Source organism: Protomyctophum parallelum (assembly GCF_964188405.1).
Source record: "Protomyctophum parallelum genome assembly, chromosome: 21".
NCBI lineage: Eukaryota > Metazoa > Chordata > Actinopteri > Myctophiformes > Myctophidae > Protomyctophum > Protomyctophum parallelum.
The window spans coordinates 23,581,703-23,714,085 of NC_139713.1; the positions used below are offsets into that span (position 1 = coordinate 23,581,703).

The 132,383-nt window shown below is 42.7% G+C and overlaps 6 protein-coding genes across 10 annotated transcripts; 3 read left to right on the forward strand and 3 right to left on the reverse strand.

Annotated features, from left to right (window-relative positions):
- Positions 1 to 4,732: 4,732 nt before the first annotated feature.
- LOC310878889 (THO complex subunit 2-like) lies at positions 4,733 to 9,004 on the reverse strand (the record flags this gene model as incomplete). Its single annotated transcript, XM_083793306.1, has 1 exon — positions 4,733 to 9,004. One exon carries the CDS (start codon positions 9,002 to 9,004, stop codon positions 4,733 to 4,735), a length of 4,272 nt encoding a protein of 1,423 aa, XP_083649432.1.
- An 894-nt stretch (positions 9,005 to 9,898) lies between these two features.
- On the forward strand, positions 9,899 to 34,317 carry pip5k1ba (phosphatidylinositol-4-phosphate 5-kinase, type I, beta a). Its single transcript, XM_083794456.1, has 15 exons — positions 9,899 to 10,038; positions 13,866 to 13,909; positions 14,026 to 14,098; positions 16,213 to 16,343; positions 17,199 to 17,316; positions 17,624 to 17,776; positions 21,296 to 21,595; positions 26,333 to 26,508; positions 28,463 to 28,543; positions 29,684 to 29,732; positions 29,924 to 30,012; positions 30,289 to 30,422; positions 31,166 to 31,268; positions 33,881 to 33,977; positions 34,092 to 34,317. The coding sequence occupies exons 3-15, from the start codon at positions 14,027 to 14,029 to the stop codon at positions 34,092 to 34,094; spliced, it is 1,506 nt and encodes a 501-aa protein (XP_083650582.1). The 5' UTR covers positions 9,899 to 10,038; positions 13,866 to 13,909; position 14,026; the 3' UTR covers positions 34,095 to 34,317.
- On the forward strand, positions 32,012 to 32,803 carry LOC310879603 (proliferating cell nuclear antigen-like; the record flags this gene model as incomplete). The annotated part of the gene is made up of 1 exon (XM_083794374.1): positions 32,012 to 32,803. The coding sequence occupies one exon, from the start codon at positions 32,012 to 32,014 to the stop codon at positions 32,801 to 32,803; it is 792 nt and encodes a 263-aa protein (XP_083650500.1).
- A 4,563-nt stretch (positions 34,318 to 38,880) lies between the features above and the next one.
- On the forward strand, positions 38,881 to 98,216 carry tjp2a (tight junction protein 2a (zona occludens 2)). Of its 4 annotated transcripts, XM_083794263.1 has the most exons (25): positions 38,882 to 39,024; positions 46,830 to 46,926; positions 57,239 to 57,292; positions 60,325 to 60,449; positions 61,133 to 61,235; positions 61,784 to 62,501; positions 63,001 to 63,104; positions 67,542 to 67,695; positions 71,817 to 71,928; positions 79,298 to 79,428; positions 81,215 to 81,293; positions 81,977 to 82,127; positions 82,273 to 82,381; positions 82,977 to 83,196; positions 83,737 to 83,918; positions 85,290 to 85,385; positions 85,846 to 85,925; positions 86,947 to 87,157; positions 87,366 to 87,466; positions 87,949 to 88,188; positions 88,823 to 88,927; positions 92,310 to 92,543; positions 93,356 to 93,433; positions 93,697 to 93,782; positions 94,167 to 98,216. In XM_083794263.1, exons 2-25 carry the CDS (start codon positions 46,924 to 46,926, stop codon positions 94,339 to 94,341), a joined length of 3,651 nt encoding a protein of 1,216 aa, XP_083650389.1. In that variant the 5' UTR covers positions 38,882 to 39,024; positions 46,830 to 46,923; the 3' UTR covers positions 94,342 to 98,216. The 4 variants fall into 4 exon arrangements, with proteins under 4 accessions (XP_083650390.1, XP_083650389.1, XP_083650387.1 ...); XM_083794264.1 differs by lacking the exon at positions 46,830 to 46,926 and having other exon boundaries at positions 38,881 to 39,024; XM_083794261.1 differs by lacking the exons at positions 38,882 to 39,024; positions 46,830 to 46,926 and adding an exon at positions 49,825 to 50,023.
- Positions 89,792 to 91,533, reverse strand: LOC310879515 (calcium homeostasis modulator protein 6-like). Of its 2 annotated transcripts, none has more exons than XM_083794265.1 (2): positions 90,932 to 91,533; positions 89,792 to 90,517 (listed from the first exon to the last, which is right to left on the reverse strand). In XM_083794265.1, the coding sequence occupies exons 1-2, from the start codon at positions 91,478 to 91,480 to the stop codon at positions 90,116 to 90,118; spliced, it is 951 nt and encodes a 316-aa protein (XP_083650391.1). In that variant the 5' UTR covers positions 91,481 to 91,533; the 3' UTR covers positions 89,792 to 90,115. The 2 variants fall into 2 exon arrangements, with proteins under 2 accessions (XP_083650391.1, XP_083650392.1); XM_083794266.1 differs by having other exon boundaries at positions 90,131 to 90,548.
- Positions 98,217 to 100,886: 2,670 nt separating the features above from the next.
- Positions 100,887 to 120,584, reverse strand: LOC310878890 (uncharacterized protein; the record flags this gene model as incomplete). The annotated part of the gene is made up of 15 exons (XM_083793307.1): positions 120,457 to 120,584; positions 119,400 to 119,585; positions 117,384 to 118,896; positions 116,627 to 116,858; positions 115,264 to 115,713; positions 114,900 to 114,939; positions 113,463 to 113,608; positions 112,040 to 112,072; positions 111,435 to 111,521; positions 110,002 to 110,211; positions 109,204 to 109,383; positions 108,455 to 108,667; positions 107,733 to 107,852; positions 107,460 to 107,600; positions 100,887 to 100,958 (listed from the first exon to the last, which is right to left on the reverse strand). The coding sequence occupies exons 1-15, from the start codon at positions 120,497 to 120,499 to the stop codon at positions 100,887 to 100,889; spliced, it is 3,666 nt and encodes a 1,221-aa protein (XP_083649433.1). The 5' UTR covers positions 120,500 to 120,584.
- Between the last annotated feature and the right edge of the window lie 11,799 nt (positions 120,585 to 132,383).

Below are 132,383 nucleotides of genomic sequence, written 5' to 3' on the forward strand. Positions count from 1 at the left end.
TTTAATACACAAACCCTCAAAGCTGGACATAGGAGGGGCTAATGCCCATCAAAACACACCCAAACATACACTGTCAACTGTTGGAGCAATGAAAACCTGCATTGATGGGTTACTTTTTGTCGGCCAACCTCTTCACCGAATCACCGTTCATAGTTGGGAAATGGTTTGTGCTCCGCATGACGTCAGATCAGAGCCTATAAAGCCTATCTGGCTTTCTGGCTGATACATTTGGCTTTCTGCTTATTAGAATTGATAGACTCCCTCCAGTCTATTAGGATGGAGATGAAAAGTGATGAGGAGCAACCAGAGTCAGTTGGACAACTGCTTCAAGAGGATCGTTCATGGGCCGAAGACAGAGAGAATCTAGAGAGAGAGCAGCAACAGCAGCCAGTTGGACAGCTGGTTCAAGAATATTCATGGACTGAAGACAGAGAGAACTCCCAGCGAGAGCAGCAACAGCAGACAGTTGGACAACCGTTTCAAGAATACAGTTCCTGGGCAGAGGATGGAGAGAATCCCAAGAGAGAGCAACAGGAGTCAGTTGGACAACTGGTTCATGAAAAAGCATGGTCTGAAAACGGAGAGAGTCCCCAGATTGAGCAACATGAGTTGATTGGACAACTGGTTCGTGGAAATAACTCACGGAATGAAAAGACTCCCAAGAGTCCCTCATGGGCTGAAAAGACTCCCAAGAGTCCCTCATGGGCTGAAAAGACTCCCAAGAGTCCCTCATGGGCTGAAAAGACTCCCAAGAGTCCCTCATGGGCTGAAAAGAATCCCAAGAGTCCCTCATGGGCTGAAAAGACTCCCAAGAGTCCCTCATGGGCTGAAAAGACTCCCAGGAGTCCCAAGAGTCCCTCATGGGCTGAAAAGACTCCCAGGAGTCCCAAGAGTCCCTCATGGGCTGAAAAGACTCCCAGGAGTCCCAATAGTCCCTCATGGGCTGAAAAGACTCCCAGGAGTCCCAAGAGTCCCAAGAGTCCCAAGAGAGAGTCAGCTGGACGACCTGTTCAAGAACATAATTCACGTTCAAGAGATAATCACAAGAGAGAGAGACAACTCCAGTACTACCTCAAACACGCCCAGGATGAATTGAGAGCCAAGGAGAATCTTCGCTTCCTGTTGCAGAAGAAATGGTACATGGAGCGACAGGACCTAGTTGGACAACTGGTTCAGGAAAAGGACTCGGGGGCTGAAAACATTAGAGAACTTCAGTACCACCTGAAACGTGCCCAGGATGAACTGAGAACAAAAGAGAATCTGTGCTTCATGTTGGAGACAAAATGGGACATGGAGCGACAGGAGCTAGTTGGACAATTGGGGTCCAAAAAAGGGTCAGAGGGTGATAAGATTAGAGAACTCGAGCACCAATTGAAAAACACCCAAGAGCAACTGAGAAACAAAGAGAATCTTTGCTTCATGTTGCAGAAGAAATGGTATGAGGAGCGAAAGGATCTAGTTGGACAACTAGTTCAAGAGAAGGAGGTAGGGGCAGAGAAGATTAGACAACTCCAGTACCACCTGAAATACACCCAGGAAGAACTGAGAACTAAAGAGAATCTTTGCTTCATGTTGCAGAACAAATGGGATGAGGAGCGACAGGCGCTAGTTGGACAACTGTCTCAAGAAAGGGAGATAGGGGTTGAAAGGAACAGAGAACTCAATTATTACCTGAAACGCACCGAGAACGAACTGAGAACCAAAGAGGATCTTTGCGTCGTATTGCAGAAGAAACTGGAAAAGGATCGACGGGAGAAGGAGCGGCAGGAGCTAGTTGGACACCTTGTTTCAGGCCACAAAATGAGTACTGAACACAGCAGACAACAGATCCAGTACCACCTCGGCAAAAGTTGGTGGCGTCATAAGCGGGATCGCCTGGTGAACGTTTTCCAAAAAGGTGTGGTGGGGAAGCCCGATGAGCTCAGAATCGAAGACAATATTTGCTTCAGGTTGCAGAACAAGTGGGATGAGGAGAGACAGGACACTGCTGGACAACTTCTGGGGGCTGGAAATAGTAGACAACTCCAGTTCCACCAACGCCCACCACCACCTCCTCCCCCCACCACACGACAGCATCACAATAATCCTCTCATGCAATCGTCGCCCCATACGCAACGGAATCAGTCGGCTAAATCTACCGCGCACCCTAACCGATCTATGCGACAGCTTCACAACCGTCCTCTGACACAGTCGACAGCTTCAACACCCACCACACTACAACGATATCAGAATTCTCTGACTCAGTCATCGGTTACAACACCCACGCTAACCCCTACACGCCGGCATCAGACTCAGCCTCTGACATAATCGTGTATGTTACGAAGCCCAGTACACCCCACAATGCTCACGACAGCATCAAAATCATCATCTGATTCATGTATGCATGTACTGTTCTGTACTATGCAAGTGGAAGTCAACGAGTTATGTGAGTGGATTGTTGTCTGTGTAGACTGTAGACCATGCATGGCGAACAGTAGAACTAGTCCCTATAAACGTCTCGCATATAGCGGCCCAGTTCGGCCAGGAAACTGAAACTTTGAAAGGTGTACATTTTTTTCAGGGCCAGTTTGTCTTGGGACCAACGAGCAAATGGTGCTCATCTGACCATGTAATGTCCCCCTATGTTTTGTGTTCTTTCGTTTGTACTTTCCTTTTCACAGCCTTCTCTGTAGAGAGGAGGTTTTGGACTTTGCACTAATACTAATCTGAATCCCAACAACTTCCCTGATAGTGGTGGGGTTCCTTTCCTTTGTTTCAAAGCCTGGACTGGGCCATTGTCTGCCCATGAATCACCTATAGTTTTTTTTTTAGCTTTGGTCCTGTGGCTCCCCTCAGATAATTCAAATGGTCCTTGAATGTCTGAGAGTGAACCAGCTGGGTTATTGTCCAAGTAACGCACAATGGGACTGGAACAGGTGGATTTGGACTTAATTGCACATTTCATGTTTAACAGGTCTTTAAGATACTCTTTTACTTTCTCATTAAATTGCTTCGGTACGCTACTGATGTTGTGGAGACCCAGCAGCTCATGGACCATGGCCTGGTATGTCCACTGGTTCAACAGAAGGGTGATGGCATCATCACTGTGGTCGAGGATCAGCTATGATGATTTGCTGAACACTCAGCCAGTAGCTAGCTAGTCATGGGACATTTCCTCAAGGCCAGCAGTACGGTCGTAAAACCCTGAGTGGACCTCATCATCATGGACGGCTACAGTACGACCCCTGGTCATTCCTTGTAGGTTGTCCCTCATTCATCCTGAGCAGGTATCACACTCCTCCCACCCTTTGAGCTTCCACTGGGGAAGATCGTAATAGTCAAGGTGGAAAGGATGATCCCTGCTAGTGCTATTTTCTTGTTCCTGATTTAATGTCGGTGGAACACCTACATAGACAGACACCACCGACATACACAGCCGATTACAGTACTTGCACACTCTGCTTGCACAAGTAATAAATAAGGTCAATGGGTATGTGTGTATGACCACTACTGTATTTCAAACCTAGACAGCAGCAGAGAGCTTTAGGACTCAGAGCATACATGGCAGACTCAGAGCATACAAGTGACACTTTTGACCAGCTGAGTTCACGTACAAGTACAGCTCTTGGGGAAGTAGAATCTCACAGGCTGTGTTATTTATGATTGGGATGGTAGTTTCCTTGAGCTCCAACCCCTCTGGTAACTGTGAGATGTGAAAATTATAATAACCTACCGTCATAGGCTTGAACTCTAAATAGAACTAGAATGATGACATTTACATAATACATTCAGGCCAAGTCAATTTGTGACACACATGACATCAGAAGTTACTCTAGGAATAAACTCATAGTCTGGTAACTGGTTGCCCTGTTCCCAACTACACTAACAAACAAACACTGACTCTAAATTGTAAACTAATTCATGATAGACTTTATTACAAATGAAATAACCTTATTTTAATGTGAAGTACATTGATAATAAACATATGTACAGTAAGTAATGTAATGTATCTAAAGTAGGTATTACTGAAAGAGTGAAGACCCTCTTTCAATGTAGCCTACTCACAATATCAATATCATATCCCCAAATGCATATGGACTAGTACTAGTTCATTTAATTGTGGGATGCAAAATCGTGACTTGGATTGACAAACTTGATACCAGAGCCATGGCATGTGCAACTAAACTAGACCCCTAATTGCTCCTGATGTGCTGGTTGGTGCCTTGCATGGTTTCCGCCGCCATCGGTGTATGAATGTGTGTGTGTTTGTGAATGGGTGAATGTAATGCACAATCTATGTAATCTATGTATATAAATGCACCATTTACCATTTACTAATCTGTGTTGTTCTCCAAGAGGACAGCACAGCGTTTATATATAGTTCTTCCAAACCATTGCAGAGGTTAAAAAAAGAAACGAGGGAAAAAAAAGGGTTTGATATGAAGCTGGACTGCAACTGGAAATGATTTAACTAACTTGAATTTCTATGCTCCAACAATATTGAAACATTATTACTGTAGCCTTTATTTTGAGTAAGAGTAAGGCATAATAAGTGTCTTCCCCTAACCAGCATGAGGATAATGTGTGCGTGCGTGTGTGTTATGATTGATTTAAAATATAATTCCAAAAATGCACCCATTTCTTTACACCTGTAAGCCTGTGATGTGACAATAATGCAGAGACTGATTCTGATGTGAGCTTTGTGTGAACCAACAAACACAGCTAAGAACATGAATGGAGAATGTGTAAGTATTTAAATCTCATAGTATGGACGGTTCCTGAATGAGCCACTTTGTTTCTTCTCTTCTTTCCCACCACTACGGCCCCTCCTGTCCTTCTTGTCGGATCTTTTCTCTTTATCATACCGAGAGTCCTTTTTACTTCCAGAGGAGGTTCTCTCAGCTCTAGATCTTTCAGCTGAGAGCGTAGAGTCTGAGGAAGGACTGGTACTTTTGCTTCTTTTGGAGGAATTTGTGCCATTCTCACCTCTTCTACGCTTGGGGTCTTGGGTCACTGAATCCCGGTCACTGACAATGTGGAATCTTTTCCTGTCGTTCCGATCCCTGGATCTGCCGTGTTGTGTGTTCTCATACTTTGGTTCGTTGCCAGATGATGAGTGTGATGGTGAAGAGTGGCTGTCAAGCCTTCGGCGCTTGTAATCCCTCTCAGACTCAGCAGACTCTGATCTGGGAACTGGTGACTTGAGGGACCCAACTATAGTGTTCCTGTCTCCCCTCTCCTTGCTCTTGGATCGAACAACTGAATTGTAGTTGGTGTGGTGCCTAGATGCAGAATCCTTGGGTTTGTTGCCATTGTCCTTCACAGAAAAGGAGTGCGGTAGTGAGGAGTGGCTGTCAAGCATTCGCCGTTTGTGATCCCTCTCATACTCGGCAGACTCTGATCTGGGAACTGGTGACTTTAGGGGCTTGTCCATGCCGCAAGCGCCATTTTGTTGGCCGGCAGGAGAGGCGTTGCACACTGGTTGCTCCTTGTGATGAAACTCACTTTCTGGTACCATGTGCTTACTCTGGCTTCTCAACTTACCTGAATAACCCATGGCCAAGGCATAGAGGTCTGGCCTCTTCTCCTTCTCCTCCCGACAGATCTTGCTGATTTTGAACTCAAGTGCCTGGCCAAGGTTTAGCACCTTGGGGTAGAGGGGCAAGAGCTTAGTTAGAACAATCAGAATATTCCGCATGTGGATGTACTCCCTAGTCTCCAGGCAGTGGATTGAAGCTTCAGTCAGCATGTAATGCCACTTATGCACCACGTGCCTAAAGTTCTCGTAGTCCACCTGGTCAGCTTTGTTCTCTCCGTTGGACCCCATGGCTCTGAAGGTCATGAATCCGGGGTAATTGCTGCACTCTTTCTCGTAGATGGCGCAATCACTGTGCCAGCGAGCCACTGTCTTCAGCATGCAGCAGAGGAAGAGTCCATAGCACTGCGACTCATTCTCTGTACAGCTGGCGACTGTGTAAATGATCACAGAAAACACCCTGTCGTAACACAGGAGGGTGCAGAAATTGGGTGTCTTCTGTTGGTGCACAAGCTCCACAAAGCGGGCACAGTACACAGCATCGATGGCAGAGAAGATGCAACGTGGGAAGATGCAGAGCTGCAGGAACTTGGTGATGGTCTCGTTTGTTGTGGACTTAGCCAACAGCCAGTTGTCTTTCTCCAGTTTGAGGCGGTGCAGGACCCTCTGGACGTGCTCCTTTTGCTTCTCCTCCTCCTCTTGCAGCTTGTCCTGCATGGCTGTGTAATTCTCCTTCTCCTTCTTGAACTTGTTGACCACGCGCTCATAAGCATCATGGGGCACGGCCAGGTCATACATGGTCAGGGTCCAGAAGGTGGCGTAAAACTGGGGACGGAGCTCATCCCAGATGCCGGGCGGATAGAGGGACACGACTGCCTCGTGCACTGGCGCCATCACCTGTTCGCACGCTACCTCATACTTGTGGACCATCTGCTGCTGCCCAGCTTGTTCTTTCTGCAGCTCATCAGATTTGGACAGAATCTGGTGGGCATACATGGGCCGAGACAGGAAGAAGGCGGCATCGTGCGGAGTGTGGAACTGGTTACACAGAATGTCAATGCAGGGTACAAGTTTCACGTAATCCTCTGTGCTCAAGTTGGATGCCAGGAATCCACCAAACTGCACTAGTGTGTTGTGACACTGGTCATAGAGCTTGCCCACTAGTTTGGGGTGTTTCTCTACTCCTTCTTTGAAAACCACCCCATCACGTTGCTTAGCCATTAGGAGGCACAGAGGCAAAGCCAGTTCATGGTCCAACAGGACATCTTTAAGACGCTGAGATGACTTCTTAGTGTTCCTAATCTGGTCAAAGCAGCCACCCTCAGCTTTGAGTAGCTCTCCTCCCGCCATTGCCTCCAACTGCTCTGGTGTAATCTCCTCACTGATCTCAATGCCGGCCATTTTCTGCACAACCTCCTTCAGGATGATCAGCTCAGAGCTCTTCCCTGCTTTCAGCTGATTGGTCACGTACTGAAGAAGTCCGACCAATTCGATGGGGTATTTACTGAATGCGGCTCCACACATACTTGCCAAGTTTTGAAGCCCAGAAGTGATGGAAGTATCATTGTGCTTTGTTTTCTCCTTCTCTGGGTGGGCCACAGCCTCTATGATGCAATAGGCCAAGATGTCATAGTTGAGCGATGTGAGGTATTTCAGGGAGTCCACCACTGGACCAATGAGGTTGTCAAAACACTGGATCTGAAACAGGATATAGTCAAAAAGGATGGCGGGGTTGCTATGGCTCAGTTTGCCAATTTGCTTTCCAGATTGTTTCACGCTCTCTTTGGTCAATCTCTTCATAATGTATTTGGCCCTTTCCAAAGTCTGATCTTTGACCTTGACCAATAGTGGGTGGCTGGAGTATGTCTCATTTTTCCACTTCCCATATAACCGGTACCTGTGCTGGTAGGGGAAGCGTTTGAAGAGCCCCCAAAGTTCTTCAGACATGCCAGAAGAATTGCAGTCCATCAGAGACAGAGATGGCAGCAGCACCTGGTCCGCAATGCTCAGGAAGCAACTAAGCAATATCTCCATGTTGTCTTTGTCAGCTCTGGCATCACTTTGGTACTCCTTCATGAAGGCCTTGCCCAGACGCACTATCTTGGCAAAGAGGTCAGGGTCATGGAAGAGGTGGGGGCCCAAGTACCCCAGCATGCTGAATGTGTCCCTCCGCAGGTCCTCAAAGCTCTCTGCTAGCAGAGGGATGCTCTCGTTTCTCAGTGGACACGGCTTACATCCCTTTTCCCCTATGGGTACCCCATCTCTTCGGGACACTGGCTCCACAGTCAAGTAAACTGGCTCCACTGTCAGGTGCACCAGCTGGCAGAGAGCCTGAGCAATAGCCTTGTGAAAAGTGGTATAGAAAGGGGGCATCTTGTCCATAATAGCCTGGGAATCACGCCAGTTTCCAATGCTGAGCAGTGCTTCCAACAAACCGAGTTTCTGGTTATCAGGTGGTTTATTGCTCTCTCCTTCCTCCTTCTCTTTCTCCTCTTTTTCCTTGTCGTCACTCTTCTCAGAAGATAGATGGTTAGCTAGCCTGCGAGCGAACTGTTTGGCCTCTGACATTTCTCGTTTGTGTTCCTCTACAATGGTGGCATCCAGTGGCATGAGATGTGCATATAGGTCTTCCAGCTCTATCAGGTTGTGGTGAAGCAGGGCAGCAGCAATGTGATGAAGTGATTTAGGTGTTTCCTCATTGGGCCCCTGGTAGAATTTGAACTTGAAGCCCAGGATGTGGCAAAGGCTGACAGGCTCACACATGTAAGACTTGATAAGGGACAAGAAGAACTCATCTTGGTCCGTCCGATCCTTATAGACCTCGAGAATGATATCCAAAACACGATTGGGGTCCAAATTGAAACAACCTATGAGGGATTTGATGCTTTCGAGGACAACGTGGCTGTTGATGTTAGATAGATCCTGACCCATCTCAGTGATAAGCTTTGCATAGCCTTCATTCTCTTCCCTCAGCAAGTTAAACTTCTGTTGCTTGTAGAAGAGTTTTGTCTTGATTTTTACAAGTTTCTGGTTAAACAGAAGAGCTTGCTTTACAAGTCCAAGAGACTCTAGCGTTTCTGGATCGAGCCTCTCTTTCAGAATTGACACTGGCACAAAAAGAAAACATGCTCCCACCAACTGTGTGTAATGATCACGTTTGTTTCTTTCTTCCAGTGCACTTGTTTCTATATCAAGTATACAGAAAACGTCTGCTAAAATGGATGACATGTCATCTCTGAATTCCTTCACTTCACCAAGAACACTGGCAGCAAGATCCAACTTCAAGTTCCCCTGTACAACTTGCCAGCAGAGTTCATACAAGGCAGATTGTATATCTTGGATAGTACTGTCGTGACTTTGTTTCTCCGGGAGATTAGTACCGTCATGGGTAGTTATCTCTGTGAGACCCTTGCACAGCTGGACAAAGTCATGTCTTCCTGATGTTTCCCAGTTGTTGATCCAGTCACTGGGGAGGATAAGTGTTGCCATCTTCACCACACAGCCGGGAGGTCTAGTTTGTTGTATGACTTGAATGTCAAAACGTGTCTCTGAGTCTTAGTAGAAGCGGTCAAGTCTTAAGTCACAAACACAACACAAGCCGTTGCTTAACAACGCTGATTTGTGCAGGCGTTTCCTTATTTGGCATTATACAATACAAGCCTACCAGCATTTTGATTGGTCTAAATACACTCTCATCGTGGGTTAGTGGCAGGCCAACGGCATTCCACATGCAGAAGTTTGTATTCATAAGATATTGTTTTGCCTAGCCCGTACTAGCCCTATAGCCTCGATGACCTTGAAGGCTTATGCAAATACTAAAAATGACAGACATCCGTACAGATTATTGTATTAGAGGGAGCTGTCGAAGAATTCTAAAAAGTAAACATTTAATATCCCATATCTTTTAACTCTGTTCTAACTATACGGAACTAACCTTTGGGGGGAGATATTGGTATGTCATATCCCCGAACGGGCATGGACTAGTGTAAATCAATTACAATAGTGCCAAACCCCTGGCTATGCCCCTTGGGCATATACTTACTAGCCTCAGGGATCTCCATATATTGGCATATTTATAAATTGGTCACATCTCATGGATCTCCATATATGGGCATAAGTTATACACACTATATATATATATATATATATATATATATATATAAAACCTGGTAGGACTATTATTTAACCCATCTTAACTTCCATGAGTAGTTGGCAACTGTTTTTTTACTGCACACACAATACAAATCAGTTCATTAACATAATGTTTGTTTATGAGAGAGAGAGAGAGAGAGAGAGAGAGAGAGAGAGAGAGAGAGAGAGAGAGAGAGAGAATGGGGGCAGGTTTGAGTTGCGTGCGGAAGTGGTGTGTGTGTGTGTGTGAGCGAGAGAGAGGATGCTGCTGATATGCAGTAGTTCCTGACGCTGAGGAGTGAGGACGATCAGCTGTCTAGATTTGTTTTACAGTAGTAGCCTATCTGCTGCCAGTCCGATGATTATTCACCGATGACAACGTCTGCTTAAAGGTAAAAAATATTGTAGTATATTATTTCGCTCCACTTCACAATAACTTTGCCTTGAACTTGTATCGCGTATTGTCATGTCTAGCGTGGATAATGCTGCCACCTGCTGACGCATACCCGGTCAGTTATTCCCCAAAGAGAGAGACATTTGTGTTAAATCTTTAATATGAATTCAGACCACAATTACCAGAAAGGCTGAAACGTAGGCCTACAGTCTAAACTATATTGTGGAAGAGTATCATATTGTGGGTTATGGGCAATATGGGGTCCGGGGATCATAATACACTATTCCTTTTCTATGCGTCGAGGGGTTGAGTTTCCAGGAACAATGTTGTTGCTTCAGCACAGGAGGAAATCGTGTCGACTTCCTTACCAAATTGCGTTATCATTCAATAACAAATTAAATGTTTTGCTAAAGTTGTGACTTTCCTGCTAAAGTGGCAAAGGTGTATTTAGTTTTCTACACAGTAAACAGTAAAGTCTTCAGTCAGTGTTCAGACTAATCAATTTAAAGGTGCTGTGAAGTATGATTTTATTATTATTAAAAGTAGGCTACGATTATTTTACTTTATTACAAAGTAATAAAATCTGTGGTCTCCCCTGCTCTTTAATACAACAATATATTTATATACAATTTCAGTTTTAATAATAATAATAATAATATCACTCCTCTTCAGATGACTGGGACACATACAACTTGGAAACTATTATGTGTGTGTGTGTGTGTGTGTGTGTGTGTGTGTGTGTGTGTGTGTGAGAGACTGTCCTGTTTGCAGTGGTGATTGACTGGGCTTAATTTGCCTAGTTTCTGGTTTCTGTGCCCTCAGCAAATGTAAACAATTCTCCTAGCTATTTTACAGCACCTGTCTTTCACACACACACACACACACACACACACACACACACACACACACACACACACACACACACACACACACACACACACACACACACACACACACACACACACACACACACACACACACACACACACACACACACACATTTGGCGTTTTGGTCCTTACTCTGTAAACAAACTGGCTGCCCAATAACGCAACGGCTTACGGCATCGTTGTTTTGATTGGATGCCTTCCTTCCTCCTTACCTAAGTAGAGTCCTACTGAGTGAACAAACTATGAAACTCACCCAGCATGTTTAGACACACGATATACTGCAGCAGGTGTGTTATGTCATCTCCAGGGTCAAGACCAACTCCCACACCTGCACCCAGCCAGCCCTGTTCACTTCTCTAAACCTAGTTCAGAGACTCGCTTAACCACTTAGAACCCTTCTTTATACTTCTTTCACCAGGTTTCCCCAGGCGTCTATCCAACCATGACCCATATTCCTTTTTCACTCCACAAAATCGGTGCATTCATATAGCGACTTCATCCAAAGCGATGTGCGCTCGCCGCTTAGGATATTATGCAAGGCACCAACCTGCCCTTCGAAACATTGACACTAACCCAGGAGGAGCCAGTAAAAAGGATATACAGTATATTTTAACCTGCGTGGCGCCTCCATTTTTTTGGGAATGTCATTAGAGGCGAGCATTGTAAATACATTTCACACATTTTCAGCTATTTTCACTGAATACAGATGTAAGTAAGGTTCCTGAGCCATGTAGCCCACATGTCAGGAGCCTATCTCCTGTTTCTGTAGCGTGATGTACAAGTACACCCCCTGGGCATGATGTACAAGTACACCCCCTGCCCTGGGCATGACACTAGTATAACGTCTTACCCCCAATCCAACCTGTGATGTAATGCCAATTGCCAAAAGGAAGGCATTGGGTACCACTTTTATTTTAGTCTTCTTTGGTATGATTCGACATGGGATTGAAAACTGACCTCCCAGTCTCAGGGTCACCACTGAGAAGATGTGCCTCGATGGAGATTTTTACTTGCCTATTGGTGTACCTTGGGCACAAGGAGTTTTTAAACCACTGCAATACATTGGGTTGATAGTAGTTCATCTAATACTTCGATACGAAAGTGAGAATCAAAAGTACATTTTGAACAGAGCAGTTTCATCTTGCATCTTGCCCATAGAGGTGAGCTTGACAGATTTCCACTCTTGTAAGTTCTGGTGCCACCTGGCCCAGTCCTATCCAGATCCACTTTGCATACCCCATAAACAGGCTAACCCCAAATACTCTAACCGCTGTTACCAAACGTTTTCAGCTCGAGAAGACGAGAACCAAATTATATATTAATTTTGTAGTCTCCCTGCGACTCAAACTTAACAAGAATACATTATTGATTTACCACATGAAGCCCTATTTCAAAATTAGTGAAATAAATAGACAATGTAGAAGTTCATAATGCTTTGCATCGCGTTGTGAGCGAGTCAGCCTATTTTCATCAGAGATTTGGTGTAGAGGGGAAAAAAGGAGGGAAAGTATAGACTCCTGCGGGACCCCGGCCAACGAAGTACAGTATACACATACATATAGGGTTTGATACAGCCTAACTGAAAGCGTTTTCTAAACTGCATGGTGTTGGCTAATTCAGTTCTCCCAGAGGAATGTTCCAAAGAGAGGAGATTAATTCGCTCCTCCAATCCCTCTTAATTGGGATCAAAGGTTGTGGTGATGGATCCCATCGGACAAATGCATTTAAAGACTCACGCTCGCACACTGGGCCCCCTCAGTCTGTCACACGCTGTACACTGGGCTGCCCTGGACAGAAAGGTACACGCCGGCTTGGACCTTTTGTGCAGCTGTAGACCTAAGAATTAAGGGACATAAGGGACACTGGCACAGGAGTCATTCTTTCGTTTCGTTCGCCACTGTATTGGATGTAATAGTTGAATGTTTTAATTTCGGACCTGGATATTACCTATAGGCTACTTACAGTAAGAGGACAAAAGGATCATATTTGAGTTGTTTCAACATAAAGGTGGTTTAAAACTTTAAAGTGATATTTTCTGTTATAATATTAAGTATTAAATAGCTCTATATTCTGATACAAATAGACAAATAGAGTGTTTGTTCAGTAACAGGGGTCTCCCTGTACCTCCAGCTCAGATTGGGATACCAATTTTGATCAGGAGAAAAGTCATACATGAAACGGTTAAACACAGTGATGACAAAACAATTAGCAGACTAATTTGGAACTGAAACACTAAATTAAGATTTTACTGTTATAAATTAACACTGAGAATTTTACTGTTTAGCATTGCATAATGGGCGTAAATGTGGGAAGCATCCTTTTGAGTAGGACATTAAAGGACCACTTCACCACTTTTCAACCTATCTTCATATAATAGGACCTCACTAATAATCATGAAAGAATTGTGCAATTTCTTTTCTACTCGGTCAGTGTCTCATAGGAGGGCTGTGGGCAGTTCAGAAACCGTCTTCCAGTGACATAATCGATGGGGAATACAAGCTAATAGAAACTGCAGGCTTTCTAGTCCTGAAAAGTTGCAATGCGAAAATGGAAGCCATCGTTCTCACGATAATGAAAATCGAAATATTTTTGTAAAAAAATCTTGTAAATCTGCCTAATGATTATGTCACTGGAAGACGGTTTCTAAACTGCCCACAGCCGTCCTATGAGACACAGACTGAGTATGCAATTTTTTCATGATTATTAGTGAGGACCTATTATATGAAGATAGGTTGAAAAGTGGTGAAGTGGTCCTTTAACTGTTTCCCAAAAGTGTCGGGGTGTGTTTCATTCCTGCTGATCCCCAATTATAGTTTATTTGTTTTGTGTCATGTTTCATCGGTGCCGTGGGCTTTTAGCTGTTGTAACATAATCTTCAGTGATATTCATGCAAATTACAGTCAGCTTCAGTTCCTTTTTTTTGTATCTTCTCTATAGACGTGTACCTGGGATATGCAGTTTCTGTAACAAATCCATTCAAGGTAAACAAAATCTGTCCAATCAGGAACTCAAAATGCAAACAGATCAACCACAGGCTGTTCAGTTTGAGGAACAAGGAGTAGGTGGAAATCTAATTGAGTTCTCTCTATCTAAAAAGGATGTCGACCGCAACAGTTAACAGTGGAGGACCGGGAAGCAGAAGTTCTAAAGTGTCAAAGCGCCATAAAAAGGTACGGCATCTTACTTTAGTTCTCTCTCTTTATTAAATGATGTACCTTTACACACAGTAGCACTGTATGATGGAGGCTGTAGAATGGTGGCAGAGAACATACTAAGCAGAGAGGCTAGAATCCTGGTCTCTGGTCTCCCCCTCACCCCCTGGCCAGCCTGATGGAGGGGAAAGGAACTGGTTGGAATAACGTGTTCCTTCCACGCACTACGTCCAACCAGGGAAACGCCCCCCTGTTAGATGAAAAGAAGCGTCTTGGACTCCTCATGCATTGAATGAAGTCAGTCCGTTGCTCTCCCCAGGTTGGCAGAGGGAGTGTAGCGCCCAGGATTACATTAGATAATTGACACTGGGTGAAAATAATGGGTTACAAAAATAATGGGGTAAAAAATAAAAACAGTGAGCCCAGGATTACGGATGTAAAGAGATTAATTCAATTATAACATATGCATTATATCCAGTTGAAATGGTGGCTCAAGGAGTACAGGGAACAACAGATTACCGGTATGTTCTTCTTTTTCTAAAAAAAATAAAAAATATATTCTTAGCAATTTTAACATTCAGCCATTAAATAATACAGCTCTCCATAGATAGATATAATTTTAAACAAGACATTAACATAAAATAAAACACCATATCACAAGATAAAAATTAAATGACATTAACAAAGAAAACACAGACAATAACACAAAGAAAACCACATTCTGTGAGAAACTCATCCTGATATCTGGGTATGAGCATTGTGTTCATGAGATGGATCGTTGACACAGTGATGTATTATTCTGTTCTAGCGCAGTGGTTTTCAACCAGTGGTCCGGGGACCACCAGTGGTCCTTGAGGGGGTTCCAGGTGGTCCCCAGATAAATGATGAAGTTGGTAACCAAATAGACCCTTATAGATCTTTAACTCTTGAGAGTGTAAAATGAAACCAAATGGACCCATATATTGTACACTCTCAAGTGGTACACATTTTTGTTCTGCATTACTTAATTTTTAAGTCTACACAATTTGAGAATGTACAACAATCATTATTTTGATACATTTTTGCCTGTTATGGTAGCACATCAATACAACATGGAATTGTGGACAAAATCGTATCAAACGATGACAAAGTATTCTTTAGTTTAGTCTGAGTGGCTAAATCTCATCAAATGGTGGTCCGTGGCTCAAATGCTGAATAAATAATGGACCTTAATGAAAAAGGTTGAAACCACTGTCCTATACTAGCGCAAAACTACAGTCACGTGTTGTAGTGCAGGGACCTGAGCACCAAACCAAATATTCAGTGCCACGAAAAGGAGCCAAATCCATGCAAGAAGAAATTTGTTTGCACCGCCAACATACGCACGTGACCATCCAATGCCCTTCCTATATTCGCACGTTCCAGCATGTGACATCACTGAGCTAAAACAGGCCGTAGATAAGAACACCATAGACAATACATGCTTTCCCTCTCTCGAGGAATGCTGATAAGCCTTAAGTCAGTCAGTGTGGTGGTGTTGGGGAGATGGTGCTCGACTAGAAAGCACTGAATGACGTCAGCGTCAACACGCCAGGAATGACAGCGACCCAGAGATCAAGCAGGGACAACTATATGTAAAGGTTTTATTTAACCACATGAAACATTTGGTGTAGAGTGGGGGGGGGGGGGGGGGGTACAGTACAGTATGTACTGGCAGGTGAGCCAGTAGGATACAACAGAAGTGGCGATACAGAAAGGAGTCTTCTTCTTTTCTTGTCTTTGAAGCATGTGGTTAGATGACAGTTTGCCATTTCTTTACAAAGTCCTTTGCATTATTATTGAACTCTGCAAGATCTTTTTGAGCTGCACGGGTAGGGTTGTAGAGGGCAGACGAAGATGAAGACGAAGAAGGCAGTGCTGCATCGTACGGTCCTCTTCTCCACATTCACAGATGGTTGGGCCGGTTTTGTAGCCCCATCATCTGTTCATAGCAGCTTTTGATCAGCCCATTCCTGGCAGTTGAGTGTCTTCCACTGGACCCATGGTGCTTCTGAGCCACTGAGCCAGAATGGAGCTCTTCAGAATTCACATTTGACCCAAACTCTCCAGACTGATTGAAAGTACCGGTATGTTGTTTTTGTGGTCACTCACAGCCCACCTCAGGTGTCCTGAAAGATGCCATCCAGTTGGGCATTGGTTATGCTGTGGGCAACCTGAGTTCCAAGCCAGACCGAGACGTTCTCATGCAAGACTTTTCTGTGGTGGAGAGTGTCTTCTTGCCTAGGTAGGTACAGCATTGAACAGCACCATATGTAACCTTTTACTTACAAATGGAAAAAGGGCAAGTCACTGACACATCTTTAGTCAGCAAGTAATACATTTGACTAAACAAATTACATTGGCGCTCAGTCGAGTGGGCGGGGTCTATGGGCTGGAAACCAGCCTTCTCAGACTGTGCATGCATGCCAAATTTACTTTCCATTGTATGACAGTGACCCACCCATTTCTAGAAGCGTTGTGCTATTTTTGTTGTTGTACACCATCATACAGTATGACTAAGTATAAATAAAGCATGAGAGCACCATTGTTTCTTTTAAACTGGGTGCTAGTAAACCTACCTACTGTATTTCCAATTTCCATTACTTTTACTTCTTTCTTATGCCAACTGTTTACCTCTGATAGGGCATGTTGTGTTGTCTAACCTTGTTCTATATTATAATGTGTAATAATTAGGCCTGTCACAGTTATTACATAATCGTCAATCACAATTATTTGAGATAATCACAATTATTTTGTCATAATTGTGTCATGATGAAAGATTTTCATACATTAAATACAGCTGAATAGCTGATCTACAAGCTTACAACACGTCATGAAGTGACAGCTATATTTCTGCTATTTTGGTACCCCCTTTTTAAGTATAAAAACAATATGTTAGTCATTTCTATGTATGTTAGTTATTTGTCATGTCTGCCCTGTGCATATTTTTATTACAAGGCAAAGAGAAATGTATTATTTATTCATATTTTGACCATGTTAACCGTTAATCACAAGTATCTGTGAGACAATTAATTGTCAAATTCAAATTGTAATGGTGACAGCCCTAATAATAATGATGTGTTTATTCTATGGTGAACAGCGAGGGCAGTAACCTGACTCCAGCACATCGCTTCCCAGACTTCAGGCTGAAAACCTATGCACCTCTGGCCTTCCGTTACTTCAGGGAGCTGTTTGGAATCAAACCAGATGACTATCTGGTTAGTATGTTGACGATGACGATGAGGCGACGCCCAATGGCTGCAGTGGAGCTTTGGCTTTAGGCACTGGTGCCAACATTGGGCGAAATAAGTTTTGGTTAAAAAAAGGGGAAGAAAATAGTAAAATTTAATTTAGCAAAAGAGTTTTATACATTTGAAAACTTTAAATGGGACATTCTGCGCAATTAGTATACTTTTACTTTAGGTAATTAACTAAGTATGTTTTGAAGCCAATACGTTTGTACTTTTACTCAAGTAACTAAAGTACAAAATGCGAGTACTTTTTCCACCTCTGTGTGAACGGCAGTACTCCATCTGTAACGAGCCGCTGATCGAGCTGTCCAACCCTGGAGCCAGCAGTTCCTGGTTCTACCTGACGAGCGATGACGAGTTCATCATCAAGACCGTTCAGCCCAAAGAGGCAGAGTTTCTGCAGAAACTGCTTCCTGGCTACTACATGGTGAGTCCCTCCCTCCCTCCCGTCCCCAGAATGCAAAAACACAGTGCTGGCGCCCGCCAGCTCTCCATTCACTTCTACCCACGGCTGGTGGGAATTTTGCATGTCATGTGACAGCGACTGCAGAGCTATGCAAATGCCGTCACCTCTCCAATTTGTCTTCTAAAGCAGACACTCTTATCCAGAGCAACTTATAGAGTGCGAGATCGGAATGGGCAGATTAAGCAGCCTCATTTTTTTTTTTTTTTCGCACAATAAAAAATGTACAAAGGAAACATTATTAAAAGACACAGAAATATGTGCAGGTTAGAAAGGAAACCCATATAGGGCTTATACAAGGTTCTCACCTAAAATTAAGTAGTAAGTTAAACATATCGTAAATAAACACAAGACAAGACAAACAAGTACTTTGTGTGCAGTTGAATGTGTGGGTGATTGTGCTCAACTGCTTGTGTCTGCACAATGCACATGTGTGTCTGTGTGTATGCAGAAGTAAGGCATAATATCATATCTAGCGAACATTCTTAACATTTATGGTCAATAAAAACAAATTTAAGCAACCAAAACATGTGAACAAGGGACCAAGATATATCTGCAATAGTAAGCTAGAATCTATAGAGAGAGAGAGAGAGAGAGAGAGAGAGAGAGAGAAAAATGGAATTCAGGATGGGAACCCCTTTTGGTGTTTTATGTTATACTTTATCTATTGAATTTCTTTGTGAAGATGTGGCACAAATCTTTGAATATATATATTCTTTCAGAGCGAATGTTTTTAACTCATACAACATATTTTCAGATGGGGGTCCGCTAGCCTGTTTAATAAACCAAACTAATATCGCACGGACCGCGGGATATTAGTCTGGGGAGGCTCAGCTTGGATTTCATTTCCAGGGGGGGCGGGTTGAAACCAGGGGGGCAGTCAGCCAGATATTTCGTGAAGCCTCATTTGAAATCGGTAGTTCATATAATGGCCTGTTGTGGCGCTGGACTGGACCCAAAAAGCCCCATAGCTCCATAGAGGCCCATGTATTTTGGCCCAACTTCACCTAGACTGTATTACCTTAATAAACATGGTCATGAATACTTTCTTCTTCCAGTCACTAGTTTAAAGTCTCATTTCTAATGTCATAATATTCTTTTTGGAAAATTATGGTCCCATTAATTAAAATAATGACCATAAAGTCGCGTATGTTCTGAGGGGCGTGGCTACCGTTACCGTCTATGATCGGGATTCCCCCCCCACTCAAGAGTCTTCTCCTCCCACTCGAGTCAAAATAAAAACCAACGGAGAAGAAGGGGGGAAGTCCCGCCTCGTTGTCTGGGCAGCCAATGGCCAGCTGGACCCAAACGGAGCCAGCCAATGGCCAGCTGGTCCAAAACGGATCTAGAAAGATGGCGATTTACAGTGCAGGGATTTCAGGCTTCATTTTACGTTCATGTTAGACCCGGGGAACGCTTTGTCCATATTTTTTACAGTCTATGGTTGAAACATTTTCTCTTTGACGCAATTGATCAGAGCTACTGTCAGTCAAAGGTCTCAAGCGTTGAAAGTCACTGTACCAAAGCCCGCCCATATTGCATACCGTGTCCCGATTGGCCGCCCCATTTCTCTGGTGTAGGAAATGGGCGTACTATTGAGCCTCTCCAGACCGTAATCCGCCGGCAGGCAATTTATTTTTGCCAACGGCTGATTCGGTCTGGTTTATTAACCAGGCTAGGGGTCCGCTGCCAAATACAGATAATTCTGGGGCTCCTTGACATGAAAAAGGTTGAGCACCACTGACATAGAAAGGTTTTTCAGAAAACTTTTAGGATTTAGAAGCCTTTAAAAAAAAAAATCAGCCTCAGGTCTATGGGTTAAGACTTTTTAGACTGAATCAGAAATTCAGAATACTAAATTAGTTATTTAAGCAATATTTCACAAGAGGGTGTGCTTTACGTGATTATTGGCACGACAGTGATGCAGGTCACTCACTGAAGTGTCAATAATCACGGTAAAGCACACCCTCTCGTGTAATACTGCGATTATACAACGGTTACCAACAAAACAAAACACATTAAAATGTATTCATATTGTGGGTCAATTCACTATCAAAATATAAATAATGTAATAGTTTCCCTGTTAATGGAAGAGTCCATTTGACTGAGACAATAAATAGTCCCTGTTCATTCAAAGTAGCAGCGCTCAGCTGTCACAGAGGCACCATCAACACAGCTGAGTTGTCAATGCCGGCCCCCGGTGCAATCAGTGGGAGGAATCTTTTTTTTTTTTATATATATATTTTTTGTCCCACGATTTTGTAACCCATTTTTCACCCCTGTGTCAATCATCCTGTGATGTGATCCTGGGCTCTACACACCCTCCGCCAACCTAGGGAGAGCAACGGACTTAACTCATGCTTCCTTCATGCCTGAGTGTCCAAGTTGCTCCTTTACACCTGACAGGGGGGAGTTTTCCTGGTTGGACGTAGCGCGTGGAAGGAGCTCGTTATTCCAACCAGTTCCTTTCCCCTCCATCAGGCGTCCCGGCTGGCCAGGGGGAGGAATCTTATGACCGTGTCGCATGGCCAAAATAACTGGTCTACAAGCTACCAATGCGTCGCAGTGGCGATTACAATCGATCACAATCAAACTAGAAGTGTACAAGCTCACAACGTTGTGATGTGAGCTTGTATTGCTAAGTAACAGATATGTTGAGAACTGAGCAGAGCAGTTTTAGGGAGCGGTCCTTTCAAAAGAGTCTTCGTCCCCGAGGAGGAGATAAAGACAGTTTCACATTCCAACGTCTATGCACGGGCGCTAAACACTGTTTTTAGTCTCTTGTAAGACCTAAGAAATACAGTAAAGACTATAAATATGCCCAGGCCGTAGCGTAACGGTCTGGGCACCGGACTGGTAATCCAGTCGCAGTGTGCCGCGGGTTCGACTCCCGGACCCGACACGGCCTTTACTGCATGTCATCCCCCCATCTCTCTCCCGTTTCCTGTCAGCCTACTGTCTGTCCCTTAAAAAATCAATAAAAGGCGTAAGCCGCAAAAAAAAAAAAAAAGACTATAAATATAACATGTACGTATGCAACTGTTTACATTCTTCTTAGTGCAGAAACTATTTAACTATGACTTTAAATTGTTTATCCACTATACTACATACATTCAAGATTATAAGTTTATTGCCACATAACAATTTTACTGGTGTGACAGAGTATTATTCACACAGTCATGTGCCTGTAAAATGTTTGGATGTCCCTTTTTTTCCATGTTGCAGCCAGGACCCTGCATTATGATATCCGGACCAAAGTTTTACACAAGATATATCACTCTGTAAAATCTCTCTCACAAACTCAATGCTGATACCTGTATTGTTAGCACTTATACTATACAGAACAATCTGGCCATGGCCACAAATAACCGTATATATTATGTGTGTATCTATATATAAACAAAGTTGAAGCAATTTGTGTTGTTTGTTTGTCTAATCATTTGAAAATGACGTAACCGGCCGACCTGTGATGTTTTCTGACAGAACTTGAATCAGAACCCGCGGACGTTGCTTCCCAAGTTCTACGGCCTGTACTGCATCCAGTGCGGCGGTGTGAACATCCGCGTGGTGGTGATGAACAACGTGCTGCCGCGCGCCATGACCATGAACTACAAGTACGACCTGAAGGGCTCCACCTACAAGCGGCGCGCCTCGCGCAAGGAGCACGCCAAGAGCTCGCCCACGTTCAAGGACCTGGACTTCCAGGAGATGATGCACGAGGGCCTGCACTTTGACGCCGACACCTACAACGCCCTGATGAAGACCCTGCAGAGAGACTGTCGAGTGAGTTCCAAACTACCATATATACAGGATTTAACGCTTGGAAGTCAGAAATTAGGACAGGACATTGCTGTTATGATCAATCTGTGCCGAGGCAGCGTAGATTCGAGTAAATAAGGACGTTTGTCAGCCCGTAAACAAGGTGCTCCGGGAGCACTGAGCTGTCAAAAAAAATATTTCAGTTTTTGATATCGATATAAAAGACCTTAAGACGTGTCCACATGTCTGAGGCACCCTGCGGTTTTATTTGATAGGATGTCTTTACTATTGTTAAAAATGGAATTCTGTGATTCCCCTCCCCCAAAACATGATCATCAGGTACTATTATACTAGGTCTAGGAGGAAGATGTTTCTTTTTCTTTTTTCAAAAAAAGTGTACAGAAAGTGTTAAAATGATGTTTGTATGTGGCCACACCTACCAGTTCATTAAGTATACCTGGTTTTCACCTTTGCAACACCCACCTGAACTTAAAGGAGAATTTCATACTAGAAGGCTTTCTTACCTTTATTTGTAGTTGTTACGTCCCCACCAAAGATGTCCAGGTGTTATTTTGTGCAAAAGCGCATTATTGGCTATTTCCCCTACCATAAGCCCTCAATGAATTGAATTGAATGGGGCATATCCTCTCTTCATAATGTAAATAGTATCCCAAGCAACACACTTTATTACTTATATAGATGGAAATAAGCAAAAACCCAACCCCCATTGAGGGCTTATGGTAGGGGAAATAGCCAATAATGCACTTTTGCACAAAATAACACCTGGACCTCTTAAGGTAAGAAAGCCTTCTAGTCAGAAATTCTCCTTTAAGCCTCACCCACAGCTGTTGTTGGATAATTGGGAAGGGGAGGGGATGATTTTATTATGTCACTAACGTGGTGTATTTCGATTGGGCCTTTTGACTCGGGAAGAAACAAAAAATACACAGGGAAGACATATTTAAATATAACCACACCTGGGGGTCTATTAGAGTAATGTTAACTCCATAGACAGTTAGACACAGAAACAGAAACAATCACAGCATTCCATAATTAAAAACATTTTCTGTTGGATTATGGCTTTGGAATTACAGTAGGATTTATCCGCTGTACAGTATAAAATTGTGTTAAGCTTAAAAGCTTAGTACAAGAAACAACTACAGTAAGTACATTTAGTTACATTGCATAATTGCTGTACTAAATGACTATTTTACAGGTACCGTGACATTATCCATTTGGAATTCAGTTTCTAATCCTGATCTGTTAGCCTGATATCCTCAAACATTCAGTGAACAACGTTATGTAAGAAAAACAGTCTCCATTGTTTCCATGTTTCACAAGTAAAAATGCTAAATTTGAAATTATCCACAGCATTATTCCAGTCATAATAATCAAATATATCCCCTCAAATGTGTTGACAGATTTGTGACAATGTGTGAATTCAATACTAACGTCTGCATTTAAGCACTTGAACCCTAGAATCCCTAATCCCTAATGGAGGTGAATATTCAGCGAAAATAGCCTCTATACAATCTCCCTACAATATGTTGTGAGCTTGTAGATTGGCTATTTTCTACGATGATATTTGGTGTAGAGGGGAAACACGGAGGGGACCATGCAAGGACAGACCCCTGGAAAACCCCGGCCCCTTAATTGGTAAATAGTAAATGGTGCATCTATATAGCACTTTTACCCATTACATTCACCCATTCACACATCGATGAAGGAGGAAACCATCCAAGGCATCAACCTGCACATCAGGAGCACTTAGGGTTTCAGTGTCTTGCTCAAGGACACTTATACACTAACTCTGGGGGAGCGCGGTATTGAACTGGGAATCTCATTCGGCTCTTCTACCCTACCAGCCACTTTACACCTGATACACTGCCGTCCCTTGAAGTGTAGGTTTAAGGTTAAAGCTTTCATCTGCGCCTTCACTGCTTAGGCTGTTACGTACACCTTTCGTCTGACCGTGAACAATTGCCCTCTGTCCCCGTCTCCCTCTCTAAGCCCGTAAGAATGACCTCATTAGTCCTGCCTGTTGTTTGATTAGTGGGAAAGGACCACGAAAGAAAGGCCTCCTCCTCATCCAGGATTACCAGCAGTAGAACAAAGCACCACCTGACTCATATTACTGACTTTAACGACTGGACTTCGTGCGTGCGTCCATCCGGAGCCCAGAACACACAGCCCAGGCTTCCGTATACATACAGTGTGCTGTCTTAGGGTGTGTGATGTAAGCCAGTCAGTGTATTAGGTAACATGTATGAGGAGAATGCAGTGTCCCGTATATTCAGAATTTAACTTTTTCAGTGCTAAAGTAAAAGTACTCAAATTATCCCTATAATCTTTGAGCAGTGCACAGTCTTCACACCACTCCAATGACTGGCTTCGTGTGTGTCTATGTGTCTGTGTATGTCCGTTTGGGGTATGAACAGCTGCAATACCACTGGGTGACCTAAAGTGGCACTGTTGAACTAACAATAAACCTGTACCATACAGTACAGTACAGTAACTATCACAATAAAAGTATAGTTGCACACAGTTCACACGGGTGTGATTGTTTTAATGTTGCAGATTGTAGATCGACTATTTTCCAATATCCGCAGAATATTTCCCCTGAGAAGTAGTGGAGTAGACGTTTAAAGTATAAAAAAATGGAAACGCTCAGGTAAAGTAAACATACTTCAAAATTATACTACAGTGAATTAACAGTACTTGAGTAAATGTACTTGATGATGTAAGCCAGGTCAATGTATTGGGTAACATGGAATAACTTAAAGCTTTAGGCTTTGTTTACAAAGAGTCCTTAACATTCACATAGTCAGACTCAAGTTGAGAGTGCACTGTATGTAAGTATGCTTAGTCTCCAAATCCAGCTTTAGTCCCCCTATAACCGTGACTTTCCTGCATGTTGTCTACCAAAGGTTGAATGGTCAAGTTGGGGGAATTGTTCAAGAAATTACCCAAGAACGCGGTAAACTCATTTCATGTATACCCTCAGCCATTTTCTTTGCTGGGGGGTGCGGGGGGGTTGCAGAGACATACAGAATCAAATTAATTAATTAAATGCATTCATATAATGTTGCTCGAGGTGCCTTGAATATCCAACATAAAAATAAATAACATCTCAGTTAGTGATGCACCGAATATTCGGCCGCAGAAAATATTCGGCAAAAAATGGCTAAATATGCATTTTCGGCCTATTCGGTTTCGGCCCAAATAGGCAGAAAATATATCACCGAATAGTGTATGCAATTAATGCATTCAAAGAGCTGAATAAATGTTTTATGGACCCATAATAGTGATTATTATTTAAGTTAAGTTTTGCCATAACCATAATATAACATTTGTGGAAACAAACTCAGGTTAATGGGTTAAGTGAGGATACTAAAACAGCGATATTCAGTTACACTTCATACCAATGATACTGTGTGGGTGTAGGTATGTTAAGTGATAACCACTTTCAACATTATAGGCAAAAGCTTTCTAAATCTTTCAAATTTTCCAAACATCTACAAGCTTGTAGGTCAACAATCTTTGCTATTTGTTGTACAACAAAGTATTTATAGTGCTTAAGTGGCATTCTGGACTAGACCTGTCTGGCTGGAAACATTGTGGTTGCAAGGACTGCATTTCTGACCTTTCAGATACAGGACTGTGTCACAGTCATTACCCGGTGATTGAGAGATTATTTATTCTGTACTTACTCTGTATAAACATACTATTTTAACTAGTGATGCCCCGAAAATTCAGCCGCAGAAAATGTTCGGTTTCGGCCCGAATAGGCAGAAAATATATCACTGAATAGTGTATGCAATTAATGCATTCAAAAGGGCTGAATAAATGTTTTATGGACCCATAATAGTGATTATTATTTAAGTTAAGTTTTGGCATAATCATTTATTTTAAAGAAATCAGGTAACTTTAAGGTACGGCCATGACAGCAATGGTAGGAAAAAAGATGTATAATATTAATCATATTCGGATATTCGGTATTCGGTTTTCGGCCAACTGTTTCCTATATTCGGTATTCGGTTTCGGCCAAGGATTTCAATTTTGGTGCATCCCTAATCTCAGTACTAACAGTAGCCTATTGGTGTAACCATGCACAGCATTGCAGAAGACACTTGCAGACAGGAAACAACAAGGGCCTGACAGGAGATGCAATAATGTAACGTTGCTTCACCGTTTACAAATTCTGTTGTTACTAAAGCCTTGTAGGCATCCTGTGAGCTGTTCAGTGTTCACACACAGCGATTACTTTCTTTTCACCGCTCCAAGAGATGGGTCAAATGCGGAGAACAAGTCTCGCATACAGCAATGCATGCAAGGACTTTAACTTTAACGGTTGCACCATATAGATTTCTGTGTTTGCCCTGGGTTCATGTAATTTAATTTCCCAGGCCAAAGGTTACAAACCAGGATGGTTCATGAAGGTTATTGTTCACACGTTCACTCACAGTGGTCCCCACGGCCAACTTTGAGCTAGGTAAAACAGCCTTCCGTTTTAAGGCTCCTTTTACCTGGAATCAATTACAATGACTCCATGATCTCATCGGAGCAATTTAAAAACCTGCTAGCTGCTCTTGTTGTTTTAAACTGTCACTGTTTTAATTAAGTTGCTCTTGTTTCATACTGTTCTTTGCTTGTATCATGTCTCTTGTAATCTCTGCGTCATTGAAAATGAGGGCTTGCGGTCAATGTATCTCAGAGAAAATAAATAAAGGTTGAATGAACAGGATCATGTATGTGTGGCAGGTCCTGGAGAGCTTCAAGATCATGGACTACAGTCTGCTGCTGGGGGTCCATGTCCTGGACCAGAGGGCGCTGGGCAGAGGAGCCCGCGGAGACAGTAAGAGAGGACAGAGGGTCCTCTACTCCACCGCGCTGGAGTCCATCCAGGGAAATGTAAAAGGACCGGTCGATGATGACACGTGAGGAATACTATACTATACTACAGTATACAGTATACCCCCCACCCCCCACACACACACACACACACTTTGACCCGCCGACCCGACCCAATGGGCTCTATGCACAGAGAAAAACTCTTCCTACTTCCGGGTCTTTCAAAAATGGTGTGTGGCCGTGTCGTGTGTGTGCACAGAGCCCATTGTGTCTGAAGCTTACCTGAACCCACACGACCTGCAGGTTGTCACACACACTACACCGCTGGTTCTCAAAGTGGGTCCTTGGGGAGGTTCTAGGGCAGGGATGTCAAACTCAAATACACAGTGGGCCAAAATAAAGAAATTGGTAGAAGTCGAGGGCCGGACTGTGTTTCAACACACTGGCACCGCGGTCAGGAGGACGTCCCAGGCAAATAAGCAAGAAAGTAAATGCATTTAAAACTGAAAATGCATTATTATTAAGCTCAGTTTCCTGTTCTATGATCCTCACAAAGCAGGACTTGTAGTATCATGGTGGTCCGTGCAGTATACCAGAGGGCCAGTTCTAATACTAAATAAATATCATCCCGCGGGCCAAAGATAATTCATTCACGGGCCTGATTTGGCCCCCGGGCCTTGAGTTTGACATATATGTTCTAGGGGGTACCCCCGGCAAAATCAGTTCAACTAGGCTATTTTAATCCTATACATCTAAAAAAATAACGGTAGTGGGTCGCAAACACCAAGACTTCAATTTGTTCAATTTGTTTCGACAAACGTTTCGGCTATCCTGGATATCCGAAACGTTTGTCCCTGTTTAAATATGAAATAAACAAATTGAACTGAAGTCTTGGTGTGTGCGACCCACTACCGTTATGTTTTATATGTTTTGAACGAGTAATGCACCTACAGTCAGAGCGCGGTGGTCACATGAAGAGTAATCCATTTGAAAATAGCTAATAATATTATTATTATTTTAATTACATAAATCATGTATGGGGGGTTCCCTGGCACAAAATGTTTTCAGACGTGGGTCAGTGGCCAAATATATAATAATAGCTGCAATCCATATACCCTAATTGTATGAATAAATCGTTATTGTAATCTATCTATCATAGAGTATGTTAATACAATATAGTGAATATACAGTAACTATATGGTTGGAGGTGGACTCTCCCTACTTATATTTACAGACTGTGGTCGAGTAGGACACCTACTGGCTGAACTGAATATCTCCCCTACTCCAAACAGGTTGTAGAACAGGGGTGGGCAACTTTGATGCTGGAGAGGCCCACTATTTCCACACTCACTCCAGAGGACCACATTGCATATACAGTATACTGTATATGCTCTTATCTCTCTTATCTCTGTATTTTAACGTTTTCTTTTTCGTAAATGAATGCACCTACTACGTCATTCTATGTCACACTAAGTAAAATGAAATATGCTTGGTATCATTTGTTGTGCGTATCGTGCAACAAATTAAATCGAGCCGTCAATCATCGTCATTTTCAAGACTTTTCTCCAACACCAAGCCTATTTACTCAAACATTTTCTTAGTTGATGGAGTTATGAAATATTATTTATTTTTTAATACATTTCACAAATGTATTTTGTTCATGTATTTAAATTAAAACCTAAACACTTTTGTCTAATCCTATACCTTCTTAACATGTAATATTTACATTTTAAAACATTTTCCCCAAGGACCACCTGCAGGCCTAATTATGCCATGATGGTCCACTTGTAGTCCATGGACCATTGGGTTGCGAAACGGTGGGATGCATAGCTAGGAACTGCAGGAAGTGTTCCCAAAGCACTAACCTTAGCCCATATCCTCCTCCACCCAACACAACAGTGGTCCCCAGGTTGATTCCATGTCAGGGTGGTGGTCCCTCATTCACAATCAGTCGGAAATCCCTGATGTAAAGGATTGCAGCTTTTCTTTGTTCAATTATAGCTGTTATCTTAAATGGACACTATTTCTCACCTTTTTCAGGATGGGTGGAATCCCTGCCAAACACAAGGATGAGAAGCTGCTCATCTTTCTAGGGATCATCGACATACTTCAGTCATACAGGTGAGGCGTTTACAACATGCAGTGGTTGAAAGTAACAATTTTGAGGTATTTGCATGTACATTACTTTAGTATTTCCAATTTCTTCTACTCAACTACATCTCGGATTTATTCCACTACAATTATTTGAGAACCTTAGTTAATAGTTTTTCTTTGAATTGTTACTACAAAACATACATTAACCACTTCAGCCCTATGTGCATTTTGACCATTTGAAAATAGCCGATCTACAAGCTACTTTTACTTAAAGTTAAACAAAATCTATTACTTATTCCACTACTGACAAGGTACAACATGTAATTGATTTTTTTTGATACGCTGTAGTGTTCATTTTAAAGTCCTATATCTTTCCCTGGTATATTTTTAATTATTTAAAAATGTAAAGGCTTCAGCCACAGTGGAACGTCACTCAGTGTCACGCTCGCATCAATGACGCTTTAAGTGTGTCAGGCCAGTAACGCCTCATCTGCACAGGCAAGGAGCACAATAAACTGTGCTGATATGGAGCGTCTGCCATTGCGCTGCGACGTAGCCAGAGCCAATCAAATAAATAACCAATAGTAGCGTGTAGCGTGTAGATGTCAACCAATAAAAGTGTGTGGGACCGCGAAACCTCGCTCAAATAGAGACTCTGCGAGCGAATATAGGAGGGGTGGACGACGTCACTGAACGTTGTCAGCGACGTCGCTGAACGTTGTCAGCGACGTCGTTGGCGCTTGCGGTACGTCAGGACAGTCATCGCAAAACACGTATTCTAATGAGATTTCATCGTTCACTGGCAGTGCAAATGGGGTGCAGAAACCTTGGTATCTCCATATTTAAACTTTTATGTTATTTTTGTAAACTACAGTAAAGTACAGTGACGCACGCACAAAAGTATTGAGAATAGAAGATCGGTGAATCTTGACACAATAGATTGGCTATTTTCACAATACATTTTTTTAACGATAATACAAAATGAACGGTTTTGGACATACAAGGTTTCCATGCGATAGACAGCAACGGTGTAATCACTGTGATGAACGAATCAGTGTTCGTTGTCGCCCTCGGTAACCAGCCGAGGGCCGGCTTCATGCAGCAATGTCCAGGTGATGCACAGTAGGAGAACTTCTTTGTGATGACAGTGGCATGATGTTCCCTCAGGTTAATCAAGAAGATGGAACATTCTTGGAAAGCTCTTGTATACGATGGGGTATGTACCTGTGTGTGGTGCTGTCTGTGTCTGCTAGTGTGTGAATTCTGTGCATTTTGTCGTGTTTAACATCGGCCAGTGTGTGCCTGTCTGTCTGTGTAATAAGTTTGACTCGTGCACAAGATGTAACAGAAACTTGTGTGCACGTGATAGTGTGTGCATTCTGAGCATCTTGTCCTTATGTCTTTCAGGATACCGTGTCTGTTCACAGGCCTAATTTTTACGCAGACCGGTTTCTAAAATTCATGGGCACCACGGTCTTCAAAAAGATTCACCGTAAGTTGCTGATTAATATGCCCCTATATCTCAAATGTTTCACTCGCCTCTGCTTTCATATACAAATAATGGAGTTGAGGAATTATATTAAGCGCCAACTTATATTTAGAGAGAGAGAGAGAGAGTGGGGGGAGAGAGAGAGGTAGGGAGAAACTCTGCACATACTTTGGGTACAGTACATCATATCCCCGAACGAGGTCTAGTGCATGCAGGTAAATGTAAATGATTCAGAGATACTGAATAAACTCCCCCCCCCCCCCCTCTCTTTCGTAGATCTCAGAGGAGTGTCTTCTAAGAGGAAGAGGAATTCCCTCCATGCAGCAAAGTCGGCCTCCCAGGAGTTCCTGTCGCCCCTCAGAGACGAGCTGAAAGAGGAGAAGAAGACACAGAGCATGGACCATCTGGATGGACCGTGTAAGCATGCAGTGGTGTCAAGTAACTAAGTACTTTTACTTAAGTACTGTACTTATTACTTAAAGATGGAGTGCCATGATTTTTTTCCCACCCTAAATCATGATCATCATATATTATTATTATATAAGGAGGAAGATTCTTTTTCAAAAAAGTGTACAGTATTTGTTAAAATGTCGTTTTTATGTGGACACGCCCACCAGTTCATGAAGTATGCCTGGTTTGCCTGGTGGGTGGTGAATGGTGATTGATTGAATTGTAAAATGCAGCCTGTTCCACTGATAGAATTGTAAAACGCGTCCGTTCGACTGATAGAATTATAAAACGCAGCCGTTTAAGTAACAAATGTTACGTACTATAAGCACGTCTTCATTGTGCCATATTGCTGCTCCTGGTGGAAAAACGAAGGGAATCGCAGTAACAAACCTTTAGCTATGGATAGGAGTTTGCTAGGTGTGCAGTGTGTGAACGAAGCGTCGTTAGCTTCACACATACTGTAGGTACGTCACACGCTAAAATGTATGTGTAAATTGACAGAAATTCTTAGCCAATTAAACTCCAGCATCCGTATTCTAGGAAAACGTTTGTCGGAAATCAACAAGCTCCCAAGATTTTTGAGGTTATATTTTTGTTTGTTTTAATGGTTGTCATTCATTCATTCATTCATTCATTCATTCATTCATTCATTCATTCATTCATTCATTCATTCATTCATTCATTCATTCAAGTTGTATTTTATTCAACAGTTTTTAGCTCTTCTAAACATCCAGACCTGGTCCCAAGATCTCCTGGTGCCAACCTCGCTGCTGCTGCTGATCCCAACAAGGACCTGTGTGATCATGAAAGCAGGTAAGATGGATTCTGTCTGTCTGTCTGTCTGTCTGTCTGTCTGTCTGTCTGTCTGTCTGTCTGTCTGTCTGTCTGTCTGTCTGTCTGTCTGTCTGTCTGTCTGTCTGTCTGTCTGTCTGTCTGTCTGTCTGTCTGTCTGTCTGTCTGTCTGTCTGTCTGTCTGTCTGTCTGTCTGTCTGTCTGTCTGTCTGTCTGTCTGTCTGTCTGTCTGTCTGTCTGTCTGTCTGTCTGTCTGTCTGTCTGTCTGTCTGTCTGTCTGTCTGTCTGTCTGTCTGTCTGTCTGTCTGTCTGTCTGTCTGTCTGTCTGTCTGTCTGTCTGTCTGTCTGTCTGTCTGTCGCTCGCCTCTCAATTTGTCTCCCTCTCTCAGCCCAGAAAAGTGCAACTATATCCTGTACATATTATTGTTTTATTTGACCATGACTATTTAAATAGGCTCCATTGGTGTGTCCATCTGTCCTGCCTGTCTGTCTGTGTTTCTGGGGGCTAATCTTGCGAACCGCCAGACGGATCAGCAATATTCATATTTTGAACATTCTTTTTCCGTGACCCTCTCCGATCATTCTTACCCCAAATATGGAGTTCAACACATTGACGTCAGCAATATGACATTGTGAGGTACAAGTAAGTATTTCTCTCCTCAGATGAACATGAGCCTTTTAACCAACTTTGATCGACACGCAAGACTGCCACGAAGAGTCTTCGGGTATAGATCATAGCCGAGCATAACGCACCACTCGAGACCATGTTCGAGGCTCGCCTGCTCCAGGGCTCCATCCTGAAGAAGGTCCTGGAGGCCCTGAACGGCCTGATCACGGAGGCGTGCTGGGACGTCAGCGCGTCCGGCATCTCCCTCCAGAGCATGGACTCGTCCCACGTCGCCCTCGTGCTGCTCACGCTCCGGAGCGACGGCTTCGACTCGTACCGCTGCGACCGGGACCTGGCCGTGGGCGTCAACCTCGGCAGCATGGCCAAGATCCTGAAGTGCGCCGGGAACGACGACGTCGTCACCCTCAGAGCGGAGGACGACAGCCCGGACACGCTCGCCCTCACGTTCGAGAACCCCAGCCGGGAGAAGGTCTCCGATTACGAGATGACGCTGATGGACCTGGACGTGGACCAGCTGGGCATCCCGGAGCAGGAGTACAGCTGCGTGGTGAAGATGCCCTCGGGAGAGTTCGCCCGCGTCTGCCGCGACCTGTCCCAGATCGGCGGCGACGCCGTCATGATCTCCTGCACCAAGGACGGGGTCAGGTTCTCCGCCACCGGAGAGGTGGGCACCGGAAACGTCACGCTGTCCCCGTCGACCGCCGCCGCCGCCATGGACAAGGAGGAGGACGCCGTGAGCATTGAGATGACGGAGCCCGTCCAGCTCATCTTCGCTCTGAACTACCTGAACCTGTTCACCAAGGCCACGCCTCTGTCCAAGACGGTTGTCCTCAGCATGTCCGCGGACGTCCCCCTAGTGGTGGAGTACAAGATAGCCGACAAGGGCCACGTCAAATACTACCTGGCACCCAAGATCAATGAAGACTAAGAGGTTTTTGCAAGCTGCTTGAAAAGCGGCTGGACAACATGAAGCTGTGATGTTCATACTGTAAATGAGAACTTGCTGCAGCTGTCAATTATGACTGAGTCATTCTAGTTTAAATGGGGTTGCGCTGTTTCTTAACGCCATGTCCGGGGGACCACCAGGGGTCCACATGGACGCTTTTTATGGTTCTCTATTAGCATTAGCATTTCATTCCATGTTTACACTGTCTGAGATTACAAACAATGGTATCAAATGGGGTTCCATGGCCTATTGAAGTGGTTTGTCGTTCACGGACCCATTTTCATTGGTTGCAGGTAAAATAACAGTAAAAGATGCCAACTTGCGCCATGTATTGCCTACTTGTGCGCAAGCAGAGCATGCCATGAGGTGCGCTCACCACTGGCATCACGGCTTCCAAAAAAACGGATATATAATGCTCCGAGTCCCTATAGAACTCTCTGTCTGGGTACGACTGCTGCTCTGAGTCCTAGAGCTCTCTGCTGTCTGTCGGTACGACTGCTGCTCTGAGTCCTAGAGCTCTCTGCTGTCTGTCTGGGTACGACTGCTGCTCTGAGTCCTAGATCTCTGCTGTCTGTCGGTACGACTGCTGCTCTGAGTCCTAGAGCTCTCTGCTGTCTGTCGGGGTACGACTGCTGCTCTGAGTCCTAGAGCTCTCTGCTGTCTGTCGGTACGACTGCTGCTCTGAGTCCCTAATAAACTACTTTGAATGAAGTACAGTATCTGGTAGTGTCTACTGCCTGGTACAACTGCTGCTCTAAATCCTTTAGACCCGTTATTGACCTTATCCCACACTTGTGTGAAGTGAGGGCCACTCATCGGCTTATCATCATACATCATCACATTCCGTGCTCAGCCAATCGAATGATCACATCCCTTGCCACACACACACACACACACACACACACACACACACACACACACAAAGCTGGGCATAGGAGGGGCCCCTCAGAATTGTACAGTACTTGAGTACATGTACTTAGTTACCTATTTTCCATGCACCCCCTGTTCCTGCATCACAAATCATCAATCAATAATAAAGATGTCTTTCCCGTGTCACAGTGACGACCGACGAGCCTCCAGTGCCACCGTCGCATTGGAGGATGCCACTGCTTCCCTCTCCAAAAGACCATCGGATTCTGAACTTGACGTCTACTTGGTAAGAAGTGTACTACTTTGAGGTTGGCATGCATTTTAAAGCCAGAACTTCTCTTCCATTAGATCAGTTGGAAGAAACGATAATCTTTCTCTTTCTTTCTCTGTCTCTCTCCAGTGAGGAAAGATGACACCCTCTATAGTCTATAATACCTCTTCCAGCCAATTGTGCCTGTAGCCTACAAGATGATCCTTGACTGTCCAACCATCGCCATTGCAAGAAATTCCTCAAATCAGATACACGATGAAGCACATATTCTATTAATAAGGCAGCCATTTTCTTTTACATCATTCTCATATACTCCCCTCAAAATGGTGGTATGTCACAGTACGCAAGTATTGTTTCCCGGGAGATGGGAACGTTCGGAACGGTGCCTAGTCTCGTGGCTCAAGTTCTCTTGAGACAGTAACGGCTTGGTTGTGCAGGCTCATCATTGCAGTTAAAAGGGATAGAGAGAAGAGCATAAAGTGCATAATATGACTAATCTGCAATTGTGGGTGCATAATACATAAATAGCTCATGAATGTACATGTACGTGTACATGCCAATGGGCATGCCACTTCTGAGGAAGCCACGCCCACACGGGAACCCTTTTTTTTTTTCACCCCTGTGTCAATCATCCTGTGATGTGATCCTGGGCTCTACACACCCTCCGCCAACCTAGGGAGAGCAACGGACTTAACTCATGCTTCCTTCATGCTTGAGTGTCCAAGTTGCTCCTTTACACCTGACAGGGGGGAGTTTCCCTGGTTGGACGTAGCGCGTGGAAGGAACACGTTATTCCAACCAGTTCCTTTCCCCTCCATCAGGCGTCCCGGCTGGCCAGGGGGAGGCAGTTTAGAGACCAGGATTACTGCATGTTTTTGTGAGGGTACCTACCCTAGGGGATACGGGGAGAACATGCAAACTCCACACAGAAAGGCCCTTTCGCCAACCCCGCCTTCGGGTATGGGCACTGATGACGCGGAGGAGGAAACACGCCGCCAGCACCCACAGCGCCCCGAGCGGGAATCGAACCCAGGACCTTCTAGCTGTGAGGCGACAGCACTACCAACTGTGCCACCGTGCCCCTCATCACACGGGAACCATTTCTGCGTACCATTTTGTACCTAGCTGCGGAGGAACATGAGATGGTGTATCTTTCTAAATGAAGGATCTCTGCCCAGGACTATACAGTTATACACAGAGAGCCTACTGTATATATTATATCCAATCACTGTGTACTCAGGCAATGTGTTATGTGTGATGGGGCAACAGTGTAATTTAATTGAGGAAATCCCACACAGAATGGAAGGAGTCTCTGGCTTTGTGTATGGAAAAAAGATATATATATATATTTGCCATTGTATTTTAATATATGTACAAACAACATGACACTATGGAGTAGCTTAAATCTCCTTCTACTCTCAACTTTTGCTGCTAATTTAAGAACATTGCGAGTGCTCAGGAAAAATATTGCGCTTCTTTGCTTTGACAGAGCTCTTTTTTCAAGTGACTTTCTGATAATCTATGCAGTGCCACGTCAGTGTGAATCTCTCAGCGGCAGGATCCCTGAAAGATGAAATGCATTTTTATTATTAGATAGATACGTGGTTGATGCTTTCAAATCATATGCTACTAGAGAGAGAGATAAATATCAGATGACTTCTCTGGTTTTGCTTGAGAGACAGTGGGTGTCATTGACCCATTGTGCATGTGTTATATGCTTAATGTCATGCAGTTGGGTTGATAATTGATATTGTTCTTATCTGTCCAAGACGGTGCCGTGCACCGAAAATAGCCATGGCAAGTAGATTCCCAACTCAAACCCAACATGAAACATACAGATAACATCTCATATTCGGATAGAACATGCAAATAACCTTGTCAGATGTGAAAATGCATCCTATCTTACTCATCATTTTTAAGTCCAAACTATACTATGACATTTTATTTGACCTCAATGTAAAAAAACAGACAAGGGTTTGGAATCTAGTGTCATACTCTAGTCTAGATGGATTCATTAAATCATGCCTTTTTGTGTGTTTTTACACTTTCTTGGTGTAAACGAGCACTGATGGGTTGAGAGACAGTATATGTAAAGCATGTGTTGTTTTTCCAGCGTTTCATCTCTCTTGACAAATTAAAAATCACAGAGAATAATGAAATGGGGAGACAAAATCATCAGTTAACTATAAAACAGAGGACGAAGTGATTAAAATGGTATGTTATTTAAAGTGTCCACTTTTGCCTTCAGTTCACCTTGTGGAATATATATAATTTCAAAATCAATGTATCATACTGTATTATAGAAATTTTGTCTTTGTCAAATAAACTATTATTTTAAGTGACTATCTTTGTACATTATATATATCTCCAGCTTAATATTGTCACAGAGGGACACTGTTAAGTAAAAAACGTATTGGCTAGCAAAATTATTACAAAATAATGGTTAAAACAACTATGTGTACCAGAATGCTTTGCGCTTAAAACTAAATAAAAAATCCTGGGGGTGCCAAAGAATTGTTTATAATATTCAGTGGTTCTCAACCTGTACCAAGTACCACCTCAGAAAATATTTGGCCACCATAATAAGTGATAAATATAGAAACATAAACCTGTTACCTGCCCCATCCAATTCAACTATGTACAGTGAACATACGCTAGGGACATTTCATTTCATTTCAGTTCTTTGATTATTATTATTTTGTTCCATTCCTAAGCCAATAATGTTTCTGCTCTAACAAAACTGTCTAATCAGCACAACTGATGATATTTCTAATGTGATTAATCAGTTCTTGAATTTTCTATTAACAGCTAGGAGTGCTATCATGCCCATTTCACGACTGGAGAGCTGATTTCAACCATTTGCTTGGTCAGAAGAACTACGTGTAATATTAATATTTCATTCCACTTGTGTCTTTTCTTTTTGGGGCGACTCCTGACTCTGACTCGGACTGACGGAAAGAGACGAAGACAGACCACCGAGAGGTGTAGGTGTAGAGTCTAGAGATGGACAGAAAGAACAAAGACCATGACATTTCCAGAAACCTGTGTTAAGAAGGGGCGGGTCCAGTGACTGGGGGGGGGTAAGGACCAAGACGATCATAGATCGATATATGCAAATCAAAATTGATACAAATAAAAAATACATGATAGTCTTGTTTGATCCATGTGTTTTTGGTTAGACATAGGAGGGGCCCGGACAGGAGGCAACCCACAGAACCTAGTCCCTCCACATACCAGAATTGTACCTTCCAGTCCCGGCAGAGTAGTTCCGGAGTGGATCCAACGGATTGTGTGGCCCTGGTCTTTCCCTAGTGGGTCTGATCGAGGGTAGCTACTGGGACGTAAGTCAGGAATTGATCACCCCGGCTGGGTCACCCGAGTGAGAGGTATGATCACGAGACCCGAAACCCTGATGACCTTGGGATACATCACTGAGGATACGTCCCAGGTGCATCCAAGCGATGTATTTTTGTTCTGTGACAAATTGTACAACTTTGACTTTGAAAGCATTTCAATTGTATGTTGTTATAATATATGAAGAGTCTTTTTCCTGCACCTTGTGAAATATATAATTTATAAATCGATGTATATTTCGGTATTGTCAAATACAATTATTGATTGTTGTACCTATGTGACTGTCCTTGTGTGCGTTCTACACATTTGTCATACTCTTTGTCACAAGGGGGCACCATTTAAACACATTTACTCAGTGGTTCCTCTCATGTAGCATACTGGTATTTAAATCTTCCGGTATATGACCCATTACATTTCATCACCTATCCTATATTCTGTAACTGAACCACCATAGTTCAAGGATCTTTATGCTTAACTTATGGTTATCTAGCATATATACACATTTCACCAGAGAGTAGTGATGGGGGCACTATAGGGCACTATTAATCACTAATACTACAACAATAATAATACTATAAAAATAATAACTAAAACTTCATTCATGCAGCCCTTTTCGAGGCTGCTTCCGGAATGAATGGACGAAGATAAGGAATAGGCAAAGTACAATAAAATTACATCAGTGAGCAATTCTATCATGAGTGGAATGAAAACTGCCCTTTCACCCATAGGGTGGGTGTTGTTGTTCCCTTTAAACCACAAGGCCTTTTATTATCTGATGGTTAACAAACGCCTACAAGGAAACAATCAGTGGGAATTTGCAGCATGGACCAGTCCAACGGGTATTTGGAATTATACACCCCCACTGTAGAGCAAGGTTGGCATCAAGACCCTCTCCTTTCCCTGAAACGAAGAGCTCTCTAATCAGAACAATTTAAATTCTAGCTGCACCTGCAGGGCTGTCACGATTACAATTTTAAGTTGACCATTAATCAACACAAATAATTGCGGTTAATGATTTATTGCATTGAACATGGGAACGTTGCGCAATTTGTTCCTTTTAGGCTCCATAAACACAAATTGCACAAGGCAGATATGACAAATAACTTAAATATACAAAGAAATCACTGACACATTTAATCATTTGTAATATTTTCAACTTTCCAACTATTCTCACAGAATATTGTGGTCCGACGCGTTGTGAGCTTGTAGATTTGCAGTGTTTTTATTATTATTTGGAAATATTTTTGTAGGCTACTGTAAGTATATTTACTATATAAACCATTTGAATACAGGCCATTTTCTTGTAAAAGAGTATTTTATTGTGGTATATCGCTCATTTTACTAAAATTAATAGGCCTATTCCACTGTCTACTGCTCATTAACCTTTCACAGCCCCCCCAAATAACTCACTTGTATTTAATCTAAATGAAAGTGAGTCACCCTGACTCACCCTGACACATTTACAGACTGGGGGGGAACCTCTGTCATGTGAAACTAGGGAAGTAACCATGACACACCTGCAGTTTCGAAACCACGCCCATACCTGCGAGAACCAGGAAATGAGAGTTTAGGAACCTGCTTACTGGTGGACAGAAGAATACCGTTTTTTCATTTCGGCTCTTACTTAAAACCACGATTTCTGCCGTTTTTTGGGGGACTTTTATTGTTGATACAAGAAGACCACACACCCTGTCTGTGGTTTCAACAGGTAAGAGAACATTACTGCAGTTTATATTGTGCGCTGTGACTGACAACACAAGTAACAGGGCATTCACTTGTCTTGAGCACACAGAAGGCTTTGTTTGTTTGGCTGGTTTGAATTCCTTCCATTTATTGTGTAAATAAACAAGTAAAGTGTACTTCCAGACTAAAAACACACCCGAAAGTGGATACATACACGTAGCGACATCGTGAATTTTTTTTTTTATCTGGCGTTTATAAGATAAATAAGATAAGGCCCAAATGTAACCCTGCATAGATCCCGTGGTGGGTGGAGGCCGTTGCTGGATCGTTGCGTTTTTGCATACATAAGTAAAGTGCATTAGGCTATGTACTAGAGCTACCTGTATGGTTAGCCATGGTTCACATGACGCTCGTATGTTTCAGGGCTACGGCTACCTGTAGGGTGTAGTAGTAAACACTGCATGTTGTTGTAGGTCAAACATCAAATCAATGAGTTGCAACTAAGGAATGTTCTTCTCATTATCAAATCTCGACTTTTATATCACTTAGGTTCTGGGAAAGGACAACAATCACTGCATGGCTCATAGAAATGTTTATTAAAACATTATTTTAAATGTCAGTGAAATTACTGTGTGTGTGTGTGTGTGTGTGTGTGTGTGTGTGTGTGTGTGTGTGTGTGTGTGTGTCGTGTTATTGTGTGTGTGTGTGTGTGTGCTGCACCAGTATCTGTTTAGGATATGAGTTCCATTGGATGTTGAGCTCTGCAGTCACATGTGGAACACTTTCTGTAGCTCATTACACATTACCGACTAATGTATTGATCATCACCAATGTAGTCTTATCACATACTCTCTATACTTTGATCTGAATACGGCTGATGTTCACAGATATAAGCACATAAAGTCTGTTATTCACTGCTTTCAGAATAATGTTTTTATTTTTAAAGGGACCTTTCTTTAGGAAGTAAGTTTATAAAAGTTGATGCACCATATCTGGTATATTTATAGATTACAGCCTATTTGTTGTAAAGAGCCAATTTTATTATTTATAAATATTATATATATTCTTTCAAATAGTTTGGAACACAAAGTTATGCCTGACTAGTTATGTCAGACTAGTCCTGCATGCAAACGTAGACAATAAGCATCTAAAGGCAGGCCTGGATTGGAGCCGTGACACCCCGCAGGTTTGAACATTAATTTTACTGCTCATGTTCATTTTACTGTATCTATTTATCGGTTTTAAAAGCTGATTTGACACTAGCATACTGTAAATAGGTAATTCTCAAACCTTTACGTTTTTTTATTATTTCAAGTCCCACTTGCTAAGATCTTTACCTCTGGACCCTCACCTTCTAAGAAAACTTCATATTGGATGATTTGGTCTGACATGGTCTCTCATTTGGTCCAGAATTCATAGATGAATTCAGTGAAATTCTGAATTTCTGCTATTCTTGTATGTTTGTTCTCTAGTTGTATTAACTACATGTAATAATGATGAGGACTAACGACATCATCATTAGCGCAGCGACACATGCTCTGTATATACTAAATACCCAGCCCATTTGACACCACAGTAAACAGCTTTGGACATTGTTATGAGGTTTCCAATTCCATCCGACAAAGACGGTATGATTGACAATTGACTGTACTGTTGTTTTATATCAGGATTTTAAGCCCCAAGGTCTCCCACATGAGTGGTGTTTTGTAGTCGTCAGTCGGCAATCGGCATGTATCTTATCTGGCTAGTCCATACTTGCAAATGAGACTTTGTCTCAATGTACTAGATTATTTGTAGAATAAAGGTTATAATATCATACAAAATAGCTATATAGGATGATGACATGCAGCGAATTAGCCTCAGGTCAGAATCGAGCCTGTGCCAGCTGCAGGCAGGAAGCGCTATACCATTTTTGTGGTATGCAGTGCACGCTTACACATGAGACACCAGGGTGGCGCTGGCCCTCACCTTTTAACGGCTAGAAACCTCAAATAGAAGCTGGCTCTAGGTGGGCGACCATCTGCCTTGACCGGTTGGAGGGGGAAAGAGAGAGAGAGGGGGGGGGGGGGGGGGGGGGGGGGGTTGTGGAGGCTGCCTGAGTGAGAGCACATTGGTAACTTTTGGGCTTGTTTAAGCCTGTTAAGGCATGAATTATCAATGCTGTCATTTCAATCATAAAGGGGTGTGTGTGCACTGTAGTGTAATGTAAATTGTGAATTACTTTTAATGATTGCATTATTTACACATTATTTAATCGATTAGTCGTTCATCGAATCAAAATTGATTATTAAAACAAGCCTATATGTATAGCCTATTTTTTTTTTTTATAAACAAAAAATCAGTTGCAAAGGCTATTGTCACCCAGGAGGAGCCCTGTTGGATACTCTGTTTCCCCGGCCTCGGCTCTCTGGCCACAGCGAAACGACGCATTGTGAGCTTGTAGATTGGCTATTTTCGATTGGCCTAAAATGTATATAGGATCATTAGGATGTGGTTAATGCATGTTTTTTAAAGTAAACAAAGTAACTAGTATGTTTTCAAATAAATGTAGTGATGTAAAAGTACAATATTTAATTTGCCTCTGAGATGTAGTTGGAGTAAAACTATTGGAAATACTCAAGTAAAAATACCAAGTAAATGTACTTTACACACCACTGTCAACCCATCAGAGCCATAATCCAGACATTCAGCCATGCTGCTGGTAGTGGAGTATAATTCCTCCGGGGACCTGTCCCAGAGTCTGGCAGCTCATCACCAGGGCACCGCAGGGAGGGGAGATGATGATGATTTATTTATTTATCTCTCCTCCTCACGGGACACGACAGCGTGCCGTCAGCTGGTGCCAGTTGGAACAAACGTGTGTGTGTGTGTGTGTAGAAACAAGGGTCAGTATGTAGACTAAAGCTTGATGTATGCTTCTTCACCTGATGGCGTCACGTGCTGCTGACAATGCGTCGCGATGGGCGCAACGCGTTGTCAGCCTGTAGAGCTGCTATTTTCGGCACGCGAGAGACACCGCCGTGCGACAGAGTATAAATTAAGCATAAGCCCGGATAGGAGATTATAGAAGATGGGGATGGATGGAGAGAGCATACTATGATGATCTGTCAGGGCTTAGTTAGTACCACAATTATCCCAACGAACGGCTGCAGCCGGCTGCACTCACTAAAATCAAGAGTGTTATTGTAATGCAAGTTGATTTCACGTGGGAACCCTCTGCGGGTCCATTAGAAGTGAAATCAACACTCAGGATTTCTAACGTGCGCTGATGATGATTATGATGGTGGCAGAGGCAGCAGTGTTTTCATTAGTCCAAATGTCCCCAGCAGCAGTCGGGAGAACTTGCAGGAATTATGTAAGCGTCCGTGACGTGCTGTCATCCCCTGAGCACCGTTCATTCCCGGCTGTAACGTGGCCATTGTTTTTCTTCCCCCCCCCCTCCCTCCGTCGGAAATCGAAAAGAGGGCGTCTTTCTTGTCAGAGAGAGTTGGGCGATATAACGACCGGGACAGGAGGAATTGGGGGAAGCCCCCCCTGCTGTCGCTGGCAGGCACTGGGCATCGTGACTCGCATGGGAGTGATCTGCCAGAGAGGTTTTTTCTCCTTTCTTCCAGACTCGGGAAGGAGCTTGGCAGAGGGGTTTGAAGGGCTGGATATAGTCTTGGTGAGGCTGTAGGCTCGTGTGGTAGAAGATGATGCATGGAATCTGGAGCTCTGTGTTGAGGGAGATTCTTTTAGATATTTTACCCACTGAATTTTGTCAAATAGCAAAGATCTTCTATCTACAAGCTTATGTGTGTGGATCGCGCTCATAATTCTGCTATTTTGACAAAATATCCGCCCGTTTTTGACGAATGCCGCCAATAATGCTATGCCCAGAATAGGGGCACCAGGGTTCTTGTGGCTATAATGCCGGCGACGGTACACTTGAAGAAGATGGGATGTCAGTGATGACGGTGAGGGTGTGTGCAGCACTGACCGTGGTGGACTACTCTCGGACGGTGTAAAGCTGGTGGGAAACACACACACACACACACACACACACACACACACACACACACACACACACACACACACAGCTGTGGCTGAACGTGGTGAAGATGAAGTTCAAGAAGTTCATTACCTTAATGCAGGCGGCCATGGGGGTCGTCCCTCTTAACAAGCCGGACATGATACCCCCTGGCAGGAAACTGTGGAGAGTGAGACCCCCAGGGTGAGTGACGTGTGTGTGTGTGTGTGTGTGTGTGTGTGATATCCATTTGTATACAGTGTTTTTTAGGATGTAACTGCATACTTAGTGAACTGCAGGTTGCAGTTCAGTACCTGTGGCTCTATTGTTTATATCTGTTTTGTGAAAAGGTTACAGCTCTATATTCAGATAGTAAATTGAGTGTTTTTTCAGTAACAGGGGTCTCTCACTTTCTCCATAAACAGAAAATATTTTTGTTCACTTTATTGCACTGTAAGAGTTCTCTTTCCTGATTGGATAACATTTTTATTTTCTGATTACTAAAGAGCTGGAGAGAGTGGAAGACCCCTGTTGCTGAACAAACACTTTGGACTAGTCTAAGTCTATACTATATAGCAATGATCACAGACAGTAGACCTTTTTGAAAAAACGTCTGACTTTAAATCATGGTTGAAGCATCAAAGCAATATTTAGAGCACACAAAGGCCAGCACGTTTAATCTTGGATAGGCTACTTTCTGGAAGTTTGAGGACTCATTGAATCATGAATGCATTAAAACCTCATTTCTGAACCACTGCCATTTTTTTTATTGAGCAAAACCATGTTTGAGCTTAGCAGCGTACACCACGTGTTCCAGCATGTTGGTGATTGGGTCAGAGAGCAAGATTACAGTATTACACACACCTCTCCTCTCACTAGGTCCTTTAAATGTCAGCTTCACACCCAGAGGAATATACAGTATAATGTACGGCATACACGGCTTCAGCATGTGTCGTACATTGTAGTTCAGCATGTGGGTGGTGGGTGGCAGCCAGCTGTTTACATCCAGACACTGCTTAAGTCCCGAGAACAAGATGGTTAGTTTAAGAAGTCAAGAGACCATGGCGAGGTCAACACTTAATCACTTAAGCCCTACTGTGTATTTTACAGTATGATTGAAAAAAGAAAAAAACAGTCAGATTGAAAAAGGAGTGGTCGTTTTCTATGAGTTCACCTCCCGTGCTCCCCCACGGCGGGGCGATTCTGTCCCTGTCGGTGCATAACTCGGACGGCTATGAGTCGACTGAAGGCGACTTCGCAACGCTCGGCACGGCGACTCGCTCTCCTGAGCTCGCTCTCTCGTGGCTCAAGTCACCTTCAGACGGCGTGCCTCGGTCGGCGATTCCGAGTCCACCTTTTTTAATCGTACTGGTTTTCCAATCGTACTGTGACATACTTCATCCATCGTACAACGAATAGTGTAGATGGCTGTTCTGATCTGACATTGATCTGTTCTTTCTTTCTTTCTTTCTTTCCACCTATGTAGAGCATGTTTTTTCCCAGAGAGATTTACTAAAATATTTATATCAATTATTTTAAGCCTAGAATCCAGGATCCCGGTGAATCATTCATGACATCTTCATCTGTGAAGAAAGAAAAATGAAAACCGCTATTCAAAGGATATTTATAAAATAGTAGTATAATGAATTATTTAGAAAATCTCACAGAATCAAAGGTTTTCATTGACGTACTCAAAATAGGCACCTTAGCTTTTAACCCCTTTAACCATTATTTTAAACTTTAGCTGTTGAAAATGAGCAGATATACAAGCTCATAGTAAGTGCGGCACCGACGGCCCTATGAACTTGTAGATCTGCTACTTTTGAAAAATTGAAAATGTGTGCAAGTCTTTGAATATATATTATTTCACAGCAAATGTTTTTAACAAAGATATTTGCTTCTGGAGGTCCCTGAAACAACATATTTTCAGATGGGGGGGGGGGGGGGTCCGCGGCCAAATACAGATAATTCTGGGGTTCCTTGACATGAAAAGGTTTGAGAACCACTGATACGTTTTTCAGTAAACTTGGAAGGCATTTAGTAGGATCTGGTCTCTAGTCTTTAATAATAATGTACCATCATTGTGTATGGAACCAGCTGCTGGGTAAAAGCATCCAAACTAAAGCTTCACTGTCTACTTACAATTAGACACTCACTTTGATAGCTTTTCTGCTTATTCTTCCGCCATAGTCTGAAACTCACCTTCAGACTAATAGCGCGTAGCACTTGCCCTAGCCTCAACGACCCTGCAGGCGTACGCAAAGGCTAAACTTATAGCATATTGTGTAGACATAGCCCTCTATAGTCTAGTCACTGTAGTGTATACTATAGTTTCATTGTACAGATATTCTAAAGTTAGATGGACGTTAGATCTGAGCTCTGAGCAAGTTCTTAATAGCTTGCTTATGATCCTTGACTATTTACTATGTATTTGATGTATTACCATGTGTTGTCCTTGCCTACTGTCTACCCGCTTTGGACCATCTGCTAAATGCCTAAATTGTATTTCCATAATAAAATATATACTCTGTAAAATCCTCAATGTTCCTTTAACATCGATTTGAGATTGTACACTAGTTGAGTTAAATTTACACTGAGGGTGTATTTTTCCAAAATGGGAGAAGAGAAGAAAAAAAGAAAACGTATTACAGTACTGCAAGAATTATACTATGTATAGCCTGCCAATGCTGCCATAATATCACACTCTGAACTGTTTATAGAAAATAGTAACTTGTTCAAATGTACACTGACAATGGTTTAGGTGTGTTTGGCTAGTTTAATGTCTTTGAAATAATAAAGGACAAACTTACGTTGGTGTTTTATTATCCAAACCGCTGCATTTTGGAACACAGACCTTTGTAAGTGTGTGTGTGTGTGTGTGTGTGTGTGTGTGTGTGTGTGTGTGTGACTGTGTGACTGTGTGTGTGAGACTGTGTGTGTGAGAGAATCACCTGGTCAAATTGCCATTGCTTTGTGTTTTCTTGTACACATAAACACAGTTTGAACTTTGAGAGTTTTCAACGTTCAAGGCAAGCAAAGGAGGAGAAAGCTGTTACTAAAAATGGGCATTGTTTGAAAAAATATGTCTTGAGGATATTTTTAAATCAATGTTTATTTTACTTTTTTTAAAGTAAAATCAATACATAATCAATTGATAAAAATCAATTTTACATTGCAATCCAATTCATTATTTAACATAATTTCTAGGACTTTTACTATAAAACAGCTCTCACTTCTGTTTACTTGAAACACGTCCTGTGCCTTTAGACATGCATGATTACAACCTTATTGTCCTGATAAAACTGTTTATTGCACGCTATAGGCAAGTTGTACCTAACAGTAAACACCTATGGATTGCTCATTGCTGTCTGTTCTTCATTAGTTTATTTTTCATATCAAGTCATATTTAGTGTTTATTTTGAGCTGTTTATTGGGCTTTGCTTGCTGTGCTGTCTGCAAATCACTGTGTTGTACCGTGAAGTAGTACTACAATATATTATGAGTTTATAGTACTTTTTATGTAGTCGGTCATCATTTCGTCATTAGCAGTCTCGGGTTTGCCATTTGTTTTGACTGTAGTTTAATTCATGTAATCAATTTGCATGGTTTTTCTTGTCTTTTTCTTATAATTTCTGTACTATAACATTTCATGATGTAAATGTGTCTTTTTTTTCTCCTTTGTTTTGTTTTTCAACTGTTTTTATTGTTTGTATATTATGTGGACCCCAGGATGTGGACCCCTTCGGGTAGCATCCAAAGGGGGGTCCTAACAGCAAATAAAGAAAATAACCAAATAAACTACGTGTCTTTCCGTCTTACAGTGACCGTCACTGGGAGTTCTGTTGGAAAAGTACGAGAGACGCCCACTACCTGTGCCTCCGTCGCCTGTCTACACGCAGCTACTCTGCTATATTGATGGTACTGTACAATAATACTAATAATATAGTTGACTCCTTTGTGGTATTTGTCTGTCTACACACAGCTACTCCGCTATATTAATGTTACTGTTGTCAAAACGTTGTATGTCTGTGTGTTATTGGTTTATTTGGACCTTTACACCAGTGTTTCCTTTCGTGGAATTCTGGATCAATCAATGATCGAGGCAATATAGGATTCGAGAGAATAGAGGCTATGCACGTGACATCATCATCATACCCGGACGTTATGTGGGAACGCCTACTGAGTGGCAAAAAACGACGTTCTGGCTTTAACAGCTCATACATACAAACTGAAAAGTCCCATTTGATTGCATTAAACTACGTTAAACTCACTTTGCCAATCACTTTTCACTCGTTTTGCCACTCACTTTGTGCATACTGCATACCCTCTATATTCACAGGTGGTGATGTTTATGCTTTATGTACGATATCATGGGTAGAAGTACAATAACACTCAGTCTCAGGTCAGCGTTACGGTAGTTGATTGATTGATTGAAATATTTATTAACAGTTTGTAGAATTTACAGTACATTTTAAGCACAAACTCAATACAAAGACTGTTCTGTTCTGTTCTGTTCTGTTCTGTTCTGTTCTGTTCTGTTCTGTTCTGTTCTGTTCTGTTCACAACACTGTTCTGTTCTGCCAGAAGCACAGGACAGAGAACAATTAAGGACAAACTGAACCATAACAAGATAGGTTGTACTTGTAACATAAACAATGGCTATTAGGCCTAGTGGAGATCTGGAGACTTCTAGGCTATCAAATATAAATATATTATAGAAGTATAACAAGTATATAAAGGTTAGATATAAACAACATTCCCAAACACTTAACTGGGTTTGAACACATTTTTATGGATCCCGACTTGTGACATAAAACGTTTGGGAACCACTGCTCTGCGCTGTAAAACTTTCCCGGGACTCAAGCTAGTGGAAATAGCAGATCTACAAGCTCACAACGTGTTTCTTCATGAGCTTGTAGATTGGCTATTTTCTGTACATTTGATTTCTAATTAATGGAATTTATTTTATTTTGTCTTTTATAACTTCTTGAAATTACTGAGAGGAAAAAGAAACCCATTTCATTTGTTTTTAATTCATGAAAACGCATGGGAATGTTTTATTTTAAATGTTTTGAAATAATTATTGCCCGTTGTTTGGGAAACGGTGCTGTAAAAATGATCAGTGTGCATTTATCCATTTGTGACTGACAACCTACCATGTCAATTAAAAAGGAGATAAACGGAGGAAAAGGGGTCACTGCCCATCTATAAGGTGCACAATGCATGTAAATGTCGGATGAAAGTATACATTCTGCCTATAGTTTCTTTGTTGCATGACCAGACAGTGCTAGCCTGTCTACAGTTTCTAGACATGTTCAAGGCTATTGTTCTATTTGAATGGGACAATGCCCCTCCACACACACACACACACACACACACACACACACTGTCACACAGTGACACACATTGAGCAGATGATTAACCAGAAAGATATTTCTTGTCAATGGAAGCTTCATTTACTGACACAAATGATTCAGGACAGGAAGTCTGCTTTGCATTACAATGTGGTTCTCATTGATGGCCACTTGTTGTCCTGGGATTCTTCAATGACTCAACTAGATGTAAGGGCTTAGAAAACATGACATAGGCGCAGAAGTTTTTATTTGTGTTGTTTCTTTCAACACGTTGTGCTTCACAAGTTCACGTTTCACAGCCGCCTGCCTTGACTTCTGTGTGCGCTGACTGTGGCGGGCACGGTGTGGGCTCCCTCCCCTCACTGGTGAGAAACTGGGTAGTAAAAATGGGGACGCTACTCAGAGCCATAGAGTAAGAGTTACGAAAACTCTGTTCACTTCATGGGGCCCGTCCAATGGCGGCTCTTCTACATAGACTTCTATTGAGAATGGGTACAAGTCCTGAACCGGGAGTAGGCATAAATGCATTGGACTCAGGCAACACTCCAGCTGTAATGATCTTAAATCCCTTTATTTTAGATTGTTTTGTAGTAATCGTACAACATAAACATTACAGAGACTTTAGTTGTTACTGTACAATACTTTAAAACAGTTGGCATGTTGCACATATGCCTAAAATTGCTCTTATTTGCACCGCCCTCGTTGAAAACAATGTAACTCTTCTATTAGATGGCTCTGGGCCTACTATACCAGTGGTCGAAAGTAACGAAGTGCATTTACTTTAAGTAAAATTTGGAGGTATTTGTAGTCCTACTTTACTTGAGTATTTCTATATAATATATATATATACATACTTCTACTCTATATATCGGTTCCAAATATTGTACTTTTACTCCACTATACAATTATTTAAAAACTTTAGTTATAGGCTACTAATTACTTTGTAGATTTTGATTAAAAACACAGGCTGCATGAACCATTTCGGCCATTTGAAAATAGGCGTACACGCGCGCACACACACACACACACACACACACACACACACACACACGCGCGTGTGTGTTTTGTAGTGTGAGTGAGTGTCCTGTCTGGCATCGGGGTCACAGCGGGGTCCCGAAAAATCGATGCGAATTTTTGGAGCGATCCATCTGATCTAGCCTTCTTTAGAAACCACGTAGTAGTTCTGTTGAGTTTGTATTTGTATCTGTGCTTAATATTATTGTCTATTTTAACTTTGCCATTCAAAATGTCCCAATATATATTACCGCTTTTTTTCTCCTTTTCTTTTTGGTGGGGAAGGGGGGGGGGTATAGCCTAAGCCTACCGTACAATGTATCGCAGTTCCACCCCCGTCCTTTGTCTTGGTATATTCTAAGCCCCCAGGGGAGAGTCGGCGCTAAGTTTTTCAGTTGGTAATCTTCATGTTTTCGGTTAACTGTCGGAAAGTAGGCTAAGCGATGCGGTTCAGATATGTAGCCTATACACATTGAGCTGATTGATTCATACCCGACTGCAGAGATCGAGACCATTTGATAGTTTTGGTATATTAGGCTTGTACACATCCAGTTGGAACTATAATAAAAGTGCACCACGTACGTACCATGCCAGTGAACGGAGGGGGTCTGTTCTCGTTGAGCAGATATGCTACTCAATATTTCAATGTAAGTAAAAAAAAAAAAAACGTTAATTTACTAGAACGTGGTGTAGGCCTACACGTAAACGAAAGTTGTTGCACAATGTTATTTATTTGACTGTAGGCTTGTTAAACGTGGTATAATGTTAATAAATGGTTCCTTAACAACAGTAACGACCGTTACATGCACCTGCTGCTTGTTTGGATGCCAAAACTTTGCACTAGTCTGTTATTAATGCTAATTAATATGACAAAGACTCAATGTATGTAGCGCTAACTTGCTCTTGTAGAATGATCGCCGTATTATCATACTTGTTGTGTCGGATATCTGATCTCCGCAAGCTAACTTGGCCATCTATTGTTGTTGGCCTGTAGCCAAAAGCTCCATTCTTGTACGTCACCTTGGGTTTATTCAAATAATGTTTGTTTGTGTCAAAAACTGTTTGTCCTCTCATGTCGCAGCCATGGTTTATAATCTTACCCCACAGAGTAGTAGGCAAGTAGTATTCATTTTAATACCATAGCGTGTGTGTTACTTGATTGGAGTTTAGTGTGCGTGCATTCTATTGTCATGTGCCTTCCCATGCAATGTAGCTGTTCTACCAAAAGAGGGCAGACTAGTACAATGTACCACATGTAAGTGGTAGGCTATATTAATCTGTCAAGACAGATTCAGCTGCTGAGCTGAGCAAATTAATTTTCCCCCTCTTTTTTGCTGTGTGTGTGCGTGCCGTGCTGTGCGCGACTGACTATTAGGCTATTTCTATTTCTGTGGTGACAGGAAGGATGGGTGACTGGGCAAGTTCCAATCATTCCAAAACACTTCAATAACATGTCAGATAGGCCCTGCACAAAGTGTTTTGGGAATTCTATATTTGGCTTGTGCTCCTCCATAGGGCTGTCACGATTCCAAATCTAAGTTGCAGATTAATTATCACACAAATAATTGTGATTAACGATTTTAAAGTAGGCTAGCTATAAGCAATAATATCTCAACGTTTTAATTACTTTCTTTTGTTTGTATTCAGACAGCCAGCAATGGGTAAAACACAAAAAACAATATGTAGTCTCTGTGACACATCTAGGGACCGCAATCTGCATTCAAAGATTTTCCTAGAAGCTTTGTCACTGGTCGATTTGCCTGTCTACTTCTGACTGGTTAGTCATTTCTGCAGGGTTTTTTTTGACCAATGACAAAGCTTCTAGGAAAATATTTGAAAGCAAATTGTGGCCCGTAGATGCACGCTGGGCAAGACCTACACTGTAGACGGTATCATTTTTTTTCAGGGCGGAAATACCGCTCAAGGAAATGACGTTGACTCTTTACAAATCTGTTTACATCTCCGTGAATGAAACGAGTCCGATGCCGATACCGTCTCTGCCGTGGGTTGTGACCAGGCTTTTCTCTTCGCAGATGAGTAAGCCTGGGACCGAGGCTACCCTAGATGTGTCACAGAGACTACATTTCTTTGTTAGCGTTTCACCCCTTGCTGGCTGTCTGACTCTGAATACCAAAAAAAGCAATGTTGTAAGCTTGTAGATCTGCTATTTCTGCTTGTTTAAATTTTGACGATTATGCAAAAATAATTGCAATTATCTCAAATAATTTCGAGGGTGGGCAGTGTCCCTGGCCTGGACGCAAGCTGGCAGACATTTCGTTCGTTGGTGACAAACAGGACATAATCACAGAGCTACTTGAGGTCACAGAGTGCTACTGAGTAGGCCTGTCTAATCGCAGTTATTTGAGATTATCGCAATTATTTTTGCATAATTGTCAATCGTTTGAAAAATATAAATAAATAGATCTACAAATAAAAAGCAGGTAGCAGTACATGTTTTTGGAAAGCAAATTATAAAATTGTCAGTGATTTCTTTGTATATTTGTCATATCTGCCTTGTGCAATTTGTGATTACGAAGCCTAAAATGCAAACAGAAACACAAATTGTAACATTCCAATGATGAAAAAAAACACAATTAAATTGTCAATCGCAAATTACTTGTGACAATTAATCATCAACTTAAATGTGTAATGGTGACAACCCTACTACTTTGGACAGTGGACAAGTGACAGGATGTTCAAAGTCTTTGGACAATGAACAATAATGACAGGATGTTCAAGGTCTTTGGACAGTGGACAATAGTGACAGGATGTTCAAAGTCTTTGGACAGTGGACACTAGTGACAGGATGTTCAAAGTCTTTGGACAGTGGACACTAGTGACAGGATGTTCAAAGTCTTTGGACAGTGGACACTAGTGACAGGATGTTCAAAGTCTTTGGACAGTGGACACTAGTGGCAGGATGTTCAAAGTCTTTGGACAGTGGACACTAGTGACAGGATGTTCAAAGTCTTTGGACAGTGGACACTAGTGGCAGGATGTTCAAAGTCTTTGGACAGTGGACACTAGTGGCAGGATGTTCAAAGTCTTTGGACAGTGGACACTAGTGGCAGGATGTTCAAAGTCTTTGGACAGTGGACACTAGTGGCAGGATGTTCAAAGTCTTTGGACAGTGGACACTAGTGGCAGGATGTTCAAAGTCTTTGGACAGTGGACACTGGACAGCTTGACTTTTTAAACCTGTCGCATTAAATCATAGCTAACTCCCACAAGTGGCATAGTTGTGGAGCGCACCAACACTGTTAATACTTGAAAACGCATTATGAGCTTGTAGATCTGCTATAATTTTGCTTTGTCATGCAAGTATAGGGCTTAAATGGCTGTTGGTTACAATTTCTGAAAGTGTGTGTGTGTGTTCTTTGTATAATATAATGTTGAGGTGAAATTGTTATCTAACATAATTTCCGACATATTGAAATCAGGCGCACGCACGCTCGCTAGCTCGCTCACTCACTCACTCACTCACTCACTCACTCACTCACTCACTCACACACAGTCTCTCTCTCTCTCCATGATAAACTGGTAATAGTGCTGTCGCGATTAAAATTTTAAGTTGACGATTATTTGTCACACAAATAATTGTGATTTGTGATTGTGGTTTTTTTGTTGCATCAAACATTGGAACGTTACAATTTCTATTTTCTATTTAGGCTTCGTAATTACAACTTGTACAGGGCAGATATGACCAATAACTTAAACGGGGTATACAAAGAAATCACTGTTTTTATTGCGACTGCAGGTCGCATTTACTATGAAATCGTGCATTTCCAGTCAGTCAGTCAGTCAGTCAGTTGCTTGCTTGGTTGGTTGGTTGGTTGGTTGGTTGGTTGTCATGCCTCGTGACATCACATGTCATCATGGATGGAGATCCCAATATTAAGCCCATATATGGGTTCCCTGATGTCATCAATATTGGCCAGCAACTGTAGATCTGACCCTTAGATCTCCATATATGGAGCTGACCTGTTGTGACATTCCATATTTTGATCCTTCCCCATCCATTTTTCCTCTTCGATGTCGTCCGGGCTTGCTCCAAAGTTATTGGTGTAGCCACGACCGGCAGCCGGAGAAAACTAGAGTTCCCAACAGGCCCGAAAATTAAGTCCAGGCCCTACCTGGGCCCTCATCAAACCCTGTACACTCAAGACACTGATCTGACCACATCAATCTGACACTGGTGTTACATAACCGTATACTCTCCTCCTGAGGCCATGGCCTTGCCAGCAGGCTTGCCTGTGGCAATCACATGTGAAATAAGACCTTGTGACTACCTGTTATGCCTGTAGTCAGTACTTGATCAAAATGTAATATGACGCTGCATGAAGCTGTCAAGCTGAAACAGACTCTGTATTTCCCCCCCCAAAAAGGCTCCTTGAGGGGTGTCCATCATAGTTATATATTAAAGCTGCTATAAGCAATAATATGTCAACATTTTAATGACCTTTATTTATTCCATCATGGGGTCCCCAGAAAATAGTGGTGGTTATAGATCTGCTATTTCGTCTTTGACAATAGTCCTGTTCACTTATCTCTGCACATTTTGTTTTTGATGGGGGAAGGTTTATGGTAAAATACGTATCAATTTGGGGGTCCTTGACATGCAGAAGTTTGAGAACCGCTGCTCTATCTATTGCACTACTTTATCTCTACAAATGTTGTTTTGTTTTATGATTGGCCTTCGCGAGAACCATCCAAACAATTGCCTTCATTCGGTGGCATGTGTCTTGCTGATGCCTCAAAGCGGTGGCGCTCACGCAAGTGTGAAGTTCTCAGCACTTCTCCAAAACCGGCACCACAATTATTATATGCAAAGTCAACATGTGAAGGTAGGCGTCCCCTGCGAATGACATCAACTGATGCGAATGATGGCGGAACGCATGCAGCTACTGCACTGCATCAACACACCAAGGGCATTCGAGGGCGGCAGTGGCTCAGCTGTAGAGTGGCCACTTTTGAACCGGAAGGTTCCCATTTCGATCCCAGGCTCCCCCAAGTGTCCTTGAGCAAGAAGCTGAACCCCTTATTGCTCCCGATGTGCAGCTTGGTGCCTTGCATGGTTTTCTCCACCATTGTTGTATGAATGTGTGCGTGAATGGGTGAATGTAATGAACAATCTATGTAAAGTGCCTTGGATAAAGACACTATATAAATGCACTATTTATTTATTAAATGCACCAACACAACTGCACAAGTCTGAAGCCACATGTACACACACACACACACACACACACACACACACACACACACACACACACACACACACACACACACACATACAGAAACCGGCATGCGGGGTACGTTCCTGCACTGCAACTAAATCTAAAGCCCTAAACCTATAAAGCCTATAATCCATACAATGCGATTGCATGTTAGATTGATTAAACTAGCATGGTCTGATGTAAACATAATCCTCCCGTGTAGTGGTTACCTTTTTCCACTGATTTCACTTGGCATGGAAGTGATGTTTTTGTGAGCATGCATGTCGCTGTCTATGACTAATTCTTCCTGGCTGCCACAGTGCCACTGGTCCTTTTGTTGTCCCTCAAGGTCTAAAAGTCCAAAAATAAGTGGGTTTTGACGGGTCTGCTGCCAACTAGAGTCATGCCCCCATTTCAGTAAGCCGGGCCTTGTGATATTAGAGTTTGTAAACAGGGATTTCACTTTCCTCTCAGTTTCCAAAAAACATTTTGAAATCCCAAGTATTGTGTTGAAAAGAATATCCGCCACTCTCCAACTTGCTGTTTGTGTGGTGGTACTTCACAGAGAATTATATATTATACACATTACACACAGACAAATCGGTGTTGTCAAAATGGTCTCTTAAGGTTTTTTTTTTACACTCTGGGTTAAATCAACAACACTTGTAGATTTGACTGTGTGTATGTACAGTATGTATGTATTCTCTATAACCTGGGGGAAAAGGGTCATTTACATACTGTAGTAATTCTCAATCAGTTGATTAGTCACCATGTCACATTTTGTTTAATACATGGATGCTACTGCATGTGCATTTGGGTATTTAATCAACGCCTGAGTGCATGTGGTCCGCTCCACAGAGAGTTTGTGTGCTTGTGCATGCGTGTATTAGTCGGTGCGCGTGCACTTGTTTGTGTGTGTGCGTATTTATGCAGCGGACGGACGGTGGGATTTGCACTGAATATAGGCCAGCAGAAAGAATCCCTCTTACGTCAAATGCAGCCGGGCAGGCAGGCGGATAGACGCAGGCTTGAGTTGGTAGTGGGTGCTGTGAGCATGGAGCAAGCTGTTCACCACCAGACCCCCGCTGGTGGCAAAGCCCGGGAGAAGAGACACTAACAGGGAAAAGGACTAGGCAGGACCCACTACTACGGTAGGGATGAAGGCCGTGCTTAGCCTGCACAAGAAGTGGGCCCACGCGGTCAGGACCATCAGCATCCTCCAGGAACTTGTGAGTGTGACGATGATTCCCACTTGTCTCGGATGCATGCCACTCCGATTTTGAGTGGCATGCCATGGCTGACATGGACGCCGTCGGATACATATTATTTGACTTTTTCTTTTTGAAAGGGTCAAGTCGAAGAGCTTCCATCTCAAAATGAGATGTGCACATGTTTGTTGTCCACTGTTTGGAAGGGGGAAAAGTGACAAAGCCGTATTATAATATTATCAGTAGCAGTGTGGATGCTGAAATCGAGGTATCTTTTAGAAAAGGCATAGGTGACATTAAGTTATTTGACAAAATGGTGAGCTTAAGATATGTTTTCTTATCCGTTTTCAAAATGGATCTACAGGTACATTTGTGTTAGAACTTGGTTAACTTTCCAACAATGTGTTTGAAATTTAACGTAATGTTTATTTTTGAAAACCATTGGTATTGACTTCAGTTGAGTTTATTGCTGGCTCTTTGCTGTTTACATTTTGCTGAAGTCAGTGCGCATGTATCATGTGACATCATAGGGGTGTGTCGACATGTGTTTATTATATGGTATACTAGTTGTGTTGGCTTTATCGCAACAGTGTACCACGTTGTGGACTTTGAATGAGAAATTGCAGATTCTCCTGTGTTTGCTGGTTTTATCATGGGCATTAATTAAAACATCTGGGGTCTCTGTACCAGTTCAGCAGGTGAACCATGTCATTGGTTCCATCCCGGACGGTTACTGACCAGTGTTCCATCTCTCTGCCCCCTTGGTTTCTCGTCTCTACGTTAAACTGTCTAAACAAACAAACGCACTGAATTGAAAGCTCATGGTTAGGCCTGTCAGAATTATTACATAATTGTCTAATCACACTTATTTGACATAAGTGCAATTATTTTGTCCTAATTGTTTCCATGTTGAAAAATGTTCATACATTAAAACAAAGCTGAAATAGCTGATCTATAAGCTATATATAAGCTTGTAGATCAGCTATTTATGCAATTATTTGAACCTTTAAAAATACAAATGTTGATTATGTCCCTAATAATTTTCTATATTTCAGTTATTGGTCATGTGTCCTGTGCATTTTTGTATTCTTTATTCATATGTTCTGATGTTCAATGCCAACAACAACACAATTTAATTGTTAATCACAATTATTTGTGAGTCAATTCATCTTCAACTCATAGTTGTGTTGTGTAATGACGGCGTAATGAACACGGTTAACCCTCTGCATTGATTCAGAATGTACTAACTACTAAGTGCAACCAAATGAAGATTCGCAGTACAGGTCCATTTGGTTACACTCAAAGAGTTAAATGAACACCAACACCTTTATTAAGCTGTGCAAGCTGTGTGTTGCCACATCGCATACATAATACATGATTAATCTGTTCTGTGAAATCTGATCAGCGATCGTAATCTTCTTCTGGTTTCTCTCCACAGAACCCAGTCATGGAGGAGACCGTGTGGGAGGCCTACACTGTAACGTTGCACAGGGTGAGTCCTCCATTACAGCCACGTCCTCCTGAAACTATCCATTATCTTCTGAGTGGTCATTGAATCCATTACCTTTTCAATTGACCTGGCCAAGGGGGGACGCTTGCCTACAAGGGCCTTTGAGAACAACATCCGTTTCCATTATAGGACAGATTGAAATGAACTTTATCCTTGAACCCCAGCATCCCTATTCTGGGGGGAACATTTACCAAAAACACCTAATCTTCATCTTCACCAAAAACAGTTTTAGGTGAAGAGATTTGGTGTATTTTGAAAAAGGATGTATGTACAGATTACTCTGGTCCATTTATGGAGGGTCTAAGTGCATGATTAAACTGATATTGATGTATTCCAAATCCAAATATTATCAAAGTATTCTGCGGCACCCCTGGATCTGCTTTAGAAAGTGGAAGCTCGCCCTGACCCAAACCAATGTGACAAGAACTTAAGTGACTTTCTGTGATCAATATTGTCTGTATGATTTCACAAGCTAACTTGTAGATTGAATATTTAGATTGGATATTTTACGATATCCGACAGCGTCATGTTAGTGCAGATACAGACCTGTGATCTCGCTTAAACCTGCTTTCTCATGACACTGTTGCATAAGCGTAAAATACCCAATCTAAATAGCCACGCTTGTTAGCTTGTTGATTAGCTTTATTCAGCATGTGACACCGTCATGCGATTAAGTATAAATCAGGGTCGAGGCTGATGCCTTGTGCTCCGATTACAACGTGGTGAGTCTTGGTGACATAGCGTTTTTTGTGTATCACTGTAAATCGAAAGCAATTCAAAGCACAAGCTTGTTGTTCTGTCCTCTTCTGACATAAAGGCTCTCTGTGTAGGAAGCTATATTTCTCTCTCTCTCTCTCTCTCTCTCTCTCTCTCTCTCTCTCTCTGAGAGATGCCCTTGAGCAAGGCATCTGACCTGTTGCTCCAGGGAAGAGGGAAGCTACTCACATAGAGGGCAGAGGACTGGTGTTACTGGTCAGCTCCTATGTCTGTCTAGTTGTTTGTGTGACCTTATGACTGTGAAATAGAACGGTGTCTGTGCCCAGAATATGTCCCCTGGATAAAGGTTTAGTGAAAGTTAAACTAATGCTCCCACACACGACATCATTCAGCACACATCCTCTTATTGCAATGCAATGTTGATTCCCAAAATACTGAATTAATCTTAAAATCGCAGAATATGTGGGTTGGATTACACTTGCCCCTCTGTCTGCCTGTTTCTCTCTCTCCCCCTCCAAAAACACCATCTGCTAGAGACACAGCGAGATGGGGGGGGGGGGGGGGGGGGGTGGAGGAGTCGTTGAATGTCTTGTCTAATCTCGCCAGGGGGAAGCGGGGTAGTGGCACACACTAAAGTCCCCAGTGTTAATTTAACTTAAACCCTAGTGTCCCTGTTCTGGGCACTAGCATTGCATAATAGGAGGACATCCAGTGAAAATAGGCAAACATTCAGTCAAAATGGTAGATCTACAAGCTCACAAGGTGAAGAGCATGGAGGCGAAGAGCTTGTATATTGTCTTATTTTTGGGTAGTGGACGGATAACGGGAGGATGGTCTGTTAATTGGACCCCCGGGGGTAAGGTATAGGGTTTATGTGATTATTTAGCAGCATTGTTCTGCCGCTTCCCCGAAAAACACGTCCAGTCTGCAAGGAAGTTTTAGGCCCTGTCATCTGATAGAACACACCCACCGTACTGACTGTTGAGAAGCACTGTCTGAACCCGGGTTCGAAGACCGGTTAGGGCATAAAAGTTACGGTTTGCAGCTTTAAGACTACTCTGTTCTGTTTAAATTTAATTACAAAAAATCATGCAGATAAAATACGCACGCACACAGTACTCTCTCTTTCTCTCAAGACATTTACCAAGATGAGGATTAGTGTTAAAGGAGAATTCCATGCTAGAAGGCTTTCTTACCTTTATTTGTAGTTGTTACGTCCCCACCAAAGAGGTCCAGGTTTTATTTTGTGCAAAACCTCCTTATTGTCTATTTCCCATACCATAAGCCCTCAATTAATTGAATTGAATGGAATTGAATGGGGCTATGTGCTAATTCGCTTATTTCCATCGTTCAATTTTTTTTATTTTTATATACAGGTATCATTATATCCTCTCTTCATAACGTAAATAATATCCCAAGCGGCACACTTTACTACTTATTTCGATGGAAATAAGCGTTTACAATCAGTTGATGAAACGGGAGCTAACAAAACCATAGCACATTCAGCCCCATATACAGGTTTGGTTTTAGGATAGACAATTCATATAATTTGTCTTTTATAATTGTGTACATGAGAGAACATTGAACGATGACCACAGCGAGTGTCCTGTCCTACAACATTATATGGGACATTCTAATAAAGTTGACATGCAGTGGTCGGGATATCAGGATAATGACTAATGAGGATACAAGTAAGACGCGCAAACGCGGGAAGCGAACGCAGCTCGTGTGTGTGTGTGTGTGTGTGTGTGTGTGTGTGTGTGTGTGTGTGTGTGTGTGTGTGTGTGTGTGTGTGTGTGTGTGTGTGTGTGTGTGTGTGTGTGTGTGTGTGTGTGTGTGTGTGTGTGTGTGTGTGTGTGTGTGTGTGTGTGTGTGTGTGCGTGTGCTACAGCTGCGCCCTGTGTGTGTGTGTGTGCTACAGCTGCGCCCTCTGGTGGCGGGCGGGTGGTGTAACAGCGGGACAGACAGACACACAGACAGACACACAGACACACAGACATTCAGCCCTTGCTGTCATAGTAAGTGGCTCACTGCGTTCGCAATCATTGGCAGCTGTGCATACTTGATCAATTAAGCAACGCATCGAGCAAGCTAGCTGATTTCAAGAGGAGAGAGATGGAAGAGCCGGAGAGAGGGAGAGAGAGACACAGAATAGGAGAGGAAGCGAAGGTACCGGGATGCTTTTAAAAGCTAAAGTGACACAGATGCTAGCCCCTAAAGTACATGTTTCTCTCTCGGACAGGATCCAAAGATGGGTCTCTAAACTGTTTACTAAAGTTCATGTTCCTCTCTGACAGGATCCAAAGATGGGTTTCGGCATCGCGGTGTCGGGGGGGAGAGATAACCCCAACGAGGACAGTGGAGAGACCTCCATCGTGGTGTCTGATGTCTTGCAAGGAGGCCCCGCTGATGGCCTGCTGTTGTGAGTGACTGTCACAAAGACAATAGAAATGATTCTTGAATTAGACCTGTCACAATTATTACTTACATAATGTCAATTATTCTTTATTATTTATAAATCTTCTTGGCCTGCCATTATAAATTATGATGCCAAATGTAGAGGAGGAAAATAGGTCATGTTGAGCCTTGTTTTACATATGGGTAATTTTAATAGTTTTGCGTTTTTGTATTTACTTAGGGCCCATACACAATGGAATGGTTAGGCCAGAGTTGGCTATATAGCTGGGTATATGGGCAGGAAGATTCTAAAAGCAATACAAGAAATTCAATACAGAACATGAACTACATTTTAACACCCCTGTTTACTGAACAAACCCTCTAGCAATGATTGCAATCAGAATATAGTTATTTAACCTCTTAACATTTTTTTTAACCAAAAATATATCACTACATCACATACATACACGTGGTATGTATCACTGACTGACTGGTGGTTGTGTTTGTATGTATCACTGACTGCTGGTTGTGTTTGTATGTGTCACTGACTGACTGGTGGTTGTGTTTGTATGTGTCACTGACTGACTGGTGGTTGTGTTTGTATGTGTCACTGACTGACTGCTGGTTGTGTTTGTATGTGTCACTGACTGACTGGTGGTTGTGTTTGTATGTGTCACTGACTGGTGGTTGTAACTTGTGTCTGTCCAGTGAGAATGACCGCGTGGTGCAGGTCAACGCCATCGCCATGGATGGAGCCGCCCACTCCTTCGCCGTCCAAACCCTCAGGAAATGTGGCAAAGTAGCAAAAATTGTAAGTAAAGGCTCATAATTTCTACACGGTAAACGCAGAGCAAAATGTGTGGAAACAGATTTTATTTTGACAGAGTTGATCGCGTTATCACGTTGTTTACCAAAGTCCTGACAAACAACTGACCACTTAGGGCTCATAAGCCATTCTGATATCGAAGTGGTTATTGGTCGGGGTTCCATTTCATGGTAGTGATCCTGCTTATTACACAGCTACTTAAGAAGCTAAATGAATTATTTGACACAAGGTTTTTGAGTTCAAATTAATTTAGCTTCCATTGTGACATAAACCTCTAGGGTTCTCTTTTATGGAGAATGGCATTGCTCAGATAGATTGGTTTGGAGCAGATTTTAACCAGAAACTCGCATCATGACATGTTTTCCGGTTCAAATCTGCTTGGCAAGCCAATCAAACTAAGCTATGCCTACGGAACTTGCCTATCGGCTCGTTCCTGCAGCAACGCAGGGTAAAGCACACCCTCTTGTGTAATATATTGCTTAATTATATGTGTATTCCATCATGTTATCTGTTTTTGTATTTCTATTCGACAGACGGTTAAGAGAGCCAGGAAGGTTCCGGTCAACCTGATGAACCGCCCGCCATCTCCCGACGACCGCGTCTTCAACAACGACTTCAACGAGGACTACAGCTACGAGCAGGACCGCCGCAGCGTGTACAGCGGCCGAAGCGGCGGGCGCGACCACAGTGCGGAGCGGGAGCGCGTGGGAGGCTACATGGATTCCGGCTACCAGACGCGTGAACGCGACTATGACAGGCGCGAGCGCGGACGGAGCGCCGACAGAGAACTGAGCCCGGACGGCAGGCCGTACAGGAGGGATGGCAGCCGGGGTCGGACTTTGGACAGGGAGCACAGCCCGGACCGGCGCTACCGCAGCGAGCACGTGCTGGACCGCGAGCGCAGCCCGGAAAGGAGGGTCCGCGACAACAACAGCCCCGACCGGCGCTACCGCAGCGAGCGAGCCCTGGACAACCGGGGAGGAGCCCCCCGCAGCCCCGACCTGCGCGGGGGCCACGGACGTGGCCGCAGCCCGCCGGCGCGCGACCCCAGCTTTGACAGGAACCGCGAGCGAGTCCCGGAACACAGGAAATACGACGAGCCCCTGAGGCGGAGCGGGAGCCGGGAACGTCTGGACGACAGGTCGCCCTCGCCCGCTCCCATGCCCATCCCTCTGCCCCGCCCCCCTCGAGACCTGGAGCCTCTGGAGAAGCCGCTGAGCGTGCTGCTGCTGAAGAACAGGCCCAACGAAGGTCAGAGAACAGTCCAATCAGCTGATCCTCAAGTAGTTTTTATTCACTGGCTTTGGTCACGTGCCTCGTTGAATATTGCCGAGTGTATACGTGACTGAACATTATATGGCACTTAAATAGTGGCTACAAAGTACTACTGTATGTAGACGTATAAATTAAGAGTACACATGAAGATGGCTTTAATATCCTTGATTATTTAAACGAAACTTTTATTCTAGAATGATATTTTCTTTTTCACCTACTCTCATTTTAAATGAATTGGTATTTTTTGTTTTCTTATCCAAAATGCACATACTGTAGAATATTTTTCAACTTAACTTAACGTAAATTCTTCATTTACTGTTGACACTGACATACACCACTGCGTCTTATCACCACACACTTCATTTCCTTTCATTCATGCTTTATTTAATGGTATTGGATTCCACTGGTGCATTCTGTGCCTGCATTTACAATGTACTAATGCATGTCCATTGTCTATTCTTCTCTTGTTTGGTAGAGTATGGCCTTCGTCTGGGCAGTCAACTCTTCATCAAGGAGATGACCAGCACAGGCCTCGCCAGTAGAGACGGAAACCTGCAGGAAGGTGACATTATTCTGAAGGTAGGTTTCGGTGTCCTGAGCTCATGTCCTTTAACACCCCATCCAAACTGCAAACAACAATATCTCATTGAATAGAAGTTTTTCAATGAGAATGCTCTGACGTAACGCAAGCATGCAGCGGAGTCTCTATTTGATATCACAGCTTCAGTTGCTTTGATTTGTTTTAGCCTCTGTAGGCTATAGGGAATTAAAATGTTACACTACTTTGTTAAACTTTTGTACAAGGCAATTAAGACGGCCAGCAATAAGTAAATCGCTCTAAAAAAATGTAGCCTCTTTGACACATCTAGGGGCCACAATCTGCATTCAAAGAAAAAAAACCTGTCGAAATGACTAACCAATCAGGAAGGAAGTAGACTATATCGACCAATGACAAAGCTTCTAGGAAAATCTTTGAATGCTGATTGCGGTCCCTAGATGTGTCACAGAGACTAGATTTCTTTGGGAGCGTTTTACCCATTACTGGCTGTGTGAATGTACATAAAAATAGCAGCTTTAACGAGCTTAATAGGCTACAGCTGGAAAGAGGAGAAGACGTCAACTCTGTACACATGTAATTCAGTGTTGCAGGTGTATGAGTATGAGGCACAGTAGGAATGACAACGAAAGGTTTTTATGTAACCTTGTCTGTAGAGGAGCTTGCTTCTCTTCCCTCAACTACATGCAGAGAGCTAGCTCCGCTTCAGCTGATCTGCAAGCCCACAACGCCTCACTGATGCAACATGCAGGCTTGTAGATCAGCTGTGTTCCATGCTAGGTGTTCGACAGTCTGAGTGTACTTGACACTTCTGCCCCCTTTTGTAGGTTCAAGTTCGGTCGGTCACTCTTTCTGTCTGTAATAGTACGGTGAAGTTGAGTTGAGTTGAATTGTCGCGGTCCCCCTCCACCGAACAACGGTGGAAGTTCCAGGTATATTATATGGTGAAATCAGATCCCAGGACCCTACAGCGACTCGTCTGTAAGGCCTGGGTATCTATTGAACTGCTGATGAAGAGAGAGCACCGCCCTATACCCCCAGCGTCTCGCCTAAAGGATAGTGCAGCCTCTGTTATTAGGACACCCTCAGCGGTTCGCCTGAGGAGTCTGGCCGTTGAACACAGAGGTCATAGCGTCTCGCCTGTGACATGAGTTGGGTTGAAATGCAAACTTCAGTAGATTTCTTCTCTTCGTCCTGACCGTGCATGACCATTGAGGCAACTGACATATCGCTCACCCAATAGTGCATCATTATACCCTGGAAACATAATTCAATATTAATTACACAGTATACTCACACAAATAGACGGATACAAGACCAGGGTGTTGATTTTCCAAAAGATTTGAAGATTTATTATACAGTTGTAGTTGCATACAAAAATGATATAATCCAAAAAATAAAGGAGAGAACTTAGGAAAAATAAAAAAAGTCGTTTAGGAAAACTGGAGATATACGGTAAATTACTACTAAGTTTCTAAAACTGGGCTATCTACTTTCTTTGAAAAGCTTAGAGCATCCTCTGTGATCTGGTACCTCTCCTCTCCCCTCTGGACTGAAGACTGGAACCCCACACCCTCTGCCCTGAGGGGCTTTATACTGTATGTCCCTGAGGGGGGAGGTAACCTTTGTTTTTTTTTTGTTTTTTTTTTTTTCTTTACCATGCTTTGATATTTTTTGAACATGGCCCATAACTCACTATGGCTTAGTGAGGGGAAAACAGACACACATTCTCATGCCAACTCCTATTTATTTATGGGCCTTTACTTATCAACTGGCGAGATCTAAGGACCTTTTACCCTGTCCTCTACAAACACACCTCCTACAAACATTACATTTTAGCATTAAAACTATTTCAAAACACAATACTGTCTGTATGAATCCAGGGAGGCTAAAATAACATCTTCCCTACTTTATATTAAAACCTGTATTTTTACTTAACCGTCTTCCTGCCATTGCCGAAGCCCTTCGGCAATTGAAGCATTAATTTGATATTAACGCTTGCTGCCATTGCCGAAGCCCTTCGGCAATTGCCCTTTATTAGTGCATATGATTGATCAAGCCATAATGCTACTCACGTTAGCCGGTTAGCTAGCACTGTTGTTAGCACTGCACTGGATCGTTCATATTAATTCACCGTCGCCATAAGAATCCATTCTATCCGTTTCTTTCAATCGCCTGTATCTCCTATTCCTTGTCCCAGATGGCATTTTTGGTCAAAACAGCGTTTCTTTGACGGCACGAGCCGACGTTGTGGAGTGCAAAAATGTACCGGCATTTTTCGATCATGTAAACAAAGGTTGTCTTGGCAACGTAAAGCTGGCAGGGATAAGCTCACTTCCGGTTGAGGCAAAATGTGGCTTTTCAAAATAAGAGCTCAAATTAAAAAAATGCTGGCATGAATTAGGTCCTAATTTCTCAATAAATGGCAGCAGTAAAAGGGTTAACCTGCTTAGGTTTACACCATATGTTTTCATATGAACACATGAGCAACCTGGAATCAAACTTTTACTTAGTTAATAGGGAGGCGAAAACAATCATCCCTTTTTCAATTCAAATTGTAAACTATAAAAAACAAAACAGTTAATAATCATTATATCAGTTTCAGAGGTGAAAACAAAAACAACACACAATAAAATGAACTCATAGTGTCTGCCAACATGGGGTGAAACTAGGGGTGGGGGTGTAAATCTCTCCTAGACTTAGAGGGAAACCAGGGGAGGTCACTAGGTCAGCCAGACAGTTCTCTAAACTCCTGATAAGGAGGACAACATGCAAGTCAGCTGCTTCCTTTCTTTTTATCCTATGGGGTATAAAATATCTTCTCACAGTACCCATATAAACTTGACCATACAAACTTTACAATATATTTATACAAAAACACTTTGGCGATTCCTGCAGTCCACCCTGGCTTCGCCTTCGGATCTTCTCCTGGGGTGAAGTACTGGTCGTTTTGACATGTGGTCAGCTATCAGATCTGTGTCCCTGGCCAGAACGTCATTGTTCTGCACATGCTCTCTTGAATGTAAACATGCCCATATTCAATCTTCTGGACATGCTCTCTTGAAAGAAACTCATAACGCCTTGGGTAATGCCCATATTCATTCTTCTGGGGCCGCCCGGTCCGCATTCTGAGGACTTCTTCCTCATACTTTGAAGACTGCGTCATCTGCTGGGGGCGGCCCCTCCTTAAATGAGGATTGCCCTGAGAAATTACCGGCCCCTGACCCTTGATCCCAGCCAACTTCACAACATACTGCCGGCCTGTCGACACTAGGATAGGATCAAAAGGGACGAAAATAAATAGGCATTACATGTGCGGACAAATAAGCACTGAACGTGCACGTTTATATGCATAAAATTACCTCTGGGATTAGGTTGGGGTCGCAAGTCAACCGCGGCATTATTTTGGCGTCGCGGGCTGAAACGTTTGGGAACCCATGGTTTAGATGAGGTGGTATGTGTAATTTAGACTCTGATTTATGCTTGGCAAAAAGAAACTCGCAAAACATAATTTTAATAATATTCGTTACGCACTTTATATTTGAAACAAATCTCTACTGTACATTGAAAGAGAAAAAAGTTATTTAAAAAAAATGAAATTAATAAAATTCACATCAGTCGTCTAATACAGAGGTTCCCAACCACCGGCATGTGTACCTGTGCTGGTACGCGGGACATGTCCCACTGGTATGCGAGAAGGGAATCCCAAGTTTTCCTGAGCGTGAATCTATAACCAGGGGTGCACAATATTGTTTTAGGCTAGTACTCAAAGGACCACCTGCCCATGTAGTTTGGTGCGCACAGCGAGGGGGGGGTACAGCCGTTCATATCCTGCCACAACGTTATGCTGCTTTCACACAGGCTGATGCAAAGCTACACTAGTACACCTAGTCACAGACAGTGTCGTTGTTACGCAGCAGTATATCTCACTGGCAGCACCTGTCCATTTATCTCTAGCTGCACAACCACAAACGTCCAACACATATACAATGACTTACTCACCTAAAGTTCCATGTTTAATTCCAGCGTTTGTAACTTACCGGTACATTGTCTAAGTGACGTTTTCGTATTGTAAACATGGTCGCTAATGTGGTTTAGCGACTAGCACTTTGACAGCTCATCCATCGTAGCTTGTTTACAAGTGAAACGGACTTTCTGTGCAGAAACTGCCTCATCAAAATAAGAGCCACTTGTAATGATTAGTCAACACTAGTTTTATTTCTAAGTCTACTTACAGGACGTTAACATCTCATTTGATTTCCTTTTGAATGCGTGTCAGCATTCTCTAAATCCCTGACTCTTAGCTGGTGCGCAAATGTGCAGGTTTCGAACCCTCTAATACACAGCTATGAAAAAGTTAAAAAACACACAGGCATCAATAAGAGCAATCTAGGAAAACGTCTCGTTAATCATTGTTTCAGCTTCTCTCTAATTCTCCGCTCTTCTCCTCTCCTGTGCAGATCAACGGTACGGTCACAGAGAACCTCTCCCTGGGCGACGCAGGGAAGCTCATCGAGAAGTCCCGGGGCAAGCTGCAGCTGGTGGTGCAGCGGGACCGGAGGCAGGTGCTGATCCGAATCCCGCCCATGGCCGACAGCGACTCTGAGCTTGATGGTGAGGCTTGACCCATTAAGACCTGGAATGCATCTGTGTGTCACCTTATAGCTTTTTGACCACTTTTATTATTTGAAACGGATACAAGCTTGTAGAGCTTGTAGATCTGCTATTGTTGAAGAATCGTGAAATCATTGAATAAATATTCTTTCAAAGCATTTCTTTTTTAACTCAAATCTTCTGGGAGGGGTCCCTGGAACAACATCTTTTCAGATGGGGGTCGGTGGCCAATTACGTAAAATCTTTGGGGTCCTTGTCATGGAATAGTTTGAGAACCACTGATATAGAAACATAGGTTTTTCAGTAAACTGATTTAGAAGACATTTATAAGATCAGATCAGATCCTCAGGTCTTAATGGGTTAAAGGCAGCAGCTCCCCCTATCCACTTTTAAGGGAATAACCTTGGTCTGTCAGTGGCCATTGTGTTGTGTAAAACCCTAGCTACCGTTGAAGGACACTGTCACGCCAAAGCAATGAATTGTGAAAATGAGCATGTATGTTTCTGTTGGATGATTCTGAAGCATATTTTGTTATGTATTTGTACACTTTGTCACCAAAACCTTGTTTGTTCATGGGAAAATAAAAACTGTGTACATTATGCTATTCACCATTCTTTTATACTTCACACAATCTGTTTACAATTTAGGCATTTAGCAGACGCTCTTAATCCAGAGCGATTTACAGTAACAGCACAAGGTACATCAAATGCATAGAAATGGTCATCTAGGTCTAGGATCATAAATAATCAGTCCAACAGTAGAATATCCAATCTATGTGAGCAACGGAGCCATTTAACCACTTCATACTTCATAGACTGCGGTCCCACAGGGGTCCATACTTGGTCCCCTCCTTTGTTTCCCTCTAAACCAAATCTCTTCATTGAAAATAGCTCTACAAGCTCGCGCGGCGATGCGCTGTGAGCTCGCCTATTTTCACAGAATGTTATTTATTGTGACATGCCCCACAATAAGGACTCTTCCAATAGAGATCTGACAAGCTATTTATTTACTGTTAAATCAACCGGTGTTCAACCCTAAATTAATTCTGGGCCACACTAGATGGGAGGGGCATAGCTTCTGCAGGGAGGTGACACCGTATGCCAGTGGTTCCCAAACGTTTTAGCCCGTGACCCAAAACAGAAATTAGGCATTCTCGCGAGACTCAAACTAGTGAAAATGGCAGATCTACAAGCTCACAACGCGTCGCTTCACACCGCACGGCTATTTTCACTACTTCTTTTTCTTCTAATTTATGGAATTTAGTAGATTTTTCTTTTATTTCTTCATGAAGTTACTGAAAAACAAAATCATTGAATTTCGGTTTAATTCATGAAAAGTTTTGCTTTTTTGGATTTTTATTTTATTCTTTCTCTGCTAAGTACGAATATGTTCATACCCCCCAGCTATGGGGCGTTATCTGCTAAGTACGAACATGTTCACCATAATATGAAGCGGTTGAGCTGAAAATCTGCTTTTGCTAGGCAACGCCCCTGTCACCCCAGGCACCAGGATTTATGCACACAGCCCCCATTTACATCAAGTCAAAGGAGGATTTTCAAAGTCTCATAACTCTGCATCTACGTTCGCTGTCCATGTAATCCTGATTCATTCGAGGTTCGAATATCATTTGTGATTTTGTCTTGCATCGCTCCCGACATGTAAATGTTTCTGGGGAAAGGTAAACGGTGAGCTAATGCTAATGATAGCCGATCCTTACAATGGGGGTCTCCAGGCTGGTAACGCGGAAATGAAAATGGCCAAAATAGGGAAATAAGCCTGCCAAAGATAAAATAAATAATAATAATTAAAAACCAAATTTAGGAAACCCAAAAATAAGGCGACCCATAACAATGTGTCCGCGACCCACAAATGGGTCCCGACCCAGAGTTTGGGAACCAGTACCTTATGCTCTGCAGGCGTACGTTTGACCCACTTCATGTGGTTTAGGGACACTGTGTGTGTGTGTGTGTGTGTCAGGGTCTCTGCTTGCTGGCCTTTGAATAATAATCCACACTCATAATCCAGCCGTTGGATATTTAATTATTTTATGGTCCACACATCTTGGCAAAAATGCCTAGTGCCTAATGTAGTTCACGTCAATTGCGATAGCATTTTTCCCTCTAAAACGCATTCAAAATGTCTAAAACGTCCGCTTCACTTTCGTGTGCACTTGCATGCCTAAACCTGTCACGCGATGACGATCCGTAAACATGTCGAATGTGAGTGACGTGTTGGAACATGATGTGCTGGGAATTTGGATGGAGTTTTTGATTGGCGAATCGCGTTGAAAGTGATCTCTTCCATATCGTCTCTCCAGCTTTTTGGTAAACGGGATATTATGTTTTCAGGTGGGTTGCCAATTTCATCCAGCCAAGAACCCTATTTAGCGGGTTCCTTGGGCTCTGTGCACACACGCCATTTTCACAGGTGTTAACGATGATACTAATGAATGAAGGCTCTGTTCCATTCTGGTCAGGGTGCTGCTCGCTCACTGGAAACACTCTGCTACACCAGTGGGTTTCAAAGTGTCCTTGAGTGGGTTCCAAATGTTCCTGTACGGGTCTGTAACTGAGAGTGTACAAATACAACCAAATGTGCCCTTGCTTCCATTTGTACACACTCAGAGTTATGGGGATCCTTTGAAAACCACTGTATTGGAACAGAGCCTTAATTAGTATCATCGGTATTCTCTTATTCTCTGTGCATTATTGTATAGTGTTCCGGTTCCAGTTTTGTCTCCTCCTTTTTTAGTCATCACATTCAAATCCACTTGTTTATCCTGTGTCTTCTCTCTCTCTTGTGATTGAATGAAATTGGTATCCTGTCCTGAACATGTCATAATTGCATTGCTACAGAAGTGTGTTTGTATTGAGTGAGTATCATCATGACCCTTGGTCTCCAGAAGCACAGGTGTTCCCAAACTTTTCAGGTCGAGACCCAACAGAGAGATTATACGTTTGCCCGGGACCCAACCAGTGAAAATAACAGCTCTACAAGTGCACAACACAGCGCTGCATTGCGAGCTTATCTATCGTGCTATTTTCACCACTAATTATTATTTATTTCTTTATTTATAGAATTTCTTTGTGTTTGTTTCGTTTTAAAATGTATACAATTATTTAATATTTTATTTAAAATGTATAAATCGACACCGGTTGCAGGACATACGAAAGTTTGATCGCACATTAAAAATGACTCGCTCCAATCAGGTTTTTATTAAACCTTCATTCTGATGAAGAGTGTATATGGGTGAAAACCTAAAAATCAGATCTGTCTGAAGTGAGTTGTACTGTACTGTACTGTACTGTACTGTACTGTACTGTACTGTACTGTACTGTACTGTACTGTACTGTACTGTACTGTACTGTACTGCTGCAGAACAGTGCCATCCAGCAGTATTGGCGTGGTACTTCCGTGCTCACATACACACAAAGTCACATAGTGGCTAGTACCACTCAAAAACACTGATGGGAGCATCTCAGTCATTTGTCAATAGAATCCACTTGTTTTTTTTAGCTGTGTACCCACGGCTTAGCAGAAACCCGTCTTCCAGTGACATCATCGATGGGGAATTATAGAAACTGCAGGTTTTCTATTCCTGAAAGGTTAATGGCGATAATAAAATTGTTAAAAGAAAAGCTTAAAGATGATGTCACTGGAAGACGGGGTTCTGAACTGCCCACAGACCTATGAGACAGAGAAAATGGTGCTACTTTATCATGAAGGAGATTTCCGGACAACCCGTTTTTTTTCTGATGATAATGTGACAAAAAAATACAATATATACTGGGCGCTGCAGCCTTAGGTAAGGTAGGCGGGCTCAAACCGGTCAAACGCCATGGAGCGTATAAGCAGGAAGCGACAGAGTCACAACACTTTGTGGATTTCTATCCCACAACGGATGTAAACACAAAATAATATTTTTTGTGCGATTGAAGAAGAGATCTAGCGTTTGACCGGCCATGCGGTTAAAAGGCTGAGAAACGCTCAAAATGGATTTATTTCTTCTGCAAATTTCCAGTGATCAATGGATTATCGTCATCGTATTACATTACATGAAACGAGTTGGAACTCTCCTTTAATTTGTCCTAACGTGTTAACGATGATGATGTGTTTTGTAGATATCTCAGAGATCGAGTCGTACCGCTCCTACTCGCCGGGGGACGAACGGCGGGCTCACCATTCTGACCTGTCTTCCCATTCCTCCAACGAGAGGCTCAGAGACAAGCCCAGGTAAGCCATAGCACCACCTTACAGCCAGCCAAAATGTATATACATGTTTGGCCGCGGAGCCCCATCTGAAAATGTGTTGTTCCAGAGACCCCCCAGAAACAACGATTGCTGAGTAAAAAGAAATATCAAGTTTTTTTAAATAAATGGCAGATCTACAAGATCATAGCGCGGTGACGCACTCTGAGCTAGTAGATCTGCTACAAGTGGGGTTCCCGGACTTTGAGAATTGATGATCTACACTACAGCGAGCCGGGGCTTTTCACAGTGGGTTCTGTGAGTCCAAAGGTGCCTCAGAAATACTGTGATCATATTCTTTTTCAGCCTACAGTACACCAAGTCGAGACATACTGTACATATGTACATTTGTACGTGCCATTAATATGACAAAAGGTGCTATAATGTACTGTAACAGTATTTTAATTCTGGGCTATCGTGGATGAAAAGGTTATTTACAGGGGTGACCTGAGCCAAGAATGTTTGTGAACCACTGGTCTACAGGCATTAGTAGCTAGTAGGGGTGTAAGGATACATTTTAACAGCGATACGATGTATCACCATTAGAGATATCCCGATACTGTATCGGTATCGGATCGGCCCTTATTTTTGGAGGGAAGACGGCGCCAGGTTCGTCACACGGGATACACCTAAACCAGGATGCAGCTTTCTTCACTGAACAACGACAAGGAAGACGGAACACGACATTTCAACAAAGGAGTGAAAGGACATTGTTGCCGGGCACCAACCCATTGGATAAGTTCGGTAAACGGTCAAGATGTGCTGTGTCAAAGCACATTTCATTGGGCCAAGGACTGTCCGAACAAGAAGTACGAACAAGTAAGATTAACTGAAGACGAAAATGTAGATGAAGTTAACGTCACGTTGTTGACAAATAACCCCATGTCTGACGCAGAGATTTTCATAACTGAATCAGTGGGATTCGCCATCATAGACACTGCATGCACTCGTACTGTATGTGCGGAGAAATGGCTTGACAGTTATGTTAATGGTCTTAGTCAAGAGCAGGCAGACAAAATGATGAAGACAGAAAATTCCAGTTCCAGACCATTTCGTTTTGGAGATGGCAACTTTGTATATTCCACCAGAAAAGTGAAACTACCTGCCAAAATAGGACACACAAAATGTCACATTGAGACAGAAGTGGTCAATGCTGACATTCCACTGTTACTGAGTAAATCTTCACTGAAGAAGGCAGGAACTGTTTTAGACATGGAGAATGACAGAGCAGTAATGTTTAAGCAGCAGATTCCTCTTGAGTTCACTAGCTCAGGACACTACTGTGTGGACATAAGAGACAAAGACAACACAACACAGCGAATGAAAGATGACGTGATACTTGCAGCGACTGAAGATGAAGTCCTGACAGAAAACATGTCTTCAGCCGAAAAGCGCAAAGTCCTTCTCAAGCTACACAAACAGTTTGGCCACGCATCTACAGACAGGCTGCAGAGGCTAATCCAGAGCTCGGGGAAACTAAGACAAGGACTGCCTCACTATTTTCACTAGCAAAACAAAGCCGAAGCCAGCTGTTGCTGTAGCTTCAGAGTATAATGAAACGGTGGCGGTGGACCTGTACGAGTTGGAGCCAGGAGTATGGTATCTACATGTGATTGACCAATTCACACGCTTCAGCGCAGGAAGTATTGTGAAAACGAAGAAAGCCTCTGAAATAGTCAACTCCCTTATCCACACATGGATAAGTGTTCACGGTCCCCCTCGGATTCTGTACAGCGACAACGGTGGAGAGTTCAATAACGCAGAGTTCAGAGATATGGCGGAAAACTTCAACATCGAGACGAGGACAACAGCAGGATACAGTCCCTGGAGCAACGGACATATTCAGACTCTCACCGAATTGATAAACTACCTGCACTAGAAGGCACTACAGTAAGTGCAAGGGTAGGGCAACACATATCAGTGTCGCATGCTTCTAGGAAAGCTTTCACTGAAGCTGAATATGTTCAGAGAGGATAAGGAGAGCACTACGTAAGCAGCTCAGACCCACAGATGAAAACTATGAGACAGGACCAGGGGTAGTTATTGGTCAGGATGGGGCTGTTGTATTTGTAAGGCATGGTGGTATCCTTGTTAAGAGTACATCACTTAAGCCTTAAATAATAAGATACACACACGTGTTCAAGATGAGGTTCTCAATGACACAAACGGTGAGACAATTGTACAGAACCAAGCAGCAGATAGTGAAAACACAGGTGTGGTGAACAAAGCCACAGCTAGCTCATTTACTGAACGAAACACAGACAACAAACAGGAAAGTGACAGAGAGTCCGATGCAGGAGAGGGAGCACATACATTAGTCACTCAAAATGATGCAACACAAACTGAAATGGAGCACAATGCCTGTGATGATAACATACTGTAACTTTTATGAAAAGAGATGAAAGTGTTCTATGTAGAGCTAAAGTCCTTAATAGCGGGAGCTAGGGGAGGGAGATTTCTAAGTTGACTAGGTAGACGCCCCGTCCCGTGATTGGCTGGCCCCGGGGCTCCCCCGCAGCGGATTGGCCTCGGCCCCTGTCCATCATTCCAACTTCTATTCTAATTCCAACTTGTATTCTAATGAGTCGTTCAATCATTGGCCGAGCCAGGCTATGGGATTTCTCTGGGAGGTATGGGGTCTAATCGCCTCTTGCCTGAGAGTAGCGGCCATTGTTTCCCCTGCGCTCTCTATGGTAGTAGCATACTAGCACTGTCAATTAGCATCGAACGTTTGCGCTCGTTATAGCTAAATACGGTATTAAAAAATGATGAATTATGATCGAAAATCTCAGTTACAATGAAACTGAATGGAGGTGTTTTTTTAAAGGGTAACTGTTCCGTTTTGGCAGAGTCTGACGATCCGCGATGTCAAGACCAGTCACTCCGCCCAGTCAACCCCAGTCATGAAGCCTTCTACCTGGGCATCATTTCGTCTTTATGTCCCCTGTCTGTCTGGTACCATCAGACCATCCAATAGCTATAGCAATTATCACAATTTAAATAAATAAGCATATTTTAAACTATTTCACATTAACAATGTTGGTAAAACTAAGATATTTGAGGGGAAATATATAATTAATATCCACAAATAAAATATTATCATTGATTAACTCCATTCCTCTACCCTCCATCCCTTTAGTTTCCATGCTTATTGAGCCCCTCCTATATTTCATCTATACTAACCAATTATATATTATAATATAATAGTATAATAATAATATAATAGTATATATAACCATACATTTTAATATTAGTACATTTAAACAGAAGAGAGCTAATTAAATAACCAGTCACTTTTATTGTTTGCGCAGCGCAGCATAACAGATGTACAAGCTGTCGACACGGAATGGTATGTACCGTATGGTACACGATGTAAGCTTGTAGATCTGTTTATTTTAACCATGCTTCGCGAATCGCCGCCGCCGTCACGCAAATTATGACAAAGCATGCGATGATGAGACTTCATGCGAGAGTCCTGTCAGAATCTGTATTGTGTCAGTGTGTGTGTGTGTGTGTGTGTGTGTGTGTGTGTCGGCGCGCGCTGTTCTCTTCTCTCTCTTGCCCCAAAAATTGTAGACAGTAAAATGACGATTTCCAACTACACTACAGTGCAATCGTGGCATTTCTCGCAGATTTGCGTGCAGGGGGGGGGTGGGGGGGGCGCTTGAGGATTGATCAAACTCTTCGGCTCTGTCCTAGGGTGACCAGATGTCCCTCTTTGCGTGGGACAGTCCCTTATTTCCAAGACTTTTCAGGCGTCCCACAAATTGAGACCCTGTCCCACATTGTGACTGGCAGGCAATTGCATTAATGTTCAAATGCTAGTTAGTCCCATAATAGTTGGCCTTCTGCTCTCTCATTGTCTCTCCCTGCAAGTGTTTTAAGCATATTAAAATAGCATAAAAATATAGCATGATTTTTATGATAGCCAATATTGGGCCTATGGTCGAATATGACATCAAGGCTATTAATAGCAACTCATGTAATAAGTTGCTAACCCGGTACTCCAGTATGGCTTGTGTGGGATAAGTGGGACGGGGTCCCCGTCCCACACATGTGATACTTCTGTCCCTCAAATGAACAGTTTGGATCTGGTCACCCTACGATGTCCCAATAAATAATTCGTTCTCAACATGTGGGTCCCCACATGATTTGGCGGTGTCACTTCACTGTCAGTGACAATTTAAGGACTTTTAAGACTTTTATAATACCTCAAAGGCTCTAAAAGAAAAAATACCATTACTGCATCAAAACATTCAAAATCAGCAAAGCATGCTATAAAAAACTGGTTGGCCAGATTATTAAATCAACAATTGTGAAAATAGCCGATCTACAAGTTCACAACGAGCTTGTAGATTGGCTATTTTCACAATATTGCCACAATTCAAATGAAATGGCAAATATGAAAAGTCAATTGAAATAAGAGAAATGCTTTTTAACCTTCAGATAATGAACGCATTTAAGTGAAAATATAATGCAATAGCATTTACATTTCATCTCCAGGTGTGGTCATTCTATGACAGAATGAAAAAGCAAAAGCAAATAACATAGCACAGGGGTACTCAACTGGCGGACCACGGTCCACGACCGGACCGCGGACCACCTCTCTGCGGACCCTAGGCAAAAAAAAAAAAAAGCTCAGGCCAGGCCAGCCACAGTCAATTTCAATTCAATTGAGGCAGTGTTGCTGCAGCACAACTATACATTGTGTGTCTTATGTTAATGGAGGGAAGAAGTTAATAATATAAATAACATCAGATGGTACATTTCTCATGTGAAATTGCTGCAAAGGCCCCCAAAATGTCCCCCAAGGGCCCCCAAAGTGTGATTTGGATTTGGAGTTCCACTCCGGGCCTGCACTCTGCACCCCATTATTGGTTGGTTGGAAGGGGATCTGATTTGTATAAGCTTGGCTTGACCATACTAAACGGGCATAGAGCCCCGCTCTCCGATGGACGCCGCGCATGGGACCGGACCTCGGTCTTATTCAAAAAATATTTGTGGACCTTCATAATTTCTAGTTGAGGACCCCTGACATAGCATTTACATTTTCAAATTGGCGTGTGTAGGCCTACTATTTGAAAATGATAATGCAATGCTATTTGCTTTTTCATTTGGTCATAGAATGAGCACACCTAGAGTTGAAGCAAAAGCAAATCACATTGCATTTTCCTTTCCTTTGTATTTCCTTTCCGTACACATGCCAATTTGAAAATGAATCTACACCAAACAAGTGATCTGCAAGCTCACAACACATCACACTGCATAACTGTGTTATTCACATGGAATACATATGTAATTCCCTTTGACCTCATGGGGTCATTGAGGGAGTCACCAAGCTAGATGTGACTGTAATGCCCCTGACCAATGATTAGTGGTCAGGGTGGGCTACATGGGGGGGACCCCTTAACTTAGGTGTTTCGCCAATAGCGTCCAGGAGGGATTACCCTCCAATATGCCTCAACCCCGCTCGCGGCAGGCAAAGCCACAGGAGGGTAAAAATAAATCATGCTGAGCACAGGTGGTAAAGTGTCACAAGTGGATCCTGCAGTCTTTTATTGGTTAGATGACCAATGCAAAGTTAAAGGTGTACTGGCATGTCATGTAGATGATTTTCTCTGGGCTGGCTCGCAACACTTTGTAACTGATGTGATTCCTCGACTGAAGTCTGCGTTCCATGTGGGACGTGAGGAACATGGGAATTTCTGCTATGTGGGACTGGATATTGTCACTGTAAATGGTGTCATAGAGATGCATCAGCAGAGCTATATTGACAACATGCAACTCATCCACATGCAGCCAGCACGTGCTATACAAAGAGATTCAGCTCTTAGTGAAACAGAAAGAGCAGCTGAGATCAAAAATAGGACAAGTTCTTTGGGTTGCAAGGCAAACCAGACCTGATGTTATGTTTGATGCCTGTATTTTGGCATCCATTCTAAAAAAATGCTACTGTACCGTCCATTCATGATGCAAATAAGGTGATTCGTAAACTTAAAGCTGAAAAGGTTACTCTGAAATTTCAGCATTTGTGTAAGAATGATGCTTTGAACTTGACTGTTTTCAGTGATGCTTCGCTGGGGGGGTGCAGTACTTAGTTTAGACAGTTTTTGGTTTAGACTAGTCATTGGTTAGACCAGTCATTAGTCCTACAACTACAACCTATCTCAAACCCTCACCCTAAACCTAACCTCCCACGGGGCAGCACACCTAAACCTAACCTTAACCCATGTCTAACCAATGACTAGTCTAAACTAAGTATGCACCCCTCGCTGGGGAACTTGCCAGATGGAGGTACACAAGGGGGGACATTGATCACACTCATGGGGGAAAGCGGAAAGTTTTCTCCTCTCTGTTGGCAATCGAAGATTATCAGACGTGTAGTGCGGAGCACACTTGCGGGAGAGACTCTTGCTATGTCGGATGGAATAGAGTCAATAGACAAAGCAATTTTCCTTGCCACCCTCTTTTCTGAGCTCACTACTGGGACTGCCGAATTGAATGCTCCCGTGTTGGTTTGTGTGACTGACAATCACTCCCTTTACGATGCCCTTAAAACCACTAAACAGGTCACAGAGAAGAGACTTCGGTTAGACATAAGCGGCATCAAAGAGCTCATTCAGAGTAAAACGATCAAAAAGGTGCTCTGGTCAGTCACGAAAGCCCAACTCGCTGACTGTCTGACTAAAAAGGGAGCATCACCTCTAGTGCTCTTGAGAGCACTCTGTGAATGAAGGACTATGGAATCCAGCCTAAATGTAAAGGAAAAAGAAAAGACAATTTGTTTACATGTTGAGCCGGTGTATGGTGAATAAATTGAGTCAAAACTAAATGAACGTCGTGTTTATTAAGTCCTAATCAACATATAGACAACAGTAAAGTGTGCATAGTTGAGCCCTAGCACCCTCTGGTGGACAAATGTGCCAGACAGCCTGTGATAAATACACAGACATCAGACATTACAAGACATTCACACTCAACGCTTAGCTGTGAGTCAGCCAATAACAGATCTGTACTACTAGGCTATTTCTTCATAAATGTGTATCTGTGAAGTATATTTATCTGAAGTAAGACTAACACTTTATGCAAGAATATGCAAGTCAGTTCTAAGTCAAATCTGACTTTTGGATCATGTAGCATCTTTGCAGATGGTGATCTACCAAATAAAAAAGGTTTGAATCTGTCAGTTTGTTTAGTTAGCTATAACACTATTCTGTTTCAAGAAGGTTTTCTTATAAGCAATGCAATAATGTTGCACTATAGTATTTATTGGTCCCACTATAATGGAACCTACTTAAATAATGTTATTAGGTAGGACAAATGACCATTAACCATGCTGTTGTAATGTTAACAGGGATGACCCACCCAGCAGGCTGGCTAAAATGGGCGCCATGCCAACTCCATTCCGAATTCCAGACAGAGCCGTCGAAGACCCGCCCCCCGTTGTGGCAGATAGGGAGGAGCCTCGTCCAGAAACGCCCCCAGGTATGTGAATGAAAGCACAGCAATTACGTGGCAAAATGTTTTCATAACTATAAGGATATTTATGATATACTTTGTACTTAATGTTTGTACTGTAAATATATCTGATACAACAGGTCGTTTCGAGGAAGCGATCTCATTGGTTGAAATAGACCTAGCCGTGCTTAAAGGAGCATGATGGAACGCCTAATCAAAACATAAAAATCAGCTGTGCTGGGTCTCGGAATTCCTCTTCCAGAGCAGAGCTGTTTGGGTGGCTAGGCTAGGCGTTTTCATGGGACATTTTCGGTCGTAGTGGCTTCAGCTGTCTTTTTTTTTTAATCGAATATCTTGGTTATAATGAAATTGAGTTGACGTGTTTTGTTTTTTTGAGTGGTCACTCCAAGGACCAGCAATGTGTATACCCTCACTATGTACAGTATGTATGCATGTATGTCTGTTTAAACTTTAGGGTACCATGTCTGTTTAAGGTACCAACAAAGTGGCTTAAACATTATCCGGTTCCCAAACGGTGTGACGGGGCACACTAGTATACCATGAAACAAGGCCAGGTGTGCCTTGGAATTTTGGAGACGATGTGGGCGCTGGGGGCTTGTTCTCTCCTCCACGTCATCAGCACCCATACCCTAGGTGGGGTTGGCGAAAGGGCCTTGTTCTCCCCGTGTCCACTAGGGTAGGTATAGGTACCGTCACAAAAAATAGGCAGTAATCCCTCAGTTTAGACACCGGGCGCTCCATCAGCCTGATGGAGGGGAAAGGAACTGGTTGGAATGACATGTTCCTTCCACGCGCTACGTCCAGCCGGGGAAACTCTCCCCTTCCGGGGGAAAAGAAGTGGCTTAGACTCCTCATGCATAGAAGGTAGCATGAGGTCGGTCCGTTGCTTTCCCTAGGTTGTAGTGTAGCGCCCAGGATTACATTCGATCATTTACACTGGGTGAAAAAATGGGTTGCAAAATGTGAATGAATTATCTCATAATTGGCTATACCAGTACTTTGTGTGCAATCATTTCCCAATACAGATGCAAATTCTATACCCTGGAGAAATACCATTTGAACCACTTTCAACCTGCCGTTATTATAGGCAGTAGGCACAAATATTCGATATTTTTCCAGACAAATTGACAAATCAGCAGATCAACAAGCTCACGTGTCACAGCGTGACATTTGGGTGATATAAATATAAATACAGCGGCTCATTTCTTTTCTATGAATACAGGTGTGCCTTGAGATCTTGACTACTCCAATGGTGTACACATTGGTTTTCAAACCACAAAAGGTGCGGTCCGTGTTGTTGTTTCTCTGTGAATATCGTGTGTCCGAGTGAGACATGCACAGTTGCACACAACAGTGATGTGTCTTTGGCCACTGACCGACCGTGTAGTTTCCGCGTTGTTCTGTGGTGTTGTTGAGAGAGAGCCAGAGATAATCCAAGTGTGTCCGTGGTGTTGTTGCTTTCCCTTGTTCGATGCGATACAGAAAAGGGCTTTTTTAGTTTAACTTTCAACAGCGTGACAGAATGCTGCTTGTAGGAAAACCCCGCTGTGTTTGACCAGTAGTCACACACCCACCCAGCTGGGTTGAAGACACGGGTAATGTCGGTGACTTATCGCGGTCAGAAAGCACAGGTGTAAACGGCACCTGCATGCTCCACATGCGTGACTTTGCGACCAGAACTGCACACAAAGCTGCGATACAATTTGCATTGTGCTTATTTGCATTGCGGTCGTGTCATTCTCTCAAAAGTAACACTGATAATAGATATACCGTCTTCCTTATTCCTTTCCAGCAGTGACTGTGGCTCCCAGAGTTCACGCTCCCCCCAGGGTTCCTCTGAAACCCAGCACAGAAGACCAGGAAATCTATGGGTTTGTATAGTTACTTACTGTACACCGGGGCTTCTCAAAGTGGGTGCCTAGTCCAGACTAGGTGCCTCAGAAAACTTCAGTTTAAACACTTACACCCTATACTTAGTAAAACGTATAATTGTACATTATAAAATGATAGGTAATATTTTAATTACCGTTTAATCTTTCTGGGGCTGTGTGATAAAAAAATGTCATACCTCAATTTTTATGCCAGATACCTACAGTACATAGCTATGAATATGACTATGGGTTCACATCACATTTGTTATTTTATATTTATAGTGTAGTGTAGAAACAGTGAAAACAGCACATTATAGGTAAACAAACAGTGCTCTTATTTTACATTCCTCAGAAGACAGAGCGCTCTGGCCACGTTCAGGTGTTTAGACAGATATCTGGTGTTAGACGGTTCTGTCCGGCCTCAAACAAGCACTTGCCCGGTTGGGCAACCTGAAAGAAAACTCCACCTACTTGAAAGTTTAATTTACCTGCCAGGGGCATGTGGGCAACCCTTAGTGTCAACGCCCGACATGTATGCCTACATGATTCCACACGACACTTACATGTTTTCAACTCTGGGCCGATGGCTTTTTCTCACAGTATTTCTTGCTATTATTGAACGTGTGGTTCAGAACCAACACAGTGATGGTGCGTTTCTTTCTGTTGTTGGACGTGTGGTTTAGAGCCAACACGGTGATGGTGCGTTTCCAGAAGGGGGATAGTGTGGGTCTGAGGCTGGCGGGAGGCAACGACGTGGGCATCTTCGTGGCAGGAGTTCAGGAGGACAGCGCCGCCGAACAAGAAGGTCTCCGCACAGGGGACCAGATCATGAAGGTAACCCTTTAACAGTGGAGTCCAGATCATGAAGGTAAACTTTACCTTACAATTCAGTCGTTATGACAATTCTCAAGTGTGTGTGTGTGTGTGTGTGTGTGTGTGTGTGTGTGTGTGTGTGTGTGTGTGTGTCTGTGTGTGGCAGGTGAACAACATGGACTTCAGAGGGATGGTGCGTGAGGATGCTGTTCTGTACCTGTTGGAGATTCCCAAGGGAGAAGAAGTCAGCATCCTCGCTCAGAGCAAACCTGACGGTAGTTTAACCCAGTGATCGTAACAATCATAATAATATGGTACATATTACATAGGGGTGTAGCGATACATTTCAACAGCGATACGATACGTGTCAGGATACTTGGTTGACGATACGATACATGGACTGTATTGGCTCATTATGGCGATACGATTCAATGATTTAAAATCGATACAGTAACTATTTAGCAAAGAAATTAAATCTGTGTGAAACATGTGGATAGTGCAGGTTTTTTAAGGGAAAATGTATGAATATGGATATAAATAAGTAAACACAGTGATTAGCTGGCAAATACATAGACATTATATTTGAATGGGTTAAATTACATTTAAGGTCCTTAACTGTAATTTAACCCATTGAGACCAGATTCTACAAAATGAATGTCTTCTGAGTGCCGAGCTATGAGCTTGTAGATCTGCTATTTTTCAACAGCTAAAGTTTAAAATAATGGCTAAAGTGCTTAAAAGCTATAAGGTGACACAGATGAGCTCCAGGTCGTAAGGCCTTATAAGTGAGACGCATACTAACAGGCAGAGTGTGTGTGTGTGTGTGTGTGTGTGTGTGTGTGTGTGTGTGTGTCTGCATCCTAATCCTAGTGTACAAGGACATCCTGGCCTCGGGCAGAGGGGACTCCTTCTTCATTCGGACACACTTCGAGTACGAGAAGGAGGTCCCGCAGAGCCTCCCGTTCGGCCGGGGGCAGATCTTCAAGGTCACGGACACGCTCTACGACGGCAAGCTGGGCAACTGGCTGGCCATCCGCACGGACAGGGACAACACACTGCTGGAGAAGGGAATCATCCCCAATAAGAGCAGGTGTGTGTGTTTGTGTGTGTGTGTGTGTGTGTGTTTGTGTGTGTGTGTGTGTGTGTGTGTGCGTGTGTGTGTGTGTGTGTGTGTGTGTGTGCGTGCAACTGTGGTAATGCCGGCTAGCTTGTTAGCCATGTCTACATTAGTAGTAGGTTACCCATGGTGCAAGTTTCAGTATTTAATACTTCTACTTCTACTCCACTACATCTCAGATCCAAATATTGTACTTTAATCCACTACATTTATTTTAAAACTTTAGTCACTTTGTAGATTTTGATTATTATTACAAAACATACATTAACCACTTCAGAGTATATACAGTACATTCCGGCCATTAAAAAATAGCCGATCTACAAGCTCACAGTGCGTTGCGATGTGACACATTGTGAGCTTGTAGATCTGATATTTTCAAAAGATGTTCATACAGATTTGAAAACTTGAAATGGGACATTCTACACAATGAATACTTTCCACTTTTGGTACTTTTAAGTACATTTTCAGTATTGATATTTTAACTTTTGACTCATTCCATGTTGCGTACGACAGGGCAGAGCAGATGTCCAACGTCCAGAGCGCCCAGCGAGCAGCGGCCGGCACCGACCGAGGAGACTTCTGGAGGCTCCGAGGCCAGCGGAAGAAGAAGGACATGCGCAAGAGTCGAGAGGACCTGACCGCCACGCCCGTTGCCACGCGCTTCCCCGCCTACGAGAGGGTGGTGTTACGAGAGGGTGAGCCCAACATGAGAGGGTGGTCTTAGGGGAAAGTAACCGGGGGGAGAGGGTGGTCTTTAAGTGAAAGTAACCGGGTGAGAGGGTGGTCTTAAGTGAAAGTAACCGGGGTGAGAGGGTGGTCTTTAAGTGAAAGTAACCTTGACTTAAAGGGTAAGACCACTTTTTTGGAGGTTTGGGTTGTTTTCTTACCTTATTATGGTCAAGCTAGTCCAGTCCAGGAGTTAATTCGCTCCATTGTGCAGTTTTATAGAAAATAACTTTATAAAAATACCAGCCCAATGAGCCCATTGACTTACATTGTAGCGGGGAAACAGCTCTCAAAGTCACTCTTTTAGCACATGAACGAATGCAACAAAAGCTGATTCTGACAGTTTATGACATAAGAAAAACTCAAGCGGTTTTATTTTCGTGTTTTAACGTATATTTATAAAGGTACTATTTTGTTTGGAGAGACACTGAAGCTGCAATGCGGTCTTCCGTTTCCGGTTTCATTTGTAAACAAGGAAGCACGCTGGCTGCCTGTGTTGTACACTGAGAGCACCCAATCCATCTGCAGTCGAGCAGTACCCCCGACACAGACACCCACGGCAAGCAGTCATAAGTTTGTAGGCTTACGATACTTTTAGAACAGAGGATGAAGTGCGTTGTTCCAGATTGTTTCAGTTAGAGTTGGACCAATCGGATCGTAGTACCGCGTCACGTGAAAACAGAAGTGATTCGGTTAGCGTAAGCATACCTACCAGATCTTCTTTCTACACAAATTAATCAAAACAAGACAACGTTGAAATTTTTTATTAAAAATAAAACCGCATGAGTTTTCCTGATGTCATAAGCTGTCAGAATCAGCTTTTGTTGCGTTCGTTCATGTGCTAAAAGAGTGACTTTGAGAGCTGTTTCCCCACTACAATGGAAGTCAATGGACCCTATTTTTTATTTCTTAAATTGCTAATAAACAACACAACGGAGCGAAATAACTCCTGGACTGCACTAGTTTGACCATAATAAGGTAAGAAAACAACCCAAACCTCAAAAAAAGTGGTCTTACCCTTTAAGACAAAAGGTTCCTGTCGACCATCATGTTTGTTTTTGTTTGAGTGGTGCAACCACTCCCTGGACTACACTTTGAGAAGCACCAACAGAAATGGGGCTGAGTGACACTCCTTTTACGGCCTGACAGCCATTCAGCACTATTAGACACAACTGCACCCTACCACCACCTAGTGGCTGTCTGCCCAGATCCAGACGGGTTGTGGTGGCACAAATAAAGTACACAGTAGTCTCTCTGCTCTACTTAGTTGTTTTATTACATGTTTTTCTGTCCTGGTCTATAGCTCACATTGTCGTGTGTTGTCATTGCATTTGTTCTAGCTGGATTCAGGAGGCCTGTAGTCATATTTGGTCCAATCGCTGATGCAGTCAGTGAAAAACTGGCCGCCGATCTTCCCAATGAGTTTGTCCTTGCCAGTAAGTATTTGCTTTGTATGTGACATTTGTACTAAAATGTGTATTTAACATGGTCCTAATCAGCTTGCAGAGAACTTTTGATTTAAAAAGAAAAATTCAAAAACAGTGATGTACAATAGTCAAGTGCAGTGATACTCAAACTTTTACATTTCCAGGACTAATGAAATGCATTTAATTTTTTATCTCTGGGACCCCAATCTGATAATTGATTGTTAGACATGACCTCGTGCGATGTGGTCTGTCATTTGGTCCAGAAAGCCTGTAGTCTTTGTGGGTCTCCGATTCCCAAGTTGAGAACCACTGGTCTAGTGTCTTGCCTACATGTCTGGAACTGTATGTAAGGCTTTGTTACAAACCCTGTACTGTGTGCAGATATGTTCTGTTACTATGACGATTCTTGCATTTGTGACGATGTTGGTACATTGTAAATACCTTTTTTATTGTTTGTTTTTTCTTTTAGAAACTGAGCCCAAGGATGCAGGCAGTGAGCAGTCCTCGGGCGTGGTGAGGCTGAACACCATTCGACAGATCATTGAACAGGTATTGGAAACAACTGGCAGCATTTACTACTTCACCATGTTTGTCATCCTATGCCTCAAAGCAGAATAGTTACGAATTAAAATGGTGAGAGAGTAGGTGCAGGCAGCAATTCAAGATATATATTTGTGTCACTTGGCACCAAAGCCACACAAGTACGTAAAGTACTGTAGGTTGAAACATTTTTAATAAACTGGTTTCTCTGTTACCTCCTGCACACCTTTTCCTAAATTACCGTATGACGATTGACGAGTGGCTGCGACTATGGTTCAATTCCTGCGTTTTTTTGGGGATGATTTAACCACTTCAAACCTGGTTGCCCCAGCCCCTCACCTGCACATCATTATAGGTGTCATTACCAGTAAGACGGCTGAGTGCAAGAAGCGACCTCGCCCAGGTCACTTCTCGCAGGTCGCGAGAAGATAGATAGGTCGCAGATATTTGTCTTCCCAGGTCTGTTAGTTCAACACCAACAAAATAGCACAGAAAACATATTACCAAGCAAATACACAGGGCAGTTGGTTTAATGCCGCGATGGCTGAGGGGACAAAACTCACCCCAAAGAGGACCTTTTTTTTCACCCCAAGGTTCTGTATCTTTGTCCAGATGGCATGAGGTCGAAGAAGCGATAGAGAGGCTGATCGGTGTAATTTGATATTGAAAGTGCTAAGCGTGTAGCCTGCCCAAGCCTGTGTGATTTCTGGTCTAGAGAGGGGGGGTGCAGACGAAATCAGCCTGATCCTATTTGTTCACCGATCTGAGTATTAATAGACTAATATCACTGGAACTTCGGTGTGGAAAATGTATTTCCAAGGGGCGGTTACAAACAGATTCCAACACCACAGCAAAAGTGTCTCACTTTCAACAGTGGGCTCTGATTGTTCACCCACAACTCTGGGGTGAACGAAATGTAATTCAAACTGATCAGTGCCAGACCCAATCTGGCCAGGGAAATGTCTTCTTTTCCTGCGGCAGATTGGTCTGGTTTCCAGGCTAATGCATACATTGCCCTGACTCTCCACAGGACCTCCATGCCCTTCTGGATGTGACGCCCAAGGCGGTGGACACCCTGAACTACACCCAGTGGTATCCCATCGTGGTGTTCCTCAACCCCGACAGCAAGCAGGGCGTGAAGGCCATGAGGAGCCGCCTGGTGCCCGGCTCCAACCGCAGCGCGCGCAAGCTCTACGAGCAGGCCCTCAAGCTGAAGAAGACCTGCTCGCACCTTTTCACCTGTGGGTTCAACACAAAAATAATAAAAAATAAAATAAAATAAAAAGTCTTTGCCCGGAAAATAGCCGATCTACGAGCTCATAATGTCGCAACATGACCTGCTGTCGAGTCATTGTGAGCTAATGGATCTACTATTTGCGCCGAATGTTCACCTTTTATGGCGTGGATAGAATTCATGTGGTTAATGCAATTTTCTTGATGTGCTTCTAGCGGCCGTCGACTTGAACTCGGCCAACGATGCGTGGTATGGCAGCATTAAGGACTCCATTCGAGAACAGCAGGAGAGAGCTGTCTGGGTGTGTGAGGGCAAGGTACGTTTTATGTCATTTTAGAATTTTCTTTAATCTTTTGAATCATTTTTTAAATGATTTTCTGAATACTTAGGTATTAGAAGGCGTTTTAAAAGTCGGCCTTAGGTCTAAATGAGATTAAGTGGTCAACTATTGTGCGCTATTTTGTATATACAAAGAAAATGTGTCACTGTCATAATTATTATGTGCTCTGTGCAATTTGGGATTACGAAGCCTAAAGTGGCAAACGGAAATAATAATTGTAATGTTCCATTGTTCAATGCAAAAAACTAAAACAAATTGTTGATCTCAATTACTTAAACTAGCCCTTACCCGTTGTGAGATATTGCCCCGTTAAGACCTCCATATTATTATGCTCAATGCCTGTGTGAAAAGTGGGAGCGATTGGTGCAGGCGGTGAGGAGCTACGGCGGTGTTTCTGACAGACATTCAGACAGACATTGACTGAAGATGATATGATGATGTGTAATTATCTCTCACAGTTGGACGGTACCGAGGAGGACCTGGACATCCAAGATGACCGCATGTCCTACCTGTCGGCCATGAGCGACTACCTGAGCGTGGACAGCCGGATGACCAGCGACTATGAGGACACAGCGGACGAGGGCGGAGCCTACACTGACAACGAGCTGGACGAGCCAATGGACGAGGAGCCCCGCCACCACCACCACCCCGCCGTGTCGGCCATCAGCCGCTCGTCGGAGCCCGTGCTCCCGGACGAGGTAAAAAGGAAGATATCGCACCCGTGTGAACTGAGCGGTGCGGGCTGCTGGCTGGATGCCAGTGGTATTGCAGCTGTTGGTACTCACAGAAACACAAACAGACAGACACACGCGGCCAGTCTTGGGGCAATTAGGCACCGCAAAAAAACCCACCTTTTTCTCACGACCATCTCATCATTGCATCACGTCGATCATTTTCATCGTGTGTTGCCGTTTTTTTTCCCAACCAACAGGGACCTGATTCCCAAGTAATGTTTTGGCCGTGGCGCCGTGGGCCCGTTTTCATGGGGTGTGATTAAATATCAGGGTTTTTATTACATTTCCTAACAAAAACCCACAAAAAATAAATAATTGTAGTTATTTCCAGATTTTTTTTAAAAACTATATTTTCTCAGAAAATATCAGATCTACACGCTCACAATGTGTGGCGATGTTACGGGTTCTGAGCTTGGAGATCAGTTATTTTTACTTTTCTATTTTAGTGTACGTCGTTTGGGTATCTAGGAGGCACCGACTTTGTTCTTTTTATGGGGGATATCGAGCTGAAAGTATTCAGTGTTACTTTTTATGAAGTTATATAACGTATCATTCATGTGTTTACCAACCCCCCCCATCACCCACCCCTCATGTGTAGAAAGCCCACCCTGCTCCGCGGGCTCGTATGAGGAGGTCAGGGAGCAGAGAGGGTCTCACCAGAGACCCCAGCCCTCCCCCGTCCTTCATCCCTGAACCCCCAAAGGTGAGACCCCAGCCCCCCCTGTCCTGTCCTGTCCTGTCCTGTCTCCATCCTTCACCCATCTTACCCCCACCACTAACATTAACACTGCCACATAGGGCCGTCACAATTCTCCAAATCAGTGGTTTTCAACCAGTGGTCCAGGTGGTCCTCAGCTAAATGATGGAGAGTGGGTAACCAAATGGACCCTTATAGATCTTTAACTCTTGTGAGAGTGTAAAATGAAACCAAACTGACGGGTCCATTTGGTTTCATTTTACGCTTTCAAGAGTCACATTATTGTTAAACCCATCTGCATTATTAATTTACAAGAAGTCTACACAATTTGAGAATGTAGAATAATTGCCATATTGATCAAATGTTGCCTGTCATCTCTCCTAATGGTACCACATCTATACAGCATGGAATTGTGGAAAAAATATTATCAGACAATATTCTATTCTGAGAAGCTAAATGTCATCAAATGGTGGTACGTGGCAGGCTCAAATGCAGAATAAATAATGTATGTATGTATGAAAAGGGTTGAAAACCACTGCCTTAAATTCACCATTCAAAGAGACTTTTGACTTAAATGTGACTTTAAAATATTTATCTCACAGACATTTTTTCTTCTTTTTCTTTTTTCTTTGACAATTCTAATCCCTGTGGCTTTTATGGGTCAGGAAACTGGAGCTGTTGTAAAGTTCTCTCCTGCTATGCATGTATTGTATATAAAATGTATTACCAGTATATAAAGAAATGGAAGTACATACCAGTACAACCAGATTTACAAGCTCACAAACCCTGGACAATTTTCACCCGTAATTCAGGGCTTCAGATCAACAGGGTTGTTTGAGATGATTTTTCATGTTCCAGTTCCAATTTTGTCCAATTTTACTCGCCCTTGATGAAAATGGTGTCCCATTCCAAACATCTGTTTGCTTAAATGAGAACATTTAAATTTTTGTGTGTTTTTAGATAAAAAGTCCCTAAAAAGACAATTTGAAACTTGTAAAATTGTAAACAAACAGACTGCACCCATGTCCCCAAAAAACGAGGACGAGATGGATTATGGGCGACGGTACCTGATACCGTCTAGTGCAGCTACTAACTTCCCATAGCCTTGAAGGGATGCAACGCTCTGTTTGGTTCAGAAACGTACAGGCTTCCGTTTCAGACCGAAACTAATAAAATGGACCGACAGTCCCGACTTTAAAGTGCCGATTCCGAAGTAGCTGTACCCGCGGAGCCTCTCTCCACATACTGGTGTATGACGCTGTAGTAGTCCTGGTCGCCGTCGACGACGGAAGCGCTTAGTGGCATCGCTAGCTCGTAGTCGAAGCGGTTGAATCCGGAGATCTCCTCCCAGTCACGGCTGGACGGGGTGGCGAAGGCGGGTTCCGGCGTCTGCACGAAGAAGAAACTGTCCAGGTTCCGTTTGGCCAGCTTCTTGGCGTGCTCGGCGGCGTAGCGCTCCAGCAGGCCACTCTCCTGCTCGGCATAGAGCCGCCGGAACCGGAGCTGCTGGTCGCTGATCCGCGAGCGGCACCGCGCCGCACACGTCATCAGCAGGTGGAACAGTATGATGATGGCGATGTACAGCCAGCCCAGGATCTGGTAATCGGCCAGTGGTGGGAAAAAAGTACTCACATTTTTTACTTAAGTAAAAGTATCAATACGGCAATGTAGAACTAAGTTACAAGTCAAATCAATAAATATTTACTTCAGTAAAAGTACTAACGTATTGGTATAAAAATGTACTTAAAGTATCAAAAGTAGAATGTACCCATTAGGCAGAATGTCCCATTTCAAAGAATAATAAATAATGGACCTTGATACCCACTTCTTTTGACTAATAGACATCTAAATGGACGTCTAAAAATGGGCTAAAATAGTTTTTAGGTCTAGGCTTAGATCATGCTAATCAGCATCGTCTCTAGGCTAAGCTTGGACCGCTAATAAACTCTAATAGACGACTATTGCTCAGTAGGATGAAAAGGGAGGTAAGAAGATGGAGTTCTTTCTCACCTGCGATTCGGCGCGAAGAGTCGCGAGTATGTCGTCTATCTCCGCCTGCGGCACGGCCGTGCTTTTTCCACGGCAGGGAAACTTGTAGCGCTCCTCCTGGCACCTTGACCGCGACATATTGCCACAAAGAAGGTGATCTTGATAGTGCCGCGGCACATTCTCACCGGCGAGAGCGCACACGTAGTAATTGCCGCCGAGTAGCGCCACGGCGATCCAACACAGAGGCGCGATCCACGCCGTGTTGCTAACGATCAGGTACATGGCGACGGTGTTAAGTGTGTCTTTTAGGCTCGTTTTGCGAAGAGCCAGTCCCGTGACGAGTTTCCACGTGTCCCTGTTCAAGATGTAGCCGAGCACTAGCAGCACAAGCGCGGGCACAAAGAAAGACACGGCGCCGTACAGGCGGTTCCCGTCGTTGCAGGGACAGCTGAACAGCACCAGGGAGAAGACCTGCTCGCCGCCCGCGGTCGACAGCGCCACCAAAGCCGTCACCAGGCCCACGTTGGCCTTCTTGTTTAGAGTTCTCACCACGGCTCTGAAATGATCCATGTGTGTTCATGATGTGCCGTCACTGCCGTGTGCTGCGCGGCTGTTGCAACTTGTGTCTGTGACACTGTTAATCGTCTCGGTTTCTGAGGCTAGTGACACTGCAACTTGACTGATAAGCAAGGGTGGGGATTGAGAAGGAGGGGGTGTGTGTGTGTGTGTGTGTGTGTGTGTGTGTGTGTGTGTGTGTGTGTGTGTGTGTGTGTGTGTGTGTGTGTGTGTGTGTGTGTGTGTGTGTGTGTGTGTGTGTGTGTGTGTGTGTGTGTGTGTGTGTGTGTGTGTGTGTGTGTGTGTGTGTGTGTGTGTGTGTGTGTGTGTGTGTGTGTCATTAAATATGGTATCTGCTTTTGCCAAAAAGAAACTATTATTATTAATTTAATAATAATACATCAGCTAAACTTGCACATCGGTCAGGTTGTAATGTTTCCATTTAAAATGGGCAAGCCAACGGGTATAGTGCTTTCTCACTGTTCTCAAAGGGAGTCACAATAGAATATATATATATATAGTAAAAATGCAACTCCTTGGAACCAAACTGTTGCGAGTAGTTGCATGAAATGAAACCATTATCCCCAATGGCAGTTGCAAGGAGTTGCATTGGTGTGACATGTCCTTAAAACTGTTTTGTTGCAAGGAGTTATGCCTAATGTGCTGTCCCATAAATTCCATACCATTTGGAGCCCTTGCAGGCTCTCACCCTCAAGCACTTACCAGCTGACGTAAGTCAATGAGGGTGCAGGGCTTGAGGGCGAACATTGAAATCAGGCCCACTGTATGCAAGTGACTTGTCTTGATAACATGACGGCATTAAATCGTCCCGTTCATCTGACAGGTTCGGGGGGTTCAAACTCGCAACGACTCGTCCCGAGGCTACGACTCTCCCTCCAGCAGCACCATCAGCAGTGACACCACCACCGGCGGCGGCGGGGGCCGGCCTCCTCCGCCCCCCGTGGCCAGCAAGCCCTCGTTCACCTCCCGCACCCACAGCCAGTCCGTAGAGGAGCACCAGGGCCCCCCGGTGGCCAAGGAGGAGGACGACCCGGCAAACCGCTCCTTCATGGGCAAGGTTATTATTATGAAGCACTTGTTTCTTATTGCCTTCTCTGGCGCTCCCCGGTCAGACACAAATAGATTCTGCATATCAAACTCATTATTATTATTTTTTTGTTAAAGATATTTTTTTGCGGCTTACGCCTTTTATTGATTTTTGAAGGGACAGACAGTAGGCTGACAGGAAACGGGAGAGAGATGGGGGGATGACATGCAGTAAAGGCCGTGTCGGGTCCGGGAGTCGAACCCGCGGCACACTGCGACTGGATTACCAGTCCGGTGCCCAGACCGTTACGCTACGGCCTGGGCCTCAAACTCATTATTGCTCTGAATTATTGTTATATAAACCTGGAAATTGGCTTCAATATTCAGGAAAAGGTTTGGAAATTACTACGTAAAGATGTGTGGGAACTCATTTCTACTCTGCCCATAATGCATTCAGGAAAAGAGCTTTCATCTGACTTCCCTCCCCTTGTTGATTAATATTTTTTATTTTAACATTCTTCTTTTTTTCACTTGCTTGCTTTACTATAACAAAATAGAAGCAGGGTGGACAGGTAATGGAGTACATATTCATGTACATATAAAAATACATTGTGATTGTAATTTTGTTCCCCCCACCATTATGATTTCATGTGGTCATCCATCACGATGCCGTGTTTTTGTTTAATCGTACATTGTTTTTTTGTTTCATTATTTAAAACCCAATCATTTGTCTAGTTATTTTCACGACATTTGTGTATGGCTTTAGTGTGAACGGCACCATATGTTTGTATTAATAAGCTAAATATGTATGGTTAATTAACTTTGAAGTGTTTTACTTGTAAGGTGAAAGCCTTCGAGCAGATGGACCATCTGGCCAGAGCCCAGAGGATGTTGGAGCTACAAGAGGCAGAGAATGCTCGGGTTGGTACTCAAACTAGTACCTTTTTTTTAATGTTCGATGCAATAAGAATTAAATTGTTAATCGCAATTATTTGTGTGGCAATTAATTGTGAACTTAAATTTGTAATCGTGACAGCCCAATTTAGCATAATTTATACTTTGTTTTATCATGTCTTTATGATACTACTATTACTACCGCAATACTACTGCATACAACTACATGCTCCCCAAAGTCATACAGTGGGATTAAACACGTCTCGTTCCTTTCCTCTCTCCGTGTACAGCTGGAGATAGCTCAGAAGCACCCTGACATCTACGCTGTTCCAATTAAACTGCCAAAGTCCAACCTCAACCGCCCACAGCCAATAGGGTAAGCCCAAGTACACTTTTGTACTACATTTTGAACTCTGGAATCTGGATGTGTTTTTCTATATATTGCAGTGTTGATACTTTTTACTTAAAGGTATATTCAGTGATTTCACTCAAAAAACCTTAGGTTTCGTTTTTGGCTGTGGGACCCAGCCTTTCGTCCAATCAGGATAGAGAGTCAAAAACGAAACCTAAGGTTTTTTGACCCCCAGGGGTTAACTGTGGACAGGGAGGAACTCCTTATATGGCCAGCACACTCTATAGTAGAGAGGATTATCACAACAAAACAAAAAAATAAGTGATATTTGAATTAAGTGAAATCACTGAATATACCTTTAAGTAAAACATTTGGGTCCCTTTTCCACCACTGCCTGCTGTCTTTTAGCTCCAGCTCCAATGCCCCCGAGCCCCAGGTGGCGCCATCCAGGCCACCGTACGGGGACAGCAGGGGCTACGCCCGCGACGATAACGACGACGAGGATGAGTACCGCAGGCAGCTGGCTGACCAGACGAAGAGAGGCTACTACAGCCAGCAGAAATACAAGGACACTGAGCTGTAGAGCCACTGTCACTACTACACTACAGCCAGCACAAATACAAAGACACAGAGCTGTAGAGCCACTGTCACTACTACACTACAGCCAGCACAAATACAAAGACACTGAGCTGTAGAGCCACTGTCACTACTACACTACAGCCAGCACAAATACAAAGACACTGAGCTGTAGAGCCACTGTCACTACTACACTACAGCCAGCACAAATACAAAGACACTGAGCTGTAGAGCCACTGTCACTACTACACTACAGCCAGCACAAATACAAAGACACTGAGCTGTAGAGCCACTGTCACTACTACACTACAGCCAGCACAAATACAAAGACACAGAGCTGTAGACCCACTGTCACTACTACACTACAGCCAGCACAAATACAAAGACACTGAGCTGTAGAGCCACTGTCACTACTACACTACAGCCAGCACAAATACAAAGACACTGAGCTGTAGACCCACTGTCACTACACTACAGCCAGCACAAATACAAAGACACTGAGCTGTAGACCCACTGTCACTACACTACAGCCAGCACAAATACAAAGACACTGAGCTTGTAGATCCACTGTCTGTCAGTCTTCCACTGTCTGAAAATGCAGTGGGCTGAAACCCCCTCCTTCATTCTGTCCTATTCCCCCACCTAGTCGAGGCAAAGGGATATTATGGCTTATGTCAGCGTGGTGGCCAAGTTAAACAGTGTCTTCACTTTGATGTTTAAGGCCCATGCATATTCCACTTTTAGGTGATAACCTAAAACAAATGTCACATTTGAAGGTGATGACCCTTTCACCTAAAAGGTGAGTAGGTTATCAGCTAAAAGTGGAGTATGGGGGCATTAACTGTCAAATGTCTGTTGTGTTCCATACTCCCATCTCCTAAATCTAAAAGAAAAAAAAATCGGATGGCTCTTCAAAGGGATTACTTCACATGCAAAGCACATTAGATAACACGTCTTTTATTCCTGTTCACAAGGTGTGTGTGTGTGTGTGTGTGTGTGTGTGTGTGTGTGTGTGTGTGTGTGTGTGTGTGTGTGTGTGTGTGTCTGCCTGTGTGTGTTGTTCCAAATGTTTTGGAAAAACATCACAAGACTGTAAAGTAGTTTTCTTAAATTTTTCTCGTATATACCCGTCCTTAATGGCAGAGAGTGTAAGTGTCTGCAATTCCTTTTTGATACAGTATGTTTGATATTTCATGGTGTATATATTCCTCATATCGGGCTTTTGTTACATTATTAGGATACAAACTCGCTCGCAGGGCTTTCCATTACACTTATAGCAACGCTGTGTCCATTGTGGGCCCAATGACAAATATAGCACCGTTTCAATCATCTCGTTTTTATTTCTTTTGAAGTTTTACTTCTGAAGCTTCCCTGCTCTCACTCTTTTAAAACATCCTTGTGCTTTTAACTGTTCACAGTAAAATCCGCCAGTTAATTTTTATGATTTTTCTACTTGGAACGGTTCGCGGTGGGTTCACCCAGTTGGAGGCGGAAGTGCTGCAAAGTGAAAGTTGTGAAGCGAATCGGTGGACATATTCTTCAACCATGTCCAGCTGTTCACACCGGGACATTTTTTATTCATACACTTTGGGTGGACTTTTATTCTGACATATTGTCAGATTTGACACAGGCTTGGCAGCGCTTCTGTGTGCACCTACCGTCCGTCCTAGATAAAATGATTCTATGACCTGTGCATTGAACACATTGCACTGACTGTGCCACGTTGGATCACACTGTAAACAATGGCACACAACTGTACATGTACTTCTTTACATTAGTGTCCTTCCTTTCTGTGCCGTAATCACATTCATGCAAAATCAACTGTTTTATTATTGTTCATGTATATGCCTGAGCCCAGGGCTGGGCATTATATCCATATTAAAGCCATGTCATTGTACGTTACAAGATATCTCGGGTTTTGAATATTGGGATATGGCAAATGTGTTGTCTTTTCTTGGGTTTAATTATTTAAGCCCTATTTTATACTCGATTAATGCTTTTTAGCTATTTAGAAAAATGTATATTTATATGGTCACAATAAAGAATTATCCGTCACAATATAGATATCAAGGTATTTGGTCAAATATTGTCCATATTGCCCAGCCCGCTGAGCATTGCTTCTGGATGTCCGTAAATCTGAATTTATACTCCCTTCGCATGATGATGTAGCCTACCAGCTAGGGCTGTCACGATTATTTTTTTTTGTTGACGATTAATTGTCACACATAATTGCGATTAACGATTTGTTTTTTGCATTGAACATTGGAACGTTGCAATTTTTATTTTACGTTTGCCTTTAGGCTTCGTGATCACACATTTTTCTTTCCGACAAAATAGCGGAAATAGTTGATCTAAACACGTGTTGTAAGCTTATAGATGTGCTATTTTTGATTTAAAAAAAAATATAAGGACATTTTTCAACATGGAAACGATTGATGATTATCCAAAAATAATTTTGATTATCTCAAATAATTGCGATTAGACGATTATGTCATAATTGTGACAGCCCTACTGCCAACAACGAGGCAAGCAGCACACTTTCTAATGTGCCTTTTTTGCTTTGATGACTTTGAGAGAGAAACGGCATGCGTCCTGGACAGCACTGTTACTTATGTTCAGGATTCAAATAAAAAAATGGCAAAAGTAGATCGACAAGCTCCACATTTCGAGCTTGTAGATCGCTACTTTTTATGATTTTGTGTGTCGCTGTATTATGATCAAGTAGGGCGTTAATTTACACACACAAAACACACACAAAAAGTTAAAATATGGAGATTAGTAGTTTTTGCCCGATAGCAACAATATACTGTATATTATATAACATTCAATGCACTATGTTTCATGTCTGTTGTCTCCCAAGTCCTGACACAGATGTCATTGGAACGATGTCTGAACTTCAGCATAGATGGTGGCGCATCTAGGGCTCCATTTTCGTCACAGCTAAAGCCCTTATCCCTAAACTTCTTTGCCTTTTTTACTATTTTGAAAAACATTTTTGAATAGAGCAACTAGCCAATCTACATTGACACGTTGTGAGCTTGTAGACTGGCTATTTTAACTATTCAAAAATGTTTTGCAAAATAGTAAAAAAAAAAAGGCAAAGCAGTTTAGGGATAAGGGGTTTAGCGGTGATGAAAATGGAGCCCCTAGTGTACAATCTAGTGCGCCATCTGCGTTAAAAAAAAACCTTGACCAAAAAGTCCAGGAGTGTAGCTTTAAATGTGAGGCACTGTACTCAATGTACTTGAAAAGGTTTGATCACATACAGTAAATAGTTGTCGGGGAGAAACCTCATTTGGCCAAAACTGTTACTTTTCCCCTTTCAGGATTAAAAATGTAAAACTTTGTGTAACACAGTAGCATGCCGAAGTAGGCCATCAAATTAAGCAAGATGAAATTTTGCTTAAATCGCCATGACCCTACACACAGTAAAATCCTCCTGTTAATTGATCAATTTGAATCCATATAAGGGTTGATATTTTGTATATTGTAAGGCAATAAAAGCTGTTTCATGACGGAGAAGAGACATCACAGAGGAGGGATGGATTGTGGAACAGGTTCAAGTCATTAAGGAGTCTCTAGTATTTTGTATTTGTACCTCTCTTTATTAGCTGCTCACAACAGGAGACAATCACATTTGTATTGCATATATATTTGTATGTTGTATACACGGTACGTTCTGTCATGTCTTTTTTTTTTTTTTTTTTGTACAAGGTAGAATTGGGAAATATTATGGTACAAGACAATCATGTCAGTTGCTTTATTCCAAATGTATTTAGTACGGTATGTGATGTGTGTAATCTCCCTGACTTGCAGCAATTCTTGTGACTGTTGGGAGTGCTTGTCCCTCTGAAACAAATTCAAATAAAAAAAAACAAGTTTTCATTTTTTTACATTTACATGAGGTTGATTATTAAGATTATATTCTAAAACCAAATCACGTCAATGCCTGGTGCTTGTGAGTGTGATAACACTGAAAGGTCTCAAACTCAACCCGTGGCTGAAAAACCCTTGATGCTGACATGAGTTTGTCGGTCATTCTCAAACAGCCTCTGAAGTTTAGTTCCACAGGCGCATGATGGAATATCTTCAGTGGTGTAAAGTAACTAAGTACATTTACTTAAGTAGAATTTTGAAGTATTTGTACTTTAGTATTTCCAATTTCCAGTGCTTTTACTTCTACTCCGCTACATCTCGGATCCAAATATTGTACTTTTACTACACTACATTTATTTGAAAACTTTAGTTACTAGTTAAGTTTTAGATTTTTATTACTAAACATACATTAACCACTTATTAAAGCACTATATATTTTGGCTATTTGAAAATAGCAGATCTACAACCTCAGAACGCAATCTGCTATTTTCAAACGATTTTTATACATTTAAAAAATATGGGACATTCAGCATAATGAGTATTTAACTTTTTGTAATATATATATTTTTTACTCTTTGTTTATCCCACGATTTTGTAACCCACTTTTTCACCCAGTGTCAATTATCTAATGTGATCCTGGGCTCTGCACTCCCTCTGCCAACCTGGGGAGAGAAACTGACTGACCTCATGCTTCCTTCAATGCATGAGGAGTCCACATAGCACGTGCAAGGAAGGAACACATTATTCCAACCAGTTCCTTTCCCCTCCGCCCCAGCTGACCATGGGGAGGCAGTTTAGAGACCAGGATTACTGCATGTTTTTTGTGAGGGTACCTAGCCTAGGGGACACGGGGAGAACATGCAAACTCCACACAGAAAGGCCCTTTTGTCAACCCCACCTAGGGTATGGGCACTGATGACATGGAGGAGGGAACACGCCCCCAGTGCCACCGTGCTATTGCAGTATTGATACTTTTACTTAAGTAAAGATTATGAGTACTTTTTCCACCACTGAATATCTTCACGCAACGGTTGCCAGGGAATTGGGGGCTGGGTGGTGAAATGCATTTTTGCAAATATCGATTCAATTAAAACATATAATGGGACGTTGAGTGAACCAAAATCAGCACTTTGCAAAACATCTCTTGAGATTTGATGGGAGGACACCTAACACCACCAGCTAATGAAATACGTAGGCCAATTTATGTTCACATTGGCCCCTTTTCCACCAGGGTTGAACTGGCTTGTTTATATTTTCCTATATAATGCCTCATTTGCACATTTAAATGTACAATTTTGGAAAACTTGTAATACAATAAATCATTGTCTTCGTGTAAGTAACTGGGGAAGTTTCATGGTGATAACTATGAATTACGTTTTTACCTATTCACCTCATGTATACAGGTCTACTGTAGGTGAAAATAATGTGTGAACTGATACATATGAAAAAGCGACTCCTGTGGAAGGGTTATCATATATTAATTTACTTATATTGATCCTATAAACATTTAATATAGGTATGGTTTTGCCCACTCAATTGGTAATTAACGTTCCAATTTTGGGGATCTGGCTTCTGGACTATAAACCGGGCCGGTTCCACCCTGGTGGTAAAGGGGCCATTGTGAAAATCAAATGGACCATGGGAGGTTTCAGAGTTTGTTTGGCACGTTTACACATGCACAAAAATGCAGCGCCATCGACCGTCAAGAGTTCATTTGAGAGGTGGAAATCTATGTACAGTAGCCGGCAGACACACCCCAAGAGGCAATTTGTAGGTCCGTTTGTGTTCGATACATTCAATTAATATAATTATATAAATAAATAATAAAAAGTAAAAAATAAATAATAATGATTATTTACCCCACCACCTAAATATCTCTGCTGTCTGAAAGAAACCACCAAGATTTCAGGAAATGGAAAAGAAAATTCAGCTATCAAGAAGTTAGAAGGGTCTTTGTCAAAGCACTTTTGCGCGCGTGTTCAATAGCACTGATTTATGAAAAAAAAGTTAGGTGGTTTCTTCTGAACAGCAATGATATGCACAATATAACTCGCTGTTGTCTTTGGTTATGCATGATGAAATGTGAACACTCCGCCTGGTGAAATGACCTGCATTGTACTGTAGCTCTACCGTACATGTTCACATGATGACAAACTGTACAGATTAAGGCAAGTCAGTGCTGATGAGATCAACGTGTTGAACGTGTGTCGTATTAAACAAGATGCAGAAAATGGGTAATTTTGTGTTTTTTCTGTCAAATCAAATTTGTTATGGATCAAATTAAACGGGATTCAAACCGCTGTCTTAACCCATTTAGACCTGAGGACACATCGTTGTCACCCTATAGCTTTTAACCACAGCGCAGCACCGAGTGCTGTGCTATGAGAAAATGTGTGAAAATGTGTGCAAATCTTTGAATATATATTCTTTCACAGGGTTCCTGGAACAACATAATTATTTTCAGATGGAGGTCCGCTGCCAAATACTGATATTCTGTGGGTCCTTGACATTAAATAGTTTGAGAACCACTGATATAGAAACATAGGTTTTTCAGAAAACTGTCATGATTTAGAAGACATTATTTTGTAGAATGTGGTCTCAGGTCTTAAAGGGTTGAGACACATGGAAGCATTTGTACTATCTGGTAGGTGGGTGAACAGTGAACAGGGAGGCCGGTCAGATGTACACCGGATGCTCTTGTGCTGTCAGCAGACGGTACATGGCTGCAGGCATGGTCTTCATGTGGATCTGGAGAAAGGGTCATGAAACACAATGACAGGCACTGTAAACAGACAACTGACTGAGTAGTAAACTGAGTAGTTTCCCTTAGGCCAGTGGTTTTCAACCAGTGGTGCTTGAGGGGGTTCCAGGTGGTCCCCAGCTAAATGGAGTTGGTAACCAAATGGATCCTTCTAGATATGTAACTCTTAGTTTAACACTTAGTCTAAATTAAATGTAAAGGACATATGTCACACCAATGCAACTCTGTTTGGTTGCAAGGAGTTGCATGGCGAACCATTAGCGCATGGTTTGGGCCTTAGCCCATTTAAACCTGAGGTTGATTCTAAAAAATGCCTTCTAAATCCTGACCCTAGGTTTTCAGAAGAAAAAAATAATTGTTGCTGTATACTGTATAGCAAAGGCTACTGTACACACAGAGGTGCTCCCTGTAAAGCATGTATAATTAAGTGAAATGACAAATGGATATCACAGAGGGAATAAATGAAGTCCCCAAAGGGGAATATATTAACGGAGCCCAAAGGTGGATGCTGGGGTGGGATTGCAAAACGTCTTAGGGCAGCAGCAGCAGCAGCACAGACAAGGCTAGGGTTGATCAGGTAGGCGGGGAGATTTAACCAGGTGACTGATCACCTGATCAGGGTTTGGCATCACTGCCTTGAGTTGTCTGTCTGAACTAGCTCTGCAAGCCTCGTATCATTCAGCTACAAAATAGTTAGCTCACATAGTACAAGTCTGTCTTAAACTAGAAAGATTTGTTCCAGATATGCTGTAAAAGGAGTGCTGGGTTCTGCCCCCTATAGTTCCCCTAGAAACCTGTCTATGCAGTGAAGTAACCAGCAGAAAGGAAAAGCAACAGCCATCTTGGATCTCCATTGGAGTTGAGAAGAACCATTGATGTAAGTAATTGATGTTTTGCATCATGGCAGTTCAAAGTACAGAGGTTGGAAATGAGTATATGTAACATGTTGGCTATAGGAGTGAGTACAGCCACAGTGGGGGTTTGCAATTTGCAACACTAGATTTTTTTATGAAGAAATTCTGTGTTGGTGTTTTTTGGCCCATGAATTTGCACATAAATGCAGGAAGCAGCAGCACAATCCGTTAATAAAAACGAGTGCTCCCAAACTCCAACACTTGGAAAAAATTATCACGGCTCGATAACATGTCTACGGTGGCATTTTATTAAATAAACTACAGAATTTGCATATTGAAAGAGGATAATTCAAACGTTCCTTACAGCTGCAATGTTGGTGAGTTTAACGTTGTTTAATACCAGCAGATCGCACTTTTCTGTTTGGATGAATGGATTGTCAATGCCGGCTGGTGTTACAACTCTAGACTGAACCCATTATAAAAAACCTACTGTTGCAAATTGCAGCTAGGGTTTGGGTCAATGTGATTGGGACCAGTGGCTGTGGTAGCGGTTTTCTATGGAGCCCGGCTTTGGGGTTGGCCTTTGGCAATGGCATGGATCTCCAATCCTGTAGTACTAGGGCTACTTCCTCATGAAAGGCAAACCCAATTTCTATATAAATAATGTATAGTACTGTAGATGAGAACTTTAGTCTGTTACTCAAATGTCGTATTCATTTTACTTGAGCATAACACATTTTGTAAGAATAGACAACATGGGTGTATACTTTTTTCCTTTCACACAAATGGTCAATCTTTGTCAGAAACGTTTAATGAGCATAATCTATCGAACAAACTGACCTAAATTCAATATTATAAAAACAATGTAAGGGGACGGTCGACACCGCACTTTTATTAGTGTGGTTGCCCCAAAAGGGGCAACCAGACTCTAGTAATTGTAACACTTTATTATTATTATTGTGGGCTCGCCACAGCGAGCTCACAATAGTTATTGCCAGCCTATATTTATTATTCTTTATTCGTTATTCCACCCGTTTTTTTGGCACCTAACTACTTCCGCATACTTTATGCTAGAAATTTAATTCAAACTTCAAACTGTTCAGCTCTTTGCAGTGATGTGTGCTTGTATTTTTATTTTTACAAAGTTTTATACTTTTTATACTTTTTAACTTTTTAACTTTTTTTTACATTCTTTATAGTGAGAGTCGATGGAAGAAAGGTCCCATTTTTCACAGTTAACTTTTTTGAGCTCTTATTACTCCGTCATACTTTCACTTTGAAACTTCATTCAAACTTTATAATGTTCATCTATCTTTGAACTTTAATTGGTGAAAAAGTTGTTTTGAAAAAGTTTATACTTTTTAAAATATTTAACTTTATTTATAGTTTTTTCCTCCCATTGACAATGTATGGGATTTATCTCTAAATCAACCTCACTTTTGCAGCCTCATTACTCTGGCATACTTTGTCGTAGAAACGTGATTTAAACTTTAGAAAGCTCACACGACTCTGGACTCTTTCGTGGTTCAAACCGTATTCGAATACGTTAAACGTTTTTTCCGAAATCGCAGTTCAATCGCAGGCCGTTTCGCCTAATTAGTGCCAAGTTAGAGTGCAGGGCTTCTTTCACTAGAGTGCGGGAAGTGAAAATCTTTCCTTGAAAATTTACCAAACAAATTGCCGTCCCGGCCAAAATATTCACTTTACACGCATGTCCTTTGGTCATTTTGTAGCCACACATGTCCTCTTTCACACAATGTGACCACCAAAACACAGAGACATACAGAATGTGAACTACGGCCTTTTAAGTGACACAAATACAGTCAATCTGCTCATTGACCTCCATTGTAGAAATCTTACGAGGAAATTATCGCGATGACAATTCTTAACTCGCTCTTATAACCACATTTTCGATCGTACCAACACCACAATCGCACATGGTGTACCTCAATATCTCAGGCCACTCACAGCGAAGAAATTATTTGCATTCGACTTTTACTTTTTGCGATAGAGCAATTTGTTCGGGCATAGTTTCCCCCCATTCAAGACCATTCAAGATCAAGACCTTCAAGTTGCGCGCCACTTGTTTGTCTTTTACACTTCCACAGCTGAGACATATAAGAGCTTAATTACAGGGCTGAAATTAAAGTTACAAGATCTCAATGAGTTGCTCTGCGATACCTTGTGGGCTTGTAGGTCTGCTATTTGTGCAATTGGATGGCCTTTACACAGCTCTCGCAAGAGCACGCACGCACGCATGCATGCACGCACACACACACCCTGTCTTCCTATTGGCTGGCCTTTACACAGCTCTCGCAAGTGCACGCACGCACGCACGCACGCACGCACGCACGCACGCACACACACACACACACACACACGTTTATAAAAAAATATTTTCAAAAAAATTTAAAAAAATTAAAAAAATTAAAAAAATTAAAAAAAATTAAAAAAAATAAAAAAAAAATAAAAAAAAATAAAAAAAAATAAAAAAAATAAAAAAAAATTAAACAAATTAAACAAATTAAAAAAATGGAAAAATTGAAAAAAATTGAAAAAAATGAAAAAAATGAAAACTTAAAAATTAGCATGTTAGCATTAGCATGTTAGCATGTTAGCATTAGCATGATAGCATTAGCATGTTAGCATGATAGCATTAGCATGTTAGCATGTTAGCATTAGCATGTTGACATTAGCATGTTAGCATGATAGCATTAGCATGTTAGCATGTTAGCATTAGCATGTTAGCATTAGCATGTTAGCATGTTAGCATTAGCATGTTAGCATTAGCATGTTAACATTAGCATGTTAGCATGATAGCATTAGCATGTTAGCATGTTAGCATTAGCATGTTAGCATGTTAGCATTAGCATGTTAGCATGATAGCATTAGCATGTTATCATTAGCATGTTAGCATGTTAGCATGTTAGCATTAGCATGTTAGCATTAGCATGTTAGCATGTTAGCATGATAGCATTAGCATGTTAGCATGTTAGCATGTTAGCATGTTAGCATTAGCATGTTAGCATTAGCATGTTAGCATGTTAGCATTAGCATGTTAGCATTAGCATGTTAGCATGTTAGCATGATAGCATTAGCATGTTAGCATGTTAGCATGTTAGCATTAGCATGTTAGCATGTTAGCATTAGCATGTTAGCATTAGCATGTTAGCATGTTAGCATTAGCATGTTAGCATTAGCATGTTAGCATGTTAGCATGTTAGCATGATAGCATTAGCATGTTAGCATGTTAGCATGTTAGCATTAGCATGTTAGCATTAGCATGTTAGCATGTTAGCATTAGCATGTTAGCATTAGCATGTTAGCATTAGCATGATAGCATTAGCATGTTAACATTAGCATGTTAGCATGATAGCATTAGCATGTTAGCATTAGCATGTTAGCATGTTAGCATTAGCATGTTAGCATTAGCATGATTAAAAAAATAAAAAATTAAAAAAAATTAAAAACATTAAAAAATTAAAACTAACTTTTTTTTAAACTTAAAATGAAAAAAATAATAATAAAGAACTTAATATTTTTTATCTTAATATTTTTTTTAAGAAATATCTTAGACCATTATCAATAATCATTGTGTTTATGCTTTTAAAGATAGGCCTATATGCTATTTGAACCTTCTTTTTACATGTAAAAGTATGCTATTTCTGTTAAGCTCATGAATGCTTTTATATGTATACTCCATTGGATTGACTATTTTTTTTCTTTTTTACCTTTTCTTGATTCATCAAGAATACATTGTAAAGCATTATTCATACATTACAAATCATTAGTAGACAGTAATACTTTACTTACTTTATTCTGCCCCTTTTTGGGCATCATACTACTTCCACATACTTTATTTCCGCTTTATGCAGTTATTTATGCTTAAACTATAGTTTTTACAAATGTTCATACTTTTTTAACTTTTACTTCAGCTTTAATACATTTTCTACTTTTCTTTACAATATGTTACAGTCCAGAAATTTTGATTATGGACTTAGACCACCAATGGTAACACCATTACTCCGGTCCCCGAGTTTCAAACTTGACACGGCAATAACTTTATACAAAGCATTTTACGCGAGCCCACGCAGTTTCTACAGGAACTGCTTTCTAGTTATTATTTTTATTATTATTTCACAGTAGTCTTTTTTTTGTCACTTTATACCTCCCACACTGTACGCTGTACGCACTTGAGCCATATGTCAAATTGACCGGAAAAATCGGGAATCGTGTGCTTGTATTTTGTTAAGAGAAATGTTGTATAGTTTAATTGATATGAATTTATTAGTGAATTAAATTTCCCCATTGACATGAATGGGAAAAGGCAAAAAATCACATTCAAGTATTTTTTCCTCGGAGACTGTAATCACTATAGTTACAAAACTTTTAGGGATATTTCTTAATTATGACTAAAATTAATTAAAATTATAATTTTATAGGTCGGCCTCATGGTGGCGCTATAACAGCCCACTTTACCTTTTGGCTTATAACTCTTGAACCGTAGTTCGTAAAATCAAAATTATTTTTTCCCTGGATTCCTTGGGTCATGACGCATCTCCCCATATAGGCCACGCCCATTTCCGCCATGATGGATTTTCCGCCATTTTGAATTTTGTCCAAAACAAACTTTTTGCTTTTCCTCCTACATATTTCGTCCAAATCTCACAGAAATCGGCACACATGATCTCTGGACATATCCGATTAAAACACCAGATGCAGAATTTTGGTAGTGCGTATCGTTCGGCCGTAATCGTCTTCCGAAGTTAGTAGGAGGGGCCTATATCACAAAAATGCCATAAATCACGAACGGAATGTCCAATCCATCCCAAATTTGAATCACATGTCCGGGGTGGTTCAATCAACCAAGTTCTAAAAGCAATTCCATTTTCATCCATAGGGGGCGCCGCAAATGCGAGAAATGTAACCGTTTGTCGCAAAAACATGAATTTCGGGGGTTAAATCCCCTCCGAATTACTTACGCATGATCTAAGGCGTGACTTGAAATTGTAATTGGCTGGCAATACTAGTGGGAGGGGCATATGTAAGCCACTGCGGCAACCACACTCTGCAATTTTTTAAAATTGCGAATTTTCTAGTTCTACCTACGAGGGTGGATTCTGCCAATGCATTCCAATGGATTTCTTTTTTGGCAGAAATCCGTGAATAGCAGCAAACCGCTGCATTCCCATTGAAATGCATTGGCAGACTCCGCCCTGGCCCCTCATAGGTAGAATAAAAGCGCGGCGTGAACGTGGCTTAAAGCCTGATTTATAATATTTGTCGCACATTGGCTTCATAACTAGGGTAAAAAAACGTGATCGGGACATCCCTATCAATATTATATCCATATGTATCATGATATTAGACTGCATATTGTCTGATTTTGGATATTGTACTATTGTGATATGGCCTAAGTGTTCTATAAAAAAATAAATATCAGATCAGGAAAAATCGGTATTGGCAGATACTCAAAATCAAAAGATCAGAATCGGATCTTGAGAAAAAACAAACGTGATCCGGACATCCCTAGTCATAACCGCGTGTAGTTTGGCTATTTTGTGAATCTGCACGCGAGACAAAGCGCTCGACCAATCATCAATGAATAGTACAGTATAACTAGGGCGGTCCTACCTCTCCCACGGCGTTGGACAGAATGTGGACGATCTTCTCGTGGGGTGTGGCCACAACGCTCTGGCTGTTGATCTCTATGATGCGGTGACCCACTCGGACCCCGCCCCTCTCCGCTATCCCCCCTCTCATCAGACTACAGATCTGTGGAGGAACAAACAGCACACTTACTCACTGTAATAAACTACTTCTGTTCTGGTATAGACAGAAGTTACAACGCTCTGTGTATTATATTCCTACATCATTATTTGTATTGGTATATTTCAGTATACTCACAATGCCGTTCTGTACGCTGAAGCCCAGCTGGTACCGGAGGTCAGGTCTGCGTATGAGCACCATGGTGACCGGAGGACAGCGCACGATGTTCAGCTTGATCCTGGCCTGGGATTTCAGACCCTGAGGGGAGGCACACAGATAGTCTCCAAATAGTTTTTGTCATATTTTAGTCTAGTTTTAGTCGACTAAATATCATAAGTCGACTAAGTCGAAGCAATATGAGAAGAGCAGATCTAAAGATCAGCTATTTTCAGAGTGCAAGCAAGTGTAAAATAACTCGTGTTTTAGTTCTACTGGATCTACTCTCCGCTAGTCCCTCCCTAACATTTTAGTATATATTTGTTGATGAAATTGTCAATATATTTAGTCTTAGTTTATTCATCATAGCGTATTTTTTTTTTAGTTTTTATTTAGTTTTCGTCTGAAAATAATCAAATCAAATCACACCCGTGTGAAGTGAGGAGCGCTCTTATCATGATACATCATCTCATTCTGGCCAATCACAATTTCCGTCCTCACTTTTCCGTCTTCATATATACGGTCCCCCCGTGGCACAATCGTTATGGGATGCTCAACAAATGGCACATCCCCCACCCAATCATGCCGGCCAATCACAATTCCTCACTTTCCCGTCTTTTCACGTTTGTGTTTAAAAGTAGCTGACGAACATTTTTCGTCAAAGTTTGAGATGTCGAGATCAACAACACTGCAGTGCACAGTACCTTGATGATGCTCTGACAGGTGCCGAGGGGCAGGCCCACCAGGCTGGTCCCGTTGACGGTCATGATCTGGTCTCCGATGTTCAGCCGGCCGGACTTCTCCGCCGGCCCGCCGTGCATCAGGCTGGCGATGATGACCGTGGGAAGGATGGAGCCCCAGCCCGACTCCACGATCACCACGCCCAGCATCTCCGCCTTCTGTTTCTCTATGTAAACCTGCAGGGGTTCACACAACAAGAGACATTCTGCTTCTCTATGTAAACCTGCAGGGTTTCACACGACAAGAGACCTTCTGCTTCTCTATTTAAACCTGCAGGAGTTCACACAACAGAGATCGACCGGTGGGGGCACGTAGTTGAAAAAGAGAGAACTGATTAAAATGCTTTTTATTGAACAATACGGGATATATGGGTGCTTATACCTGCCCGAGAACTGTAACATCCGTGCCCTGGGGTGAGCACTTTATATTTGAAATCTGAACATTTATGTAAGGGCTGTAAATGGAGAACGTGAGTACTGCATAGCCTATATACTTGGCATTCGGTAGCCTACTTGGCATTCACTAAGTTAACATTAAAGCCATAGAACATTGAATTAGATTATAGTATGAATCTCCATATATATCCAAGCTCCACCCCCCAGATATATTGACGCACATTGATGACACAACGCTGTGTGTATGTATAGGAGGGTTGTGGGCAGTTCAGAAACCCGTCTTCAAGTGACATCATCGGTGCAAAACGTTTACTCACGTCTTTGCAGTTCTCCGACTTGGAGAAGTGGATGAGGTCATCGTTGTACATGTCCTGAGTGTTGAGCAGGTCGCTGTACTCCCTCTGACTCAGGTCCTCTGGGTCGATGCCGTTGGCCCGCAGGAACTCCTGGTAGGCAACGCTGAACGCCTGGCCTATAGACTGAGCTATCAGCTGAGCCTGGTGGGTAGGTAGGTAGGTGGGTAGGTAGGTGGGTGGGTGGGTGGGTAGGTAGGCAGGTAGATAGGTAGGTACGTAGGTGGGTAGGGGGGTGGGTAGGTAGATGGGTAGGTAGGTGGGTAGGTGGGTGGGTAGTTAGGTGGGTGGGTAGGTAGGTACGTAGGTAGGTAGGTAGGTGGGTACAAACACACTCCCCCCTCCCGTCTCCGACAGGCATCAGACAGGTAGCTGTGTTTGATGCTTTGATTGATTAGAGAGAACACTAATGAGCACAGAATCCAGTTTGACACTTGTACGGCCCAATTCAGTGCGCAACTACTTTGAGGTTCAAAGGGATAAATTAAGAGCTCTCCCTCCCCTCACAGAAATACACGTCCCTGCAAGGGATGAATGTCAACATAAAACAGTGGAAATGTCAACGTAAACGGTGGAACAAAACCAAAATACAGGCAGAAGGATGTCTTTCTGCAAGGAAACACCCCAGCACAATAATATAGTGGCTGACAGACTCTGACAGAGGGACTTATTTATACATGTATTTAAAAAGAAAAAAAGGCTAAATGTTTCCTAGTAACCCTTTAAGATTAATGACTCACAGCCAGGACAAACAATACTCACGTCCTCGGACTCGAAGACGTGACAGATCATCCTGTACTGGCGCCGGTCGTCGTGGGCCACGGTGGCCTGCTCCTCTGTGGCGTTGTCCAGGCTGTCCTGGTCCTGGGAGCTCCTGGACCGGACCATCTTGCCCCGCGCCATCAGAACCACCATGTTGCCAATGTCCGCTATGTAGGAGATGGTCCTCAGAGGCAGGTCCATCATGGACTCCTGTTCCAGCAAGAAGGAAGGAAGAAGCCAGGGCAACAGTATTTTTGACGGCAAGTTTTGATTTAGTTTTAGTCGTATTTTAGTCACCTGAAATGCATTTCGGCATTTTGGCGGGCCTTGATGGCATCGTAATGGCAGATTTTACACTTGGTTGCCGATCTACAAGCTCACAACACGTCACAGTGCGACACACTGATCAGATCCTAATTAGAGCCTGCTTGCTCGCTCAGGGGATAAACTGAATCTTGACCATCTATTGATAAATGTATCAATAGAAGAGCAGAGAGACAAAATTGTATATGTTATATTGTATTTTTAACATACAGGACCAGGTCCAGGACCAGGAGGACTCTCTGTCTATATAGTGTCCACATTCAATAGATATTTAATTGAGTTGGTGACACTGAGTCATGGCTCTCTCACCACGGGGCCTGTCGAAACCGCCAGACCTGAGAAATACAGTACATTGAGGAATGTGTTGTTTGTGTTCGTCTGTGTGTGTGTGTGTGTGTGTGTGATAGAGAGAAACTGAGGGCCGATTCATACTCCTATTTTACCGCTGTTTTGGCGCTGTAGTGCCGAAATGATTTCGGCTCGTCAGAAATGTTCAGTAGCACCGAAGAGCCGACATTAGGACGGTCCCCGCCCCCCCGAACCTCAAATGACGATTGTAGGCTCTACAGCGCCGAACAGACTTTTATTCGGCTCTAAAATAGGAGTATGAATCGGCCCTTAGTCTCTCTCTCTCTCTCCCACTCTCACGTACGCACAACACATACAAACAGAAAGTACATTCGAAGCGGATCAGCTATGACATCAGTACCGCTAGCTTATCATTTCCAAATGAGTCGGGAGTGAAAGTCCACTCCCGTGTCAGTCTCTACTGTCCAGTGAATATGAAACGAGGAAGTGGTTGGGCCTGATTTACTTATACGGCAAGGTATAAATTAAGCATTACTGTTCCAAATTCATTGCTTCCCCCGGCAAAACGGAAGGCGAATTTTCGTCCATGCAATCAATTCATAGACATGACGTGAAGTTGTGAACAATAACAACAAATAACAATCGATTCATCTAATTATCGGCTCAGGAATGCGACGAAAACAAAAAATAAATCTCCATGAATTCAAGGCTTCATGGGGTGTGTAATTTATAGAAGAATTGTGATTGTTATTGGGTGAACTACTCTCTTTGTAGAGGGTCGGTCCACAGTGTTCCTGTACCTGACTGTCTGCGTTGAGCACTTTGATCCTCTGTGTGGACATGAAGAGATCCACTTCAGCAGAGGCAGGAACCTCTCCTTCAGGACTCTGGACACAGACATATACAGAGAGTGGTATCATATGGAATCAGAACAGACTCATACTTATTTTTATCCGTAAAAACTAGGGCTGGTACTTTAACTGGTTAATTTCATTTAATTAATTACAGAAACAATAATGCGATTGAAGAAATTACTGCATTAGTTTTCGCACCAAGGAACCTTTCTCAGTGGACCAATTTCAGGAAGCCTATCAGACCGCTTTGCTTGGTCCAGTGGATGGGAAATTGATATTTTAAAAAACTCACTCATTGATTCACTTGTGTACCAATATCCGTTTTCATTTAAAAACAAAAAAAGCTTCTCAATGCGTTAACCTCTATCGTTGCTGTCGGACAGAAAACTCTTGTAAATTAACGCCCTACTTGATCCTACACGGTGTCACATTAACTATCAAAAGTAGCAGATCTATGAGCTCAAAACACGACGCGAAGCAACGCGTTTTGAGCTTGTAGATCTGCTATTGTATTGCTACTATTTGGGCGAAGACAAAGCAGCATAACTTACCTTTTTCCTGTTTTTCGCCTGCTTCTGAGCAGCCTGCGAGACGTAGAACATAGAAGAGAGAGAGCGATGGGGAGAGAGAGAGAGAGAGAGAGAGAGAGAGGGGGAGGGGGGGGGAGGGGGAGAGGGGGGAGAGAGGGGCATAGAGTGGGAGACAGAGGGAGAGAGCGCAATCAATGCAACACTTGAAATTGAGATTTGGGTGGGAGGACAAAACAGAATTGGCTAAGTCACTACTTACTTGTGTGTGTGTGTGTGTGTGTGTGTGTGTGTGTGTGTGTGTGTGTGTGTGTGTGTGTGTGTGTGTGTGTGTGTGTGTGTGTGTGTGTGTGTGAGAACTACAGTGCCAGAGGGTCGTGAAGCGAACATCATCAAAGGTTTCCCCTTCATCGCCATGACACAAGTCACCCTGTAGACACTGATACTGACATGTTGCATGTGTTATTATCACCACACGTCTCAAATGTGTCCGTGGGAAAGACTTGACCTTGAGTGTCCAGGTTTTCTTCAGAATATGTATGGCAGTGATTTACACTATGGCACATCATGAGTCCAACTAGTACTAGTGGTTCTCAAACATTTTATTTGTAAGGACATAACCCCAGAACTCTGAGAGTGTACAAATGGAACGGCCCGGGTCCATTTGGTTCCATTTGTTTCCAGTTACAGGCCTGTTATGGTCATTCAGGGCTAGCTCGTTGTGTTTCTGGTAATACGTTTATGTCCGAGGCAGAAATGTAATTTTGACAAAATGTCTAACACAAGCAGATGGCGATGACCCTCCCTACTTGTCAGTTGTCATGCTTACTGCGGTTACTTACTGTGACCTGCAGGGCGTGTTATCACCAAACATCACAACATACACAGCAACATCCTCAATGTTAACCATTTCAATCAATGGTATCATGGATATTGTAGAAACCTCTTATCTCCATAGTTTTCCTTTTTTTTTCTTCTTTTTTTTAATTAACACCCCTACCTGATCATACTTTTGAAGCACAAAAGTAGCAGATCCACAAACTCCAGCCCGTTTGTGCCTGTTTTAAGCTTGTCGATCTGCTACTTTTGCTATTTTTGAATTCGAATCCAGAAAAGTACCTGAGACGGAGACGATGTAATGTATGGCCTTTTCGTCTGATATACAGTATCAGCAATCTTACAGTAATTTGAGCCTGTTCACATTGTGACCAAATGAGGGCCCTATCTCGTGCCACCACCTTACCCCTTATCCCTAAACTTATTTGCCTTTTTTTTTTACTATTTTAAAACATTTTAAAATAGTTCAACTAATAGTACAATCTACGTCGGCACGTTGTGAGCTTGTAGATCAGCTATTTGAACTATTTTAAAATGGTAAGAAGATGGGAAATAGGTAGATATAGCTGCAAGGGCCCAACACTTTCACTGAGTTCAGATTTATTCTCACCCGGACTCGGCTCATGGCTTCCTGGGCTTGTTGCATGCGGGCGGCCTTGGTGGGCGTTCTCTCTGACAGTAAGTGGGTGGAGCCGAGATAGCTGGCCGCAAAGATGATGCCATCAATCAGGTCATCGGGATCACACGGTCCAGGGACTGCAAAAGCCAAACATGTGTAGGTGCAGTGTTGATTTCGTCGACTAAATCTATGATAAAAAATGTTCGTCGACTACCTTTTTTCCAAAATAAATGGAAACTTAATAAAAACTAAGCTATGATGACTAAGACTAAATATATTGACAATATTGTCAACAAATAAAAACTAGACTAAAATGTTAGGAAGGGACTAGTGGACAAGAGATCCAGGATACGTAAAAGACAAGTCATTTTACACTTGGTTGCATGCTGAAAATATAGCAGATCTACTATTTTCAGTAAATGTAAAATCAGCCATTACGACGGCATCAAGGCCCGCCAAAATACATTTTAGTCAACTGTAGACTTAGTCGACTAAAATCTTATGATATTTAGTCGACTAAAACTCGAGTAACACTAAAACATTCCAATTGACTACAATGTGACTATTCAAAAGACTAAAACTAAACTCTAAATGTTCTGTCAAAATCAACATACAATAGCACCTTTCTTAAAAGAGCTATACAATACATATGCACTGCGGTGGAAGGGGCTCAGATGGTAGAGCAGGGTTCCCGGTTCGATCCTCAATTTCCCCTGAGTTAGTGTCAAAGTGTCCATGAGCAAGACACCAAACCCCTATAACTGCTCCTGATGAGCAGGCACCAACCTGCTCATCATACTCATTATGTGTGGTTTTCTCTGCTGTGGTTAAGTGAATGTGTGGGTGAATGTAATGCTATATAAATGCACCATTTACCACACACCGATGGCAGAGGCAGTGATGCGTGCAAGGCACTATTTGCCTTGCTCAAGGACACTTGACACGAAGCCAAGAGGAGTCGGGAATTTAACCTTCCAATCCGGCCACTCTACCTACTGTTCACCAGAGCGTACATTCAGAGGTGGGTGGGTGGGGAGGACTGGGAAGGGAGTTGTGGGAGAAAATGTAAAAAAACGAAGAGTCGTATTCTCTTTCTGTGAAAACTACACTAACTCTTTGAATAAAATTTACTTTAAAAAAAAAGAAAAAAAAGATGCACTGATCAAAAAAATTGGAGATGAGCATCACTAGAATTTAATACTATGTTATTGATTTAACCACTTAATACTTCATTTTGCGACAAATATTTTTTGACAAAAATACACGATCCAAGGTTAAAACGTTGTGAGCATGTACACCTGCTAGTAAACTTTAGTCCAAATTAGGGATAGCGTGCACAATGAAATAAACAGATGAACGAAGACATCATACAGTGGGTAGGAAATAATTCAAATAGGTTCACGTATGAATTCATTTGATGTCACTCACCATCTACATATGTGGGAAATGTCGGCAGAGTTCTGCGAATCTGAGGAGAGAAGAATAAAAATGATCCTTTTTTTTAAAGATTAGCAATACATTTAGGTTTTGGGCATAGTTTTACTGAGGTTATGTTTAGGAATAAGGTTAGGTGTAGGCATATAGTTTTACTAAGGTTATGTTTAGGAATAAGGCTAATTTTAGACAGTTTTACTGAGGTTACCTTTTAGGAATAAAGTTATGTTTCATAGGCATAGTTTCACTGAGGTTACGTTTAGGAATACAGTTAGTTTTAGGCATAGTCTCACCGAGGTTAAGTTGAGGAGTACCTGGTGCATTCCTGGTACCTGGTGCATTCATTGCACTAGCTTACCTCTTGGACGCAGGGCTGCTGTGGCACTAGTGCTGGCTGTGGCTGTGGATGTTGATGCTGAGGCGGCGGGTGCTGATATGGCGGATGTTGAACTTGCTCGTATTGTTGCTGATGTTGCGGTTTCTGTTGCCGTGGGTCGTGTTGCAGACGTGGTTGCGGTTGCTGCGGAGCTTGCTGATGTGGAGGCTGCTGATGATGAACCAGTGGGGCGCGCGGCGGCGGCGGCGGCTGCGTGTACGGCGACCGTGGGGGCCTCGCGGCGGTGTCCCTCTGCTGTGGCGGCGGGTGGCCTTGCTGCTGTTGCGTGCTGTTGCTGCTTGCGTGCTGTTGATGGACTCTGGACGCCTCGGCCCTGACCGGACTGACGGGCTCCTCCCCCCCCCGGGACGGAGCTGGGCTGTAGTGGGACGGTGACTCGGACACCGAAGGAGAGGACGACTGAGAAACAGGCTGAGAGAGAGAGAGGGAGTATTACTTTTGTATGCATGGAATCAGTCATCGTACTACTGTCTACTTTCCTTGCAGACATAAAAAGTATTCGTATTTTGTACTTTTGTAAGTAAAGGTCCGGAATTCAAAATTAATTTGAGTAAAAGTAAAAAAGTATTGGTATCAAATGTACCAAAAGTAGAAAGTACTATTTATGCAGAATGTCTCATTTCAAGTTTTCAATTTCTTTCTAGATATATGTCACTATCTGACCTGTTCTGTCACTCTTCTGTGTTTTCTTATGTTCCTGGGTTTTTAGTTAAGAGTTTTACTTTACACTTACTGTACCTTTTATTTTGTAGTATTGTTTTGTGCTTTCCTGTCTTCCCCTGTAGTTTTGTACCTGCCTTGTCTACTTTGTGATTAGTCTAGTTTTCTCCATCTGTGTCTTGTTAGTCTCCCAGCCAATCCCTTTGTTGATTTGTCAGTTGTATTCACCTTTGTCCAGTTTGTCCTTGTCTATTTATATTCCCCTGTTTTTTCAGTTCCTTGCTGGTTCGTTGACATGTTGCCAGTGAGTATATTTGTAGCCTTGATTCCTTGCTTGTTGATCCGCTAGTTTTCCCAGTATAGTTTTCCTCTTGCCTTTCTTGTGTTCCTCGTGTTCCTATTTTGTTCTGACTGCCTCTAAAATGTATTTTGGCAGGCCTTGATGCCGTCGTAATGACACTTGCTGTAAATAGTATGCTATAAAGCTTGTCTACTAGCCCCTTCCTAACATAGTTAGTTTTTATTTGTTGATGAAATTGTCAATATATTTAGTCTTAGTTTTAGTCATCATGGCTTAGTTTTCATTTAGTTTCCATTTAGTTTTCGTCAGTGAAAAAAGGTAGTGGACGAACATTTCTTGTCGTAGTATTAGTGCATCACTCACGCTGTGATGCTGCTGCTGTGTGCTTGTTGCATCCTCCTCCTGTCTCATCACCCACACCGGCTCCACAGGCTGGTCGGGCGTGTAGGGAGAGCGTACCGTCTTGGTCTTCACCTCCTCTATGGCCTCCCTGATGTCTTTGATAGCCAGGCTGATGGCGTCGCCACCGGAGCCCTCCTCCTTCACACACTCCTCCTCCTCCCCGGAGGAGAGACCCGCCCTGGCTTCCTTAGGGCTGTCACCATTACACAATGTAAGTTGACGACGTGTTATTGTCAAACACATGATTGCGATTAACGATTTAGTTGTTTGTGGCATTGAATGTTGGATCAAATGAGTAAAGAATACCGGTACATTTAGTTCATACGTTTGCCAGGGCAGACATAACACATGTCTCCACCAGGTTAGGAACGATGTTTGGACAAAATATGTAGGAGTAATATAAATGCATATGTGTTTGTCACACAAATCATTTTTTTGCATTGAACATTGGAACGTTACAATTTGAATTTCTGTTTGCCTTTTAGGCTTCGTAAAAAGTGCACAGGGAAGATATGACAAATAACTTAAATGGGCTATACAACAAAATCATTGACAATCACTGACAAGCTTACAGACGTGTTGTAAGCTTGTAGATCTGCTATGTCTGCTATTTCCATAAAATGTTTTGAAGATGTATGGCCATTTTTCAACATGGAAACGATTGACGACTATGCAAAAAAAAAAAATATGATTATGTAATAATTCTGACAGGCCCTACCTGGCCTGCTCATCCTGCTGGGCCTCTTCAGAGCCCCTCTGCCCGGACGGAGGGCTCTTTACTCGGGCGTCTTCGCGATGCGTTTGCCCCGGGACCGCCCCGAAGCCGCCGGGGGTTCCGTCGGCGTCGTCGCTCTCCCCGCCGTCAGACTGGCCGGCGTCATAGTGGTGCAGCCTGCAGCCCACGGAGCGCCCTCGCCATGCGGGGGCCATCGTGTGTGAACCCTGCTCTCTGCCCGCTCTGATAGCGGCACGTGGGTGACATTCGACCGGGGAAACGGGAGCCCTTTTTTGTACATTGTGTTTGTTTATCTCCCGGTGCGCCTCGCCGCTCTCTGCCCTTCTGGAAGGCCTCCTCCGAGGTTCTCTGTGTAACTCCGGGTAGGACGTCCTGAGAGGCTCGGGGAAGGAGTCGGGATGGGACTTCATCACGGACGGTTCCTCTTCAGCGTGCGGCTCGCCGAGGGTTTCGGGGGCCGATTTTTGGTGGGACTCCGTATAAAAGTCTGCATAGGTTTTGGGGTAGGAGGCGGTGTAGGACTTGGACGGCGAACAGCATTCGGAGCTGTCCTCTTCGTCGTCATCGTCGTCGTCTTCGGGCAACGCGTCGTTGTCGGGGCCGGGGCTGGGGCTCGAGCCGGGCTCCTCCTCCTGCAGGCACCGCTCCCCCAGGTCCGGGGACGACGGGGGGGTGGGCGAGCAGAGAGGAGGTGGGCCGTCCATGTTGAGCGACGCGGCGCTCTCCGTGTCGGAGCAGAGATCGACGGTGGCTTCTTCTTCTTCCCCCGGCACCGTGTCGTCACCCTCCTTCAAATATATCTCGTTACCTTCTTTAGGCTCCTCCTCCCTCTGTGCAGGCCCCGCCCCTTCAGCTGCCACCTCTTCTTCGTTCCTCGCAGGAGCTATTTCCATGTCGCCATGGCTACGATCCGAGTAAGTCGCGGTCGAGTATGAGTCTCTGTCTTCCTCGCACAAACGTTTCTCCTCCTTATCCTCCTCCACCTCATGCTCCTCTGGCTCTTTCTCCTCCGCTCCGCTCTCCCGCGGTTCTTCCTGCATGGAAGCAGAGGGCGGGAGGCCACCACGGGTTTGCAGGTCCGCAGCCGGGACGTCGGCGGCGGGCGTGCGCTCTGTGGGCGTGAGCATGGCGACTGGTGTCAGGTTAGGAGACGCCCCGTCTAACGACTGTTCCGGGTGCGACAAACGCTGCCGTGGCACCTCGGCCAGACTTCTCCCGCCCTCGTCTTCTTTGCCAGGTGACCGCAGCTGAGGCGACGGTGACGACGCGTCCTCCTCGACCTCTCTGACCGGTTGCCTCTGTCTGTGAACGCGGACCCTGGGGTTGGGGTCACCCTGGCGGCGATAGCGGGTCACCCCGGGGCGAGGATGCTGCACGGGCCGAGCCTCGGCTTCCAGAGCTCTGCCCTGGTCTTGCCTGGACGGGATCAGGGCTGGCAACGGAACCTGACCTGGTCCCGGACCTTGTCTCCTGTGCTGCCGTGGCTGGCCTCGACCTGTGGGATGGCCTGACACCGTTATTATCACACAATCAATCCCCTGATGGCAATTTATAGCTCAAAAATATTTGAGCTATTCCCAATGATTTTGCGTAATTAATATAATTGTTTTCCATTCCAAAAATGCAAACATGTTGAAAAACGTTTATAAATAAATAAACACAATCTTTTTAAACTATATATGTGCAATGTTCATTTACAAAGATGTCTATGGACTTTTAATGGCAAAAAAACAGCACCCCACGTGACTCCTTGTGGCAGCCAAGTCTATTGACTTTTAATGACATAAAAAACAGCACCCCATGTGACGTCATGTGGCAGCCAAGTCTTTGGACTTTAATGTTTGTTTAGAGTACAATGATTGCTTAAAGAAGTGAGGCGCCCCTCACTTCACACAAGTGTGATTTAACTTTTTTCTATTTCAATGTTCCAAAAAGACCCTTAAATCCAAGTGTATGACATTTAATCGTCAACTGAAGATTCCCGATGGTGACACATACCTGAGGGGGGGTGGTGGTGTTGAGGAGGGGCGTGGTGGTGGTGATGGTTGGGCTCTCCGTCCGGGCTGAGCATCTGACAGGGTCTCCAGGACCTCCTGGCGGGGGGAGCGTCTCCTGCTGCTGCAGTCCCATTCTGCTGCCTGTCCCTGGGGTTGGCCTGGTGCTCCTCCCCTGCCGCGCCGAGGGCTGTCACCATTATGACATTTTAGGCCCAAACCGCACCAATGATTCGCCATGCACACTGCTTTGTACTCCGAGTATTTGCATGTTGCTGGAGTTGCATTGGTGCGGTTTGCAACATGATGCCCATGGCATGTACCCGTCTAAATACTTCCTTAATGTCAATGAAGCCCACACCCACAACACTAGAGGGAGTTCAACAAACCATGTGCAACCCAGATTCGGCTCAAACAAGGGACTACATTTTGAAAAAGGGTATCTTTCCTTCAGGTTGTACTGCTTGATTCCCAGAGGTGTGAATTGCAGACTTGAAAAGAAAAACCACACCTGTGGGAATCGAGCAGTACAACCTGAAGGAAAGATACGCCTTTTTTTGTATGGTTCTACCTGTATCAAAAATGAGCACCTATCTAAGATCGTCTGTAAATAACATTTTCAATCAATCAATCAATCGATTGCCACTGCCGTTGGGGATAATGGTTTCATGCAACTACTCGCAATCATGATTTGGTTGCAAGAAGTTGCATGGCGAATCATTGGTGCGGTTTGGGCCTGACGATTAACTCTCATACGGAAGATTTGCGATTTCATTGTCGTTTAATTCAATTGGCTTTTAGGCTTCATAAACAAGAGGTGCATATGGGGCAAATATGACAAATAACTTACATAATTAATTAACTTTACTTTGGAAATACAGTGGAAATAGCTGATCTACAAGCTCATTTCCACTCTTTTTGAAGATGAATGTGAACATTTTCATGTACACACTCACACACACAGAGTGCACACAACAGCATCCATTGAAATGATTACCACGATAAACAATTATCTAAAATAATAATAATTATTATTATGTGATAATTGTGATGGGCCATACCTGCACCACCGCACCCTTCGTCCTGATGCTTGTGGCTCATCATGGCTGCTTGCGTGTGACCTCCGTCTGACTCTCAGAACATGCTCGCCGTATCCCAGAGGAAACGCCGCCGCTCATGACATTTTCTGTCGGTGGGGAAAAAACCCCCAGGAATAATGCAAACAGAACATTGGAAAAATGACTCACAGATGTTAAAGGTGAAACAGAGGTCGTAATGGACCTCTGTTGTAATAATTCAAGACTGCAGGGTCACGCGTGGCAGATGATAACAATCGGTTCTGTAATGGTAATTGAAACACAAATGCTGCTTTTTGTAATGTGTGATTCACTAAGACATTCATCAGCATTATTAACAACATTCTCACCATAACATTAAAGGTACAGGGTAACCTGGGTATTTGAATTTTGGCAGCTTTAAGGGCCTTGCAAACGGGGAGCGATAAAACGCGCCTATTGTTCATTTTCAATGAGACCTGCGTTTTTGCGCGGAGCATTGGGGAGAAGTATTTACGTGAGCGCGGTCCCGTGAATTTGTTGCGTGCATGCTCGTTACGCGCACACGCCCGCCACTCACCAGACCTGGAATCTGTTTTTTGCTTGCGTTGTTGCACCCCTCTTCAACAGACCTGGAGGAGACCTGTGTTTGCAAAGCCCTTTATGCTATAGGGTTAAGTGATATTTTTGGGTTAAAACAAAATGTTTTTTGTTAAAAGGTTAAATCATATTCTGATAGTAATCATTGCTACAGAGTGTGTGTTCAGTAACAGCAGTGTCTCTCCAGCTCTTTAATAGACAGAAAATAAATGTTCAGGTCGGTGACAAAATGTCAGCCGATTTAGATGAGTAGCCATATCAGCTTCATAATACAATGCTTACCACTAGCTTTCTTCACAAATGTGTTCATAAAGGTGTCTACTATCACAGAAAAATGTGTTCCAACCCAACTCCCTTGGGAAACTTTGGGAATTTTGCCTTATATTGGATGTTTATGGTACCCTAGCTTTCAGCAGCTGTCACCTTTATGAACACATTTGTGAAGAAAGCTAGTGGTAAGCATTTTGTTTGCAGATTTGCTACTACCTGTTCTGTCATCACTTCCAATTGCACTTGTTTAATCTGTATCCTGACTGAGTTCTATCCTGATTGGATCAAATTGGTATCAGGGCCTGAAAATGCATTTTCTGTTTAATAAAGAGCTGGGGAGACATGGAGACTCCTGTTTCTGAACAAACACTATAGCAATGAGTACTATCAGAATTTATAGCTATTTAACATATTGTTGTCAAAGAAAATCACTTACCCTACCCAACATTTGACCAAGATCAATGTTTGCTTGTATGCCAGTTTTAACCTTTATGCAGTTTTGAAACAATGATTTTTGCCATGATTTAGTGAGCTGACAAGCATGCAGGACCCCTAGGGAGTCCTATAGAGTTACTACAGGGGGGCCGCCAAATCTTTGTGTGATAGTAACTTTTTCACACGCCCACTACTGATAAGAAAGAGAGTAAATGTGTTGCTATGCTTCTGGGTGTATGTATTTTAATCTGGTTCACATTCACCCCAGCAGCTGGCAGATGACACAGTGCAGCCAGAGAGAAAGAGAGACAGGAGGAGGAGGAGCAATAGGGTATACTGTAACCTCAGTAACAGAGTGGGAGGGACTAAGCTTTCATGTGAATACTAAATGTCCCCATCTCTAAATGATACACACATACTGTATGTAAGAGAGTGGTCACGCCTGTACGAGACCACCAGTCCACTTCAAGGACCGTGCAGTGGACAGACAGTCAAGCCTGTACTGTACGAGACTACCAGTCCATCTGTCCATCTGGCAGGCTGCAGCGAAAGCCTCGGGCGGACGGGGGATTTACTATCCCATAAGCCTGATCTTATACACTGATAAGACAGTGGGCACACACACACACACACACACACACACACACAAACACACACACACACACACACACACACACACACACACACACACAGTACACACCCACGTATATATACTTCTGGGGACATAATTTTGGGGCTGCTGCCTGGCTTAAATTTGACAAATGCCCTATATTTACAGATGTGTGCCATTTTAACCCAAAACCTGAAGCCGAAAATAGCTGATCAACAAGCTCTACAGCAAGTCACAGTGCACAACGCATTGTGAACATGTAGATGAGCTATTTTCGGTAGTATAGATATTTAATTAAGAGGACATTTTGTTGGTCCTCCCATGCAGTCCCAATGTCTATTTGTCAAATGATGTAGGCCTAGTATAGGCCTACATGTCATGATGTGGGTGTATTTGGCCCCAGCCGCCCAATCCCCCACGAAATGCAAGAGGGCCTATCCTACACACACACACACACACACACACACACACACACACACACACACACAGTGAAATTGCCAATAGGCAGTTATGCATATCGGTTACATTGGGTCTACTGTTGTAGACTATGTTTATTCTACCATGGGGACTATATAGAGATAAACAATTGGCTATAAACATTGCTTTTATTATGAACGCGTATAAACGGCCTCATCACGATGGAATGCGTTTAAAATGCATGTTATGTCGTGTAGCCTATAAGACTGACGACGTGATATCACAAATGACTAAAAACCTACAACAATGTCTTATTTTTTATTTTATTTTATAGGCTATAGGAATCGCGCCCCTTAATTGTCGTTTATGAATATATATAGAGCTCAGCCCACGACGGAACGGGTTCTTATTGATAACGAGTATTGGCCATAAATTAATATTCCCTCCTTGTCACGACATGCCGTAGTAGCCTGTAGCCTACTACAGCAGCAGGATGCATTTCATGCGCGCCCGTCGCCCTATAGCTTGTTCTGTCTGTGTTCTGTGACTGTCACCCCATTCCACCGCGGGACAGGACAGGCAGCCTGCATGTGGATGGAGAACGTATCCATAGGCCTGAGAATGCATCCGTTTATCAGATCGGGCAACCGTAGGAGGTCCGTTAGCTATAGACAGCAGTCACCTGTTTGTCTGTCTGTGTCTAAACGGACAATAAGGCTGAAAGAGCCTTTGAGGAGGAGAATGGAGAATAACATCCTCCAGTTTAGACCTCCGCAGGTGTCCAGTCAGAGAGCCACCAGAGCGACCACTCACTCACTCACTCGATACAGTCGATACAAGTAAGCGATAAGCACTCATGCGTGCTTAATTCCCCCGTCGCATCTTTACACAAAATCCCAATACATGAATGACAGAGCTGACATAATTCGGATGTCTCTTACCTGGATGTGTGTGAGTGTGTGTGTGTCACTGGAGGAAAGGGGTGGGTCGCCGCGTCGCAAGAATCCACATCATCATCTCCATCTTTTCGTGCGGGTCCCCCTCCTGCCAGCCAGCTCCCTCCCTCCACACCCACTCGCTTGTATGGATGGATTAAACCGGAGCGCTCGGCTCCTCCCCTCTTGTGTCGTGACATCAGAGCAGGGGATTATGCTCGCTTGCTCCTCGGTTTAAACAGTCCTGTCGCCGTGCGACGGTGTCGAGTGCCGAAAATAGCCGAACTACAAGCCCACACATGCGTTGCATGTTGCATCTTCGATGCTTTGTGAGTTTAAGGTAGGCAATTTTGGCTCTAGAGTACTTGTGTAGCCTGCTGGGACTGCCTGGCAGTAACCTGTTTGTGTATATATCTATACTTTTGTAGGCTATAAATTGTGTGTGTGTCCCCCGGCCCCGGAGGCGTGACTGACGGTGACGGGAGATGCAAGTTTTCATAGTAACAGTGACATTCGGTCGCTATTATTATTATTGCGACCATAGGTCGCATTTACTATGAAAACCTGCATCTTCCGTCCGTCCGTCCGTCAGTTAGTCACCCGACTCACCCCACGCCTCCATATATGGTCAAGCCTCGTGACATCACACCGGTCAGTGGTCACACCTCATGACATCGAGCCTTAGTCGTGACACGTCACGCCACCATGTATGAATATCACGACACTGACCTCATCAAAGTCAAACCCTGGATAGCCATACATGGAGAAGACTGGATCATCCCCTGGCCTAGATCTGCATGGAGCCGGCCAGCAACTCTCTATCTGACCTCAAACCCTTAGATCTCCATATATGGAGCTGGCCTGTTCTGGCTTTGTTTCCATATGTTGATCCTCCCCACCCATGCTTCCTCTTCGATGTCTCCCTTTTGACTGATAACCTGTCCATTCAACAGGCCCGAAAATTAAGGCCCGGCCCTACCTGGGCCCTCATCAAACCCTGTACACTCAAGATACTGCACCCGCTGCCACCCTTAGATCTCCACCATAATATATGGAGCTGACCTGTTCTGACGTGCCAGCCCAGCAGTCTGCCGTCACCCAGGCGGATAGGGCGAGGTTGCTTCTCGCCCTCAGAGCGTCTTACTGGTTATTATCTGATTTTATTATTATTATTATTATAGTAGTAGTAGTAGTATTGCTTTTACCTCGCTCTATGCCACTGCACATTGCTTATGTTGTGTGATTGGTGGATTCTTAATGCACCTGCTTTATGCTTGCGTCAGGTCAGGTTAAAGAAAATATCCCATCATGCAGCTAGCTCGTACTGAGCACCGTAGCCAGCAGTTTCCCTCGAGGGCTGGGCTGCTAGTACTTTGATAGATGTTTTACAGCTAGCCTGCCCTACGGCATTATTCTGAGCCCCTCCAACGCATTCACACCTCAGTCACGTGACGTTGCCCGTGCCTGCCCTCTGGAGTTGTCGTTTCCATGACAACTGTGGATGCTGGTGCGAGGAGAAAACAACATGCATTGGTATGCAGGTCTGTTGTAGACTCATCTAATAGGAGAAAACAACATGCATTGTCTACTATTGTAGACTCATCTAATATATTAGATTAGTCTACAATGCATGTTTTGGTACATGCATTGGTACCCCAGTCTGTTGTAGACTAATCTAAATATATAGATTAGTGTAGACTAATCTAATATATAAGATTTGTCTACAATGCATGTTGTTGTAAGTACATTTACATAAGTATACTGTACAATTGTAAGGTATTTGTACTAGAGTATGTCCAATTTCCAATACTTTTATTCTACTCCACTACATCTCAGATGCAAATATTGTACTTTTACTCCACTACATTTATTTAAAAAACTTTAGTTACTTTTTACTAATTTTTTTAAATTACAAAACATACATTACCAACTTCAGCCCTATATACATTTTGGCCATTTGAAAATAGCAGATCTACAAGCTCGCAACTCATTGTCGTGATGCGATGCTTGTAGATCGGCTATTTTCAAAAGATTTGTATACATTTGAAAACTTGTGAAAGGAACATTCTGCATAATGAGTACTTTCCAGACTTTTACTTGTAACGGAGATGGAGTTCTACATTGCAGTATTGATATTGGTTTTATGGTAAACAATAGATTTGGTTGAGGAACGGATGTAAATTCAACAATGTATTTACAAAATCACATCAATACAGTATGCTCAGCTCAACAGAACAGAACTACTTACTTTACTTTATTAAAACATGGGTAATTGTGAGGAAAATGTGGCCCACATAGCTAATGAACCCAGTTATTTGGTGGTAAGCCTAGAGGCTGTGGCTTTCACCAATTAACTACAGTATCAAAGTGTATTCAAGATGACATTATTATAATTTTTTGCAATAATTATACACTTGTACGCTTGTTTCCGGTCCAGTTGGTTCCGCTGCTCCAATTTTCAGAGGATCATACAGGCATCAATAATTTGTGAGCCACTCTCTGCATGCATGTACGGTATGTATATGCAATTTTCCTATAGCCTCAATGTGACATGTATTGAGCATGTACTAAATCCCAGTGGTGGGAAGTAACCAAGTACATTTACTTAATATCCTAAGTACATTTACTTAAGTACTGTACTTAAGTACAATGTTGAAGTATTTGTACTTTACTTGAGTATTTCCAAATTCCAATACTTTTACTTTATAGCCTTAGACTAAGTTTATAGCCTATTCCACTACATCTTGGATCCAAATATTATTTTACTCCAAATATTATATTGTATTTTACATTTATTTTGAACACTTTAGTTTAGTTACTTTGTAGATTTGTATTAAGCCTATATTACAAAACATACAATAACCACTTCAGTCCACTTTTGTCCCTTTGAAAATAGTCAATCTACAAGCTCACAATGCGATACATTATTAGCTTTAGACCTAGAAGACCTAGAAGATTTTTAGACAGTTTACACATTTGAAAACTACCAATTGACCATTTGCAGACCGTGGCCATCTTGCCAAAGTTTGGAAGCACTCGTTTCCAGTAAAGCAATGTCCTGCTGCCTCCTGCATTATGTGCAAATTCAAAACCAAATTCAAAAAAGTGGTATGCAGGGCAGTTGAGTGATATCTAACGAGCACTTCCAAACTGCAACACTTAGAAAAAGGACATAATATGTCTACAGTGGATTTTTATGAAACAAACACTTTGATGATAGAAAGAGAATAATTCAAGCTTTTTGTACAGCTGCAATGTTGGTGAGTTTGACGTTGTGTAATACAAATCAGATAGGACTTTTCTGTTTGGATGAATGGGCTTTCTATGGGAAGTTGCACCTTGTTAGCACCTTGCCATTAACTTATATGGTAGGATGGCCGCGGTCTGCATATGGTCCATATGCCTACTTTTGTACTAGTCAAGTACATTTTGTACTCCAGACTTTTACTTGTAACAAGAGTATTTTGCAGTAATGATAGGTCTACTTTTAATAAGAAATGTGAGTAGGCTACTTTTTTCCACCACTGACTAAAGCCTAGCACGCACTGACTGGATCCTTCATGAATGTTTCATGAATCCCACTATACAGCCTTATTTCTGTCATGAATCCCACTATACAGCCTTATCTCTGTCAGTCACCACCAATTCACATCAGATAGCACATAGTTGTGCACTCTAAAATTGTATAAATTAAACATTGAGAATTTGACTGTGTTGAGCAGGGTGGAAAAAGCACTCAAATGTTTTAAATAAAGTAAAAGTTTCAATACTGTAATGTCGAAATACAGTATTGGTATTTATATATATATATATATATATATATATATAAATATATATATATTATGGCTGTCAAAGTTAACGCACTATTAACTAGTTAACTCACAATCCTTTTAACGGCACAATTTTTTTTTAACGCGCGATTAACGCACTGTGAAGTTTGACAGAATGGTTGAGAGATGCATGGCAATTTTACACTGAAGAGTTGAATAATTGTTAAACAGCTGCATTACTTAAGTTAATTTAAGTCTACACAATTAGAAAACTTAGAAAACATGTTATTTTGATCAACATGGCCTGTTATCTCTCGTAATGGTACCATTGGCCAACATCAATACAGTTCTTTAGTTTGGGTCTGGAAGGCTAAATGTCATTAAATGGTGGTCAGTGGCTCAAATGCAGAATAAATAATGGACCTTGATATGAAAAATCTTGAAAACCACTGATTTAAGGTATATTTAGAACGGATAAAAAATATGCGATTAATTTGTGATTAATCACAGTTAACTATGGACAATCATGCGATTAATCAGATTAAATATTTTAATCGATTGACAGCCCTAATATATATATATATATATATATATATATATAGCCCTAATATATATATATATATATATATATATATATATATATATATGAGAGAGAGAAAAAACATGATCTACACGTTCACATTGCGTTGCATTGCGATGCATTGTTTGTTTGTAGATCGGATATATTCGGCTGAAGTGTATATAGGGCTAATGTGGGTAATGTATTTTTTGTAATTATAATCAAAGTCTACAAAGTAATTACAGTTTTCAAATAAATGTAGTGGAGTAAAAGTACAATATTTGGATCCGAGATGTAGTGAAGTAAAAGTAGGCTACTGGAAATACTCAAGTAAAGTACAAATACCTCAGAATTGTACTTAAATACAGTACTTAAATAAATGTACTTAGTTACTTTCCACCACTGGGGTTGAGAGAAAAATATGGTGGTAAAGTGGACAGTAGTCTGCACTGGCCTGTAGGTGGCACTGTTTGTCATCTCCAGAACAGATATTGTACATGTGCACACAGTGTTTATATGATGTGAACTTTATCTTTATACAAATATTTCAAACAGCCAATATAAAATGGGGGATTTTTTTTATTGACATACCCCCATTGGGTATGACCAATTTGTATTATTTTCAATTGGCAACAAAGGGAATTTCTAAACTTTTCATTTGGAGAACTTTACAATACCATAATAGAGATTTAAAGGTCCAGACCCTTGTGGTGTGTGTGTGTGTGTGTGTGTGTGTGTGTGTGTGTGTGTGTGTGTGTGTGTGTGTGTGTGTGTGTGTGTGTGTGTGTGTGTGTGTGTGTGTGTGTGTGTGTGTGTGTGTGTGTGTGTGTGTGTGTGTGTGTGTGTGTGTGTGGCCCCATAACGGAGGGTGTAGCCCCAGGGCGAGGGGGTCTCCCCGGAGGCATTGTGGAAACACATTTACATTGTGAGAGGAACACGTAACAGTGTCCTCTTACAGACCGCAGTCAGTGCTCTGCATGCTCCACAGATGTCTTATTTATTGAAACACCCACATGTTGTTTACACAGAGCAACAGAGGATGGAGTCCTAGCTAGGTGTGTCAGCCTGCTTAGTTGTCCGACAACTTGCATTCAAGACCGTTGTAGTTCTGGGTCCAAAATTCCAAACCAGTGATAACCCTTTTTTTTTAATCATTTTTAGATGACGTCTTCTTCAGAATGTAACGGATAACCTTATTGTAACCCAAAGGCCCCCTCTTTAAATCCACTCAAACCCTGTAAGTTCTGAGTTGACCAAGTCCCCCAAGGCTCTGTCCACTATAGTATTTCCATATACACTTCTCTTTGCCAAGAGTAGACGATCTACACACGCTCACAACAAAGCACTGCATTGCAAATCGCTGTAAGCTAGTGGATTGGCTATATTTTTGCCCACTGTTCGCCACTATATAGGTTCAAGTGGTTAATGGGTCCTTTTGGTTAGATTTGCACACTCTCAGAGTTAAATTATAACACCCAGGTTTGTTGTATTGTGTACCAACTAACAAGGTGCAGCTGGTTGACCTTTGTTGAAAAGCATTCCCGATCATTTGTAACTGATTATTCCATGATGACTCATTGGCTTACTAAAGTGATGGGGTATTTTCTTAAACTGTAAATAACCCTGTCCATGAGTTCTCTCCAGATAGTATAGCCTTGATTGGCGTAAAATGAGACACTCATGGATGAGAGAGAGTTCACCCACCCATCTGGTATGCCCCTCGAAATGAGAGAGAGAGAGAGAGAGAGAGAGAGAGAGACACAAAAATCAGGTCAGTGGTGGAAAAAGTACTGAAAATTAAACATGTAATTGAGTCAAATTGAGTAAAAGTGCAACAAAAGTATTGGCCTCAAAGTAACCATTCTACCCAAGTATTTTGAAAACAGCAGATCTACAAGCTCACAATGCATCGCATCGCATGTACACTTGCATTATGAAATGTATAGGCCTAACGTGTTTAATGTATGTTTTGTAATAGCCTAACCCTTACCCAAATCTACAATGTTAGTTAGTTCTTTAGTTACAGTATAGTACCTAAAGTATGGAGTTACATTTGTGTCTTTATTACAAGTAAAACGCGGGAAGCGAACGCAGCTCGTAAATGGCAATAACAACAATTAGAATAAATTACATGCTTTTTTAAGGTTTTCTTTTTAAAGTTCTCTTTTGTGTTTTTTTAAGATTTTATTTTTAAGTTAAGTTTTTTGAAGTTAAGTGTTTTTAAAGTTTTTTTGAAGTTAAGTTATTTTTTAAAGTTAAGTTGTGTGTGTGTGTGTGTGTGTGTGTGTGTGTGTGTGTGTGAGTGCGTGCGTGTGTGTGTTTTGTGTGATACAGCTGCGCCCTCTGGTGGCGGGCGGGTGGTGTAACAGCGGGACAGACACACAGACAGACACACAGACATGATCTGCAGGGTCTCATAGTTAGTGCTCATTGCGTTCGCAAATATTAACCAAACAAAAGAAAAACATTCGAGAGAGAAAAAATCTAAACAGAGCAAAGAATAGTTTTGAATGAAAACAAATTAAAAACGCAATCAAAAAATATATTTGCAAGCAAAAAATAATAATTTGAAAGAAAATAAAAAATAATTGAGAATATAGTCAGTCTTTGGAGGAAAAAAAGCCTACATTTATGGCTTTCAGTCCTCTGTAATTCAACAAAAAATTACACCTGTGTGAAGTGAGTGGTGCAACTCCGTGTGGGGGGTGAGCCACCCCGCGTCCGGAACGGTCGAGAAATGACAGAGTTACCATGTGGGGGTCCCCGGGGGGTCCCCGGAACATCCACACGCCCAGGGGGCCAGGCCGGTTCCGGCGAGCCACCCCGCATCCGAAATGTTTGAGAAATGATAGTTACCGTGTGGGTGTCCCCAGGGGGTCCCTCTACTGTACTGTCACTGTACTGTAACAGCCAAAATCATCATATATATACTGCATGTGCGTGTATGTGTTAGGCTGCGCAACAGTGACACTTGGTTGTGAAAACCAACCAAAACCTATTTCCGTGCTCGGACACAGACAGGGACCCAGGTACCCAGGCAGGGACACACATAGCTGTCTGTAATAGGAGTTGTTGCACCACTCAAAAATCTACTACTGTCAGGTGCCCACCTGAATATGTGCCATTGAGGTTTTCACTGTCTTTCTTTTTTATCTGAATCAGAATCGTATGTTTGGTATGCACTATGCATGTATGCATTTTTAAAATGAGAGACAAGTGCAGAATAGTCTGCCTCAAAAAGCAGGGCTGGATTTAAGGGGCTGGGTGCCCCTGTGGCTTGAGTTATTGGTGGGGCCCGCACTACAACCACAAAATGATACGCTAACTATTACGCCAACCAGAACTTCTGACCAGAAACACATGCATCCCAATAGAGTTGTAGACTAGAGTATGTTATTGGCATAATTGTAAGCACATGAAGAAAAATCAAGGCCATTCTCTGAGGATGACTGAACAACTAGCAATGTCACCACTAGTGCTGTAACTATTGCTTATTTTTGTATTGATTATTCTATAGAGCACCAAAGTCTGACATCAATTTCGTTTTTTTTTTTAGATTGACTCAAATAAGAACTGTTTGAAAAATAAACAAATCATCCAGGTCGTTTCACTAGTATTGATAAGAAGAATCAACTAACTACAAGAAAACACTAATGTTACTGCTCCTGAATTAGTTAGTAGTTACATTTTCGCTAGAAGCAGACTGTATCAAATTTGAGTGACTGACTGTCGTAAACGATACAGAGACACCTCCCTGACAATATTGTCAGGACAGTTTGTTTATTTTTTGACCACAATTCTTATATGAGATGATTTTAAGATGACCCAATGTTTTTCTCCATAGAGAAATTACTTTCTCTATGAATCAGGGGATGAACGAGTGACGTCAGGACTTCGGCGTTCTATAGACAAATCCACAGAGGGTTGCCTGGGTGCGGCCATTACTGAGGTGTACCATTAAGCACAGCAGCACTGATTAGCCACACCTGGCCTACGGAGCACCTGCTCCATGGATTACACCTCAGTAATGGCCGCGCCCAGGACACCCCTCTGTGGATTTGTCTATTGATTTTCTTTCTTACCCCTGGGCAGACCAAGGACAGATGCCGGGATTATATCTCCAAACTGGCCCTGGAACGCCTCGGGATCCCTCAGGAGGAAGTTACTAACATTGCTCTGGAAAGTCTGGAGCTCTGTTGGAACTGCGACCCGACTCCAAAGCGGTTGAAGATGGATGGACGGATGATTAATATTGTTTATATTTATTGTATCTTAATTTAACCCATTTTGGGCGGGAACCCCTTTTGGTGTTTTAAACATTATGTTATAATTTAGCT

What these genes read in the sequence shown, in the direction of transcription:
- tjp2a (XM_083794261.1), top strand. Translation starts at nt 49,964, where the DNA reads ATGCCAGTGAACGGAGGGGGTCTGTTCTCGTTGAGCAGATATGCTACT. An exon ending in AGGCTCAGAGACAAGCCCAG is followed by an intron (nt 71,929 to 79,297) that starts GTAAGCCATAGC and finishes TAATGTTAACAG; the next exon opens with GGATGACCCACCCAGCAGGC. An exon ending in CAGGGGACCAGATCATGAAG is followed by an intron (nt 82,128 to 82,272) that starts GTAACCCTTTAA and finishes TGTGTGTGGCAG; the next exon opens with GTGAACAACATGGACTTCAG.
- LOC310879515 (XM_083794265.1), bottom strand. Translation starts at nt 91,480, where the DNA reads ATGGATCATTTCAGAGCCGTGGTGAGAACTCTAAACAAGAAGGCCAAC. An exon ending in CTCTTCGCGCCGAATCGCAG is followed by an intron (nt 90,518 to 90,931) that starts GTGAGAAAGAAC and finishes GCCGATTACCAG; the next exon opens with ATCCTGGGCTGGCTGTACAT.
- pip5k1ba (XM_083794456.1), top strand. Translation starts at nt 14,027, where the DNA reads ATGTCGACCGCAACAGTTAACAGTGGAGGACCGGGAAGCAGAAGTTCT. An exon ending in TCAAACCAGATGACTATCTG is followed by an intron (nt 17,317 to 17,623) that starts GTTAGTATGTTG and finishes TGTGAACGGCAG; the next exon opens with TACTCCATCTGTAACGAGCC. An exon ending in AAGCTCTTGTATACGATGGG is followed by an intron (nt 29,733 to 29,923) that starts GTATGTACCTGT and finishes TATGTCTTTCAG; the next exon opens with GATACCGTGTCTGTTCACAG.